Raw genomic sequence first — 144,179 nt, 5'->3', positions numbered from 1 at the left:
CTGTAAATAAGATCTGCTCGAGGTTTGTCAGGCCTGGAAAAATAAGATCTGGGTGGCCAAAATGCAGACCATGACTAAGAAGGCAACATCTCTTTGCTGCCATCAGGAACCACCCAGATTTTTTCAGCCCAGATCCGACAACCCAAAGGAAAGCCTGCATCCCTTGTTAATAGGCTACTACAAGGAGAAAGGGGCATAGTTTCTCCTGCCTTTTGAGTTCATTAAGCAAATCAAAGCCTAGTTGAGGGTGACCCACACTCTGACACTAAATCAGTAATGACAGCAATCACCTTCTAACCCTTTTAAATTACTCAACACAATTTAAACAATTAAAATAAAAACAATCCCAACCAATCAATCAATCAACCAACCAAAAGGTACTATGTAAAAATAGCCACAGGCCCAACTGAAGATAACCATCCAGGGCAGCCTTTCTCTGACCCTCGAGGACCCCTTGAAATATTTTTCAGGCTTCAGAAAAACCCTACAAATATAGGCCAGAAGTTACAAAATTATTACATTTATTCCATGTCAGGGCCTGCATATATCTGCTAAGTGCTCTGAAAGTAAAAATAAGGCAGGAAAATTACCTCTTTAATGGGAAACTGGTGCTTGTCTTTTGCTGCACGAGTACTCAATCCTGAGACGAATTTGAGAGAAGCACACATGGATTTCATCTTCAACTGAATCGCTGTGATTTCTGTCTTTGGTTCTGATGCTTGCGAAGTAAGAAGAAGCTTGCTCGCACATGTAAGAAACTGGAGACTGCAGTGCCTTCCTCACATACATGCGTGCTCTCTCTCACACTCTCACCTGCTGCTCCACTCGCAGCCCTGTGTGTGCAGCCCCCAGCCTGGAGTCCACATGTGCTCTGGGTGGGCCAACTCAGTCTGCTTTTTCAGAATGACTCATCTTCTTGGGAGCCCCTAGAGACTTCTCATGAAACCCTACAGGCCTGTGGAACCCTGGCTGAGAAACCCTGATCTAGAGTTTTCTCCCATCACGGTTACAATATCTGGGTCTGGGTGCAAAAATTCACGTAACCCCGAGACAGATTGCAGAGGATTCCTCTCTAAAACTGGTTGCTAATGCAGGTCATCCTTGAATTATAACCACAATTGATACCAAAATTACGATTGTAGATCTTGCCAGTTAGATCATCACAGGACAGATCTGATTTTATGAAATTTTTTTGTGGTGGTGTCAGATCTGCAAGGCTCGGCTCGGTGCCTCATAGACATTCTGCCATCAAAGGCTAGAAGGGGAGGAGGGGAGAATAGAGGGGCAATAAGGCTGTGTGTGTATGTGATGGGAAGTAGGGAGGGGGGAATGACAGGCAATAAAGGCCAGAGGCTGGGAACCAGTTGGCACCAGCATCCAAGGACAGACATCCCGAGGAAGAACGTAAATTGCCCCCAAACACCTCAGCATTCTCAAAACACCTCAGGGAGTTCCAATTGGCTGAAGACAGACTGGTGGGGGGTGGGGGGGCTGGGATGAGGGGAAACTTTTCTGTAACTTTTGAGCGTGGGAAACCCAGAACTAGCCTGACTAGCTAACTTCTTTCAGTAAAAGAACCTTTCGCTTTGACCAAATGGAGCCAAGGGTCTTTCTTTCCTAAGGGATCAGATTGGGGCAGGTCTGACAGACGGTTGTTAAGTGAATCACCATGGTTGCTAAGAGAACCCATTGTCTACAATGGGCATTTTTTTGCCAGCAACCAGAAATGCTCCAGCAAAAAACATTGCAAATTGCAGTCATGTGACCATGGGAAGCTGGAAACAGCCGTAAATACAGACCAGTTGCCAAGTCCCCAAAATGCAATCACGTGACTGTAGGGAAGAGGACGGGCATTAGAATGTTGAATTCATACCAAGTGTAATTGCCAGGATTTTTGCAGCCATCAGTCTGGGCTGTTATTAATTGGTGGCCCTTACCGTTTTCCTTGAGTGCCTCCCACACCATAGAAACAGCAGCGTGGCTGAAGGGATCCACTCTCCCACAAGCCCATGTTCCACTTACATTCGCAGAGGAAATGGAAGTTCTTCCTGGGAAGGAAGAATTCCATAGACTTGACATAATGCAACCTCCCTTCCCAATTTTGCCTCTTTTACATCCACTTCTGGTGAGCAGGCCTCCAAGGAGACGTGCCGTCTGGCTATGAAACAGCTCCACAGAGACACCAGCTGCCCTCAGCAAACAAAGGTAATCTGATTAGAGATTTGAGCTACCCTGATTGGGTTATACTGAGTAATGTATTTGGGGCTTGGCTAATCAGGACAGAGATCCAGCACAGCTGCTTCTTGGGAAAAGGAAGCAACCCCAGGAAAGGGTAAATCAGTGATGGTGAAACTTTTAGAGACTGAGTGCCCAAACTGCAACCCAAAACCCACTTATGTGTCGTTGGACGATGGGTGGGCGTGGCCCATTGGGTGGGCATGGCTACGGTGATACCAGCAAACTGGGTGGGACTAAAAAGTTCAATCAATTCCAACTTTGCGAGATCTTTTTTTCCCCGTTAAAGTTGAAATTGATTGAACTTTTTTTTTTTGCACAGTGGCTCAGTGGGTTAGGATGCTGGATGCTGAGCTTGTCGATCAGAAGGTCGGCAGTTTGGCGGGTTGAATCCTGAGTGCCGCGTAACAGAGTGAGCGCCTGTTACTCGTCCCAGCTTCTGCCCACTTAGCAGTTCGAAAGCACGTAAAAATGCAAGTAGAAAAATAGGGACCACTACGGTGGGAAGGTAACAGCGTTCCGTGCGCCTTTGGCGTCTAGTCATGACGGCCACGTGACCACGGAGACGTCCTCGGACAAGCGCTGGCTCTTCGGCTTTGAAACGGAGATGAGCACCGGCCCCTAGAGTCGGAAACGACTAGCACGCACGTGTGGGGGAACCTTTACCTTTACTTTAGAGGCCTAAAGTGAAAAGGTTTTATAAAACCCAGCTGAAGGCCTAGGACTGGGGTGATGGCAGCGTGTCCACAGAGGGCTCTGCGTGCCACCTGTGGCATGCATGCCATAGGTTTGCCACCAGAGTGTAGGTGAACAAGGAGGATCACAGCTCCTGTGGACAATTTGCAGCCTGAAGCACTTGCTACAGAATGGGGGAAAAGGAAAACGATGTGTATTTGTATTATATTTATGTATTACCTGCTATGGCAGGTCATGTGAATCTTGGTTAAAAGACTTTGTTTGGATTGGCTGACAAACCTGACATGGCTCTCTGAACTTCAGACAGGTTTTAGAACTTAAGAAGCGTCTTGGATGAGAAGCTAAACAAGTTCAAGAAAAAAAGTAGGACAGTTCAGTTGCCTTTTGAAAAAGCACCTTTGGGACAACCATGACCTGGACGATTGGTAATCTCCATAGTCATTTCTCTTCCCGAGCTTTGTCTTTACATTCCTAGTTTCCCCTTATTTATTCAGCCAGGACCCGGAGAAGGAAGCTGCATCCACTTCAGGGCTGGACTCCAGCTCTTGCACACTTGCTCTTTGCACGAATGCGCTCGCCAGGGTTCCGCTGGCCCGAGGGCGGCCCTGCCCTGGGGACGAGGGGGGCTGTGAAAATCCCGTGGCCAAAGGGGCTGGAGAGGCTTCTCAGAAGTGCTGCTCCTGGGGGGCTCAGGGCCTCCCCTCCCTTCGGGCGATGCTACACGGAGGCAGGAGGAGATGTGGGGGAGGAAGACCCCCCTCTCGCCTGAGCGTAGCCCTCCCCGCCTTGCTGTCATGTCAGACTAGGCTTCCCTCCTTTCCCACACCGGCCCAGGCGCCACCCTCGCAGCTGCGAAGCACACGAGCCTCAGGGAGCGGCGCCGCGACATTCGCCCCGAAGCCTCGGGGGTGACGAATGCAGCCCCTCCCCAGGCGGGGCCGGCGCTCGCTGGGGGGGGCGGCTGCCTCTCTGGTTGGACCCCGACACGTTTGCCTGGCCTGGTGGGGGAGGGGCCCCGCCTTTAGATCAACAGATGCTGCAGCCGAATTCCCAGCTGCCCCCCCCGCCGAAAGAAATGCAGAGGGGAGCTGGACCTCCCCCCCTTGCCTCGACCCTGGAAGGCAAAATGGCGCCAGGAGGTTGCGTCGATCGAGCTCGAGAGAAAAATGGCAAGAAAGGCGGGGAAGAAAAAGGTCCCCGCGCTCTTCGGCCACCCTTCTTAGCCGCCTCGGCTTCGGGCTGGCGCGTCGCGGCCTCCTTCGGCTTCGCCCGGGGCCCCAAGCGGCTGTTCCGGGAAGAGCCCCGGAGGGCCCGACTGCTCGCGAGGGGGCGGCCTCCGACCGAAGGGGCGCTTGTTGCAAAGCTCCCTTCTGCGAGTTTTCAGGCCGCCTTCGGAGCCCTTTCGAGGCTCGCTCACGGCAGCGACCCGGCTCACAGCACGCATCGTTCCCGGCGTGCGCGGGGGGGACACGGCGGGGGGAGCATTTAGGCTGCTCCGTTCAACCTGCTGCTTCAGGCGGGAATCCGGCCGGAGGCCGTCCGAAGCCGCGGTGGGAGATTTCTGCCTTCCTCCCCCGAGGACGGCGGCTCCGCTCGCGGCTGCTTTGGGCCTGCCGCCCGGCCTGCCCGAAGGAAGCCTCTCCCGCCCGCTGCTCGGCCAGGGCTGGAGGAAAATGAATGGCCATCAGAGGGACCCGAGAGCAGCCCGGCGCGCGTTTCCTGCAGCAGCGCCCCCCGCAGCCCTCTGCCAGACGGGCGGGGCCCCGCCAGCCTCGCTCTCCGGCGCCCGACACGCGCAGGAGGCTTCCCCGTACGCGGCGGTAGCAGCAGCGGAAGCTGGTCGCCTTCTGCCTGCCCGTCTCCGGCGGCCGCCTTCCTGAGGCTGGCCCCGAGGCGCAGCCTGCCCCCCCCCCCGGCTGCCAGGCGATCCCGTCGTCCTCGGGATCCCTCCCAAGCGCGGAAGGGCCGTCGCCTACAATGGCTGTCACGCCAAGCATCAGTTTAAGAAGATCCGTTAAGTTTGGGAGGTAGAAACCGTAAGACAAATAATGGTTGGACAAAGCTGGCCTCCAGAGAGTTGAAAGGGTTAGTTGGAGCGTATTAAAGAAATACATTTTCCTATAATAAGAAATAACATCTCATCGTTTTCTTCCTTTTACCAATACTGTTTAAATCATATGTATTCAATGTTTATAGTCCTGATTTATTCGTTACAAAACAAACCAAGGGTTTTGCTGCCCCTTCCTTGAAAGGTTTAGGCCTTTCAGCCCAGCTCAGCGCCAGCCTCTGCCCTTGAGCTGGCAGAAAGGATGGATTACTGAGGACTGCACTCTATTTTGCCATAGTCAGAAGGCCCGCCATCAGTGCCACCCTGCCAGTGTAAAGCCTGGGCAAGCAAAGGGCTTCCCCAGTGCTAACCCATCTCCTTGACTGCAGATTGGGCTGGGCTGGGGGTTTGGGAAGTCAGCCCCCGCCCCCGAAAGAAATATTTTTGGAAATATTTAAAAGGCAGAATATATTTCCCTAAAGGATTTTAAAAGCGGGAACCAACCCCGCCCCCATGTCTCTCTGTCCCAAATAGAAACCAAGTCTGCAGAATTGCAGATGTGATAATCTTGTCAGAAAGACTGGAGTCAGGAAACGGATTAGGAAGAAAGATCCCTAGAATCAACACCAAAAATCTTAAAGAGTCATCGGTCACAGCCCCAGGGAATATGACCTTTGGGACATAATAGGGTTAACCCACCACCATCAGAATACCAGAAAGCCACACAGACTCAGGTCAAAGTTCATGCCACAGGAACAACTCCAAACAAAAAGCTCAAGAAGGTATAAAAACCCACTCCCTACATGTGCTCGCTCTTTTCTTCCAGAGCCATCTTTCTGTCTGCCTCTCCTCTTCAATAAACTGCAACCTTCTTTCTAAAGCAGTCGCCATATTGTTTATTCTGGGCTTGGACTGAACCCTGATGAAGACTTCCTTCAACTGAGTGCAGTGAGGGGGCCTGGAAGCAGTGGGGGGATTCAGCCAGTTCGCACCACTTTGGCAGAAGTGGTAGTTAATTTTTTGTTGCCCAGGCCCAGAATGGACTTCTGGAAGCGGTATCCACACACAGAATGGTTGTTCACGTATTTGAATCCCACTACTGCCTGATGCGGTGGCTCAGTGGGTTAGGAAGCTGAGTTTGTCTATCAGAAGGTCGGCAGTTTGGCGGGTCGAATCCTGAGTGCTGCGTAACAGAGTGAGCGCCTGTTACTCGTCCCAGCTTCTGCCAACCTAGCAGTTTGAAAGCACATAAAAATGCAAGTAGAAAAATAGGGACCACTACGGTGGGAAGGTAACAGCGTTCTGTGCGCCTTTGGCGTCTAGTCATGCTGGCCACATGACCACGGAGACATCCTCGGACAAGCGCTGGCTCTTCGGCTTTGAAACGGAGATGAGCCCCGGCCCCTAGAGTTGGAAATGACTAGCACGCATGTGTGGGGGAACCTTTACCTTTTTACTGCCTGAAAGAGAGCGCTTAAACATCTGTCAGAGATGCAGGCCTGAAGGTGCCTCCAACTTGCCAGCTGTACTCTGAACATGAGCTTAGTGCTCTTTTAGAAGAGGGCTAGGTCTGTGTTCAGAACAACCCTGGCTGGCACAAAGGAGGGCAGTGCAGAATGGCTCCTGTCCTTGAATTGGGCATACTGGCACCATCCATTTTGGGCTTTACAGGTTAGAGTCTTGGAAGCAACAGCTGTGGATGAGGCAAATATAATTAAAACAGAAAAAATTCGGCCAAGTGAAACTTGTTAATACAAGGAGGGGGAAACCTCTCCTACACACAATGGTGAAAAAATCAGTGATATCCAGTGGCAGAATCTGGCGCTCTGTCCCCAGATTAAATTGGCCATTTGTGCTTTCTAAAGGAGTGTCCAAACCAGGTCCACAGGTAGTCCTTGACTTACAATCATAATTGAGCCTGGAATTTTATGAGCCTGGTCATAAAATATCATTAAGTAATTGGACCCAATTTTATGACATGTTTTGCAGCAGTTGTCACGCAGTGGGCATTTTTGCTGGAAACTGGAAGTAAATGCTGGAAACTGGCAAAAATAATCAAAACCCACATCCACACGACTGTGGGATGCTGCAAACAGCCGCAAGGGTGAGTCGAGCACCCCAAATTGATGCTTCAGACACTCAGCTGCCCCTCCCCCCAATTCCTCCTAGGATCTCTGCACCCCACTGAAATGTATGACTAGTGAGCAAGCAGCAAGATGCCAGACTGATCAGTCATACTTAAGGAAAGTTTGGCAACAGTTGTGCATATTTAGCAGTTAGGGAATTAAACCTCACAGTGATAGTTTCCCTCCCTAGATACAACGTGAGCGCCTGATTTCACCTCTGTGGCTTTTGCCTGGAGTCCACTTATTTATGACCCCAGTTTGTTAACTGGCTAAAACTTGATTTCTCCCTTGATTTGGCATGCAATCTTTGGCTTGATCTTGGACTGCTGGGCTAGGAATTTGCTTTGTCCAGCTAAATTCTTATCTGCAAGCAATACCCATTTCATCCTTTGCATTTCTCCTGCACCATAACTCAGTTATACATTGTCCTGGGCCAGAAAAGGTCCAGAAGGTTCATTATTAGGTGGTTTTACTTTCCAGGCTTGACTTTGTGATGTAAAGCCATAGTTCTTAATTAAATAATTGACCTACTTTCTACAGGTGCAACTTTTCCTAAAATGAATAACTTGAGAGATGGAGATATTTTCCCTCTATTTAACTTACTGCCAGTACCACCTAACTCCCTTTGTTCCTGGCAGGTATGGTGGCTCAGCACAGCTGTGGTGTGAAATCAAAGCATCCAGGTTACACATGGCCGCCAAGAGTTTCATTGCAGAAAACCTTTTCACAGAGGAGGCATCATCCTGTCCTGCTCACTGCCTGTTTTTGCACCAGATCTCGCTTCTCTCAGGAAAAGCATGACCTGGGAGGACTCCCCCCACTTGACACTACCGGTATGTGCACTGTCCAGTCCTAGTTGTAATATAGTGGGTCCGACGCAAGGAAAAGACGCCAGCCGGAGTACAGGTTCAGCTCTTTATTGAGGGGGGTTCCGTACTGGAGAACAAGGGCTACCTGGCTTCCTTATATACCTAGCCAGGTAGGTGGCTAGCCAATGGGGTTGGCCCTAGGTTTCCCGCCGAAAGTAGTTTTTCCCGCCAAACCGTCCAGGCCAACGCCCCCTAGTGGCCGCTGCTATGCAGGTGGCCTGCACCTGGATACATAACACCCCTCCCCCCTTAGAGAAGAACCTAGGTGCCGAGGGCTTCTCGGTCTCTGCCGCCACTTGGTCAGGGTGCAGCCGGTCAGGCTTGGTGATGAGGCGCCGTTCTGCTGGGCTCTTTCCTGTGGCCACGCACAGTGTGGTGTGCTGGGCGAGCAAAAATTTAGCCAGCCGGTGATGCCAGTCCCCGCTGATGATGCGCCGAAGTGCATCCTTGGTCGTCCTTACCATCCGTTCAGCTTGCCCGTTAGTCGACGGGTGGAAGGGCACGGAGGTGGCGTGTCTAATCCAGTTCGCCTTCAAGAACGCCTGGAAATCATTAGCAGTAAACTGAGGCCCGTTATCAGACACAAATACGTCAGAGAGGCCGTGTGTGGCAAAGAGGGCCCTGAGCACCTGGATTGTTCTTGCTGAGGTCATGTTGGGAACAGGGACTACCTCCAGCTACTTAGACTGGCTGTCTACTACTACTAGGAACAGTTGGCCCTGGAAGGGCCCCGCATAGTCAATGTGAACACGGGACCAGGGTGTGTGTGTTGCCTCCCACCTGTGCACGGGGGCATGGGGCATCTCTGGCATGTGTAACAACCCTTGACCCTCAATGTCCTTGTCCAGCCCTGGCCACCAGAGGTAACTCCTGGCCAGTGCCTTCATCCTAACCACCCCCGGATGTCCCTCGTGCAGAGACTCCAATACTCTGCCCCGGAATGGTGTGGGAATGATGACCCTGCTTCCCCAAAGGAGGCAACCCCAGTGTGTGGAGAGTTCGTGCCGCCTGGTGAAGTATGCCATGAATTCGGGTCCCGGGGACTTGTCCTGCCAGCCTGTGCAGACCCACGAGTGTACCCTACTCAGGATGTTGTCAGAGGCTGTCTTGGCTGCGATGTCCTTGGCATGTACTGGGCATTCTGGAAGTTCCTGCAAAGCTAGGACCTGTGATGCTGGGGCCGGGTCTGGTTCTGCGGTGTCTATGGGTAGCCTACTTAGGCCATCTGCGTGGCCCATCTCCTTCCCTGGCTTGTGCACCAGCTTGCAGTTGTAAGCTGCAAGGAAGATGGAGCACCGGAGCATTTGTGGGGTCTGCTTGTCTGTTGTGAACAAGCCGAGCAGTGGTTTGTGGTCTATGTAAATTGTGAACTCCCTGCCGTATAGATAATCATGGAACTTTTTTACCCCTGCCACTATTGCCAGGGCTTCTTTATCTATTTGTGCGTAGTTCGTCTCTGCTCCAGACAGCGTTCTTGAGTAGTAAGCGATTGGAATTTGTGCCCCATTAGGCTCAAGGTGGCTTAGTACAGCGCCCATACCGTAAGGGGATGCATCACACACGATGCATATGGGCTTTGCTTCTATAAAGTGTGTCACTGTGGACTTGTCAGACAGTAGTGCTTTTAAGGCTCTGAAGCTTTGGTCATGGACAGGAGTCCAGACCCATGCTGCCTTCTTGTCCAATAACCTGTGTAGTGGTTCTTCGATTGCTGCCTTGTGGAGAAGGAAGGTGTGGTAGAAATTGAGCAGGCCCAGGAATGCCTGCAGCTCTGCTTTGTTCCTTGGTGTGGGTGCCAGTTTGATAGCCCTTACCTTTGCCTCTGTGGGGTGGATACCCTTGGCATCTATCCTGAACCCCAGGAATTCTGTGGAAGGAACTCCAATGCTGCACTTCTCCCTCTTCAATTTGAGGCCAGCAGCACGCAGCCTGGCTAGAACCTCCCTGAGCCTACCTGCCAGTTCCTCAGCTGATTCTCCTGCAATCAGGACGTCATCAAAATAAGGGCAGACTCCTGGGATGCCCTTGAGGGTTTTTTCCATGATTTCCTGGAAAATGCCAGGAGCTACGCTGATTCCAAACTGCAGCCTGTTCACCCTGAAGGCTCCCCTGTGTGTTACTATAGTCTGAGTGTCAGCCGTTGCCCTGGTAACCGTGAGCTGCTGGTACGCCTGCGCGAGATCCAGCTTTGCAAAGATGGCGCTGCCTTGCAGGGAAGCGAGAACATGGCTGACTGTGGGGACCGGGTAAGCGTGTGGGTTAAGGTTAAGGTTAAGGTTCACCAAGCACTTGTAGTCGGCGCAGATCCTCACCTCCCCATTGGGCTTGAGTGGGGTGACTATTGGGGTCTCCCACTCTCCTCCATCTATGGGCTCTAAGATTCCCTGGCCTACCAGCTTGTCCAGTTCACTCTCGATTTTGTGCTTGAGCGCGAAGGGGACTTGCCGCGGCCTGACTCTGATGGGGGGACGCTCGGGTTTAACTTAAACGTGATGGGGGCCCCTGTGTACTTTCCCAGCTTCCCATCGAAGACGTCTGCAAACTCCTTGCAGACGGCCTCGATGGATTCTCCCTGGACCCGGTGGATCCCTGTAACGGTGATTCCCAGGGCCTCAAACCAGTCTAGGCCGACTAGACTGGCTCTCCGGCCCTCTACCACTACTACTTCCAGGTGCTCTTCGCGACTCTTAAACCCCACGGAAATGGTGGCCTCTCCCCTTGACCGGCGTGTTTTGGAAGTCGGTCAGGGCTAAATTTGAGGGCCATAATTGAATCCGCTGCTTGCTCCGGCTGTTAATGTAGTTAAGGGTCTCGTCAGAAATGAGCGAGACCGCAGAGCCGGAGTCAAGCTCCATGTTGCAGGGGACGCCCTGCAAGCAGATTGTTAGTTTAATTTTGGGTTTGAGTAGCCGGCGGCTTACAGTGTTGTGGATGCTCAGCCAGCTCTCAAAATATCCAATTCGTAATTGGGCTGGGGCCCCAGTACCTCTCAACGGCGACTCTTCCGGGCACAGCTCGTGGATCTCTTCTCGGGGGCGGCGGCTACGACAGACTGCGGCTATATGGCCTGTCTTCTTGCAGGCCCCACATGTGGCCGATCGGAACTTACAGAGTGCGCACGTGGTTTCTGCCGCAGCCTGCGCACTTCTGTGAGCTATTGGTCGGCTTCGGCTTGTCCAGGCGTCTGTCTCGTTGGTCAGGGGTCACCTTCCGCCGGAGGAGGTCGATGCTTTGTTCGTCCTCCTCGTCCTCGGCCGTGGTGACCTGCTGGTGGATGCTGCCTGTCTGGCTGCCAGCTCTGGATTCCTGGACGGCCCCTCAGGCCGCTTCGTGGGTCAGGATGGTGTCCTGGGCTTCCTGGAGCAAGACCTCGTCCTTTGCAAACAGGCGCTCCTGCAGCCTCGCGTCCCGTAGGCCGCAAACCAGCCTGTCGCATAGCCGCTCCTCCAGATTTGAGAATTTGCAGGGAACGGCAGCTTCACGCAGGGCAGCGATGTAGTCGGCCCCAGACTCGCCGATTCGCTGGTCCCTCTTCTCAAACTGTGACCTCCAGGCCAGCATGGACATGCGGGGTCGGAAGTTTGTGTTCAGCTTGGCGACGAGGTCCCGGTAGGAGACGGTCTCGGTGGGCTCTGGGGAGAACAGGTTTGCGGCGACCTCGAGAAGTGTGGGGCCGCCGATACATAGCAGGGCCACCGCCTTCTAGCTGTCCTCCGAGATCTGATTAAATCTCATGTACAGCTCGGCAGGGCCATTTCTCCAGGTGGCATTCTCCAGGTAAATTCGTGGGGTTGTCCTGTTCTCGCCATTGATCCCCTGGTGGCTGCAGCGGTGGCTGGCTTGAATCGCGGTTGTGGTGGCCGGGGCCGGTCGCAGGTCGCCCGCAGCTGCCGGGTTGCGGTTGCTGGCAGTCGTGTTGAGGGGGGAGGAAAGATGCCTCTTTTCCTCCAGCATGTGGTGCGTTCCCCTACTGACTTCAGCTCTTCTGTCGGCAGAATCCCACCCTCGTCGCCACTGTAATGTAGTGGGTCCGACGCAAGGAAGAGATGCCAGCCGAAGTACAGGTTCAGCTCTTTATTGAGGGGGGTTCCGTACTGGAGAACAAGGGCTACCTGGCCTCCTTATATACCTAGCCAGGTAAGTGGCTAGCCAATGGTGTTGGCCCTAGGTTTCCCGCCGAAAGTAGGTTTTCCCGCCAAACCGTCCAGGCCAACGCCCCCTAGTGGCCACTGCTATGCAGGTGGCCTGCACCTGGATACATAACACTGGTCATCTCTTCTAAGAAGGAATTGGAGACACAGTGTAGGGAAAGGCCAACGAGGCCCATCAGAGGCCCTAAATTGTAATTCTTTGATTCTGAAATAATATAGTTTAAACTTAAGTTACTTTGGGATTTGGTTTGGAAAGGTGGGATATGAACCCCAGGAACCCCAGGTAGAAGACCCTAAGGATCTTTTCCAAGCTGGATCAGTAGCTTTGAAAAATGGCTTATTCAGAGTTCATGCCTGAACATTCGCGGGTGACTGAGATACTTGTTCAGGTGTGCCCTCTTGTAAACCTCACCTGAGCCCTGAAGGCTCTACTGTTGAGTGGTGTTCCGATTGCTCTGATGCAATTCTATGCATTATGGCATCTACACTTCCCTTTCTGGTAGAGAGGGCTCTCTTGCACTGGATGGCTGAAGTGACCCATATCTCGCCTGCCCTTTGGGGGTACTCCGGTTTCAGGGGCAGCAGCCAAGCCTTGCGAAGCCAGGGGCATCACAGGCCAAGGGCTAGCAAGGAGGTCAGAGGGGTCCTGGGGGCTGGCTCTGGGCTCCTCTTGGGGTATGGCCAGAGCTGGGACTGGCTTTTGCTGAACACAAATGCTCAGCTAAGAGGTCCTGAATTTCACTGCCTGTTAGCCTGGAGGCTTTTTTTCCCCAGCTGCTACTGAATATTTGATGAAGTCTAAAATAACTATAAACTGCATTAAAGCTGGACTGATGGAGCCCTGGAGAGCATTTCAGCTCTCAAGATATTGCACAGCCATGCTACTTGTTCAGTTATGGGAATGCCATTAATGATACCAGTCTGACCTTAATGGGGCAGAGAGAGAAATCCAAGAGCAGCTGAAAATGCCCACTCCAGGAGGCTGGCTCAAGAAAGTGGGGGATGATGCAGCCCTCTCCCTTTGCCCAGCAGGTGGGCAGCTGGGCTCTTCCCTTGGCAAAAGGACAGGTGCGTGATTGGATTAGTCCAAATTCAACCAGTGAGCCTCTGGGGTTGGATGTGGATTTAAGCTTAGTCCACACCTGCCTGGCTGGTCCTGGGGTTGGGGGGGGTCAGTTGCCACCCAAGCTGTTTTCTCTCTGGTCCTGGTTGGTTGCGGGGATGGTGAGAAGCTTCCTCTGGGCTCAGAAGCGGCAGGATCAGCACCAAGCTCCAGCTGGAGCCTGGTGCTGATTGTGGTGCTTCCACTGAGCCCTGACAGCCCTGAAGAAGCGCTGATCCTGGTGCTTTCATTGAGCCCTGACAGCCTTGCAGCCATCTCTCGCTCAGGCTTGTGCGGTGCTGCCACTGGTTCAGCTCATTCCCCTCCCCTGCTAACACTTTTCTAGGATGGTCGTGTACCACCTGCCAGGTGCCAATGTAACACAGGTAGTACCTGTACCACTGGTTGAAAAGCTCTCATCTAAGGGATAGAGAGGGGCAATTAACACCCCTGTCTTCTCTTTCCTCCTTGGAATGGCAGAATCCAGTAAGGGTGGGTGGGTGAGATTTAGGTTTGTACAGATAGGGAATTAGAAATGAAATATAAATGGATTCTGACAATACTACACTTTCAGGTATCTGAAGGGTTATCATGAAGAGGGTAGATCTGTGCAGAGTTGATCTAGAAAATAGAACAAGAAGCAATATAAGGAATTTAATGTGCAATGATAAGAGATGTTTGACAATAGAACAGAGTTCCTTAAGAGGTGGTGGGTTTTCCCATGCCAGAGTTCTTTCAATCAAGTCTGGATGGGCATTTATCAGGGTCCCTTCCAACCCTTACATATTATGGTTCCACAAGTCTATTGCCTATGGATTTCCATTTTTATCTAGCTTTTTAATACTTTGATTAGATCATTAGCAGGCTTTTAAAATGATGCTTGGTCATTCAGACTTCCAAAAGCTATTAGGTAAAGCTGATAAAACCTGACTGATACAGCAAAGTGGGTTTGTCACTCACCCCCATGTTTCTGTGCTGATTGAATTTAATAGTATCTAGATAGCAAATCAGAATCAGCCCGAAAAATGTTCCTGACTTCCAAGATGCATTTACTGTGTTAGGAGTTTGGTAGCAACCTCAGCAAGTCTCTGATGGCTGACCATCAGAACTTCCCAAATTTCACAAGGTGCAGATCAGGAAGCGTGTCTTCCAGGCTGCAAGGACAGAGGATGCAGAAAGAGCCCACCAGCAGAATCCTGATCCAGACATTCCAACAACTGCCAGTTCAAGGCTGCATGGGGTTTATCTCTCTACCTAGTCAAGAAGTGGAAAGGTGCGATGGCCAGATTTCCTGGAAGGACTGGGACTTCTGGCTGCTCCTTGCTTTCTGCAGCAGCCTTGCACCAGGTCTGACAGCAGCTGATAGCCTTGATGCTCCCTGGGTCAACACATTTTACTTTCTCAGCTCTCTTCATAACCTGGATTGTAGCTCAACCATGGGTTTAATCATTGCAGGTCTGCATCTGCACCTCAGGTCTGGAAGAGCACCTGAGCATCCTTCTCGCCTACATGGGATTGAATTTCCACCCTGCTGCTCTCAGTTTTCTTTGTGCAAAGGAAGCCAATTACCAGCAGCTGGTGAGAATGAAAATGATTATTAATTTCACACATAACATAATGCTTTGTGCTAATGATCCTCCACAGTGTGGTGTGGCATTAAGAGCAATCTAATCCAGATGAAGGAGGAATGAGTAATGTGCACCACTACAGCGCACCCAGGTTGTTTCTTCCCCAGCCACAGCTTCATTCCAGGCCTGACCACAGCCTTTGCACTTCTGGCATGCAGCAGCAAACAGAAACCATCTTTCAACCCTGATAGAAAGCAGACCCTCTGTACATGTACGCTCCCATTTTTGGACTCTCGGGAGTCAGTACCATTTCTGGTCCAGGGAGAGCCTGGAGCGCATTCCTGTCAAAAACAATGGGAGAAGGAAGCTCACTTTGAAGCCTACTAGTTAGAGCCAGAGCAGGCACAATTTTTTTGCAGCAAGATGCCAGGTGGGTTGGATGAAATTTGGTGCTTCATGCTTGCTGGCTACGCCTCGCCATCACCATGTTCCTCAGTTTGCCACCACTTCAGTCACAAAGCGGGACAGTGATCTTTAGGTGGCCCTAAAAAGCAGAGAGAAATAGATAAGATATCTGGTCTACATTTTACATGTTACATCTTCATGGAGGGAAGTAAGCAGTGGGGTACCCCAAGGTTCCATTTTAGGTCCAGTACTCTTCAAAATCCTACAAGCTAGACTCCAGCGGTATGTGGATCGAGAACTATCAGAAGTACAGGCAGGATTTCGAAGAGGCAGAGGAACTAGAGATCAAATTGCCAACATACGCTGGATTATGGAGAAAGCTAGGGACATCTACTTCTGCTTCATTGACTAAGCATTTGATTGTGTGGATCACAACAAACTGTGGCAAGATCTTAAAGAGATGGGAGTACAAGACCATCTTAATTGTCTCTTGAGAAACCTATATGCGGGTCAAGAAGCAACAGTGAGAACTGGACACGGAACCACTGATTGGTTCAAAATTGGGAAAGGAGTCCGGCAAGGCTGTATACTGTCGCCTTGCCTATTTAACTTATATACAGAGCACATCATGAGAAAGGCAGGGCTAGATGAATCAAAAGTTGGAATTAAGATTGCTGGGAGAAATATCAACAACCTAAGATATGCAGATGATACCACACTAATGACAGAAAGTGAAGAAGAACTAAAGAGCCTCTTGTTGCGGGTGAAGAAGGAGAGTGCAAAAGTTGGCTTGAAACTCAACATTAAGAAAACCAAGATCATGGCATCTGGCCCTCTCAATTCCTGGCAAATACATGGGGAAGAAATAGAGGAAGTGACAGATTTTATTTTCCTGGACTCCAAGATCACCGCAGATGGTGACTGCAGCCAAGAAACTAAAAGATTCTTGCTCCTGATGATGAAAGTCGTGGCAAATCTAGACAGCACACTAAAAAGCAGAGACATCAGCCTGCCAACAAAAGTGCGTATAGTCAAAGCCATGGTTTTTTCAGTTGCAATGTATGGCAGTGAAAGCTGGACCATAAGAAAGGCTGAGCGCCAAAGAATTGAGGCCTTTGAACTATGCAAGGCGATCTAACCAGTCAGTCCTAGAGGAGATCAACCCTGACTGCTCTTTAGAAGGCCAGATCCTGAAGTTAAAACTCAAATACTTTGGCCACCTAATGAGAAGGAAGGACTCACTGGAGAAGAGCCTAATGCTGGGAAAGATTGAGGGCAAGAGAAGAGGGGGACGACAGAGAATGAGGTGGCTGGATGGAGTCACTGAAGCAGTAGGTGTGAGCTTAAATGGACTCCAGAAGATGGTAGAGGACAGGAAGCCCTGGAGGAACATTGTCCATGGGGTCGCGATGGGTCGGACACGACGTTGCAACTAACAACAATAATAACTCTTCAATATCTTCATAAATGAGTTAGATGAGGGAATAGAAGGGGAACTCATCAAATTTACAGATGACACTAAGCTGGCAGGAATAGCCAACACCACAGAAGACAAGCTCAGGATCCAAAAATATCTTGACAGACTTAAACACTGGGCACTATCTAACAAAATGAAATTTACTGGTGAGAAAAGTAAGGTTTTACACTTGGGTAAGAAATACCAACTGTATAGGTACAGAGTAGGTAAAATTTGGCTCAATAGCAGTAACTGAGTGAGATCTTGGAGTCCTGGTGGACAATCACTTAAATATGAGCCAACAGTATGCAGCAGCTGTGAAAAAAGTCAATGCAATCCTAGGCTGCATTAATAGAGGGATAGAATCAAGATCATTTGCAAAATTAATATTGTTTATAAGACCTTAGTAAGACCACACTTTGAATACTGCATCCAGTTTTCATCACCAAAATATAAAAAAGATATTAAGACTCTGGAAAGAGTGCAGAGAAGAGCAACAAAGATGATTAGGGGACTGGAGGCTAAAACAGATGATGAACAGTTGCAGGAATTGAGTATATCTAATCTAGTGAAAGGAAGGGCTGGGGTAACAGGATAGTAGTGTTCCAATATTTGAGGGGCTGCCACAAAGAAGAGGGAGTCAAGCTATTCTCCAAAGCACCAGAAGGCAGAACAAGAGGCAATGGATGGAAACTAATCAAAAAGAGAAGCAACCTGGAATTAAGGAGAAATTTCCTGACAGAACAGTAAACCAGTGAATGGTTTCCTTCCAGAAGTTGTGGGTGCTCCAACACTGGAGGCTTTTAAGAAGAGACCGGACAGCTGTTTGTCGGAAATAGTATAGATAGAATCTGCTGCTAAGCAGTGGGTTGGATTAGAAGACCTCCAAGGTCGCTTTCAACTCTGTTATTCTGTTCTTCTGACTGTCAAGACAGCAGATCTGTTGGACCTTGTAAGGGTACCTGGTGAGAAGGCAATCGGAAGGCCAGCAGCACCTCAACACAGGAGTTCAGAGGGGACCTCTGTGGCTGAAGCAGATGTTCTTCGTCTCAAATCTGGACCCTTCAGAGCATCCCCTCCCAGCTCCAGGGCAGAGTCATGCTCCCACCTCCTTCTTTCCTGCTTTAGCAGCTGCAGCATCTGACCAGCACTTCTGTGAAAAAGAAAGGCAACTGGGGCTTGGCTGCTTTCCACAAGAGTGGGTCAAAACAATCTTTGAACACAGCTAAGCACAACATTTTTGTCAACCTTGCATCAGGAAATTGACAGGGCGCTTACTTAGCCTGCAAATAGCACAAAACTGGGAGGGGTGGTGAGAGAGAAAAGTCACCAAGATCCAGACAGGCTTCAGCAGGGCTGAAATGAATAGGATGGAACTGAACAGGGAAAAAGGCAAAGTTCTACGTCTTGGTCAAAAAATGAAAGCCCAGGAGGGGGAAGATCTGACCTGCAGCAAGACTTGAGGAAAGGACTGGCTGAACTTGTCACTCACAAGTTAACCATGAGCCAGTTAAAGAGGGGAATGCTTTTTTTGGGGCCATTAACAGGAATGCAGAGTCCAGACCAGAGGAGCTGATCTAGACCCAGGCTCTCTCCAGTCCTGGCTGTTGTACATACAAAGGAGAGTAGCAGATTGGGACAGGTCAGGGGTGGGGGGCTGACTGAAAGGCTGAAGGGTTTGGAGACCAAAACCTATGAGGAAGAGTTAAAGGAGCCGAGTATGTTTAGCCCAGCAAAGATGATTAAAGAGAAGGCTAATAGTAGTTGTAAATTTCTAAAGAAGGAGTTGTAAGGTAACAAGGTTAGAGAAAGACTTTGGATGGCACAAAGTGTTGAGTTTCCCCTTGTTAAAGATTTTCAGAGGCAGGTTAGGCACCTACTGTTTCAGTGACTCCATGCAGCCACCTCATTCTCTGTCGTCCCCTTCTTCTCTTACCCTCAATCTTTCCCAGCATGAGGCTCTTCTCCAGTGAGTCCTTCCTTCTCATTAGGTGGCCAAAGTATTTGAGTTTCAACTTCAGGATCTGGCCTTCTAAAGAGCAGTCAGGGTTGATCTCCTCTAGGACTGACCAGTTTGATCGCCTTACAGTCCAAGGGACTCGCAGGAGTCTTCTCCAGCACCATAGTTCAAAGGCCTCAATTCTTTGGCGCTCAGCCTTTCTTATGGTCCAACTTTCATAGCCATACATTGCAACTGGGAAAACCACGGCTTTGACTATACGCACTTTTGTTGGCAGGCCGATGTCTCTGCTTTTTAGTGTGCTGTCTAGATTTGTCATGGCTTTCCTCCCGAGAAGCAAGCGTCTTTTAATTTCTTGGCTACACTCCCCATCTGCAGTGATCTTGGAGCCCAGGAAAATAAAATCTGTCACTACCTCCATTTCTTCCCCATCTATTTGCTAGGAATTGAGAGGGCCGGATGCCATGATCTTGGTTTTCTTAATGTTAAATTTCAACCCAACTTTTGCACTCTCCTTCTTTACCCGCAACAAGAGGCTCTTTTGTTCTTCTTCACTTTCTGCCATTAGAGTGGTATCATCTGCATATCTTAGGTTGTTGATATTTCTTCTGGCAATCTTAATTCCAACTTTTGATTCATCTAGCCCTGCCTTTCTCATGATGTACTCTGCATATAAGTTAAATAGGCAGGGTGACAGTATACAGCCTTGCCAGACTCCTTTCCCAATTTTGAACCAATCAGTGGTTCCGTGTCCAGTTCTCACTGTTTCTTCTTGGCCCACATATAGGTTTCTCAAGAGACAAATAAGATGGTCTGGTACACCCATCTCTTTAAGAACTTGCCACAGTTTGTTATAATCCACACAATCAAAGGCTTTAGCATAGTCAATGAAGAAGAAGTTGATGTTTTTCTGGAACTCTCTAGCTTTCTCCATGATCCAGCGTATGTTGGCAATTTGATCTCTAGTTCCTCTGCCTCTTTGAAATCCTGCCTATACTTCTGGTAGTTCTCGATCCACATACTGCTGGAGTCTAGCTTGTAGGATTTTAAGCATAACTTTACTAGCATGAGAAATGAGTGCAATGGTGCGATAGTTTGAACATTCTTTGGTACTGCCTTTCTTTGGAATTGGAATGTAAACTGATCTTTTCCAATCCTGTGGCCACTGTTGAGTATTCCAAATTTGCTGGCAAATTGAGTGTAGCACTTTTACTGCATCGTCTTTTAAGATTTTGAATAGCTCAGCTGGAATACTGTCACCTCCACTAGCTTTGTTGTTGCTCAGCTTTTCTAAGGCTAATGCCTCCTTAAGTAATAGCAGCTGCCTGCAATTAGTGCAGGTTTGAGTCCCACCAGGCTCAAGGTTGACTCAACCTTCCATCCTTCCAAGGTAGGTAAAATGAGGGCCCAGGTTGTTGGGGGCAATAAGCTGACCTTGTAATAATGCCACTTGGGGGCCCCCGAAAGCCCTAATAAGCAGGCATATACATAGAATGAAGGCTATTGCTAAGCACATTGATTTGTGCTTTAGATTGTAAGCCGCCCTGAGTCTTCGGAGGAGGGCGGGATATTAATGGGATTAAAAAAAAAGGCCCACTTCACTTAGCATTGTAGGATGTCTGGCTCAAGGTCAGTGACCACCTCATTGTGATTATCAGGTATGTTAAGCTCATTCTTGTATAGTTCTTCTGTGTAATTTTGCCACCTCTTCTTAATCTCTTTTGCCTCTGTTAGGTCCCTGCCATTTTGGTCCTTTATCATGCCCATTTTTGCATTAAACGTTCCCTTCATCTCTCCAATTTTCTTGAAAAGATCTTTGGTCCTCCCTATTCTATTGTTTTATTCTATTTCTTTGCACTGTTCATTTAAGAAGGCATTCTTATCTCTTCTAGCTATTCTCCAGAATTCTGCATTCAATTGGGCGTATCTTTCTTTTTCTCCCTTGCCTTTCGCTTCCCTCCTCTCCTCAGCTATTTGCAAAGCTTTCTCAGGCAGCCATTTTGCTTTCTTGCATTTCTTTTTCTTTGGGATGGTTTTGGTTGCTACCTGTTGTACAATGTTGCGAACCTCTGTCCATAGTTCTTCAGGCACTCTGTCTATCAGATCTAATTCCTTAAATCTATTTGTCACCTCTACTGTATATTCATCAGGGATATGATTTAATTCATACCTGAGTGGCCTAGTGCTTTTCCCTACTTTCTTTAATTTAAGCCTAAACTTTGCAACAAGAAGCTCATGGTCTGAGCCACAGTCAGCTCCTGGTCTTGTTTTTACTGACTGTATAGAGCTTCTCCATCTTTGGCTGCAGAGCATATAGTCAATCTGGTTTCTGTGTTGACCGTCTGGTGATGTCCATGTGTAGAGCCGTCTCTTGGGTTGTTGGAAAAGAGTGTTTGCTATGACCATTGTATTCTCTTGACAAAATTCTATCAGCCTGTGCCCTGCTTCATTTTGTACTCCAAGGCCAAACTTGCCTGTTATTCTGGTTATCTTCTGGCTTCCTACTTTAGCATTCCAATTCCCCATGATGGTAAGTGTTATGTATGCAGGCATCTGCATAGCAACAGCCATCAGGGGGCGTTGGCCTGGACAGTTTCGGCGGGAAACCTAGGGCCAACCCCATTGGCTGTTAGCTTACCTGGCCAGGTATATAAGGAGGCCAGGTAGCCCTCATTCCTCAGTTCACTTCCCCTTCCAATAAAGAGCTGAACTCACACACCGGCTGGCGTCTCTCTTGCGTCGGACCCACTACACAATAGTGGCGACAAAGGTGGGATTGCTGCCGACCAAGAGCTGAAGTCACTGGGGAAACGCTCCGCGAGCTGAAGGGAAAGGCATTTTTCCTTCTTCCCCCCACGATCGCCAGCCGAACCGGCAACGCCAAGCGCCACATCCACGACCAACTGCCGCCATGTCTAGAGCCGGACAACCCCGCGAATTCGAGACCCGCCGCCCCAAAACCTGGACCCGTTACCTGGCTCACGTTGAACTGTACATGCGGTTCAATCAGATATCGGAGGACGGTGCAAAGGCGGCCGCCCTGCTCTGCCTTGGGGGACCAGCGCTGCTGGAAGTCGCCGCGAACCTGTTCCCCCAGGAGGCCATCAACACCGTCACGTACCGAGGCCAGGCTCAACGCACATTTCAGGCACCGGCGCTCCAAGGTGGCCGCACGGTCACAATTCGAGAAAAGGGACCAGCGCCCCGATGAGACCGGCGCCGACTTCCTCGCCGCCCTACGGGAAGCTGCCGTTGCTTGCAGGTTCACAAATTTGGAGGAGCGACTACGGGACCGGCTGATTTGCGGCCTACGCGACAGGCGGTTGCAGGAGCGCCTGTTCGAAAGAGAGGAGGTCTCTCTCCAGGAAGCCGAGGACGCCATCCTAGCCCACGAAGCGGCCTGCGGGGCCGTCCAAGCCTGCCAGGGAACCCGGCCTGGCAACCAGGCAACCAGCGCCCACTGGCAAGGGGCCACAGAGGAGGACGACCTGAGCATCCACCTCCTCCAGCGGAAGTCGACCCCCGACCAGCGAGCCAGATGCCCAGACAGGCCCAGGCCTCCCAGCAACACTGCCGTTCCCCAGAGGTGCGCAGGGTGTGGTGGGAACCACATGCGCAGCCTCTGCAAGTTCCGGTCCGCCACGTGCCGGGCCTGCAAGAAAACAGGCCACATAGCTGCCGTCTGCCGTAGCCGCTGCCCCCGAGAGGAGATCCACAAGCTGCAGCCGGAGGAACCGCCGTTCGAAGGTACTGGGGCCCCCACCAAAACAAAAATTGGCTATATCGAGAGCCGGCTGGCCATTAACCACACGGGTAGCCGCCGGCTGCTCAAACCCAAAATTAGATTAACAATCCGTTTGCAAGGTGTCCCTTGAAGCATGGAGCTTGACTCCGGATCAGCGTTCTCGATTATTTCGGACGAGACCCTTAACCACATAATTAGCCGGAGCAAGCAACGGATTAAATTACGGCCTACTAAATTAACCCTGACCGATTTTCAGAATTCGCCGGTCAAGGTGAAGGGGAAGGCCACCATTTCAGTGGGGTTTAAGGGTCGTGAAGGGCACCTGGACGTTGTAGTGGTAGAGGGCCGCAGAGCCAGCCTGGTCGGGCTGGACTGGTTTGAGGCCCTGGGAATCTCAGTATCTGGGATCCATCGGATCCAGGGGGACTCCGTTGAGGCCGTTTGCCGGGAGTTCGCCGACGTCTTCGACGGGTCATTAGGCAAGTACACCGGGGCCCCCATATCGTTCAAGCTTAACTCGAACGTCTCCCCTGTTAGGGTCCGGCCGCGGCGAGTCCCGTTTGCGCTCAAACACAAAATCGAGCGCGAACTAGACAAGTTGGTGGCTCAGGGAATCTTAGAGCCTGTAGATGGAGGGGAGTGGGAAACCCCCATCATGACCCCCCTCAAATCCAACGGGGAAATAAGGATCTGCGCTGACTATAAGTGCTCGGTGAACCGCGCCCTAAACCCGCACGCTTACCCGGTTCCCGCGGTCAGCCATGTTCTCGCTTCCCTCCAAGGCGGCGCCATTTTTGCAAGGCTCGATCTTGCACAGGCGTACCAGCAACTCACGGTCACTAGGGAAACAGCTGACATCCAAACCATAGTAACCCATAGGGGGGCGTTCCGGGTGAACAGGCTGCAGTTTGGAGTCAGCGTTGCTCCCGGCATTTTCCAGGAGGTTATGGAAAAGACACTCAAGGGCATTCCAGGAGTCTGCCCCTATTTTGATGACATCCTGATCGCAGGAGCATCAGCAGAGGAACTGGCAGGGAGGCTTAGGGAAGTGCTGGCAAGGCTGCGCACAGCTGGCCTCAAACTCAAAAAGGAAAAATGCAGCATAGGCGTTCCTTCCACAGAATTTTTGGGGTTCAGAGTAGACGCCAGGGGAATCCACCCCACAGAATCCAAGGTGAGGGCCATCAAACTAGCACCCACAGCCAAGAACAAAGCAGAGCTTCAGGCATTCCTGGGTCTGCTGAATTTCTACCATACATTCCTCCCACACAAGGCAGCCATCGCTGAACCGCTCCACAGGCTGCTAGACAAACAGGCAACATGGGCCTGGACGGCCACCCATGATCAGAGCTTCAAGGCCCTGAAGGCATTGCTGTCGGACAAGTCCACAGTAACCCATTTCATCGAGTCCAAGCCCATTTGTATCACCTGCGATGCATCCCCTTATGGTGTGGGCGCTGTCCTAAGCCACCTTGAGCCCAACGGGGCACAAGTCCCCATAGCATACTATTCTAGGACACTGTCTGGAGCAGAAAGAAACTACGCCCAAATAGACAAAGAAGCCCTGGCAATCGTGGCAGGAATCAAGAAATTCCACGATTACTTATATGGCAGGGAGTTCACTGTCTTCACGGACCACAAACCACTCCTGGGCCTGTTCACCACAGACAGGCAAACCCCACAGATTCTGTCCCCCAGGATGCTCCGGTGGTCCATCTTCCTTGCAGCATACAATTGCAAGCTGGTAAGGAGAAGGGAGGAGATGGGCCACGGAAGGGAAGGAGATGGGCCACGCAGACGGTCTAAGTAGGCTCCCCCTAGACACACACGACCCAGACCCAGCACCAGCCACACAGATCCTAGCCCTGCAGGAACTACCCGAGTGCCCAGTTCTTGCCAAGGACATTGCCAGCCACACAGCCACAGACAACATCATGGGCAGGGTGCACTCATGGGTTTGCACAGGGTGGCAGGACAAATCCCCGGGACCAGAGTTTCAGGCCTATTTCATTAGACGCGATGAAATCTCCACACACAAAGGGTGCCTCCTTTGGGGTAGCAGGGTCATCATTCCACCCGCACTACGCGCCAGGGTATTGGACTCCTTACACGAAGGGCACCCGGGGGTGGTCAGGATGAAGGCACTGGCTAGGAGCTACCTCTGGTGGCCCGGGTTGGACAAGGAGGTTGAGGATTGGGTCAAGGCCTGTTATACGTGCCAGAGATCCAGGCCAGAAGTGCCACATGCACCAGTACACCGGTGGGAGGCCACGCACACGCCATGGTCCTGCATTCACATTGACTATGCGGGGCCATTCCAGGGTCAACTATTTTTAGTAGTGGTGGACAGTCACTCCAAGTGGTTAGAGATAGTCCCTGTCCCCAACATGACCTCGGGGAGGACAATCCAGGTGCTCAGAGCTCTCTTTGCCACACACGGCCTCCCCGACGTAATTGTGTCTGATAATGGGCCTCAGTTTACGGCTGCTGATTTCCAGGCGTTCTTGAAGGCAAATTGGATTAGGCACGCCACCTCCGCCCCTTTCCATCCATCTACCAACGGGCAGGCCGAACGGATGGTAAGGACGACCAAAGACGTACTCCGGCGCATGATCAGCGGGGACTGGCACCACAGACTGGCCAAATTTTTACTAGTCCAACACACAACACCATGCGTGGCTACCGGCAAGAGCCCAGCAGAACTGCGATGGGGACGGCGCCTCATCACCAAGCTGGACCGCCTACACCCAGACCGGGTAGCAGCCGAAACCGGTAGGGCAACATCACCATCATCACCATCATCACCATCACCACCAGCATCACTACCATCACCATTGCCATCATCACCCACACACAGGGTCCTCAACCTGGGGGACCTGGTCTGGGCAAGGAACTATGGGGCTGGACATCCTTGGGTTCCAGGGACAGTGGTCGGGAAAACAGGACCCCTTTCGTACATTGTAGGGGTGGAGGGGGACAGACGCATAAGGCGACACATCGATCAGCTCAGAGGAAGAGTCCCTGAGCACGTCACACATGCCCCTGAGCGCGTCACACAAGTCCCTGAACTCAACGCACACGATCAACAGGAGGACCACACTCCAGGAGGGGTCAACCCAGCTGAGGACGTCACAGGGCAGGGACCAGAGGAGGAGGACTTCCTGATGCCGGCTCCTTGCAGCCCTGCACAAAGGCCTCAGGAACCCACGGGCCAAGCCCAGGGGCCAAGCACACCCAGACGACCCACCCGTCCACACAGGACACCAGCCTACCTGTCGGACTATGTGTGCAAGTGACCCTCACACAAGGACACCACTGTTTTTTTTATATATATACTCATAGTTATAGTAGTTGCATGTTGTTGTTGTTATGTGGGTCTTCTCTAAGGGGGGAGGGGTGTTATGTATGCAGGCATCTGCATAGCAACAGCCATCAGAGGATGTTGGCCTGGACAGTTTCGGCGGGAAACCTAGGGCCAACCCCATTGGCTGTTAGCTTACCTGGCCAGGTATATAAGGAGGCCAAGTAGCCCTCATTCCTCAGTTCACTTCCCCTTCCAATAAAGAGCTGAACTCACACACCGGCTGGCGTCTCTCTTGCGTTGGACCCACTACACAATAGTAAGGACATCATTTTTTGGTGTTAGTTCTATAAGGTGCTGAAGGGCTTCATAGAACTGGTCAATTTCATCCTCTTCAGCACTGGTGGTTGGGGCATAGACTTGGACTACTGTGATATTGAATGGTTTGCCTTGGATTCAAACTGAGATCATTCTGTCATTTTGAGGATTGTATCCCAGTATTGCTTTTCCTACTCTTTTATTGACTATGAAGGCTACTCCATTTCTTCTGAGGGATTCTTGCCTGCCACCATACCACCATACCTGATGGTCATCTGAATTAAATTCACCCATTCCTGTCCATTTTAGTTTGCTGATACCTAAGATGTCGATGTTCAGTCTTGTCATCTCTTGTTTGACCACATCCAGCTTGCCTTGATTCATGGATCTTACATTCCAGGTTCCTATGGAGAAAAAATCTTTACAGCATTGGACTTTCCTTTCACCACCAGACACATCCACAGCTGAGCATCCTTTCGGCTTTGGCCCAGTCACTTCATTCTTTCTGGCGCTACTAGTACTAGCCCTCTGCTCTTCCCCAGTAGCATATTGGACGCCTTCCGACCTGAGGGGCTCATCTTCCAGCGTCATATCGTTTTGGAGTACAGACAAAGACAGACACACAAACAGAGAGAAGACAGAAATGGGGGCCTGGGAAGAAGAGAGGACAGGGCATCCCCACTCATGCTGGATTGGCAGAAATGTCTGGAGCTGGAATTCAGAGTAAAATAGAAACCCAGTTGGTATCCTATGAAATCCTCAGAAGTACACTAAACTCCCAGTCCCTGCACGTGTTCTGGATGAACAGTAATGGACCTACAAGGACACACCCTCAAGTGGGCTCTGTAAATGACTGAGAACTTGTTTGGGAAGGAGCCTCACTTATCAGACTGATTTGCATTGCTGTGTCTAGTTGTTTTGACATGCAATGCCTATAGTGTCATTTTGAGAGAAGAAGTTGACAGTTTACGTCCAGGATGTGAGGGGTCTATAGATATTTTCTCAACCCTGTTCTGGCTCATGTAGTTCACAGGTCCACAATGGAAGGCAGGCTGATTTGCAACTGTTTTGCAGGCTGATTGCAACTGTTTTTTCCTGCAGTCCTAACTATCTGTTGAAATCTGTATCTGTCCCGTTTGGTTGCTTTGCCAAACCAGTTATAGAAGTACAAATGACAGATAGAATAATTCCTCTGTAGAACTGTATCAGCAGTTCCTTGGATAATCTGAATTCCCTGAGCTGACGCAGAAAGAATATTCTTTGTTGTGCCTTTTTAATGACAATTCTAATGTTAGGTGTCCATTTCAAGTCGTGGGAGATTACAGAACCCAGAAACTTGAAGGTTGATACTGTGTTGCTTAATATTGTTAGTGGTGGTAGAATAGGGGGGCTCCTCCTAAAATCTACAATCATCTCTACAATTTTAAGTGTGTCCAGTTCTAGATAGTTCCGACTGCACCACAGGGCCAGTTGTGATGGGTCAGGTGTGGGTGTGTCAGGTGAGGGTCTTGTACTCGGTCAGGTGTGAGCAGGGCTTTTTTTCTAAAAAAAAAAGGTGCTGGAACTCTCATCTTGTTATTTATTTTTATTTATTTTATTTATATATGTATTTATATAATTAAACAATTATATATTCAATTCTTAACATACATTTAATTTATTGTATTTAAGGCAAATGTTCATAGATGATTCCAAACTTTTGTCCAATTCTCGTCTGGCAAATGTTCTCGACTCCTTTCCTTGCTCTTAGTATCTATGGCCGAATGTCGTCCTCTGAGTAACCACAGATCAACATACTTTGAAGGATTGAAAAGTCTCAGAGGTGGTCCGACAAATTTGATGAACAAAAGTGCTGAAATTGTCTTAGTCTTTAACGAAGCTCTTGTTGAGGTGGCAATTAGATTCATCTGTGAAAATCCACGTTCACATTCACTTGAAGAAATAGGAATGGTATTCAGAGTCCGTATCAAATGCAACAGTTTTTCTGGATATGTCTTTTCGAGAATGTATTCACGGAATCCACGAATCATTTCTCTTTCATTTAGTTGCAGTCTGATTGATAAGTTTCTAATTTCCACTTCTCCAAATGTCAGTCAGTGGCGTAGCGTGGGTTGTCAGCACCCGGGGCAAGGCAAGTAATTTGCGCCCCCTAACCCGTGGATTTTAGCACTCGAGTCTCTTCCACTAGCTCAGGAATTCTGGGAGTTGAAGTCCATGAGTCATAAAAGAGCCAAGGTTGCCTACCCTTGAGTTAGGTTCAAGGCAAAAAAGGGTCTCTGGAGAAGAGGGAAAATGCTAGTTTAAAACTGAAACAAGGCAACTTTAAGGTGCCTCAGCTGTGATTTAGGATGAGACAAAGAGAGGACATGGCGTTGAAAATGGTTAATGGGGCATGTTTGTTCCACTCTTAGTGGATGTCAAGATAAACCCCACGAGAGAATGACCTTACAACAGATGTGAATAGGCTTGGACTACGTTTGTAGATTGAGTGCATACATCACATGGACGATGATGGGCTTCATCAAGATTTATGATCCCACAATTGGCTAGTTTTCTCCATCTTGTCCTAAACCCTGGATACCAACCACGGTTTATGGCTTAGCATGTGGTGTGGGGTGACCCAACATGTTAGGCAACAAACAATGACTTCCAACTTACAATGCCTCAGCTTCCCAAGGTTATTCCAAAGCCGGAAAAGCCAACCAACCCACCCTGCAGCTTTGCCTGCTTAGGCTGAACCCCAGGAGTTCATACTTGCTGTGGCGCCTGACCTATTTTCTGCCCAGACGCTGCTTATCCAAGCCAAGCCGCCTCCTTCTCTTTGGCACCTCGCCCCAAAGATTCGCCGGCCTGGCTGGAAACTCTCGCTGCTGGTGACGTGTGTCGGGGGGGCCTCCCGATCGCCTCCTGCAGGGGGAACCGAGTGGCCACAGAGAGTCAATACGGCAGGAGGAGGAGGAGAAGGAGGAGGAGGAGGAGCAGCAAGCAGCCGCAGGTGCGGCGGCTGCAGTTGTTACCTTTACCTCCGGGAAAGGAGGAGACGGGGGCGGGAGCTGGGTTGGGGGGGGCCGGGCTTGCAGGTTGAGAGCCAAGCGGAGGAGAGCCGCGGCGGGAGAAAGAGAGGGAGGCGAGACGCCGCCAAGCCTCCCCACCCCCACCCGAGAAAGGAGGCGATCCGCAGCCGCGAGAGGATGGGATCCCGCTCTGGCTGGGCGCAGCGAATGCGGTTGCTTTCTACGCTCCGCCCACTCGCTCGCTCCTCCGACCCTCAGCGAAACAGAATCGTCCCCCTCCGGCGAGCTTAATGGGCGCCCCCCCAGATGTTGCGCCCGGTGCGGCCGGCCCCCCCTGCACCCCCCACGCTACGCCACTGATGTCAGTTGAGTATTAACATCTTCAGGCCAATGTTTTTGATCAAGTACGCGAGACCAATATGCCAACTCATCGTCTTTGCTATCAAGTAATCTTTTTTCAATTGACTCTTTCAATTTTGTATAAAATATACTTGGGTCAATGGGAGGATCCTTTCTTGAATCTCTTTTGTGAAGTAAAACTCCACGAAAGCGAAGATCACTTACAGCAGCAACAGCACATTTATAATAGGGCCCAAAGTTCTGTCTTCTTTCTTCAAAAACTTGTACCAGTATTTTTATTTTCTTATTTGCCTTATACAAGCTGATGTTGCGGTCCTGTAGATCCAAACTTAAATCTGACAATTCTTGGAGAGCATCACACATCAATCCTAGGTCCAATAAAAATTCTGTAGATGTTATTTTTCTTTTCAAGCCATCATAAGTGCATTTATCATTTTTATCTCATGCATTACTTGTTCAAAATGATACACAAGGGATTCAAAATTATTCCATACAGCCAAAACTGTATGCAAACTAGATGACACCCATCGGGTACTTAAAATTCTTCCAATTTTCAGCAGCTCAGTCCCCAGTAATTCTGCACATTAATGCAACTCTCTACTATTCTTTGGTGAAGCATGGTATATGACATACAGTTTATCAATAAATGATTGGAATCTATTTATTCCTGAAGTTTCCTTGGCAGCATCACCTACTGATAATTCTAGTCTGTGATTAGCACAATGCCAAACTATAATAGAAGGAAAACATTCTGACAGCAATTTTTTCACTCCACTTTTACATCCCATCATCACAGCGGCGCCATCGCATGCCAGAGAAATCAAATATTTTTTCAAATAATCTTCTGTCATCCCATAAGAGTAAAGACATTGGAGTAAGGAATCAAATATTCCTTCTGCTGTTACTTTTTCAAGTTCTAACAAGTCCCCCAAAAAAATTACTGGTGCATTCATTCCCATACCTTTGATACAGCATCGAACAAATACTATGAGGGTAGTTATTTTGCTTATTGTGGTTGATTCATCAATTATCAATGAAATTTTATTATTGGATCAAACAATTTCTTTAACCACAATTTTCCTCATTTCTTCACTTATATGATTAACAATGTTAATACACGCATTTGTAGAATGAAGAATACGACCCAAATCGATTCCGTTCTGTTCTTGCAGATCAATTTCATTTTCAAAATGATGGAATGATTTATTTTCCTTTGCTACTTTATATGCAGTTCGAAAAAATTTTCCAGTTATTATTTTTTCACGAGATAATGACGTTAAAAAAACATTCTCAAGAGTCATTTTTTCGCTTTCAGCAACTATTTTTAATGCTGCTTTATGTGCAGCAGATTCTCTGTGATCCAAAAAATTTTTTTGAAGTGAGGTCAACTGTTGCTTCCTATCTGTGCCAGAATAGGTTATCTCATTGTTAATCCATTCTTTGGAAAGTTTCATACCCATTTTTGACTCAACACCAAGAGTTCCAACTTTTTAACAAGGCGTACAGCCAAGTTTCATGTTACAAGCATAGAGCCAGTCATTCTTCAAGCAAAAATCTTTTTTTTGCTCATAGGTCCAGCAGTCTGGCCAGTCATTTGCGGTTTGGCTCTGCTTATCAAGATCAGATATATTAACAGGCATTGTCATTTCTGTGTGTTCTGTCGTGCCTGTTGATATTCTGGCCTTTTTGTTAGCAGGACAGGTTGTTGAAAAGTAATTGGTGATTTTTTTCATGTTTTAATTTGGTGTCACACTTTTACACTAAAAATAAAAAAGTAAAAAAAATCAGTTCTACAATTATAGTTTATTTTAAAGTTTCCTAGTTTTTTTAGTAGCGAACATTGAAGTTGAAAGAATGCATGGAAGTTGACATTCATTTCTTTTACACTTAAGAAGTTATATTTCCAGTGCCTCTGCCAGGGGTTCCATTGTTTCTTTAAAAATATAATCTTAAAGGGCTTGCCATTGTGATAGAAGATTGCTACCACTGCTCCAGGGTTTGGCTAACTTAAATATGCATAGCATAATTAGATTTATTATTGCTGCTAAACTATGGATTACTGATTCACATTTGCCATGGATTGTCTTCTGTCCATGGGAGGGAAGCTTGGTAGATTCTAAATTTCATAATTTTAGTTATTCCTTTGTGGCAAGGTATATATGAGAACAAGCTGCAAAGGTCTTTAAAAACATGTTTCTCACATATTTATATTTTTGAATCATAAATATTAATTTTTTTCTTTCCAATGATCCAAACCAATGCTTTAGAAATATAATTTTGTTTTAGCTACAGTAAACAAATAAATTACACTAAAGCTAAATTTAACGTTACTTGTTAAAGATATTTACTATATTTCAGAATTAGTATTCTTTCAGTCACAACCTTATTCCTGATTTGGCTGATTTTAAAATGTGATTTAAAATCATAAGCACATAAAAAGAAAACCGCAGAAACAGCTGCAAATTAACTCAACAGTTCTATGCTTAGCAACATTTCCATTTAATCAAAGTCCTTGCTCTTTCCAAATCTATTTCAGGGTTTACTTTCTATATACACAAACAATGGGAAATGAGTTTCTGGGCTGGTTCAAATTTTTTACACGTTCCAAAAATTTCAGGTAATGTATCTGTTCCATATATAAATATAAAAGCATGATAGGCTCTGTATTTGTACGATGGCTGATTATCTCAGTGTGCAGAAACGTGGATAACTACAAACAGAAGTTGCAACCCCTCTCCTTTTCACTGCATGGGAGTTCAGACCTGCGATGAACTGGGCTGATAGATCTAGAATCTCATATAATTATTTAGTGACAGCAGTCTATTTTATAACTGTAATAATATCAGACACAGGTGTGTGATATGCTGTCCAATTCAAAGATTAGTTGTGGATTCAAAGAAATAAGAAATACTGTCAGACTATCTATATGGATTCTTTACTGACCCAGATCTGTGTATTTGCATAGTGTGTTTTATCAGTAACTCTGATCACAAGGAAGGAGATGCATGATTCTGCCTCCTGGCCAAGGATTTAGTTTATGAAAAATGAGCATCTGTAAACTCTAGTCTGGCTCTTAAGGCTCCACTCCATGTGGCTTGTATTTCTGTGTTAGATGCAGAGTTTGTCTCCCAGTTGATGTCATGGTAATTAAAGTCTTTCGTTACTATTGTGGTGTACTTTCTGCACACCTTAGCTGATAAGCAAAAAGCTCATCTATTTCCTTTGCTTGGTTGGGTGGCCTGTATTATATTCATCTCGCAGTGCATTCCAGTTATGGGTTTTATCCCACAAAGTTTTCACAATGACCACAAGATCGTATATTTCCTCATTCTAGGACTTGTTCCTCATACTTTAAGCACTGTGTATAGGCATTTGAGTCCCTTTGTGACTGACCTTGCATTTGTTTCCTATGTCTGCTGATTCACATCTGAGTTTCCCTTCCTTCTCACCACTAGATTGATTGTCTGAGGTTTATGCTTGGGATTATGTTGTAAATATTGGTCTCCCTTTCCCCCTCAGTGTTCACAATTTTCTCCCACAGGCTGCCATCTGCAAATTTGACAAGATACCCTTGTATCCCCTCATCTAGATCATTTATGAAGATGTTAAAGCCTGCTGGGCCCAAGACAGAACCTTGGGGTACCCCACCACTTACTTCCCTCCAGGTAGATGCAGTTCCATTGAGGACTACTCAATGGAACTATTGGTCAGCAAACTGGGAATCCATCTGGTGTTGATGCTATCTAACCCACATTGTGACTGGTGTGTCAACAGCAGATTGGTGTACACGTATTGCTCCCCAGATGTGGAACTGATGACTGTTATATGTAGGCCTTTTTATCTGCCTAGAGAAATTACTGTGGTAATTATTACAGCTGTTTATGTTCCCCCTGATGCCAATGTCAGCACGGCACTTTCCAAGCTGTATGACATCATCACCAGGCAGCAGCAAACTCACCCAGAGGGAGCTCTTGTCGTGGCTGGGGACTTCAATCAAGCTTGTCTGAAGACAGTTCTCCCCAAGTTTGTACAGTATGTGCAAGTTTCCACCAGAGGGAAGAACACTTTAGACCACGTATATTCCAATCTGAAACAGGCATACAGAGCTTTCCCTCTCCCCCACCTGGGTACATCCGACCATCTTTCACTCCTGTTGTGCCCAAAGTATGTCCCTCTCAGGAAAAGAACTCAGGCAGTCACGAAAAGGGTCAAAACCTGGCCAGTGGGTGCTCTCAGCCAGTTGCAGGACTGCTTTGAAACCACTGACTGGAGTGTATTCGAAGAAGGAGATCTGAATGCATATACAGATGCCGTACTCTGTTATAATTAGAACATGCACTGATAGTGTAACAACAGAAAAGTGCATTAGAGTTTATGGGAACTGTAAACCCTGGATGACTGCAGAGATACGAACACTCCTGAGAGTCCGGGATTCTGCCTTTAAGGCAGGGGACAGGGACACATACAGAGAGACCAGGGCAAATCTCAGAAGAGGCATTAGGATGGTGAAACAACAATATAAACACAAGGTGGAGAACCACTTAGCAGACAACAATCCGAGGCAAGTATGGCAGGGACTACAGCACTTAACCAACCACAAGGGCAGTATGAGGAGCATGGTTAACACCGATGCCTCGTTGGCTGAGGAGCTGGATATCTTCTTCACTCGCTATGAGGTAAAAAGACCAGACCCCGTAGCCTCTGCTGGCCGGCCTTCTGATTCTCAGCCACTCACCCTGTGTGAACACCAAGTGAGAGCTGTATTGAAGGCTGTGAATCCCAGCAAAGCCGCAGGCCCAGATGGGGTGCTGGGGATAGTGGTTAGGAATTGTGCCAACCAATTAGCAGGGGTCCTGAAAAGGATTTTTAACATCTCCTTGCAAACGGCATGTGTACCATCATGCTTGAAAGCAGCTACCATTGTCCCGGTCCCCAAGAAAACTGCAGTTGAGTGCCTGAACGACTACAGACCTATTGCATTAACGTCTGTAGTCATGAAATGCTTCGAAAGATTGGTTCTCCAACATCTCAGGACATGCCTCCCACTGGATTTTGATAAACATCAATTTGCCTATTGGGGGAATAGGTCAACAGACGATGCCATAGCTACTGCTTTACACTCTGTAGCAAGTCATCTCGAGAAACCTGGAAGTTATGTCAGTATGCTTTTTGTTGATTATAGCTCGGCTTTCAACACCATTTTGCTGAGCATTCTCACTGAGAAGCTGACTGACTTGAAATTCTCCCCCGCCATCTGTGATTGGATTCAAGACTTTCTTAGGGACTGGTTACAAACAGTGAGGGTTGTGTCTGCTTTGTCCACCCCCCGAAGCTTTGCACCGGCTCGCCACAGCGCTGCGTGCTTAGCCCCTACCTGTACTCTTTATACACATATGACTGTGTATCATCTGACCCATCCACTGCGATAATTAAGTTCGCAGATGATAAGACTGTGGTGGGTCTTATTACAGGTGGGGATGAGACAGCATACAGGGCGGAGGTACAAAAACTATCCATATGGTGTAGTAACAACAACTTGCACCTGAACATCAGCAAGACGAAAGAGATGGTGCTAGACTTCCTGAGAAAAAAGGAGGAACCTGCCCCACTTTACATCGGGGAGGACTGTGTGGAGAGAGTTTCCTCCTTTAAATTTCTGGGAGTCTACCTCTGGGAAGATCTGACCTGGAAAGTTAATACAACCCAGGTGGCTAGAAAGGCCCAACAGAGGCTTCACTTTCTCAGGGTCTTGTGGAAGAACAGGGTAGAACAATGGCTAATGACCCTCTTTTACCGGTCTACTATAGAGAGCCTCCTCTCGTATGGTATTGTGGTTTGGTATGCCGGTCTGACAGCCATGGATAGGAAAGTATTACAGAGAGTGGTGAGTACAGCACAAGACATTGTGGGCTGTCCCCTGACACCACTGGTTGACATCGCCAGGGCTCATTGCCTTGGAAGAGTGAGGAAAATTCTCAGGGATGACTCACATCCTGGACGGTATCTCTTTACTCTCCTACCATTTGGTAGGAGATATAGGAGTATAGCCAGCTGCACCAATAGGCTGAAAAACAGCTTTTATCCGTGGGCTGTTAGGCTTTTGAACGGGAAATAATTTTTATAAACTTGCGAGGCTGGTGTGTGGTGCAATTAGTTCACATGGTGTAATAAGATGGAGGTTTGTTGTCACTGTGAGTTGGGGGGTGGGAGCACAAAGGGAGGCTCAGCTAACCTCAATGTATACAAGGTTGTACTTTGACAATAAAGGTTCATTCATTCATTGTTTTGTCTGATCAGAAGTAGGCTGTGGTCTATTATGTCAAATGTCTTACTGAAGTCAAAGTATACTATGCTCATTGCATTTCCCTCATCCAGTAATTTAGTCACTTTATCCAAGAGAGTGATAAGGATTGTCTGGCATGATCTGTTTTTAACAAACCCATGCTGTCTTCTAGTAATCCAAAATGACAAGTATAAAAAATAGAAAGAGGGGCACATAACTAAGGCAGAATATCAGCAAATAGCCCAAGCCTGCAAAGATGAAGTGAGGAAAGCTAAGGCACAAAATGAACTAAGGCTTGCGACAAAAGTAAAAAAATAAAAAAACAAGAAAAAAAGTTAAGGAAATGATTGGTCCATTAGTGGGAGAAAGTGGCAAGAAGGTGACAAGCAACAGGGAGAAAGCAGAACTATTTAACTTGTTTTTGCATCTGTCTTTACACAAAGGGATAAAACAGTCCAACCTATAAAAACAGTACTGTAAAAAACAGATTAGAAACACAAGTTAAGATAGGCAAGAAAATGGTAAGTGAGCACCTGTCCACCCTAGACAAGTTCAAATCACCAGGACCAGATGGATTATACCCCAAGGTTCTTAAGGAACTGGCAGATGTGATTTCAGAACTACTGAACTATATCTTTCAAAGATCCTGGAGCACTAGGGAACTACCAGAGGACTGGAATAGAGCTGATGTAGTTGCCATCTTCAAAAAAGGGGGAAAAATTGATCCAGGAAACTACACCTATCAATTTGACCTCAATACATGGGAAGATTCTGGAAAAGATAACCAAGCAACGAATCAGTGAACACCTAGAGGCAAACAAACACCTAGAGGCAAAGAGGCAAACAATTACCAAAAACCAACATGATGTAGAAGGAAAAGTCTTCATCAGGTTTCAGTCCAAGGCAGGAATAAGCAACTGCTTTAGAAAGAAGGTTGCATTTTATTGAAGAGGAAAGCCAGACAGAAAGATGGCTCAGGAAGAAAAGAGAGAGAGCACATGTGGGGAGTGGGTTATTATACTCTCTGGGGCTCTTGAGGTTATTTCCTGTTCCTGTTTGAGGCTTTGTATGTCCTGTGTCATGTACTTTGACCTGAGTCATCTGTGGGTTAATCCTATTATGTCCTGTCTTAGAGTTTGGGTGGGGTATGTAGATTTTAAGGGTCTTTGTCTTCCTAAGCTTCTAGCTGGAGGGCTCCAACCTTCCTGAATGGATTATCACATCTGCTTTTCTACAGAGCTGGTTTCTGCTTGGGGGAGGGAGACTTGGGGCTGTTAAGAAAAACTGGGCATGCTTTTCTTATTATATATAAGTTTTTTATTCATTTTTTCCATACATACAGTAGTAATTTTTCAACCAATGTGCTGTCTGAGTTTACATGCTAATACATATTTAGTTCCTAATTCTTTCTTCTTTCCTCTAGCCAATGGTAAAATAAGTCCCAGGTTTGATAATAGTCCATTTCTTCTTTTTCTTTCAGTCTCATAGTCAGACTGTCCATCTCTGTGCATTCTAGTATTTTATTAATTATTTTTTCATCTGATGGTATTCCTTCATTTTTCCAGTGTTGCGCAAATATAATTCTTGCCGCTGTTGTGACATGCAAGTCAAGTATAAGCTTTGTTTATTAGACTTTTCTGGCATTATACCTAATAAAAAAAGTTTAGGTTTAAAATCAACATGTTCTCCTAACATTTTTTCTAGCTAAGTATGTATCTTTTTCCAATAATTCTTTACTTTATCACATCCACCAAACATGATAACAAGAGTCTGACTTGTATTTACATTTCAAACATCTATCTGACATATTTTTAAATATTTTTGCTAATCTTGCTGGTGGCAAGTGCCATCTATAAAACATTTTATATAAATTTTCTCTGTAGGAAGTTGACATTGCCAATTTATAGTTCCCTTCCCATAAATTTTGCCATTTTTCTAATTCTATATTATAACCAAATTTTTTCACCCATCTTATCATTGTTTCTTTGACTTGTTCACTTTCCATTTCTAAAGTTAATAAAAAATTATACATTTTCTTAATTATTTTTCATCCGAGTCAACAATGTCATATCAAACACAGTTTGTTCCTTATGAAATCCATACATTTTAACATCTTTATCATATCTAGTTTGCATTTGTAAATGTGTCCACCATGTTAGGTTGAAACCCTGATTTTTCCATTTCTTGTTTAGATTTTAAATTTACTTCAGAGTTTAGAATATCTCTATATGTCCAGATTTTTTCACAGTCCACTAAATTTGGGTGTACAAATGCTTCCATTGTTGACAACCACCCTGGAATTTTAAAATATATTTTACTTTTTATTTTTTCCCATGTTGTTAACAATGCATTTCTTATATAATGATTTTGGAAATATTTCTGAACTCTATTTTTCCCATACCATAAAAAAGCGTGCCACCCCAATTGTAAATCATGCCCATCCAGGTATAACAATCTTTTGTTTTTAAGAATTATACATTGTTTTACCCATGTTAATACAGATGCTTGATAATATAGAACCCACTCTGGTAGGCCAAATCCTCCATTTTCCCTGGCATCTTGTAACAATTTCTGCTTAATTCTAGCTTTCTTTCCTTGCCAAATAAATGTCAAAATTAATGAGTTCCAATCTTCAAAAAAAATTCTCCAATTTTATAGGTATTGTTTGAAATAGAAATAAAATTTTCAGTAGTAAATTCATTTTTACTGTGGCAATTCTTCCTAATATTGACAATTGCAAATTTTTCCATTTTTCCAAATCCAGTTTTATTTGAGTCAATAGTTTTGTGTAATTATCTTTTATCGTTGAACATCTTGCTGTTAACTGTTGTTGTTGTTAGCTGCGAAGTCGTGTCCGACCCATCGCGACCCTATGGACAATGTTCCTCCAGGCCTTCCTGTCCTCTACCATCTTCTGGAGTCCCTTTAACCTCACGCCTACTGCTTCAGTGACTCCATCCAGCCACCTCATTCTCTGTCGTCCCCTTCTTCTATTGCCCTCGATCTTTCCCAGCATTAGGCTTTTCTCCAGTGAGTCTTTCCTTCTCATTAGGTGGCCAAAGTATTTGAGTTTTAGCTTCAGGATCTGGCCTTCTAAAGAGCAGTCGGGATTGATCTCCTCTAGGACTGACCGGTTTGATCGCTTTGCAGTCCAAGGGACTCGCAGGAGTCTTCTCCAGCACCATAGTTCAAAGGCCTCAATTCTTTGGCGCTCAGCCTTTCTTATGGTCCAACTTTCACTGCCATACATTGCAACTGGGAAGACCATAGCCTTGACTATACGCACTTTTGTTGACAGGGTGATGTCTCTGCTTTTTAGTGTGCTGTCTAGATTTGCCATGGCTTTCCTCCCCAGGAGCAAGCGTCTTTTAATTTCTTGGCTACAGTCCCCATCTGCAGTGATCTTGGAGCCCAGGAAAATAAAATCTGTCACTACCTCCATTTCTTCCCCATCTATTTGCCAGGAATTGAGAGGGCCAGATGCCATGATCTTGGTTTTCTTAATGTTAAGTTTCAACCCAAGTTTTGCACTCTCCTTCTTCACCCGCAACAAGAGGCTCTTTAGTTCTTCTTCACTTTCTGCCATTAGAGTGGTATCATCTGCGTATCTTAGGTTGTTGATATTTCTTCCGGCAATCTTAATTCCAACTTTTGATTCATCTATCCCTGCCTTTCTCATGATGTGCTCTGCATATAAGTTAAATAGGCAGGGCGACAGTATACAGCCTTGCCGGACTCCTTTCCCAATTTTGAACCAATCAGTGGTTCCATGTCCAGTTCTCACTGTTGCTTCTTGACCCGCATATAGGTTTCTCAAGAGACAAATAAGATGGTCTGGTACTCCCATCTCTTTAAGAACTTGCCACAGTTTGTTATGATCCACACAATCAAAGGCTTTAGCATAGTCAATGAAGCAGAAGTAGATGTTTTTCTGGAATTCCCTAGCTTTCTCCATGATCCAGCGTATGTTGGCAATTTGATCTCTAGTTCCTCTGCCTCTTCGAAATCCTGCCTGTACTTCTGGTAGTTCTCGATCCACATACTGCTGAAGTCTAGCTTGTAGGATTTTAAGCATGACTTTACTAGCATGAGAAATGAGTGCAATGGTGCGATAGTTTGAACATTCTTTGGCACTGCCTTTCTTTGGAATTGGAATGTAAACTGATCTTTTCCAATCCTGTGGCCACTGTTGAGTTTTCCAAATTTGCTGGCAAATTGAGTGTAGCACTTTTACTGCATTGTCTTTTAAGATTTTGAATAGCTCAGCTGGAATACTGTCACCTCCACTAGCTTTGTTGTTGCTCAGCTTTTCTAAGGCCCACTTCACTTCACATTCTAGGATGTCTGGCTCGAGGTCAGTGACCACCTCATTGTGATTATCTGGGACGTTAAGCTCATTCTTGTATAGTTCTTCTGTGTAATTTTGCCACCTCTTCTTAATCTCTTCTGCCTCTGTTAGGTCCCTGCCATTTTGGTCCCTTATCATGCCCATTTTTGCATTAAACGTTCCCTTCATCTCTCCAATTTTCTTGAAATGATCTCTGGTCCTCCCTATTCTATTGTTTTCTTCTATTTCTTTGCACTGTTCATTTAAGAAGGCATTCTTATCTCTTCTAGCTATTCTCTGGAATTCTGCATTCAGTTGGGTGTATATTTCTTTTTCTCCCTTGCCTTTCGCTTCCCTCCTTTCCTCAGCTATTTGCAAAGCTTCCTCAGACAGCCATTTTGCTTTCTTGCATTTCTTTTTCTTTGGGATGGTTTTGGTTGCTACCTCTTGTACAATGTCGCGAACCTCTGTCCATAGTTCTTCAGGCACTCTGTCTATCAGATCTAATTCCTTAAATCTATTTGTCACCTCTACTGTATATTCAACAGGGATATGATTCAATTCATACCTGAGTGGCCTAGTGCTTTTCCCTACTTTCTTCAGTTTAAGCCTAAACTTTGCAAGGAGAAGCTCATGGTCTGAGCCACAGTCAGCTCCTGGTCTTGTTTTTACTGACTGTATAGAGCTTCTCCATCTTTGGCTGCAGAGCATATAGTCAATCTGATTTCTGTGTTGACCGTCTGGTGATGTCCATGTGTAGAGCCGTCTCTTGGGTTGTTGGAAAAGAGTGTTTGCTATGACCATCGTATTCTCTTGACAAAATTCTATCAGCCTGTGCCCTGCTTCATTTTGTACTCCAAGGCCAAACTTGCCTGTTATTCCAGTTATCTTTTGGCTTCCTACTTTAGCATTCCAATCCCCCATGATGATAAGGACATCATTTTTGGGTGTTAGTTCTATAAGGTGCTGTAGGGCTTCATAGAACCGGTCAATTTCTTCCTCTTCAGCACTGGTGGTTGGGGCATAGACTTGGACTACTGTGATATTGAATGGTTTGACTTGGATTCGAACTGAGATCATTCTGTCATTTTGAGGATTGTATCCCAGTATTGCTTTTCCTACTCTTTTATTGACTATGAAGGCTACTCCATTTCTTCTGAGGGATTCTTGCCCGCAGTAGTATACCTGATGGTCATCTGAATTAAATTCACCCATTCCTGTCCATTTTAGTTCGCTGATACCTAAGATGTCGATGTTCAGTCTTGTCATCTCTTGTTTGACCACGTCCAACTTTCCTTGATTCATGGATCTTACATTCCAGGTTCCTATGGAGAAAAAATCTTTACAGCATCGGACTTTCCTTTCACCACCAGACACATCCACAGCTGAGCGTCCTTTCGGCTTTGGCCCAGTCGCTTCATTCTTTCTGGCGCTACTAGTACTAGCCCTCTGCTCTTCCCCAGTAGCATATTGGACGCCTTCCGATCTGAGGGGCTCATCTTCCAGCGTCATATCGTTTTGCCTTTTGGTACTGTCCATAGGGTTTTCATGGCAAAGATACTGGAGTGGTTAACTGTATCCCCAGATATTTAACCTTTTTAACTATCTGCAGTTCGGTCTTTTCCGATATTTGGTTTTTTTGTTTGTTTGGAAGGTTTTTAACTATTACTTTAGCTTTTTCTCTATTTATTTTCATTCCTGCCATTTCTCCATACTGTTCTATCATTCCCAATAGTTTAGGAATCATCTCCAAAGGTTCTTCTAAAATAAACACCAAATCATCAGCAAATGCTTGTAATTTATATGTTTTGCCTTTTATTTCTAATCCTTTAATTTCTATATCTTGTTTAATATTTCTATTTAAATCTTCCAAAGTGAAAATAAATAACAGTGGAGATAGTGGACATCCTTGCCTTGTGCCTTTCCTTATCTCAAAGTTCTTGGTATAGTCTCCATTCACAATCACCTTCGCTGTTTGTTTATTGTATATCGTTTTTATCTTATTTGTAAAATTCTGTCCAAAGTTCATTAAAAGAGCCTTGGTGGAGCAGTGGGCTAATGCCTCCTTAAGTAATACCAGCTGCCTGCAATTAGTGCAGGTTCGCATCCCACCAGGCTCAAGGTTGACTCAGCCTTCCATCCTTCCGAGGTAGGTAAAATGAGGACCCAGATTGTTGGGGGCAATTAAGCTGACTTTGTAATAATGCCGCTGGGGTGTGTGTGAAAGCCCTAATAAGCAGGCATATACATAGAATGAAGGCTACTGCTAAGCTTGTAAGCCGCCCTGAGTTTTCAGAGAAGGGCGGGATATAAATGGAATTAAAATAAAAAATAAAAAAAAATATTTGTAATTGTTGAATCATAAATTGCCAAGAAACATTATCAAATGCCTTTTGGGCATCTAGAAATACTACTGCCATTTGTTTTCCTGGATGCATTTCATAGTATTCTAATACATCCATTATCACTCTTAAATTGTTTTTAATTTGTCTCTTTGGTAAAAAACCATTCTGATCTGAATGTATAATAAGTATCTTTTCAGTCTCTTTGCCATTATTGAAGTAAAGATTTTATAATCCACATTCAATAATGATATCGGTCTGTAATTCTTTATCTGTGTCAAATCTGCATCTTCTTTTGGTATTAAAGTAATATTTGCTTCGGAAGTTTAGCCTCCAACAAGAGTTCATTACAAACATCTTTCAATGATTCACTTAATGTATCTTTTATATAACTTGGCCGGTAGTCCATTGGTCTTCTTATGGCCTCTGTTATTTCCATCATTGTTATTTTTTCCTCTATCATAGTCTTATAAGTTTCTGGAATTTTTGGAAGGTTATTTCCTTCCAAATATTAAATCATTCTCTTCCTTGGAATTTTTCTGTATCATAAAGTTTCTTGTAGTATTCTTTGATTATCTTTTTTATTTCTTCATTTTTAAATTGTAGACCACCTTTTTCATCTATTAATTTGTTTATTATTTTCTTCTTCTGTTTTTTAAGTTTATAAGCTAACCATCTTCCTGGTGTATTTGCATTTTCAAAAAAGTTTTATTTTGCTCTTTTTATTTGCTGTGCCAATTTTTCTGAGTCCAACAAATTTAATTTATGTTTTATTATTTCCATTTCTCTTTTCAAAGTCATCTTTTGTGGATTTATTTGCAGTTCTAATTCTAATTTTCCAAATTTCTCTGCTGTCTTTTCTGTTTATTTTTTTTGCCATGTAAGTTATAGCTATACCTCTAAAATATGCTTTAGCTGTGTCCCATACATTTTGTAGTGTTGTATCTTCTTTTTTATTTTCTTTGAAGAAAAACATTTCTTTTTTTGCTAATTCTATAAATTTTCTTTCTTTTTAATACAGATTGGTTCAAAGTCCATCTTAATTTTTTTTGTATTCCTCTCCACTTCATTTTTAAAGGGTTGGTGGTCTGCCCATGTACCTGGTTCTATCTCAATTTCCTGCATATTCATCCTCAATTCAAGTGTTATCCAAATCATATCGATTCTAGACCAGGATTTTTGACTATTTGAGTAAAATGTGTATTGTAATTTTCCTGGATTAATTTCGCTCCAAACATCTTGTACTCCAATCTCTTCTATCATGTTAAAAAAAGTTTTAGGTGGTCTTCTTCTTCCAGTTTTTCCTGTTTTCCTGTCTATTGTCCCATTCACAATCACATTAATGTCTCCTACTAAACAAATGTTTTGGTACTCCAGTTCTGTTATTTTTCTATGAAGATTTTGATAGAATTCTTCCTGGTTGTTATTTGATGCATATATTACTACTAACAATATTTGGTTTTGATGTAAATATATTTCTACCATCACAATTCTTCCTTCTTCATCTGAATAAATCATTTTACTTTGCTCACTCACCAGTGCCTGCATTATGGTGAACTTTAGAGTGATGTGGTCACACTCCCCCAAAGTTCCTACAACTTCCACTCTCTCAATCATTTTTGTCCCTGTTAGTAAGAATTAAGTCCAGTATAAGCTGACCGTCTAGTTCCCTCCCCCACCTTCCCTCCTCCACCTTTTGGGAGATAAAGTTGTAAGCTAGGTACATCAGCAACCTGTTTGATCTCCCCCTGCATGCACAGTTTGTCTCCCAGTTGACCTCAGGATAGTTAAAGTCTCTCATTACTACAGCAGTATATTTCCTGTGCACCTCAGTTAACTAATTTGCAAAAAGATCACCTATTTCCTCTACTTGGTTGGGTGGCCTGTAATACATACCTTCCCTCCCCCTCCAAATACTCCAAATACCCTCCAAATACCCACCCAAACATTATTTCAAGATGGCTTTCATTCTTGGTATTTTATATTTTTGTCAAATCATTTATATCCTTCTAGAAGTATATTCCAATCATGGCTTCCATCTCACCATGTTTTAGTAGTAATAGTAATATTACTATAGTAATATACTATATTATAGTACTAGCTATAATATCATACCTTCCCTCATGTAGCAGGACCTCAAATTTTATACTTTGAGCATCACTGTACAAGCATCTGAGCCCTTTATGGCTGACTCTACATCTCCAGCTACATGTCTGAGTGCCTGTTCCTTCCTACCACCCCTTTCCTCATTGTCTGATTTATTGTCCCAGGATTTATGCTTGGGTTTGGTCCTAAAAATTGGTGTCCTTCCTCCTCCAATTTTAGTTTAAAGACCCATGGTTGAGCAGAGCCAGCTGTTTTCCAAACACTTTCTCCCCGGTCTTGGTGAAGTGCAGCCTGTCTCTTGCCAGAAGCCCTTCATGTAGGTAATGCAGACCATGGCCTAGGAATCCGATGTTCTCTTGACGGCACCAATCCTGAAGCCAGTGGTTTACCTCTAAAATCCTCCGTTCCCTCATTGGGTCTTGATCTTCCATCCGATGAGAACACCACCTGTGTTCCTAGTTCTTTTGCCTTCTTGCTCACAGTCCCTTGATATGTTTTTCAGGCTCATTTTTGTTGTATCATATGTCCCAATGTGAAAGAGGAGAAAGGGGCTTGATTATTTGAGTAAGCCTCTCTGCCACATCTTTGTACTTTGCACCTTGGAAACAACATACCTTCTGTCAGGGTCCACTTCAATACCTCATCCTAAGAAAGCAGAACTCGTGGAAGCAGTTTCTTCCAGAAGGAACTTTTATTAAGAAAAGCTGATAGTAGGCATAATAGACAGGATCTGAGGGTTTCCCCACTCAGATCAATAGGATAAAAGAGGCCCCAGCAAACCCCACCCCAATAGTTCATCCAGTCAGTTCGAACTGGCCAATCCTCAGGTGTTAAGTCCGTTGTGGGAAAGTTGCTGATAACACCGTCATTCCCAGGCTCGTAGCGATGTTGTTGTGGCTTCGCATCTTCCCTTCTGAAAGGGGAGATAAGCCAGATGGCCAGAGGCTCATTCCTTTCTCCCCCCATGGTGACATCAAGGGAGAAACAGTTCAAAGAGCAAGTATGCAGAGAAAGTGAAAGAGATACATTGTAGCGATAGTTAAAAGAAAGAGACAGCCCGCAGCAGTTTCCCCCCTCCCCTCCAGGAGTATGACAGAACCCAGAGCACTAGAAGAAACAGAAAGAGAGAGAGTTCCCCTTAATAATATATGGGTTCTGACACCTCCCTTGATAGGCTGTTGTCCAGTCTTCAAACAGCTGATTTACCAATCACCACCACATGACCATTTCTCTTTAGGGAACTCAGTGGTTTCCTCCTCTTTGTCATATCTGAGCTACTTTTCTTCCTGTCACTGGAACACTTGAAGAAGAACCTATTCCAGACTTCTGTGTGTTTTCTTCCAGGAAGAGGATATGAAATCGATTGTTCAGCTCCACTGACAGGGACCCTCTTGATATTTTTGTCCTCTGAGTGACATGGTCTTCCTCTAGGGCTTCATTTGCAGTTGTTTCTTCCTTGCTCCATTTAGTATGAATACAGACTTCTGCCTTTCTGAATTCCTCATTTTCATGGATGAGATTCAGGGTGAGTAGACATGCCTCCAGACCAGGGGTCTCCAATCCCTGGGGAGCAGATTGGCACTGGCCCTTGGCCTGCCAGGGACCAGGCCATGCAAGTGAGTGAAGCCCCATCTGTGCACACACAGGATCCAGGCAGCATGCAAAACCACTCCCCCCCCGGTCCATGGAAAAGCCACCCTTCATGGCCATTGGTGCCCAAAAGGTTGGGGGCTGCTGCTCTAGACCTTCCACTTTCTCCTCTGGCAATCCGATCAGTTTGCGCTTGGTGCAGGTATAATTTGAGTCCTCCATGGGCAGGAGTGTAAACATAGCACACACCTTGTGGGTCAACGCGGTGCTAGCCTCTTTCTCCACAGCGTTGTTACATTTGTGCAGATGCAAATAGATATTCTCTTGTACAGTTCCTGCTTTAGAGTTTTAGTTGAAGGAGAATTGCATCCCATCACTCTACCCAGAAGGGGTAAGCAGAGAGATGGTCAGAGTTTTAAGTGGAGGAAGGAGATATTGTCAGAGGACAAAAGACCTCGTTTGTGCATGATTCGGTGGTGGACAAGCAGACAGAGTCACTGGATATTTCTGAGACATTGGTGGACAAGGATATGCCAACCTCTCTAGAAATATGCCCTCCCAGGTTTTGAGTCCATTGGTAGTCTCAACACCAAGGGCAAGAGAGAAGCAGGTGGCAGGTTGTGTATTGCACAGATCAGGTTATTCTCACAGCCATTTCCTCAAAGAGTGTCTGCCAGTCCTGTGCCATCAGTCTGGAAAGGGATGCTTTGATACAGAAGAGGAATGAAACTCTGTGCGGATAAGAAGCCTTTTCTGAGATGCCACCAACCCTTTAGGGCTCTTGATCTGCATGGTATGCTGGTCTCAGAACTGTTTTGTGGTGCTGCTGAGGGAAATCTTGCAGCAACGTGAACCCAAGAACAAATTCCAGCAGACAGAGTGATATTCTGATTAATTAGACCTATAAAGAGTAATTTTATCAGTCATGGCATCAGAAGCAATAGGGAGACACTGCTTTATCCCAGCTAATGGAAGCCTCATGTCTCCAATTAACGTTTGGATTCCATATAAAACTGACATTTAGTAGAACAACAAATGAAATTTCCTTCAACTGCTTTTCCTCAAATGTCAGGAAACATGGTTTATTTGTGGCAGCTTTTCAGTTATATTTTTTCTTACTGGCCTTTTCAAAGCAAGCCACTGCTGCAAACTGCCACGTTGCTTTTTTGCTCTGAAAAGAGAATCCCTGCGGGGTGTTACAGCCCCATCTAGGCAGTGCTTTTTTTGTTAAAAAAAAGGTATTGGAACTCACACACGTCATACAACCCACCTTGCCTACCCTACAAGGTTCCATCCAAAAAAAGGTGCCGGAACTCAATTCTGGGGGTTCTGTGACAAAAAAAGCCCTGAGCCTAAGACTCCCTTGACAAGAGCCACATTTTCCATGATTTTCCATCTCCATTACTACAGGATTGGGGCCTATCTGGGCCTGATCCCCAGATTTGCCTGAGTCAGGTCAGAGCTAAAAAAAAGGAATAACAAAACTGAGCACAACACATAGAATAGAATAGAGCTGGAAGGGACCTTGGAGGTCTTCTAGTCCAGCCCCCTTCTCAAGCAAGAGAACCTATACCATTTCAGACAAGTGACTGTCCAGTCACCTCTTAAAGATCTCCAGTGATGGAGTGCCCGTGATATCTGAAGGCAAGCCGTTCCACTGCTTAACTGTCCTCACTTCAGGAAATTTGAACAGTTAACCAGTGGAACGGCTTGCCTTCAGAGATCACAGGCACTGATATACTGATCTTCAACACCCACAAAAAACTAAGAATGGTGCTCACAAGGAACTCTTGGCATGAGAAACTGCTGGGGGAAAAAAGAGGTCAAATGCATGTATGTCCTGAGGAAGGAGATGCAGAAAGAAAGAGGACAGCCAAAGCCTGGCTACACAAAACGGTCAGTGAAGAGACCTTACAGGTTTTCTAGTGCAACCCTCTGCTCAAGCTATACTATTTCAGACAAATGGCTGTCCAGTCTCTTCACTGATGGAGCACCCACAACTTCTGAAGGCAAACTGTTCCACTGGCTAATTGTTCTCACTGTCGGGAAATTTCTCCTTAGTTCTAGGTTGCTTCTCTCTTTGATTAGCTTCCATCCATTGCTTCTTATTCTGCCTTCTGGTGCTTAGGAGAATAAATTGACCCCTCTCTTTTTTTGTTGTGGCCTCTGAAATATTAGAACAGTCCTATCCTCTTGCCCCTAGTCTTCCTTTTCACTACCCAATTCCTGCAACTATTCTTCATATGTTTTAGCCTCCAGGCCCCTAATCATCTCTTCTCTTCACTCTTTCTAGAGTCTCAACAACTTTTTTATATTGTGATGACCAAAACTGCCTGCAGCGTTCCAAGTGTGTTTTACCAAGTCATTACAAAGCGATACTAATATTGCACATGATCTTGATTCCATCCCTTTGTTAATGTAGCCTAGGATTGCATTGGCTTTTTTGGAAGCTGCTGCACACTATTGGATCATATTTAAGTGATTGTCCACTAGGACTCCAAAATCCCTCTCACAGTTATTGGCATTGAGCCAGGTTTCACTTAATCTGTACCTGTATATTTGATTTTTCTTTCCTAAGTGTAACCGTTATTCATATTTTTAGCCTCCAGGCTCCTAATAATCTTTGTTGCTCTTCTTTGCATTCTTTCTAGAATCTCAACATCTTTTTTATAATGTGGTGACCGAAATTGGATGCAGTATTCTAGGTGTGGCCTTACTAAGGCTTTATAGAGTGGTACTAATACTTCACGTGATCTTGATTCAATCCCTCTGTTAATGCCTTTTTTTGGCTGCTGCCCCACACTGCTGGATCATATTTAATTGATTGTCCACTAGGACTCCAAGATCCCCCTCATAGTTACTGCTATTAAACCAGGTTTCACCTAATCTGTATGTGTACTTTTGTTTTTTCTTGCTAAGTCTAAAACTTGACTTTTCTCTATACTGAATTTTATTTTGCCCAGTGTTCAAGTCTGTTGAGATCTATCTGGATCTTGAGCCTTCTTCTTTTTTTATAATATTTTATTAATTTTCCATTTTTATATTTAAGTATTTAAAAAGCAACGTGGTGGATGGGTTAATTAATAGTTCAATAACATAATCTTTAGTATGGATCTCAAGTTACAACATCAAATATTTCCTCTCTTTTTCCCTTAACATTTACTGTCTCATATTTAAGCTAATACAGTTCTTATTATATCAACTCAGTAAAAACATCATTATTGCATTTATCAATAATTTTTTAGCTTATACGTATCTTAATTATTTTTTACATTCAATCTTCATATCCTGTTATTAATTTTTTCCCAATTTTTAGTTTCCCATCAATATTCCAATTTAATATTTGATATTTATAATTTTCAGGTTTTAGGTAACCAAGATTTCCCTTATCTCAATTTGTAACAGCATCTAATATCCAACATACACATTTTATCTATTTGAATATAATCTTGTTCTATTTCCTAAATATTATCCATTTCCCACCATATTAAATCATCTACTTAATACAATATCCCCTTTAATAAATCAAAATAATTGTATATATTACCTGGGTTAATCAATAAATCAAACATATTCATAACAATTAATTTTCTTTTTTCCTTTTAGGTCTAATTTTTAAATATTAAACAGATAAAATCCTTATTTTCAATTAATTTCAAAATATTTTAGATCTGATTAACAGAATTCCCCTTATCTCAACTTCTCCCTTTAACCCTCTAATTAATAATATGAAATCCCCTCTAATAAATCAAAACCCCAATTTTCTTCAGCCTTATTCTGGCTTTCTTCCTTTGCCAACTAGGCTTCCATATCAGTGCTTTTAGATCATCAAATGGATCTCCCTCTATTATTATATATGTTATTTGAAATAAAGGAGACCATTTAATTGCCATTTTTTGGAAGGACTAGCTCATTTATATTCATAAAGTTGTGTCCCTATTATTCCAATTCCCCATAATTACCCTGATATGTTTATCTTCCATTCAATCTGTTCTTCTTTCTCAAATTTCTTCTGATTTATATAGAAAGTCTTTTCCATTTTCAATATTGTCACTCACTTTTCTGGGACCAAAATTTTTACAATCCTTTTTCCAATTTTATTTCTTTGTTTGTAGATAAAAGCAAAATTCTCCAATAAAAATAGGAAAATATTTGGTCCCCAAGTTTCAGGAACATATAAATCCAATTAAAGTAAAGTTGTTCTTTTAATGCTTTAATTCTCCTGGGTAGTCAGTCGCTGCTATTCTTTGAGGGTGGGATAGAAATTCCCTTCCCTCTCTCCTCACAGGGGGAAAGATACTTCAGGCAGCTTTTACAGGAAAAGAGAAGATTGGATCTAACCCAGTTTCATCCGCATTGCTTTCAAAGTGCTTGGTGGTAAGTTTGTCTTCGACTGTCTGCAGCCTAGTGACAGGCCATATTACTATGGCCGGTCTTTCCTCCACCGGTTTGGAGGGCTGCCCCAGATTGAGCAGAAGGGCTGCCACCATCTTGCAATCAAGCGGGGGTCCCCTCCTTGCTCATTGCCCCTACAGAGCAACTTTTTACCCTTTCCAGGGTCCCCCAGTGGAGTGAAACCAAATGTGGAAGACGGGGCTCACCTTCTAGTGTCCACAGCAGCCGCGATTGCAAACCGGAAGTCTCAATCTTGAGCCTATCTTCTGAGGTGTTGGCTATTCCTGCCAACTTGGTGTTATCTCCAAATTTGATGAGTTCCCCTTCTATTCCCTCATCTATACTGTTTATGAAGATACTGCCTAAGATGTAATTTGTCACAGACTATGCTTCTGCAGACTCACTCAGTCCACTCATGGGTTAATATGAAGAATGGCTTAGCCAGCCATGGGAGGGGAGATCCCCTTCCTCTTTGTGTAAAGGGATCCATAAGATGGGCTTCTCAGCATAGAAGGAGCATGAGATCAGTTGTGTCATTGGGGCCATGATATCATGATGTATCCACAGCTGCTAGCCTCAAAGCTCATGTGATGACACATCTCCTCCAGCCTAAGGCCAAGCTAGGTCTTCCTTTCCTTTGCACCCTCTCTGCTCAACCTTGCTGCCTGGGGATTCCTAGGTGCATCAGCCTTTCATAGACTCAGAGTTCCCCCCTCAAGTATCTGACTTCCAAGGGCATCCAGAGTCTCAGCCCCTTTCATGGGTTGCTTGTGACACGATGGCTGTTTGTACAAAGTGGTTTTCCTATGGAAGAGAAGAAAAACAACGCCATGAGCTCCAAGGCTCTGCCATCCCCAGGGCTGGCTTTGGGGGTGGGGGAGGGCTAAGTTGCCTGAGGCATTGAATTTTTTCAATTTTAAAGAGGAAGAAAAGAAAGGGAAAATCGTTCTGCTTGGGTCACAGGGATGCACTGGGGAGATCTTTTGCGGGGAGCCTTTCCACCGTTCAGCCTCATTTTTAAACTTGTTTTTCTTCCAACCATTTTCTCCCATCACACCAACTTTGTTCCATTTCTTGTTCCATTTTTGTTTTCCTTTTGGAGATTTATCCTGCTTATTTACACAATTCTTTTACAACCTTCCATTGAATTGGAAGGAATAAGAAAAAGGAATAGCATAGAGGACAACAACAGACCCCAGATGTTTAGAGTTTGAATTTAGTCTCTGCTGTAAATGAAATTGACCTTAATTAAACTCTATTTTCTCACTGCCAGTTTGTCCTCAAACCTGTGCTACATGTATCAAAAGACTATTGAAAAAAATATTGTGAATGGATAGTATATAAAAAAGTCTAATTGGTTGGCTTCTCTGGAGACCAAAGAACTGATTGGGTCAAGTTACATGACCCTGTATTCTAATGACTTAATGTAGAAATTGTGATTCAGACAGCATTACTGGATCCTGGTGTATGAAATTTTGGAGTCAAACAAACTTTTTTAAAAAAAATTATAAAAATTTATATACACCAGACCAAAGTGGAGGCATTTTCACTTATCTGTGAAAGAGGAAAAAACATAAATTGAGGACTAGGAATTGAAGCACAACAGGCTGAATCAAGAGCATTTGGAAATGGATGGGGGAGAACAAAGGTGTATTACTGATGAGGATTTTGTTAATGTCAATGGTGTTCAAGTGATGATTCAGTGTGTTGGGATTGTACCCCAAGGTACCTGTCAGAATCCATTTATATTTCACTTCTAACTATCTCCTCTGTGCAAAAACCAAATCTCATCTTCCCCTGGATTCTGCCATTCCCAAGGGGGAGAGGGAACAGGCATGGGGCTTTTTTGTTTTCACTTCCTCCATTAAATGTAAATTTTTGTTTATCCCACCTGTCTGCTATCCATTACAATGTAACCAATTGCTTTCTATACAAGGCATTCTCTCTGAACTTACTGGGCAACTAGAAAAGGGGGTGGGGGGAAGAAATACAACCCTCTGGGATCTGGTTTGTTTCTCCAAAGGAAGTGCGAGGAGCTGTGGAAATGATCCTGCTGCAAACAGATTGTTATATTTCTTTTCCCATGATGGACTTACCACCTGGAGATTGGCTGATCTGGAACTGACCAAATGAACTGTGGGGTGGAGTTTGCTTGGGGGCATTTTAAAATTATAGAGATGTAAGGGAATCTCTCAGATCCTTTCTATTATGCCTGCTATCTCCTATTTCTTAGTAAAACATCCTGCTTGGAAAACCTTGTCTCCAAAAGTGCTACTTTCTTAAGAAGTGGGTGTCATGGTTCCGATGAATGAGACAAATCAAACAAATTGCAGGCATATTATTTATCTAAAAAGTCTTAGTAATGAAACGAAACATCGGCACTCATGGATGGATGCCAGAATCTGAAATCTCCTCCCCCCCAAAACCATCATAACACACACACAATCCCCGCCCTTATCTACATGTCATAAATCACATTATCCAATTACTTTTACATTTGAGGTTTCACATCCCATTCTGTACGTGGCTTTTTGCAATCTTATCACAACTGCCAGGTGATTCCTCCCTCCCAAATGAAGCAATTAAAATAACAGGCTGTCTCTTATATTGCCAGTGCAAAAACATGTCAATATGTTTTAATCACCTTTCTTACCTTTATAAACAACTCAATATTTCAATTTAACTATTGACATTCATACATCTAGGTTTTAATTAGCCAACATTTTTCTTTATCTTCACATCATAACAATATCTCATATTCAAAATATGGGTCTTGTCTACTTAAATATATTCTATTTTAGACCTCCTAAATATGTCCACACTCCATTCTTCTTCAGTCTTATTCTGCCTTTTTTCCTTTGCCAAGTCATCTTCTGTGTCCTTGCTTCAGGAGCATCAAAGAATTTTTGTATTATTGTATCATATTGGGATGACCATCCAGTTGCCATTTTTGGAAAGTTGAGGGGTCTGGCAGAACTATCAGATCTTCTCTTTATTTTCTCCTCTTGATGTAGTTGTCCTGGACTGTTTATCTTTTCTTCCATCTGTTTCTCATTTTGATCTTCGAAGTCCTTCTGATTTATATAGCAGGCTTTTCCTCTATCCATTTTGTCAGATTTTTTTCTGACTTTTCTGTTGTCTGTACTTGTTGGGCAATTAGATCTTTTGTTAAAATATTTGATAGTTTGATTTTTTTTCTGTTGTATTCTGTATAGATAGTTTATTAGTTGTGGTCAAAGTTTGAGTTTGCTTATCTAAGATGCTTTCTAGTTTTTTCCCCAAAAGCTCTTATTTCCTCACTCACTGTAAGAAGAATTTGGTGAGTTTGGTAAGTTATTTTCATTATAGCAAAGATTTGTTTTTTTCATTTCTTCCATAGTAAAAGTCTGTTCCTGGTCTTCCATAGTGATGAGTTAAATTGAAAACTTTTACAGTTTTTTCCCTCAGTAAATAGGAAACACAGCTAAGACTCTCACAGCTGGTGTTCAAGGTTACATGAATCTTATCTTTTTTTCTAAACTGTCAGCCAAGTCTCTTTTCTTTAAGAATAACACATTGGAATTTCAGATTTGGCCACAAGATGTCCCCCAACTGTTTAGGGAATTCCTTTCAATTATTTCTTCTATTTTAGGAGGAAAAAACCAAAACTTTCAAATAAAAATAGGAAGTAAAAAGTAGATAATCAAAAGCTTTTAATCCACAAGTTTTAGAAAATAAAGTTCTACTTGGGATCCAATTATTTTTTCAACGTTTTTAAAATCTCCCCTGTATATTTGATCACCACTGTTTCTGGAGGGAGGGCTAAAATCCCCCTTCTCTCTTCACAGGGGGAAAAAGTACTTTAGCAGCTTACTTAGGTGGGAAAAAAGTTGGAATTTAAGAGAGGTAGATCACACCCAGTCTCTTCCACACTGCTTTAATGTTCCCTGATGGTAAGTGTGACTTCGGCTGTCTGCAGCCTAGTGACTGGCCATATTGCTATGGCCAATCTTTCATCCACTGGTTCGAAGGGAATGCAGGCACTGACAGGAGAGTTACCGCTCTTGCACGATCTTGCAAAAGCCCCTCCTTGCTGGTCACCTGTCTGGGGTGACTTTTTGACCCTTTTAGGGCCTCCCAGCAATGTGAAACTGGACATGGAAGACGAGAGTCATCTTCCAAGCATCCATAGCGGCTGCGTCGGCAAACCGGAAGTCTCCTGAGTTGTTCAGTGTTGTTGACAGAGGAATCAGTGCAATGACAAACAGTGGTGATAGTGAATCTCTTTGAAATATTCATCTCTTGATTTTAACCTCTTCCATTCTATCACCATTGACCAGCAACCATGTCTTCCATTGTCCCATCAGTCTTTTCAGAAAGCTTCTGATGTTTCTACTGACTCCTGTTATTTCTAGGTACTTGATTATCCAGTTATGTGGCAGAGAGTCAAATGCCTTTTTGTAGTCAAACCATGCTACATTCAAGTTGGTTTTCCTTCTCTTGCAGTTTTCCAGAATCATCTTGTCAAATAGAAGTTGATCTTTTGTTCCCATCTGCTGTTTGGGTGGTTTCCTTTCTGGTCAGGTGGAAAGAGCTTGCTTTTAACTAGATGCTGTTGGACAGTATCAGCGAACAGTTAGCCATTTGAAAGTTGTTGGTAAACATATAATTGGTCTGTAGTTACCTGGTGCTACCCCTTTTTCTGGATCTTTCATTATTAACTAGGTTTTGCCACATGTTAGCCTAGTAGAGTTTTGCAGTTCTTTTAGTTCTGCTTCTGTGAAGATTTTTATTTCATATTATAAATCTATGTCGATTTGCTAGCCTCTGTTCTGTTATTTCTGATTCTGGATGTTCTTCTTTTTACAACTGGTGCATTTGTTTCAAATGGAATTGTAATAACAGATTATCATTTGTTTTCAATCACTGTTTATTTGCAACAGATAAATACCATTCTGGAAACACCCATTCTCAGAATCATGAGAAATGATTAGAGGCATTGAGGGCAAAGTTTGCAATGATGAGATATAATGAAATGATGCCATGTACTGTAGAAGAGGGACAACTGAATTGTATTACAACACAGGTGTCAAACTTGATCGGATACGTGATGTATTGTTACGTATTGTGATATTTTTTGCCTTTGCAGAGCCGGGGTGGGCGTGGCCTGTGTATGACGCATCTGGCCCATGGGCTGCCAGTTGGACACCCCTGTATTACAAGGAAGCAGTTTTCAGTTGGACATCAAAGAAAAAAACCTATCGGTAGGGACTATTAACCAATAAAACAAGCTAACTGGGGGGGGTAGACTCTACTTTGCTTAAATGGAATCTGGAGGTTGGATTAGATGATATCTGAGCTCTCTTTAAGCCCATCCTGTTAGCTTTCTGAAAAGCCTTTGAAATGTAGTTTTTCCACCAATGTTGGGGATCCCATGGGGTGACTGTAAGTTAATTGCATGATGTCATTTTATTCTCCTGCAACCTTTTTATGTTTCATTTTATTCATGTTTTAGCATTTTGCATGTTTTATGTTTTTTCATGTGAATGTTTAGTTTAATAGCATGTTTCAGTATTTATATAGCACATGTATGAATGCAAATAAAAAACTCAGCCATAAATATTAACCTTCCTTAATGAGTACAGCTGAGTATGCTTAAGAAAGAAATTAAAACCCGACTAACAAAATGACAGTGGCAAAGCTGTGGATTCCCTTGTGTACATATGTGTGGGTGCTGAAAACTCATCTTACCAGCCACACTCTCCCTTTCCCTCAGCTGCTGATGGGGACGAGGAGGATCTGCTTGATCACATCTGGAGGATTGTCTGGAGAAAAGTCCCAGTCTCGCAAGGGATGGGACTTGTCTTCCTCAGTCAAATGGGAAACTGAGCCTGAATCCATAGGGCTGGAAGGGACCTTGGAGGTCTTCTAGTCCAATCCCCTGCCTAAGGCAGGAGCCCTTATCCAATGCTGGACAAATGCTGTCCAATCACTTCTTGAAAACCTCCAGTGATGGAGCACTCACAACTCCAGGAGGCAAGCTATTCCATTGATTAATTATTCTCACTGACTGGAAATTCCTCTTTATTTCCCGGGTTGAATTTCCCTCTGATGAGCTTCCACCCATTGCTTCTTGTCCTGCCCTAAGATGCTATGGAGAATAAATAGATGCCCTCTTTCCTATGACAGCCCTTTATGTATTGCAAGACTGCTATCTTGTCTCCTCTGAACCTTTTCTTCAGAGGCTAAACATAGTATCCTCAGCCATTCATTGTATGCTGTAGTCTTCAGGCCCTTTATCATTTTTATTACTCGTCTCTGCACTCTTTCTAGGGCCTCAGCATCCTTTTTGTATTGTGGTGACCAGAACTGGATGAAAATGTGGCCTCACTAGTGCAGTATAGTGGTACCATCACTTCCCATGTTCCTGAGGCTACTGTATCCCTCTGTTGATATAGCCCAAGACTGCCATGGCTTGTTTGGCAGATGTAATGCACTGCTGGCTTATACTTAAGCAGTGTTCCACTAGCACAGGGCTTTTCAACTGGTAGTACACAGAAGATTGGTGGTACTTCAGCATCTGGTAGGTGGTACGCATAGAACAGGTTGAAAAGCACTGCTAAAATTTTTGTTAAAAAAAGTGTAAATGTGGATGAGGCGAAGTGGTGGCAGCATCGCACAGGCTTGTGGGAAAGTCAGCTGGAGCTGTGCAAGGTGTTGCTGGGTTCTGCTGAGAGCCCAGGATCAGTGCACACAGCTCCAGCTGATCGGCACTTCCAGCACACCTAGAAGAGAAAAGGAGGAGGGGGGGAGAGAGAGGAGAGGACATAAAAGGAGCAGATTTTGGCAGGAGAGGGACAGAAAAAAGACAACGGGGGAAAGAGAAGGGGATGGTGAAAGAGAGATGGAGAAGCACAGCCTTGAGGAGAGCAGTCAGCTGGAGGTGCACTGAAGAGAAAAGGGGAGGGAAAGAGGAGACGATATAAAAGAAGTGGGGAGAGAAGTGAGGATATAAAAGAAGGAGGGGGCTTCCGGTTTTCGATCGCGGTGTTGGCAGATGTGTTGTGAGATCGTTCCCTCTACCGTCTGGTTTTCTCCTGCTGGGAGACCCTGAAAAGGGTTGAAAGTCACCCTATAGGGGTGAGGAGAGTGAAGAGGACCCCTGAGTGATTGCGGAAGGGTGGCAGTCCTCCCGTTTGATCCCAGGCAGCTCTTCGAACTGTCAGGGAAAAGATTGGCCATTTATGACCCATCATTAAGCTGCTAACAGTCAAGGCCAAACTTACTAACAAGCACTTGAAAGCAACGTGAAGAAATTGGGTGAGATTTTATCTTCTCTGCATCCCAAGTATATTTCCTGTTAAAAGTTTCTTGAAAATCTATTCCCTGCTGAGGAGAGAGGGAAGGGAATTTTTTTCCCACCCTCTAAAATGGTGGTGTTTGATTGCTTAGAGGAAACAAAGCTTTGAAAAAAATCAACTTAAGACAACTGGATATTTATTTTCTGTCTGGAACTTGGCAACCCAAAAAATTCCTATGCTTATTGGAATCTGTCATTTTGTTTTATTTGCAAAAAAGAACTTAAAGTGGATAAGATTTTAGTCCGGGATTTGAAAAAGACTCTAAATGCTATTGGGGATATTTTGTGGCGAGCTTGGTACAACAGTTTTATTACTTCTGATGAAGAGACTTGTTTACAGCAAAGGTCTTACCTTGGTTTTATCTACAAAAAACCTAGCTTTGAGAGAGCAGCTGGTCAGTGAAACTGGCTTCTAGGAATGGTGGAGGTGAACATTTACTGACTCTTCTTTAATAAATAGCCTCTACCAGAAAGATCATTTTTAACCATGTCAGAAATGGAGGATGATTTCCAGATTTGGGATATGTTTAAACCTATATTTGAAGCTATTCTTGCAAATATTGAGAAACTTAAAGCTAATTTGAAAGATAAAGGTGCCAGCTTACCTCCAGAAGGCGAGACCCTGATTGCAGCTAGAAAACTACTAACCCCCAAAACAACAGAAGTGGAACAAGTGAACGCCAACACAGAGGGCTCTACAGAACGACAAGCACAGTCTACTGCAAATCCAGATAATGACACAATAATTTCAAAACTGGAAATAACCTTTGACAAAAGCCAGAAGAAGAAACCTGAGAAAGAAAAAGACCAGATCGAATTGAAGACAACTATACCAGAACAAATATGATTATAAATGGGCCAGACCTCTTAGAAAATTAGCAACTAGATGGTCTCCTTTAATCCACATAATATACACAAGAACAAAGAGAGACCTATCTGATGATTTAAAAGGATTGATATGGAAACCTGGCTGGCAAAAGAAGGAAGCTAGAATTAGGTTGAAAAAACTGCCCCTCCCCCAATTTATTAGAGAGGATCCTAAACTGTCAGTTAGTGGGATAAAGGGAGATTTTGAAATAAAATGAAATTTGAGTACTAGATTTAAAATAGTCAGAAAATAGTAAAAAACAGGGGATTAATTGGTTGAATATTGAAGGTTTAGATTAACAAGGGAAATTTAAATTAACTATAAGAAAATAGGTTTGAATTATTGATTAGCCCAATGTATATAGATCTGAACTAATAAAAGATACTCTATTATTAAGGCGGTGATCTATTAGGATGGGAATTAGAAAATGTTTATGGAATAGAATAACAACATATTTGTCAGGACCCACCCCAATCCACGTCTTAGGAAAGAAGAACTCTTGGAGACAGGATTGTCCAAGAAGGAGCTTTTACTAAAACATGATTGCCAGTGGAAAACAAGATAGGATCTGAAAACTGTGTTACAGATTGATACTTTTAAAGTGTCCCCAAGTGAAACCCCCTCCCCTCAGTCCATTTGGTCAGTCCCGGATCAATTAAGGTTCAGGTGTCAAACCTTCCAAGGGAAGAGGGATCTTCCATGCCTTTACGACATTTCCTTCCTCCCTTTCAGATTCTAATCGGAGATACAAACCAGATCTCTCCCCCCTCCCTTTCTTTGTTCTTCTCAGTTTAAAGGTTCTTCCCCTGGTCTAATGACAGCCTCCAGGCAGGCTGAAATAAACACCCTTGCATCAAATGGATAGGGATGGCCAATTAACATCTTCTCTTCTCTTCCTTGGGAATGGCAGAATCCAGTGAGGGGTGTAAGATTTTAGAACATACAGATAGGGATTTATGAATGGGATATAAATGGATTCTGACAACATTTAAGTTTTAATAGGTGTATTTTAGATATTATAATTTTTATGAAATGAGATAAAGAAAATTTGGGTTACCTGAAAGTTAAATGCAATGAATATTTAAGGTTAAATTGGAATACTGTAATTAAAAATTAAGATTGTTAAAATTTTATAACAGGACATTGATTGTTATCAAGATCTATTAAGATATGTATAAGCAAAAAAATGTATTTATAAATGTGATAATGAAATTTTTACTGAATTTTGATATAATTAGACATTTATTAGCATAAATATGAAATCGCAAATGTTAAGGGAAACTATTCTGGATCCAAGCCATTGTACTTTAATTAATCTCTTGATAAGACTTCTATGGTCTAGATAAGCAGATGTCCTTAACATTAACAGCTCTCTCCAGATAGTTGAACTCGTGGAAAACACCTTTTATCATATAGAAATACCTGTATTGCATGCAGAGTCGAATACAGTAGGTGGGGTGCATTAAGATGACGTTCGTACAGCATTTCCAAGATATTTCCAAGGTATCTCCAAGGTCAGAAAATGGTAATATTCCCAGCGTCTGCACATGTCTGCTGTTGTCACATGTTTGCAGGTTAAAATGGAGAATGAGACTCTCTAGGGACAAAGGAGCCGGAAGTCCATCCCAGAAAGGGGAGGGAAGAGGAAATACATCATAGGGTAGGAGGGTCTGACTGCCCACATTGTAATTTCTCCAAAACAGCCACGTGGTGGCAGCACAGAAACTGAGAAGAAATATTTGTTGGTGTAACCTGAGATACTCACTAATGATTGTATTACTTATCTGTGTTTAACCCAATTACCACATTGCCTTCTAAAATGTTATTCTTAACTCTATAAAATCTAATAAAAACTTTTTTAAAAAAAAGGAGGGGGAGAGAAGAGAGCATATTAAAGAAGGGGAGGACAGAAGAGAGAAGAAGTGGAGAGAGAAGAGGATATAAAAGAAGTGGGGAGAGAAGAGAGGATATAAAAGAAAGAGAGGGAGAGAAGAGAGGATAAAAAGAAGGAGGGGAAGAGAGGATATAAAAAGGAGGGGAGAGGAAAGGATATAAAAGGAGGGGAGAGAAGAGGATATAAAAGAATGAGGTGGGAGAGAAGAGAGGATATAAAAAGAGGAAGGGTGAGAAATTTGTTAAATGAGTTTTGCCCCATTTTATGACTTTTCTTGCCACATTTGTTAAGTGAATCACTGCAGTTGTTAAATTAGCAACACGGTTGTTAAGTGAATCTGGTTTCCCCACTGACTTTGCTTGCCAGAAGGTTGCAAAAGGTGATCAAATGACCCTGGGACACTGTGACCATCATAAATATGAATCAGTTGCCAAGCATCTGAATGTAAATCACATGACCCTGGGGATGTTGTAACAGTCATAAGTGTGAAAAATAATCATGTCACATTTTTCAGTGCCATTGTAACTTCAAACAGTCACTAAACGAACTGTTGTAAGTTGAGGACTACCTGTACTTTATCACTTTTTTCCTTTTTTTGTTCATTGTTTTTGACACCTTGCTAGGCGACTGCTGGTACTCGAATATTGCTTTATCCTAAAAGTGGTATAATCGGTGAAAAGGTTGAAAAGCCCTGGACTAGGACACCTGTAATAGGGACTGCTGTTGAGCCAGGTACCGCCTTTTTGGTACCCCTGCAGTTGCCCAAGACCTTACTTTTCTCACCCCTTGTTGGAAAGGGCCCAGCTGAGATGGCTTCAGTATAAATCCTCATGCCAGGAGATTCTTCTTGATGAAGCACAGAAGCCACAGGATTTGCCTTGCCTAGACAAAAGTTACTGGTGTCTCTTCAAGCTGTCTTGGGCCAGTCTGGCAGCCTCTCGCCCAGAGCTGGCCAAAGTGCTGTGCCCAGGGCAAAGAGGGCCACCTGGGAAGTCACAGCCTCTGTGGGAATGTCTGATCCCAAGATCCAAGAACAACATGTGGAGTTATATAACAATATTTTTATTGGTTTTCACATCCAGGCAGAGTTTTGTCAGACTAGACAAATATTTGCATAACTGCAGATATTCCTTAGAAAATAATTTAATTTAATTTAATTTAATAATTTAATTTGTATACCGCCCTTCTCCCGAAGGACTCAGGGCGGTGAACAGGGCAATACATAATAAAAAACAAGATACAAAAATTAAAAAGTGATTAAACAACTATGCCCGTAGTAATTAATACATATTAAAAGTTAAAACTAATTATAAAAACCCAACCCCATCCCGTCAGACCAGGCCAGCTTGTTCAAAAAAGGTTTTGAGATCGCGCCGGAAGGAGCAAAGGTCGGGGGCCATCCGGAGCTCGACCGGTAAGCGGTTCCATAGGTCTGGCGCACCCACAGAGAACGCTCTCCCCCTGGGGGCCACCAATCGGCATTCTTTGATCGGAGGCACCCTGAGGAGGCCCTGTGGGAGTGCACTGGATGGAGGGAAGTTGACGCCGGCCGCAGGTGTTGCCGTAGGTAATCCGGACCCATGCCATGTAGGGCTTTGTAAGTCATCACTAACACCTTGAATCTCACCCGGAGGGCAACCGGCAGCCAATGCAGCTCGCGGAGCAAAGGTGTAGCATGGGAGTATTGGGAGACCCCCAGCACAACTCGCGCGGCTGCATTTTGCACCAGTTGGAGCCTCCGAGTGGACTTCAAGGGCAGCCCCATGTAGAGAGCATTACAGTAGTCTAGACGAGAAGTCACGAGCGCATGAGTGACTGTACGCAAGACATCCCGGTCTAGATAGGGTCGCAACTGGTGCACCAGGCGAACTTGGGCAAAGGCCCCCCTAGTCACAGCTCCGATATGCTCTTCTAAAGAGAGCTGTGAATCTAGAAGGACCCCCAAGTTGCGCGCCCTATCTACGGGGGGTAATAGCTCACCCCCCATGGCCAAAGATGGAATAATCGGACTTTCCCGGGATGCCGGCACGAACAGCCACTCAGTCTTGTCAGGATTGAGTCAAAGCCTGTTCCTCCCCATCCAGACCCGGACCGCCTCCAGGCAGTGGGACATCACGTCGAGGGCATCACTGGGGTGGTTTGGGGTCGAAATAAAAAGCTGGGTATCATCAGCATATTGATGATACCCAACTCCAAAACCACGAATACTGGGGAGGAGCCATATTAACCCTCTTCCTGCCTACTAGACATTCCAGGCTCTGCTGCCCTTTTGCCCTCTGGGAAGCAGCCCTTCCCTCCTGGGAATCCAGACTACATTCCACCACAGTTAACCATGAAAAACTACATTAACCATAAATCTATTAATGCCTCAATATTGGCCCTAAGTCCAACAACTGTGTAATGTCATGGGATAATATACCATATTCAGAAAATGACTGGCTCATCTTATCAAAAGGGCTTTAAACTAAAATTGAGGGGGAGGGAGGCCAATCTTTTTTATTAAAGAGTTTTACAAAAACAAGATTTTACAATACATCCCCAAATCCCACCCACCCCAAACCACCCCCCTTTCCCCCCACTTCCCAGAGCTAAATACAGGGTTATAGTTATAATAATCATATTCTAACTAAAGATTATCCATAATATAAAATTAACCAAATTCATAATGTGCTTTAACTCCCCTTTAACATAGATACATAAAAGTACTAACACTAAAATTAATAACAATATCCCTCTAAAATCTACTCATAAGCTAAATGGAACTTTTTAGTCCCATATTTATTCTGAATATAATCTATCCATCTCTTCCAAACTGAAATATATCTTTCTTGTGAATGATCCTTCAAATAAGCAGAAATCTTAGATATTTCTGCAAGATTCAAAACTTTAAACACCCATTCTTCTATAGTAGGCAAACTATCCTTCTTCCAGTATTGTCCCACCAGTAACCGTGCTGCTGTTATCAAATTCAACATCAAATTGGTTTCTTTAACATCACAATCTACAACAATACCCAATAAAAACAATTGCAGAGAGAACTTTATCTTTCTCTTAAAAATCTTTTGAATGTTCCACCAAATTTTAACCCAAAAAGCTTTTATATTTCTGCAAGTCCACCACATATGAAAATAGGTGGCTTCTAAACTACCACATCTCCAGCATTTAGACTGTAAGTTAGGATACATGTTAGACAACTTTTTGGGATCCAGATGCCATCTATAAAACATTTTATAAAAATTTTCTGTTAAATTTTGAGCCTGAGTAAATTTAACATTTCTAACCCAAATTACTTCCCAAGTATCCAGCGGAATTGGTTCCTGAATATTTTGTGCCCACTTTATCATACAATCTTTAACTAATTCCGTTTCCGAGTCCAGTAGCGCTGCCGCGCCGAATGGCGGTGTTTCTGAAGCCACCCGATCTTGGGATGCGGTAGAGCGCCCGGAGGCAATGAAAATCAGCTGTCCCATGGCACCGAAGTCTCTCCCTCGGGAGAAGAGGGAGAGGCAAGCTTGTTTGGGTAGAGGTAGAGCTCCTCTGTGATTCCTCCAATGAGCTTGTGGGCTAATGGAGTGAGTTCCCTCGGAGCCCAGGCTTTCTCCACTCCCAGGACGCTTTCACTCCACAAAGGAGTGGAACTAGACGCGACAACTACATCTGCTGCTTAGATGGGACTGTATTTTTTTTTCTTTGAGAAGCAGGCAGAGCGAAGCAGGAGGATTTGAATTTTCAAGTTGGATTTTAACTTTAACTCAGACTCATTATCTTTTTCAAGTTTTAAGCTGATGGAAATGGAGTAAAAATGGCGCTGGAATGTTGCTTTCTTGTGTGAATTGACTTTTTGGAAAATTGTCATATTTTGCAACATAGCAAGAGATACAATTTGCAACTGATTCTACCCAGTACCGGACTTTGTGTATTTGAAAGCTTGTCCTTTTTTTTATTGAAGGATAAGGAACTTTGGGAGAAAAACTTCTATTTTTTCTCCCTTCTCCTTTCTTTTTTTTTCTTTTCAACTTTGATTCTGCTGGGAAAAAGAGGAAACCGAAACCTAAGAGATGGCTGCGAGGCGTGGGGGAGGCCCTACAATCTCTAAAAGTGTTATTTCTTCACCTTTACCACAAGCTGCAGGGCAGACTATGAAACCTATAGTACAACCACCTTCCCCCCCACCACCTGCATTTACATTGGCAGACATTCAGCAAGTTGTGATGCAGTCAACACAAGTATTAACACAAGTATTACAGCAAGAAATAAAGGAAACAAAGGAAGAATTTGTTAATCAAAATAAACAGATGAGGGAAGATATAGTGCTTGCACTTCAGGGCTTGGCTGCACATATTGAACGCCTGGATGTTCGTGTGGATTCAGTTATGGAGTATGTGGAGAATCTGGAAAATAAAATCATCAGTGCTGAACAGAAAATAGACAGAACAGAGGTTAAAATTGATAGAACAGAAGATGAAGTCATCATCTCACAATACAAAGACATGGAGTTTGCATTGCGCATCAGAGGCCTTAAAGAGAATCCTAAAGAAGATTTGGAATGGGAAGTAGCACAAGCAGTAGCTCCTGTCTTGAAATGTGAACCTGAAGAATTACTTAAAGAAATGGATAAGACATTTAGGGTTAATTCCTGGATTGCTAGGCAGAAAAATTTACCTAGAGATGTAGTGATTTACTTTTCCAGGAGATCAACCAGAAATTCTATTATCCAGGCTTTCTATCGGGAAAGATTTCAAATTGCAGGCCAATATATTATAATTTTAAAGGAGATACCTCCAAAAATTCTTAGAAAAAGGAAAGATTTCGCTTTTCTGTCCGATGAGCTTAAGAAGCAACAAATTCAGTTTAGATGGGAAATATCCAATGGAATTGTGGTGAATTATGCAGGGACGAGGTACAAGTTGAATACAATTTTAAAAGCAAAGGATTTTTATACTAAGGTCCTTAAAGCAGGCTCACCACCGTCTCCTCGAGTTAAAAGAACAGAAGTAAGACAAGAAGATAAACAATTGAGTGAAGGGGCAATGTCATTGCCTCTTGAGGAGATGCAGCAGGCTGAGATTACGGAGCAGAGTTTGGCGTTAAAGGAGGACCCGAAAGAACAGAGGATGACTAGGGCTGCATACAAGCGTATGGAAAAAGAGCAAAAACAGAAGCTTGTATCTGGTCTAACTACGCAAGATGCGGCTGTCTCAGAGCCTGTGGGAGGAGCACATCTGAAGAGAGCAACAGGTGATCTTCAGGCTATGTTCCAAAGGCTCATGGTCACCAGAGATGGTGAAGTTCCTGACATGGAATGTTAATGGCTTAAATTCACCACAAAAAAGAAAGAAAGTATTTTATTATTTGAAACAACATAAAAATGACATTGTTTGTTTACAAGAGACACATATTGCATTAAAAGACCAAAAGTATCTGGCTAATTCCCGATTGGGAACACATTTTGCATCTTTTGCTCTGGACAAGAAGGCTGGAGTGGTCATTTATTTAAGAAAAGATTTTTCGGTTAGATTAATTGAATCGGACAAACAATTGAATCGGACAAACAATACAAACAATACAATTGTTTGTATTGAATTAATGCTACAAGGAAAGAAAGTTCTTCTTATTGGATTATATGCTCCAAATCAACAACAGCAAAAATTATTTAAACTTTTACATCAGAGACTAATTGAATTGGATTACAAATCTGTTATTATGATGGGGGACTGGAATGGAGTTTTGGACCCATCTGAAGACAAGAAGGGATCCTTCAAAAACTTTTCTAATTCAAAATTGCCTAAAGCTTTTTTTTGATTTGAAGGAGGATCTGGAATTAAGAGATGTATGGTGGGAAAGGAATATGAAAGACAGAGATTTTACCTTTTTTTGGATAGACATAAATCTTTCTCTAGGATTGACTTTATTTTAATTACTACTGATCTTTTCTCTAGGGTTAAGAACGTTAAGATTTTTCCTAGGACATTGTCGGATCATAGTCCTGTTTGGTTGGAGTTTTTTTTGCTGAAGATGGTAGTAGAAGATCCTGGAGACTGAATGAAAATTTATTTACAAATGAGGTGTTCTTGCAGAAATGTAGAGAACATGTGAAAGAATTTTTTGTTATGAATAAAGGTACATCGATGGGAATGGTTTGGGACGCCAGTAAAGCTTATATAAGAGGGGTCTTGATTTATATGAACAATGCTTATAGGTGTAAGCAAATGCAAAAACGTATAGATCTTGAGGAAGAGATTAAATCTAAGGAGAAAGATTTTATTTTGAATCCATTGGATAATAATTTAAGGATTTCGATACATTTATTGAAAGAACAATTTAGTATGCTATTGGCTGACCAAGTAGCAACTAATTTGCGTTATGCTAGACATAACACTTTTTGTAATGCTAATAAGCCTGGTAGGTGGTTGGCTTACCAATTAAGGAAGAAACAGAAGTTACGTACTATAGATAAAATAGAATATAAAGGAAAAGAAGTCTATCAACAAAAGCTGATTAAGAGGAGTTTTTTAGATTTTTATTCAAAATTATATTCTAGAGCAGACATGTCAAACACAAGGCCCGGGGGCCAGATCCGGCTCACAAAGTGGTTTCATGTGGCCCCCGAAGCCATCCTGGAAACAGTGAGGGAACGGCCCCCATTGCCTTGGCCCTGGCCCAGAGACCCTCCTTCTGCCAGAGACCCCCAGATCTGTCTCACTCCTGCCCAGACCCCCATAGGCACCCTTGATGCCAATGATGTAGAGCTGGCCATGCCCACCCAGTAGGCCATACGCACTCCAGCTGCACCCACCCAGTAGGCCGCACCCACTCTGGCTATACCCACCCGGCCTTCTGAGGGCAACCACAATGCTGATGTGGCCCTCAATGAAATTGAGTTTGACACCCTTGTTCTAGAGAAAACATACAAGCTTTAGATATAGATAAGTATCTACAGGAAGCTCATTTTCCGAGACTTTCAAAAGAACAACAACTTGAAATGAATCACTTAATAACATCAGAGGAAATCTCTTTAGCTATTAAACAGTTGAAAGTGGGCAAGGCCCTGGGAACAGATGGATTAACAGCAATTTATTATAAAAGGTTGTTGGTTGAAATGATTGAACCTTTAAAGATCTTGTTTAATGAAATTCAGACTGGAGGAGCAGTTCCTCCATCTTGGAGGACAGCTTTTGTATCATTGATTCCAAAGGAGGATCAAGACCTTACTCAACCTAAAAATTATAGACCTATATCGCTTTTGAATACAGATTATAAGATTTTTGCTAAAGTATTGGCTAATAGATTAATGCAAGTTTTGAAACAAATGATTCATAGTGATCAATCGGGATTTATATCTGGAAGGTATGTGAAATATAATGTAAGACAAATTGTAAATTTACTTGAATACTTGGATAAGAACAACCAAGTCCTTGCAGCATTGATATTTTTGGATGCAGAGAAAGCTTTTGATCAATTGAATTGGCAATTCTTATTGAGAGTTGTTGAGGAGATGAATTTTGGAGAAGGATTTCTACATTCTATTAAAGCTATATATCAACAACAAACTGCACAAATTATAATTAATGGGGGGCTAACAGAGATGTTTAAAATTGAAAAAGGTACAAGACAGGGATGCCCCCTATCACCATTATTGTTTGTTGTAATGTTAGAGATTTTATTAATTAAAATTTGAGAGTCCTCTATGATAAAGGGAATTAAAATAAAACAGAATGATTATAGATTGAGAGCTTTTGCTGATGACTTGGTTGTGACAGTATCTCAACCGATACAATCGGTTATAGATTTGATGGAAATTATAACTCAGTATGGTAAGGTTTCTGGGTTTAAGGTGAATAGTAATAAGACTAAGATATTATCTAAGAATATATCTATGAGTGAAAGGGAAATGCTAATTAAACCAACAGGTTTTGAAATAGTAAAAAAGGTTAAGTATTTAGGAGTGTATATTGCAGCTTCAAATGTAAAATTATATAAGAATAACTATGAAACATTATGGTTGAAGGTACAAAGGGATTTAAATAATTGGAAAAAATCTGTTTATACAACCCAGGATTGTATTAGCTTTTTTGGCTGCTGCTGCACATTGCTAGCTCGTGGTTAAGTGATCGTCCACTAGGACTCCAAGGTCCCACTCACAGTTACTGTTTTTGAGCCAGGTCTCACCCAATCTGTACTTAAACCTTTGATTTTTCTTGCCTAAATGTAAAACTTTCCTTTTCTCCACATTAAAACTCATTTTGTTGGATATGGCTGATTGTTCAAGTTTGTCAAGATCTTTTTGGCTCCTGAGCTTGTCTTCTGGCTTGTTGGCTACTCCTGCCAGTTTAGTGTCATCTGCAAATTTGTTAAGTTCCCCTTCAATTCCCTCCTTTAAGTCGTTGATGAAGATGTTGAAGAGTACTGGGCCTAAGAAGAGCCATGTGGATGTAATATCATTGACGACTACTTGTTGAGTACAGTTTGTCAGCCAGCTACAAATCTATCTGGTGGTGATGTTGTCTTTTCTAGCTTACCAAGCAGTAGATTGTGGTCTACTTTGTCAAATGCCTTACTGAAATGTAAGTATACTATGTCCGCAGCATTTTGCTTGTCTACTAATTTATCAAAGAATGAAATAAGATTGGTCTGGCATGATCTGTTTTTAACAAACCTGTGCTGGCTACTGGTTATGACTTTGCTTCTAGAATAGAAGGGAACTCACCAAATTTGCAGATGACACTAAACTGGCAGGAATAGCCAACACCCCAGAAGACAAGCTCAGGATCCAAAAAGATCTTGACAGACTTGAACAATGGGTCCTATCCAACAAAAGGAGGCGAAATGGCCAGCTAGCAAGCTCAAGTAGAGGTGGTAGAGCACGCCCACACCCAGCAAGCCAAGGGCCACCCCGAGTGGGAAAAGCCGGATCCCTATTGGCGCCATGCCCCCCCCGTCCCAGCTAGGATTGCATGCCTCTCCCCATCTCTGCTGGGCCTGGGTGGCCATGATGCCAATGGGGATCTGGCTTTCCCACTTGGGGTGGGCTTTTGCCTGCTGGCCCTGGGCATGCTCTACCACCTCTAAGCGGGGCTTACTAGCTGACCACTTTACCTCCTTCGTGCTGGGTGGGCCTGCATCTCTGGGCGGTGGCCTAATGGACCTGCACAAGTGGCTGGCAGCCGCAATTGTGGGAGAATGCGTTCCACCCACGGGCCAAAGGCAAGATCCTTGAGGGGAATGACATAACCAGTGGCAACCTACTCTCTAACCAAAAAGAGATGGGATGGAGTAGGTGTGTCCTGTGGTCTGCATCATGTGCTCCCCCGACTCCGTTTGCTGCTGGTGCCACCACAGCGCTGCTGCTAGAGGGCCGGCCCAGTATTCACAGCGGGCTATGCAGCCCCTGCTGCTGGATGCCGTTGGCCCATGTGTGCTCACCGCCTAATGTGTGCGCACCTTGGGGACCACTGGGCTGGGCAGGGGCAGGGCAGCAGGGGCCAGTCTCTTGCCATCTCTGGGCATCCCTGGGGGACCAATGCCACTTGCTCGCTCACTTACTGCCCCGTTGCTTCCAGACGCTTCCAAATGCCACTTGCTCATGGGTCTAGGACCATAAGGCTCCTACCCTTGGCCACACCTCCTTCTCCTTGAGCCTCCCACTTCCACCCATTTGCCTCCAGCACTCCTCCTCAGCTGGCCCACCCCCACCCATTCTCCTGGCCAATGGGCCCCGTGCCCTCCACTTCACATGCTTTGGCCTGGTACATTTGCCAAAGCCGCCCTTTTCCCAGGCTTTTGGCCACAGTTTGCTGCCAGCCAATTGGTGCTGTTGGAGCAGCGTCCGATTACCAATAAGTGATTGCAGGAGCTTTTGGGGGGTAGTGCGGCTTCTGACGTTGAAGTGGAGGCATGGGGGGCATGTCGGGGTGCTAGTTAGTTATCCCCCAAAGATTCCCTAACTTTAAAACAGTCTTGGGTGGCAACAGTTACCCAGCACGAGGGGCTCAGAAGAGATTGTGGCAATGCTAATTCCCAAGAATGAGGGGTTCAGAGGCAGCTGCAAGCAGGGGAGGGAGGGGGGCAAAGAAAGAAAATCAAACCTGATTGACAGGGAGCATAGTAACCCTCCCCCTACTCGCAGAGGGCAGATCTCCACCATCCCAGCCTGGCAGGGATTTTCCTGCCACACTGTTGCAGACAAAGGGGGGCTCTGGTGAGGAGGAGGAGGAGGTGGAGGAAAAGGGTTAAAGCAAGCTTAGCAACCGGAGTGGGGATCCCCCCAAAAAACAAATGTGCTTTGTGGATAACCTTGCAGCATGACGGAAGAGACCAAAACCTGCTGCAGCCACCTGGCAGATGTGGGGTGATAAAACCCAAACAGCCCCCCACCCCACCCCCGCCAATCCTCAACAGAAATGCTCATGACAACAAACACCTCAGACAGGGGGAAGAGTGTGGCTGGGCAGGAATCTTGCTCAGCTGCTGGCTTTCATCATGAAAGCAGGATGAAAATTCCAAAAAGCGACAAGGAAAAAAGTTAAAACAGAACAGTGTCTCAGAGTGTGTCACCTGTATTAGCAGATGCAACCGATATAAAATCTGGATTAAGAATGGTCAATAAAGCATTCTTGGTTGTCTATTTTATCTTTCCTAATAAACTGTAACCAACATCCTCTCTTCACTTTGCAAAACCTGTGGGTCCCATGCCATTTCACATACCTGCAAGAAAGCAGCTGCAATCGGAGTACTCCAACTGTAACTTTGAAATGTGGCACCTGTCAGGACCCACCCCAATCCACGTCTTAGGAAAACAAAAACTCTTGGAGTCAGTTCTAGTCCAAAAGGAATCTTTACTAGGACATGCTTGGTTGTGGGAATACAAGACAGGACTTAGTATTGTTTTACAAATTGAAATTTTATAAAGGGTAACTGGTTCAACCCCCCTTCCCTCAACCCCATTTGGTCAGCCCCCATCCTTCTACTTCGTGTCATCCCTTTCGTGGGGAAAAAAGGAACTTCGAGTCTTTATGGTTATTGCCTTCTTCCTCTCCAGAATTAAAAGAAGACACAAGCCAGATGCCTTCTTCTCTAACCCTCCCTTTTGTTCCCCCCAGTTCAAAAGGTTCCCTTGGCCTTTGAAATAGCCTAAGGCAGGTTGAATCCACATATGCTCCTCCTTCCTTGGGAGATGGCAGAATCCATAAGGGGGGATAATGTTTTAAACATACATTTATGAATGTGATATAAATGGATTCTGACATCCCGCTCTCCTTAAAAGAAAGATATGTCCATGTGTAGGGAAAGAAAAGAAAAAAAAACATATATAAATGTTAACTCAGTTTGTTCGGATATTCTGTATGAAATCTCTTAAGCAGCTTTGGTGCTTTAACGTGGTGTTTGCTGACCCATTCGTTTTCTGAGGAGGGGAGGTGTTTCGAAGCCACTAAATATTGGGTCGTTCCATGATGTTTCCTGGAATCCAAAATTTCTTTCACCTCAAAATGTTGTTCCCCTTCCACCATGATGGGAGGTGGTAGTGGTGGGATTTTTGTTTGTAGGGGAGATTGTTGTTCTCTCTTTATTAGGCTGCAGTGAAAGATTGGGTGTATTTGTCTAAGATTTTTAGGTAGTCCTAATTCAACTGTTACTGGGTTTATGATTCTTTTAATTGGAAAAGGTCCAATATATTTTGGTCCTAGTTTTTGCAGGGTTGGAGTGATTTAAGGTATTTTGTGGACAGATATACCATCTCTCCCACTTTGAATGGTGTGGGATCGGCTCTTTTCCTGTCTGCCTGTGTTTTGTATGCTAGTCTAGCATCTGTTAATGCTTTTCTGACAATAGGCCAGGTGTATTGTAATTGAGCAATCCATTCCTTTAATTCTGGAATTACCAGTTCTTTTGGGGTTAGTTCAGGTATGGGGTTGAAGCTTTGGCCTGTAGCTACTTGAAAAGGAGTGTAACCTGTGCTGGAGTGGACTGCTTTATTATATGCCACTTCTGTCCAATTTTTCTGCAGAAAATTTACATAACATCTTAAACATTGCTCAAGTACTGCGTTAGATCTCTCACATTGCCCGTTTCCTTGAGGATGATGACTAGATGTCAATTCTTATCCTAACAGGGATAAGAATTCCTTCCAAAATGCCGAGGTAAATTGCACCCCTCTGTCAGATATGATGCGTAGTGGTGCCCCGTGCAATCTGTAAATATGCTGTACAAAAAGTTTTGCTAATGCTTTTGCAGTTGGAATTTTTTGGCAAGGTATGAAATGAACTTGCTTAGAGAACAGATCTGTGACAGTCCAGACAACGGTGTTTCCATTGCTTTCTGGTAGTTCTATTTCTTTCCATGGGGCTGAGGGATTCACCACCGGTTGTAACAGTCCTGGCGATTTCCCTTGCAACCTCTTAGCCATCATGCAAATTTGACAACTGCTCACATAGCTTTCTATGTCTTTTTTCATAGATGGCCACCAAAATTGCCTTTTAGTTAAGTGTAATGTTTTTACAAATCCAAAATGTCCTGCTGATTTTGTATCATGGCACAGTTGCATGAAATTGATCCTCTGGGTGGTAGGTATGTATAACTTCTCACCCACCCAAGGTAACCCATCTTTAATTGTGCACACACGTCTATTTTTCTGGAACCATTCGTCGCTCTCCAAGGACTTTCGGAATTCTATTCCGGTTTGGCTATTTACTTCCGGCTTCATTTTTACTTGTGCCCTGGTGGTAACTGGTGCTGCCAGTTGTTGTTCTGGTACAAGTGGTTTAAAGTCAGTTACTCGTGTGATGTTATATTGGGGCATGCGAGATAATGCGTCTGCCAGGAAGTTCTCCCCCCCCCGGCAAGTGTTTGAGAGTGAAATTGAATCGGTGAAAGTGTTGGGACCAGCGGGCTTGCTTAGGAGTGAGTTTCCTGGGCATCTTTATTGCTTCTAAATTTTTGTGGTCTGTCCAGACCTGGAAAGGTATTTTATTCCCTTCCAAAAATTGTCGCCAAGTTAATAACGACCACCTTAATGAGAATGCTTCCTTCTCCCATATTGGCCACCGTTGTTCTGTTTCCGTGAGTTTTCTGGATGTATATGCACAAGGTTGCAATGTCCCCTCATCATTTTCCTGTAATAATACAGCCCTGACTGCTATATCGCTTGCATCTGCCTGTATTACAAAAGGTTTGTCGGGATCAGGGTGTTTTAGTACAGGTTCAGCAGAAAAGAGTTAGCCTCTCAAATGCTGCTTGACATTCCATTGTCCATTTTAGAGGCTGGCTGGAGTTCACAGCCCCCCCCATTCGTTTTCAACAAGTTTGTGAGGGGCATGGCTATTTGGCCAAATGCGGGGATGAATTGGCGGTAGAAATTTGCAAACCCCAGGAAACTTTGCAATTGCTTCCATGTGCGGGGGTGTGTGCCCACTCTAATACTGCCCTGACCTTCTCAGGGTCCATTTCGATGCCCTCTGGAGATATGCGATATCCCAGGTAGTCGATTTTTTCCTGATGGAATTCACACTTCGATAATTTAGCATATAAGTGGGCAGCTTGCAACTTTTTCAGGACTGCTCTGACTAGGTCTTTCTCCCCCTCCTCTGCCAGGACATACCAGTCGTCGAGATGGTGTGGGTCTCCTCGAGGCAGGCAAGCATCATACAGGTCATAGTTTAGCCCATCTTTGAAATGGCTAAGGAGGATGTCTTCTGGCCAGTTCAGCTTGCTGGCAATGGCTCGGAATTCTTGGGTGTATTCAGCCACCGGCCGTCTGCCGTGCCTGACTGTTTTGATTCTGGTCCAGGCTTTATGATCAGCCAAGGGATCTTTGAAACACCGCCTCAAGGATGCCATGAACCAATTGAAATCGTTGAGTTCTGGGGCGTTGGAGTCATGTAGGTTCACCACCCAGTCTGCAGCCGGTCCGTCCAGGGCGGATTGCACAATTCGGATGCGGGTTTTGTCACTGGGGATGTCCCCTCCGTGTTCTTCCATATAGCTAAGGACTTGGGTTAAGAAAAACCCCAATCGTGATGGTTCCCCCTTGAATTTTGTTTCCAGGGGCGGGAGTCTTTGACTGCAGCACTGTCTGCGCCGCGGACAGTCTCTCTCCTCATCCTGCTCCCCATCTGTGGTTCTGGGGGGGGTACTGCTGAGGCAGCGACTCCCGTTCCGTTGGACCGCCACGGGGTTTCAGGTGCTGGATCCCCTCTGTTACCTCTCCAGTTGCGGCCCCAGGCGCTGCCTCGGTTGCGGTTTTCAGCTCTCTCCTCCCTTAGTGAGCTCAGGGTTGCTTTCATCAGATCAATGGCTTTTTCCAGGATCCACTCTTCCTCACTGGCGTGCAGGGAGCTCTCCATCTCTTGCCTCCATTCCGGCTGGTGGTCGCTCCGTCTCAGGGTCACTTCACCCGATGCCTTTTCCCACTCATTTTTCCTTCCAACGCCCATCGACCATGAGGGTTTTCGGTCGTGCTGCTCCACCGCTTCTTCCCTGGGGAAATATGCTGCTTCAGTTTCCCATTGTCTCTGGGATTCCATTTGGGGGGAAGACTCCCTCTCAGTGGGGCTTCCCTCCTCTCTTGCTTCGTCGCCAGACATAATATTTATTGCAAAGTCACCTGGTAAGGTTTCTCCCTTCCAGGTTGACTTTCAGTGCAAGTCCTGTCTACTGTCAGGACCCACCCCAATCCACGTCTTAGGAAGACAAAAACTCTTGGAGTCAGTTCTAGTCCAAAAGGAATCATTACTAGGACATGCTTGGTTGTGGGAATACAAGACAGGACTGAGTATTGTTTTACAAATTGAAATTTTATAAAGGGTACTCGGTTCAACCCCCCTTCCCTCAACCCCATTTGGTCAGCCCCCATCCTTCTACTTTCGTGGGGGAAAAAAGGAACTTCGAGTCTTTATGGTTATTGCCTTCTTCCTCTCCAGAATTAAAAGAAGACACAAGCCAGATGCCTTCTTCCCTAACCCTTTCTTTTGATCCCCCCTGTTCAAAAGGTTTCCTTGGTCTTTGAAATAACCTAAGGCAGGCTGAATCCTCATGTGCTCCTCCTTCCTTGGGAGATGGCAGAATCCATGGGGGGGGGGGTAATGTTTTAAACATACATTTATGAATGTGATATAAATGGATTCTGACAGCACCACTGATTTAACTGCTGTCACACTGCAAGTACAGTTGGGGTTTACAGTACTGGTTTATCCAGCATTTGCTATTTATTTTATCTTTCTTTTCCTTATACACCTTCTATACACAGAATGGAGAGTTATTGTCAGTTTCTTGTCCAGTTTTAGTTTCCCTCTGCAAATGATTGGCCACTGGAGTAAAATAATGCCAAAATTTGCTTTTATCAAGTATTCTTATCCCAGTTTTTTGGGGGGAGAGAGACAGAAATGCTTTCTGCTATCCGAGGGTGTGTATTTCAATACTATTTCCAAAGTCAAATTCCTCAACATATAGATTACCGTATATACTTGAGTATAAGCCGAATTTTTCAGCCCACTTTTTGGGCTGAAAAATTCCACTTCGGCTTATACTCCAGTCAACAAAAAAACTTACCGAGGACTTGTGCGCGGCCGAGGCTTTGGTGCTTCCGGGATCGCGCGCACCTCTCCCAAGCCACCGCCGTCCGAGACCTGCCGAAGTTTGGGGAGGTTTGGGGAGGTGCGCGCGCACCTCCCCAAACCTCCCCAAACGTCGGCAGGTCTCCGTTCCTCCGCGCCCTGCCTGCCTGCTTCTTTCCGCAGCGAAAAGAAGCAGGCAGGCAGGGCGCGGAGGAACGGAGACCTGCCGACGTTTGGGGAGGTTTGGGCGCCTCCCCAAACCTCCCCAAACGTCGGCAGGTCTCCGTTCCTCCTGCCGACGTTTGGGGAGGTTTGGGCGCCTCCCCAAACCTCCCCAGGTCTCCTTTCCTCCGCGCAGACCTGCCGACGTTTAGGGAGGTTTGGGCGCCTCCCCAAACCTCCCCAAACGTCGGCAGGTCTTCGTTCCTCCTGCCGACGTTTGGGGAGGTTTGGGCACCTCCCCAAACCTCCCCAAACGTTGGCAGGTCTTCGTTCCTCCTGCTGACGTTTGGGGAGGTTTGGGCACCTCCCCAAACCTCCCCAGGTCTCCGTTCCTCCGCGCAGACCTGCCGACGTTTGGGGAGGTTTGGGCGCCTCCCCAAACCTCCCCAAACGTCGCCGGGTCTCCGTTCCTCTGCACCCTGCCTGCCTGCTTCTTTCCACAGCGGAAAGAAGCAGGCAGGCAGGGCGCGGAGGAACGGAGACCCGGCGACGTTTGGGGAGGTTTGGGGAGGCGCCCAAACCTCCCCAAACGTCGGCAGGTGTCCGTTCCTCCGCGCCCTGCCTGCCTGCTTCTTTCCGCTGTGGAAAGAAGCAGGCAGGCAGGGCGCAGAGAAACGGAGACCCGGCGACGTTTGGGGAGGTTTGGGGAGGCGCCCAAACCTCCCCAAACGTCGGCAGGTGTCCGTTCCTCCGCGCCCTGCCTGCCTGCTTCTTTCCGCTGCGGAAAGAAGCAGGCAGGCAGGGCGCAGAGGTCCGGAGACCTGCCGACGTTTGGGGAGGTGCGCGCGCACCTCCCCAAACCTCCCCAAACTTCGGCAGGTCTCCGGACGGCGGCGGCTTGGGAGAGGTGCGCGCGATCCTGGAAGCACCGAAGCAAGTCCTCGGTAAGCTCCGGGCGGTCACTTGCTTCGCGTCTCCTGAGGGAAGGGGGGACGACTGGAGCGGGCGTTTCCTCGCCTGCTGGGCGCCGCGATTTGCCCGGGGAACGCGCGGGCCCCGAATGGCAGCGTGGAGCGAGAAAGCTGACAGCCAGGGCTTCCCCGAGAGCCGCGGCCACACAGGGTATTCCTGTGTATTCAGGCTTGCAAAATGGCGGATCGAGCCTCTGCTGGCGGCAGAGGCTTGCAGAATGGCGGATCGGCTTATACTCGAGTCAACAACTTTTTCCAGTTTTTGGGGGTGAAATTGGGGGTCTCGGCTTATACTCGAGTCGGCTTATACTCAAGTATATACGGTATTCCTTTACACTGGTTAAACCTCCCACCCGCCTTTTCTCCCAATTTAGGGACCTCCACTCACAAAGGAATAAAAAAATAGCCTGCCCTTTTCCAACCCACTCTCCAGATATTGCACATTTCCACATGATTCTGGAATTGAAGTCGTTCGCTCACTTCTTAGCAACGTCCACCAAACTTTCCATGCTGCCTTCCCCCCTCCACCCCCCCTAAAATCTTAAGAAGGGCTGTCAATCATCTTGCACGTTTTACTCACCGCCTAAACTCCGTGATTCTCACCCCTGCAGAGTTTTGCTGCAGGAGGCGGGAGTCGCTCCGTGCAGAAAGGAAGGAGCTCCTCTCCCAAGCTGGAGGGCTAAATTTGGCTGCCTCTGACACAGAGGTTCCCCTTCCAATGTGCGCTTAATTTGGCCTCCTGAGAGAAGCCGGGCCTCCCCTTCCCCAGCTGCCCATGCCAAAGCGCCCCTTAGCTAAGGGGAGACGGGAAGGCGGAGGGGAGCAGCCCTTCTCAGAAAGGGACTGCAAACCAGCATGAATAGTGCTTTGCTGAGTTTCATCCCGTTGCCGCACTAAAACCTGGGGAGCGCCGAAACTCACTTGCAAGTCCAGAGCGCTGGAATTTCCTGGTGTAGCTGTGCCAAGCCGTGCTGCCAGTCTTCCCAGGGGCCAGCAGAAGGGTGATCGTGGCAAGAGCGATCTTTTTCCCCATTCCCACCCCTCGTCTTGACACCTCTTGCTCTGTGTCGCTTCTGGCTTCTCCCCTCTCCCCACCCAGCTCTTGCAGCTGCTCCCTGATTCCTGGTGCAGAGAAAGGGAGTGAAAGTGCTGGCACATGTGGAGAGGGGGAGGGGAGCAGCCCAGCCCCACATCCCTCTGGGGTGATGGCACACGTGCCCAAGGGACGGCTCTGCGTGCCACCTGTGGCACGTGTGCCATAGGTTCACCACCACGGGTATAGGGTCTCCTGCTTGAGCAGGGGGTTGGAGTAGAACAGAGGCTCCCAACAACGGTGATCTCAGTAGTTTTTCCTACGTTTAAAATGCGGCTGTTTTTATTACACCAGTTCATCAAACTCTCTACTTTCTTGCGGTAAGCACCCCCATTGTCATCTTGATTAAGGCCCACTACTGTTGTATCATCCACATACTTCAAAATATGGTTGGTGACAAACCTAGCACAACAGCCATGGGTCAACAGGTTAAACCATGGGTCGGTAACCCGCGGCTCTGGAGCCGCATGCGGCTCTTTGAGCCGTCTCCTGCGGCTCCCAGTCGCCCGGTGCGTGCGCACCTCTTCGAATGGGCAGTGGTGCGTGCGCACCTCTCCAAACCTTTGGAGAGGTGCGCGCGCACCTCCGCCCGAATGGGCAGTGCCGCCGCTCGTTGGGAAAGCTGCCGCAGCCCGTTTGCACAGCTGCCGCGTTCGTCCATGTTTGACGAGCGCGGCAGGTCTCCCAACGGGCGGCGGCAGTTTGGAGAGTGCCGTGCACCTCTCCAAACTGCCGCCGTCCTGTTCGGAGGTCTGCCACACTTGTCAAACATGAACGAATGTGGCAGGTCTCCAAACGGGACGGCGGCGATTTGGAGAGGTGCGCGCGCACTCTCCAAACCGCCGCCGTCCCGTTTGCACAGCTGCCGCGTTCGTCCATGTTTGATGAGAGCAGCAGGTCTCCCAACGGGCAGCGGCAGTTTGGAGAGTGCACACGCACCTCTCCAAACTGCCGCCATCCCGTTTGCACAGTTGCTGCGTTTGTCCATGTTTGACGAGCGCGGCAGGTCTCCGAATGGGACAGCGGCAGTTTGGAGAGGTGCGTGCGCACTCTCCAAACCGCCGGCGTCCCGTTTGCACAGCTGCCGCATTCGTCCATGTTTGAAGAGCGCGGCAGGTCTCCGAATGGGACGGCGGCGGTTTGGAGAGGTGCGCGCGCACTCTCCAAACTGCCGCCGTCCCGTTTGCACAGCTGCTGCATTTGTCCATGTTTGACGAGCGCGGCAGGTCTCCGAACGGGACGGCGGCGGTTTGGAGAGTGCATGCGCACCTCTCCAAACTGCCGCCATCCCGTTTGCACAGCTGCCGCGTTCGTCCATGTTTGATGAGCGCGGCAGGTCTCCCAATGGGCGGCGCAGTTTGGAGAGTGCGCGCGCACCTCTCCAAACCACTGCCGTCCCGTTCGGAGGTCTGCTGCGCTCGTCAAACATGAACGAATGCGGCAGGTCTCCAAACGGGATGGCAGCAATTTGGAGAGTACACGTGCACCTCTCCAAACTGCCGCCGTCCCGTTTGCACAGCTGCCGCGTTCGTCCATGTTTGACGAGCGCGGCAGGTCTCCGAACGGGATGGCGATGGTTTGGAGAGGTGCATGCGCACCACTCCAAACCGCCACCATTCCATTCGGAGGTTTGACAAGCGCGGCAGGTCTCCAAATGGGACGGCGGCGGTTTGGAGAGGTGTGCACGCACTCTCCAAACTGCTACCGTCCTCTTTGCACAGCTGCTGCGTTCGTCCGTGTTTCTTTCAAACGCGGAGGAATGCAGCAGCTCTGCAAACGGAGCTGCGGCGGTTTAGAGAGCTGCGCAGCTCCCCAAACCTCCGCCTCCACATTTGAAGAGCTGCTGCATTCATCAAACACAGATGTTTGGAGGTCCCGGGAGAGGGGGAGGGCGCTCAGGTGGCTCCGGCGGTGCCCGGGCTGAAGGCGCTGCCGCAACCCAGTGCCCGTCGCCTGTGAGTCCGTCTCTCCCCCCCACGTAAGCTGGCGGCACTGGGCAGCGACAGTTGCGTGCAGCTCAGGATGCAGTGCGGGCGTAGGGGGTGGTGTATTTTTTGCTTGTTCTGCGCATGCGCGTGCGTGCCCATATGCGCGCGCACATTTTGCGGCTCCCACTTTTTTGTGTGTATGATGGAACCGGTTCTGAGTGGCTCTTTTGCTGTTTCGGGTTGCTGACCCCTGGGTTAAACAATAGTGTACTTAGGCAACCGAACCTGTGCTCAAGGAAATGGTGTTAGAAATATTAGTCCCAACTCGCACATATTGGGGCCTGTCAATAAGAAAAATCAAGAATCTGGTTGCACAAAGGAGTATTGAAGCCTATTCTGATTGATTGAGTCGCTTGCCTCCAGAACTTGTGGGTGCTCCCTCACTTTAGGCTTTTAAGAAGAGATTGGACAGCCATTGGTCTGAAATGGTGATGCTTGAGCAGATGTTTGGACTAGAAGACTAAGGTCACTTCCAAATGTGATATTCTGTAAAATGTAAACAACCCAGCAAGTGTGTTTTGAGAATAGGTGACATCAAATCTGATAGAATGTTGTTGGCATCACCAATGATAAAAATGTGGCGAATTTAGCCTGTGTTAGAATAGCAGCCAAATTAACTGGGCTGGCATCTACAGTGATGAATGGAATTGTTCTAGAAGGAGAACTTTTCCATCTGACAAAACCTCTTAATGAGGGGACAACCATTACTGCAATTCTGCAACTGGTTGGTACAGTAATAAGTAAATACAGTAATAATGTGGAATGAATTTCTCCCAGATGACTGAATTGGAGAGCTTGGGCCATAAAGCTTGACTGCAGACAAATGTGCCTCCTAGAACACTTTCATGACCGGACAGCAAGTGCTGCTTTTCTCCCAGACTCCCCTTCATCTGCCCTGCTTCTGTTTCCTGGCTATCAGCAATTTGACACATCTTGCCAGTCTGGAAGGAGCAGGCAGTAGAGGACAAAATGCAAAATATCATAAGATATGCCCAGCTGCTGACAACCTAGAGAGAATGGGTGCTACCAAGCCACACTAAGATACCAGAAACACCTGACCAAGGAAACCTTGGTGGGGTGGAAGGATCTTCTCCTCACATCTGCCCCCGAGGCTGTATCTTGAAGGTGTCTCACTTGACAAATGGGTCTTCGGGATGAGGCCTCCCTCTTCTCCCAAGCCAGTGCCATGCCTGGCTGGGTGTTGAGGGAATTTTCCACCTTCTCAGCTCTAGCATGGTTTCTGGCCCATTGTCCATGTGCTGCTTTCAGATAAAGTGGGCACACCCAGACATTTCAGCCTGGCAACTGCCTGGAGCATTTAATTTTCCAGAGAGAATGGGAGCTCTGTGTCAAAGTGAGTCCATCCAGAAGTTCACTCACATGAAGATTTGATTGCTCTTCTGGCAGGGTGGACAGGATGAGGGGGTGGAAAAAGTGAGGAGCCCACCTGTCACCAGCTGTTTTGGACAGAGCAAGAGGGACACTTACTAGATAACAGAGGTTCAAAAGAGCAAAAGGTCAAACGAGAGAGCAGTTAACCAGTGAATGGCTTCCCTCCAGAGGTTGTGGGTGTTCCATCACTAGAGGTTTTTAAGAAGTGATAAGGCAGCCATGGAGACGGCATTGGTTGCACTGGTGAATGATCTCTGGCGGGCTCGGGACAGGGGTTGTTCCTCTGTCCTAGTCCTATTAGATCTCTCAGCAGTTTTTGATACCATCAACCATGGTATCCTACTGCGGCGTCTCAGGGGGTTGGGAGTGGGAGGCAGTTTTACGGTGGTTCTCCTCCTATCTTCTGGGCCGCTTGCAATCGGTATTGACGGGAGGGCAAAGATCCAGCCCGAGGCCTCTTGTTTGTGGAGTTCCTCAGGGGTCGGTTCTCTCTCCCCTCCTGTTCAACATCTACATGAAGCCGCTGGGTGAGATCATTCATGGTTTCGGGGTGGGTACGCTGATGATACCCAACTTTTTTTCTCCACCCCGAACCAACCCAGTGATGCCCTCGCCATGATGTCCCATTGCCTGGAGGCGGTCCAGGTCTGGATGGGGAGAAACAGGCTTTGTCTCAATCCTGCCAAGACTGAGTGGCTGTGCATATCGGCATCTTGGGTTAACCAGACTATTCCATCTTTAACGATTGGGGGTGAGGTGTTACCCCCCCCCCCGTTGACAGGGCTCGCAACTTGGGTGTCCTCCTGGATTCACGGCTCAATTTTGAATATCACATAGGAGCCGTGACCAGGGGGGCTTTTGCCCAGGTTCGCCTGGTGCACCAGTTGCGACCCTACCTGGACCGAGATGCTCTACGCACAATCACTCATGCGCTCGTGACCTCCCGTTTAGACTACTGCAACGCTCTCTACATGGGGCTGCCCTTGAGGACCACTCGGAGGCTTCAGCTGGTGCAGAATGCGGCCACACGAGTTGTGATGGGGGTTTCCCGACACTCCCATGTAACACCTCTACTCCACGAGCTGCATTGGCTTCTGGTTGCCCTCCGGGTGAGATTTATTTATTTTATTTATTTATTTTAATTCCATTTATATCCCGCCCTTCTCCGAAGACTCAGGGCGGCTTACAAGCTTAGCAGTAGCCTTCATTCTATGTATATGCCTGCTTATTAGGGCTTTCACACACACCCCAAGCGGCATTATTACAAAGTCAGCTTAATTGCCCCCAACAATCTGGGTCCTCATTTTACCTACCTCGGAAGGATGGAAGGCTGAGTCAACCTTGAGCCTGGTAGGATGCGAACCTGCACTAATTGCAGGCAGCTGGTGTTACTTAAGGAGGCATTAGCCCACTGCTCCACCAAGGCTCTTTTATTCAAGGTGCCAGTGATGACCTATAAAGCCCTAAATGGCTTGGGTCCGGGATATCTAAGGGAACACCTGCTTCCTGCATCAAGTTCCCTTCGTCCAGTGCGCTCTCACAGGGAGGGCCTTCTCAGGGTGCTGCCGGTTAAAGATTGCCGGCGGGTAACACCCAGGGGGAGGGCCTTCTCTGTGGGTGCACCTGCCCTCTGGAACCAGCTGCCCGTGGAACTTAGGACTGGCCCTGACCTTCTTTCATTTCGCCGGGACCTGAAGACCTGGCTCTTCGAGCTCCCAGGCCCAGGCTGAGAGTTTTTAGTTTTTAATTAGGGTTTTATTCTCAGGGATTAAATTTAATTGTTTTTAATTTTTGTATCACTGTTTTAAGTGCCCTGTAAACCGCCCTGAGTCCTTCGGGAAAGGGCGGTATATAAATCCAATAAAATAAAATAAAAATAAAATAAAATTTGTCAGGAATGATCTAGGGTCTCCTGCTTGACCAGGGGGCTGGACTAGAGGACCTCCGACCTCCCTCCCAGCCCTAGGATTCTAGGATTCCAAACCACTCCGGACTCAGCGCGCAGAGGCCAGGCCAGAGCCGGTAGCGAGGAGACTGGCGAGGCCCAGCCGGTGCGGCGCTCCAGAGAGCTTCCGATAGCTTGCCAGCCCTTTGGAGGGGCAGAAGGGCGAGGCGGCGCGCGGGGGTGGGTGGGCAAGAGCTGCCCCTGTCCAGCCATTGAGCGAGCGGGGAGGAGAAGGCCGGCGAGGAACGAAGACGCTCCGCGCCCCTGCTCGTCTTCCGCCCCGCCGCGGCCACTCCGCCCTTGCCCGGGGGCGGCCGTGCTGGTTCCGTAAGGCGCTTCACGGGGGACTCGCGCGACCCTCAGGGCGCCCAGACGCCCATTCAAAGCGGCCCAACTGGCGGGGGGCGTCCATGCAGCCCACTCGGTCCGGGGGGGGGGCGGGCGGCCAGGCCCAACACAGCCCCCCTCCCGCCCGCGACGTCTGGCGAGCCGGGAGACGCATCAGCAGGAGACGGCACAGCCGGCCGGGCGCGCAGTCCCACGGCGCCTGAGCTGGACGGCAGCGGAGGCTCTTGCTTGCCTCGCCCGCCGCCCTCGAAGCGAAGGCTGCGGCGGTAGAGGGCGCAGGGACCGGGCGCCCTTTGACGGCGCGGACCACCCTCCGGCCTCGCTCCTCCCTCGAGGAGGGCCGCCCCCCGCCACAAAAGGGCCGCCCCGCCCGCCCGTGCGGAGGGGCCGAGCGCCGAGCCCCGCAGCTGCAGCCGTGGGGTTGCAGGCGGCGCGTCCCGGCTTTTCCCGCCGCTTTCCGGAACGGCCGTCGGGTGCCTTTTCGCGTAACCCGCCGCGCCGTCGATCCGCCCTCGCGGCCGCTGCGATGCAGCCCGAGCAGCCCGAGAGGGCGCCGCTTCCGCCTCGCCGCGACTGAGGGAGACCGAGGCTCTTCCGACGCCCCGCGCCCTGCCGAGGGAGCCGCCCGCCATGGCCCGCGCCCTCCGCCTCCTCCTGGCGCTGGGTGAGCGGCCGCAGTCCCGGGAGGCCGGGGGGGACTCTGCAGTGGGCAGGCCGGGCGCGGGCCGAGTGGAGCGCCCACCCGAAACTTTGGTGGGAGCTGCGGAGGGGGGACGGAGCAGCTGGCGGCTTTGCGGCGGGGCCGAGGAGCCCCGAGGGAGGCTCGTCCTGCGGCGGAGGGGTGTGGAGGACGAGGCGGGGCGCGGGCCGAGCCTCCCCGCATCTTTCGCTCCCCCCACCCCGGGAAGGCAAGAAAGGAAGACGGGGAGAGATGGGGGTGGGGGGAATCGGTCGTCGGCGCCCGTAAGAGCGCAACGTTTAGTTCCCCCGGCTCGGAGGGAGAATTGGGAGCTCCAGTTCTGGCCTTCAGCGCCAGCAGGACCCGTCTGGTGAGTCTTGGAAGGGGTTGCGGGCTGGATCCCCGGGCGACCGGAGGCTAAATCCCGGAGGAAGACGAGGCGACTTCGCTGACCGCCGCTCGGCTCGGCTCGGCTCGACCTCCCTGGGGACGGGAGGCGGCCCAAGGCAGCTGCTCCCTCGGAGAGCTGGCTGGGTGTCCTGATGCAGCAACTCGGTCGGCCGATGGCCGGGGCGGGATGGGAATCCGGGTTCCCGACTTGGGCTCGGCAGGGAAAGGGTGAGATGCTCCTGAGCTCCTCCAGGGCAGCCGAGGCCTGCCATTCCCAGTTGCTCCGCCCCTTCCCCTGACTGGGAGGTGGCGGTGGAGGGCCCAGTGCAGAACCTGACTGTGGAATTTCAGAAATGGAAGTTTGTGGTCCCGTCTACTCCGCTTGGGGACCAGATGGGCACCAGACAGGCATCCCAGAAGGGAGCCACCCTGCACCCGAGCTGCCCCCTGTCTGCACCAGCAGATTGGCTTCCCTGCAGTTGCAGGGCTGGGCAGGTTCTCTGCCGGGCAAGAAGCTTTTGCTGGGGGCCACGTCGGAGCAGCCCCTGGCTTTGGGGTAGGAGGGGGCAGCCTGGAGAGATTCCCCTGGAGATGTGGATGTCACCACTGGAGGAGAAGGGAGAGGCGGGTTTGGTCAGCATTCCCAGCCTCTCAGCTGGGAATGCTGCAGCATTAACAGGACCTGCGGTGGGACCAGGACTTTGCGTCTAACTCTTAGGTGTACAATTGACAACAGAATGACAAGTGTCCTTTAGCCACCATGAAGCAGGAGGGTTATAGTCTGGAAATGTGGGGTCCTTTTGTGTAGAAAACCCACAACTGCTATAAGGACATTAAATGGCTTAGTGCTTACCCTTGGACCTCAAAGCTGGGTCACAGCTACAAGTAGCCTCTCAGGCCATGGAGCTGTAGCAGGAGGGCAGAAACGGCCTTCCTGGTAGGATTTGGCTCCTGTGTTCTGCTGTCCATACTTTTTGCACTGCTCTAGTTCAAGAAGGGATTTGAAATTGCTACTGGGCAATGCTCCTTCTGCAGTTGGCTGTTCCTCTTATTTTCCCCTGGTTGATGTATCCTGGGCTGCTGCATCCAGTTCTGGGCCCCTTATTTTAAAAGAGACATTGAGAGGCTGGAGTGTGTCTGAGGAAGAAAAACCAAGATGATAAAGGCTTAGAAGGAAAAACTGAGGTGTATCAATTGGCGTCCCTGGAAGTGTTTAGTCTGGAAGAGCGAAGATGGGGTAGCTCTCTTCAAGCATCTGAAAACTTGTCCTGCAGAAGATGAGAGAATTTTCCAAATATGTTCCAGGAGAGAAAAACATGGGATTTAACCTATGGGCATGAGGTCTCTGCTGGACATCAGGAAAATATCAGGAGGAGGTGGTGGCAGTGGTGGGCTTTCCGTTTGCGCTATAGAGCAGTTGATGGTTATTGGCTCCGGGCAAGGATTGGGACGGACCACCCAACCTGTGCTTGTGGGTAATGATGTCGGGGGGATCTATGCTTTCAGGCAGGCATCAGCACAGAGCTCTCTTAGCGGCACCTGCCACAGCCCGAGGCCCATCGAGTGCTTGAAGTCCTGCGCTGGGTTGGCTCTCACACTCCTGGCGCTGGGAAGACCCTGTCCCCAGAAAGGGTCCTTTAGCACCCCTGGCTTGGCTGCCTCTTGCTCCGCTGGCCGGCATCAAGAGGTCCCTTGCCTGGGTTGCTGCCTTGTCTCCCTTGTGGCCCCCCTCTCAGTTTTGCCCTTGGGTGTGGGCTTCCGGGCCGACCTGGCTGCCTCCAGGCTTTACCCTCCAGTCAGAGTTGCTTTGTGTGCAGCTTTGGGAATCATCATTTGCAGAAGACCAGATCTGGGGCTTCAGCATCAGAGGAGGCAGCGGAGATGCGGGGTTCTGGGGTTCTCATTGCTGTTGTGAGCTGTCTACTTTCTCCTTCTTAGGATAGGCGGTCACGTTGATTTTTGAAATTAATAATTTCAAAATTATTATTGAGGGCTTGGCCAGAGAATTCAACCTGACCCGGATGTCACTGGCAGAGGAAGCTGCACCTCTAGGCCACCCCAGTGTCCCCTTTGTTGCCAGCCTGCTGGGATAGCCTGGCTGGAAGCCCTCTCTCCCACCACCTGGGGGGGGGCTGCCTGGTTGGCAGGCCGTTTTCAAGGCTGCCAAGAGGGAGCTGTTTCCTGACCACATTTTTCGGCTGCTGCTCCTGCAGCTGCTGGAGGCAACTAAATGTGTATCTGTCTAGTGCCACTTGGGGAGGGGGCTGCAAACCGCCCAGAAGCCAGGAAACCTTCCCTGCAACAGTGCTATCAATTACCACTATGGTTTTTGATGGCCAGCGGGCAGAAGTGTCCTTTGGAAAGGCCTTTTGTGTTGACACTGGCCCATCTTCAGCTGCCAGGCAGCCTGACTTTGTGCAGCAGGAGATCCAGATGTGTGGCTGTGCAAGGCTTGCTTTTCAGCAGGCAGGGGAAATACTTGAGTGGCCCCTGACCTTCCTAGTGCCGGCAATTGATCCCAATGAACCTCTGCCCCATTCTGAGGTTTGGGAAGGGCGTGGCTTGCAGCCTCAGCTGAGTGGAAACAGGCCTGTCCTGACACAGAGCAGATGTTCCCGAGGAGGAGGAGGCCGCGGCTTTGGGCTAGCCTGGCCCAGAAAGATCGAGGTGAGGTGGGGCCGGTTTTCTTAGAGCCCCAGCAGAGCGACCCAGAAATGTGGGGGGGCTCTTGTTCCTTGCAGCCTGCAAAAGGGTTGCTTGGGCAGAGGGGGCAGGGGCTGGAGAAGAGGAGGGCCACCTGCTTAAGCCTCTGCCTGTTGCAACTCAGTGGGGCCATTTCAGGGCTGAAGGGGCCCAGCCTTGCGACAGTGTGCGTGGCACCAGGCCTAGACGGGACGGGGCCTCACTTCTTTCTTTTGCAGACTTTGCTCAGAGCTCCCCAGCTACTCTTGCTCTAGAGGCAGTTGCTTCCTGCATCTTGCTCGTCTTACTCGTGAGGAAGGTTGATTCTGGTGGCCGCAGAGTGTCTGGAGGCCTGCTGGGAAGGCCCCCCTTCCCTCCTCAGAAGAACTCAGTTGCGCAGGGGGGATAGTTGGGACTAAGGCCAGAGGAGTCCCAGAGAAGGAACCCCACCCACCTCCCTTCTGCCTTCCCCCCTGGATCCCCTCTTGCTGTCATGCAAGCCACTTCCAGGGGGCTGGGGCTTGGGGGGGGGGTGTCGGGTCAGCTAGCCTACTTTCTCCATCTCTAAGACAGGGAAGGGTGTGATTCCAGGTTTGATCTCCTGATCCTTCTGGTTTCCGCCCATTCTGCAGATTAACAGGGTTCTGTTTGGGGGAGGGGAACCTCCTTCAGTGACCTAGAAGAAGAGTCTTGAGCCAGTTGGAGGGGTGGGGGGAACTGCTGCTGCTGTGTCTGCCAAGGCAGTTGAGGGCGCCTATAGCCCAAAGCAGCCCCCTTGTCCATCCCCCGCTTCATTGCAAGTAGTCTGCTTTCCTTTCCACATCAGCCTCCCTCTCTTTGGCTATTTGAATTCCCTTGAGAGGGTGCCCACTCTGCGGTAGCCCCAGCCTGGGAAGACTGCCAAAGCTGTTTTCCAGGGCTGAGGATGGGCTTGAAAGCATCCGGGGGCCCCTTAGCTTCTCCAGGAGCCTCTGGGCCAAAGGGAGGGCGGTTGAGGTGAACTTGGTGGAAGGCTGGTGAGGTGCCTGCAGGAGTCCTGATCTGGCTCCTCCCTGCCGCTTTGTGGACAGGGTCAGAGAGGAGGTCCTGGAAGGTGTTGGATGCTGGAGGAGACCACATGCGGGGGCGGGGGGAGATGGCACCGGCTGCCCTGAGGATCTGCCCTGATCCTGACATGGTGGTTCTTCTCTCTCTCCAGGCAGAGTGCTCCAGGTCTGGGCTGAGCTTTCCTCGCCAGCCGCCCTGGCTGGGCACGGTTGGCAGAGCCCTGTGGACTGTGCCCACGCCAGCGAGCTTTGTGCTGCTGAGGCTGTCTGCAGCTCGAGTTACCGCATTTTGCGGCAGTGCCTGGCTGGCCGAGACCACAACACCCTGCTGGGCAACAAGGAGTGTCGGGCGGCACTGGAGGTGCTGCAGGGAAGTGCTCTGCATGGCTGCCGCTGCAGGCGCAGAATGAAGAAGGAGCTGTCCTGTCTGCAGACCTACTGGAGCCTCCACCTGGGCCTGGCCGGGGGTGAGCCCAGAGCTGGGGGGTCCTGGGAGCTGGGCGGCAGGGGGAAACATGACATGTGAGCTACGCAGACCCTCACACGGGACCAGGGGCTTTGCCCCAGTTGTGAGATACAGGATGCACCCTGTGACGGCTCTGCAGTTGTGGAATTGTCATATCCTAAAGACATCCTGAACGGATGCTGCTTCTGCTGCTTCTGCCTGCCTGCCATGCCCTCTGGGCCCCCCTGCCTAGGTGTTGCCCAGGCACCTTCCTGTCTGGTGCTTGATGGAAGCTTTTAGCCTGTCAAGATTCCTGCCCCCTCCCCACCCCAGTATTAGTTGGCTTGGCAAAGCCATTGCTAAGAAGATGGAATGGCTTGCCCCGGATGCTCTTTGGCACTGGGGTAGGCCCCCTACCCTGGCTGGTGGAAGCTGCTCCTATTTTTAGTTTATCCCAAAAAGCCTCACTGCCACGGTTGGGACAGCAGCTGCTCCTAGAAGACCCTGGCATGGACGGTGGGCCTTGCAAGGCTGATCTGGCACGGTGAAGGGGAAGGTCTGACCCACCTACCCCCTTGGGATGCTGAGGGGTTGGCCCCCAGGTTACTTCTCCTTTTTCACGTGTCCCCAGAGAGGTTTCCTCTTCAAGCTCCCCCCCCATCCTTCCTCATGGAGCCAGATCTCCCTCTGATGGTCAGGAAAGTCGAAGCTCCCCCCCCTGCAGCCGATGGGAAGGCATCCCATGTCTCTTTGGTCTTTGGTCCTGGTGCCCAGCGCTTGGCCGGGGAGGCCGAGATGGTCCCTCTCTTCCTCTGCTTCTGTAGCAATGACAAGCTCAGCCAGGGGGGCTGCAGTATGGAAAACACCCCCCCCCCCTTTTGGGGTAGAAAAAAAAATTCCTGGCAGGAGCAGCCAGCAGCCCTGGGCAGAAAGTGTGTTTGCCTCCCCCAGCTTGATCTGCTGCCCCACTTCAGTGAGAGCAGTCCCCAAGGACAGCTGTATGCTTTCCACTGACCACAGTTGCTGGGGATGATGGGGGTTGTACTCCCAAAGGTCTGAAGGGACTGTCCTAGGTAGGGGCTTCTTTCTGGTAGGGAAATGCAGGTTTTGAGAATGCAGAGGCCCGGGTGGTTATCCAGGCAAGGCCCCACGGCTCCTAAAGCTCCTGGAGCCATAGAAACAGCCCCCCAGCCTGGCCTCAGTGGACAGTGCAAGTCAAGGAGTAGGGCACCCCAGGCTTCTCCAGCTCCCCACTTAAGAGGAGCCCATCTCTACCCTGCCCACTAACCTCCTACCTCTTGCAGTTATTCCAGGCATGACTTGGTGCAGGTGTTAATTTTTCCCTTCTCTGTCTCCAGGAGAAGAGTTTTATGAAGCTTCGCCCTACGAGTCCATCAGCTCTCCTCTCTCTGATGCCTTCAGACTTGCTTCAATTGTCTCAGGTACTTTGAAAAAAGAATAGAAGCAGCTACTTCCTCATCCACCTGTTCCCCCCCCCCCAATTCACACGACTGCAACACCCTAAAAAGTTAGCTGCTCCTTTGTCCTCTGTTTGTCCTCATTCTGCAACAGTAGGCCTCATCAAAGGGAAGCTTGTGGCCGCAAGTGGCTGTCTCAAGACACCCCTCTGCTTTTATTGCATCTGCTGATAGCTGTGCAGCAGCCCTGTTAAGAAGACCTGGTCTCTGTTAGATAGGGAGCCCCCCCATATTCACTAGGGAAGATGATTCAAGTGATCTGGTGGATAAAGTTGCTCAGATTTACTCTGTTACGGACGCTGATTGGGCAGAGCAGGCTGAGGTTCCCGGGTTACAACCTGGTGGAGTGATCTGGGATGAGTTTGAGCTAGTGACTCCTGAGGAAACTCTGTGCTGTCAACTTGGCCACTCATTTACTGGATCTGGAGCCCTTCTGGGTTGTGAAAGCAGCTGGTCTCTTTGATGGAGGGGGTGATGCCCCCAACTTGGAAGAGGTAAAGATGTGTCCCAAAGGTGCTTTTTCAGGGGGCAGTTGGACTTTCTTGTTTTCTTCGAAGCCATTTTGCTTCTCATCCAAGAAGCTTCTTCAGCTCTGACTAGATGGTGGATATGTGGAAGAATTTATATTGCTTGCAGACAGATGGTCATTTGCATTCTTTCAGAGAACCATTGAGGCCATTTGGAGGTTTACCTGTGTCCTCAGGGTCACCTGAGCGGTGCAAATGGGTGTAGAGCCTTCTTGGCTGCAGGATGTTTTCTGCCCTGTGTCCCTTCACGGTTGAAGACAGGTGGAGGCTGTGGGGAATGAGTCTGTGCTGTCTGAATCTCAAACTGAAGCACAAACGGTTCCTGTAGTCTGCAGTGTTTTCTGGACATCCGTTCATGTTCTCTCACCATTCGAAGGGGTTCATCCCAAAATGCATAGCAGTTATCCAGGTATGGTTGTTCCACACACTTGCAGTACAGAGACAAGTTTCTCCCACAAATCTCAGCAGCTTTGGCTTATAAGAGTTGCAGATCAAAGTGGCACATGGGAAAGCATTCAGGCAGAGAGGGACAGAGTTTGTAACAGATTTCCCAGCTGGCCCAGGTTCATGGTTGTGAGGTTTACAACTCCAGGCACATGGAGTGGCAGTTAACGGGCAGTTGTCATCAAGGGAGAGCTTGTTCCTCCTGCTCCATGTAATAGAAACAGCCCCAGTGTAGCTCCTTGGTGGGGCGAGACTCCTTCCACACAACCAGTCTTGCAGACCACCCTTGCTCTCCTCTTGCGAGGAATGCTGCCTGCGGAGGAGGAGGTGGTGTGAAGGGCTGCAATGAAGCGCAGTTTCCCAGGAAGCAGGGAGCACGTGCCAAGGAGGTGGCGGGGTGGTGTGAGGCAGGAGGCGTCACAGCCCAGAGCCAGATTGGAGACAGAGGAAGAGATTTTGGACAGCCACTCCCTAGAATCTCCCAGGTGTGTCTATTGGGGTGAGACTAATAAAGGTTTGACCTGGCAAGATTCTGTCCATTTGGTGTAAGTAGATAAAGAACTGAACTCCGACTGCGCTGCTCTTAGTCATTGTTGGACTGGGCCTGACAACTCTCTTTGCAGCCTGCCAAGCTCTTGCATTGGGAGGGTGGAAATTCATCTTCAGAGGATAACAGAAGCCATGTCTGCCAGTTGCTGTTTTGCCCCACCCCCTCTACTGCCTCCCTTCCCCTGTGGCAGCCTTGGTGCACCTTGTGTGGTGGCTGCCAAAGCACAGGGCTCAGTCTGTGGTTCTGGGGCTGGCATTTCTGAAGCCCCCCATGGCCCTTGTGCCCACTGTGCCCCACTGTGCCCCAAGGTGAAGGCAGTTCACAGTGTGGCTCCATCTGATCCAAAGGGCTCCCAAAGCAGAATAGAGGGGGGGGGGCTGGTTCTGGGTCGGCTCTGCCCTGCTGTGACTGGGGGCCCATTGCAGGGAGAGCTTTTGGCTGGCAAACTGCTGCTACTTGCATGTAAACCTGTGTTTTGGAAAGGCTTTAGAAGCTGGCGGTTGGACGTTTAATAGGCACTTTTCCATCTTTGGGTTGCAGTTTTATTTTTCATTGGCATGACACTGTTTTTTTAATTTATGTAACCCTTGGCATAATTTTAGTATAATTCTCTAGTTTTGAAACGTTTGATGGTGCTTCAGGCTGGAACTGCTGCCGGTGGACAGCCGCCTCTATGGGGCTGGTGGCCCTGGGAGCATCTGTGGGAGTCTCTGGGTGGCAATTCTATGGACAGGACATCTGGCTTGGCGTTAGAAGATAGATCTGCAGAAGTCTGCTCCAAGGAATGCTAGCTTAGGTTCCAGTTGACAATAGATTTCTTTTTCCACTTTGAATTAAATCACCATCCTTAAGCTATTTAGCTGGTGGAAAATAGGATCGGTGCCACACTGAGAAGCATTTAGCTGTTGGATTCTGGGCTTAACAAGAACATGTTTTCAGGAAGGGAGGACTGAGAATGTGGGAGGAAACAATGTTAGATGCTAATGGGGAGCGTCACTTTTCCAGCTGCACTGGGATGTAATAGATTGGCCAGGTTGGATCCAGAGATGTGGAAAGCCAGTTATTTACATTTCAGAAAGTCCCATCTCCTCCGCAGTTGTCAGAGGGTTAAGTCTGACTCCAGGGCAGGTTCGGGAAGCTGCTTGTATTTTCTCAGATATTTGAAAGAGAAACTAAGAGACCCTTTGGTGGCATGGCTGACCGCTGGGCTGCTGGAAAGGGGAAGAAAAGCATGCATTGATCTCAGCCCAGGCAAGGCAGATGGCAAAGAAAGGAGTGATCTGTTCTTTATGTGGCATTAGGATCGCTCACCCATCAATGGGAAGCAAGGGACTCCAGGGCCGGTTGGGAAGAGGGACATTGCACACCAGAGGGGCTTTCTTGGGAGGTTGGAGGATGATGGGTTTCTTGGTCCTTTTTTAAAAAGTTTCTCTACATTTGTTAATGTGATGGGTTTCCTTCTTCTCGAGAATATATCTGGAATTTTTCTTTAGATTTTTTTATTTTAAGGATAATGCTAACTGGGTGCAGATTAGGTGATATTCGTCCTGGGAGAGTCCTGGGATTCTGAAGAGGTGGGAATTGCACAAGATTACAATCAACTCCACAAAAGGATGTTAGAAGTTTGCATGATCCAAACATTAACAAAGAGCAGTGTAGAAAAGTTCAGGAGAAGTTAATAGAATCCCAGGATTGGAAGGAGCCACTGAGGCCAAGGAGGTTTCAGTGCAGGAATCCAAATTAGACCATCCTCAGCGGGTGGTGGACCGACTTCTGTGCCAGGACACAGTGCAAGGTGAGGGCCTGCAGCCTCTCGGGGTCCCTCCGCTCGGCCCTTCCTCTGATCTTGCTGTGTGGAAAGAGGTCATCTGGGTGGGGCCTTCCTTCCTGCAGCTTATCCCGTGCCCGGCTCTCTGAACCAGTCTGGTCAGGCCTCAGACTTCTATCTGACCTCTTTGGGGGTCTTTGAAGAATGCTTCCAAGTCCTTTGCTCTCTCCTCATCGGTCTTCAATTCTAGTCATCCTTCTTCCTTTTCTGAATTTGTTCCAGTTCATCTAAATCCCTTTGGGAGTGTTTTGTTTAGAAATGAACACAGTGCTCAATGGGGTTTGAATAATGCAGAAAAAAGTGGAATGATTTTGTAATTCCTATGATTTGGAAACTATATTTCTGTTGGTGATACTATTTTAGTAACACAATCTCACTGCTGACCCACAGTTATTTTTGATCTATAACCTAGTTCAGAAATATTATGACCAAATCCATTGTGTCCCTAATTTGTTCTTTCTAAAGTAAAAATCTTTGCATTTTTCTTAATCTATTACACTTTATTTCTATTATACTTCATTTTGTTTATTCAGTCCTCTTCTTAACATCCAAATAATTTTGAACCTGTTTTTGTCTTTTGAAATCCCAACTTCAGGTCTTACAAGCTCTGCTGCAACCACTCCATCAAAGTTTTGAAGACTGTCAGGTCTCAGGCTATGCCTGCAGTTTAATGAGGGGAAAATACTTAAAAATAAAGAAACATTCACTGGGAAATGACCTTCATCTAACTGAAGATCATATGCTATTTGTGTGTCTATTTGCCTTCATTCATATTCTATTATTATATTCTATTTCTTATAGTCTAGCACAGTCTCTGCTTCTTGAGCTGGGGTTGGGGTGCTCTTTCTGTAACTGGACCACTTTGGCTCTAGTCTTTGGATGCTTCTCGTCACCCTTCTCTGGCCCTTTGCAGGTTTTCTGAATCCTGGAGGTGCCCAGAAGTGACTTTACCATTTGAGACTGCACTAAATCAGTATTGAACAGATTGGGGTTAATTATAGTCAATATTTGGAAACTAAACCAATTTAAAATCATTGTGAAATGTCAGGTCCCAAGATACATGGAGATACTTCGAATAAGTTTCTTCATTGTTCTTCATCTATAGACAGAATCTAGCAGGATTAAAGCAATTATTTGCATAACTACGGATATTCTCTGAGAAACGCTAGGGAGGAGCCTCATTTTAACACTCTTCCTGCCTGCCAGACACTCCAAGCTCCGCTGTCTTTTTGGCCTCTGGTAAGCAGCCCCTTCTTCCTGGGAATACATTGCTCCACATCAAATGTCTTTTCCGGCTACATTTATTAACTCTTATTCAATACATCCGTGGTGGCGAACCTATGGCATGTGTACCACAGGTGGCACGCAGAGCCTTCTCTGTGAGCATGCATGCCGTCGCCCCAGTCCTAGGCCTTCAGCTGGGTTTTATAAAACCTTTTTGCTTTAGGCCTCCTGTGCAAAAAAAAAGGTTCAATCAATCAATTTCAACTTCTCGCAGGAAAAAAAAGATCTCGCAAAGTTGGAATTGATTGATTGAACTTTTTAATCCCACCCAGTCTGTCATTACCACTGCAGCCATGCCCACCAAATGGGCCACACCCACCCAATGGTCCATGCCCACCCGGCACCCGAAGATACATAAGTGGGTTTTGGGTTGCAGTTTGGGCACTCGGTCTCTAAAAGGTTTGCCATCACTGCAATACATCATCAAGATGGATTTCTTTTGTAAATGTACTTTTATTACTAGGTCCGGCAGTTGTGAATCCATCTGTTGGTGATGCGTTCTGTCTCACATTTTTCTATCTTACCTAAAAGTAGGTTGTGGTCTACTTTGTCAAATGATTCCATGAAGACTAAGCTGACCTTGTCCACAGCATTTAGCCACTTTGTCAGAAAAGGCAATAAAGTTTGTCTGGCAGGATCTGTTTTTAACAAACCCATGTTGGCTTCTAGTAATAGCTTTGTTCATTTCTAGGAACTCGCAGATTTGCTGTTTGATCATCTTTCTATTTTTTCCAGGATTTTCACAGGTTTTGATGTCAGGCTTAGAGATCTGTAGTTTCCTAGATCCATTTCTCTCCCCACCCCCATATTTTGAAGATAGGGACCCACGTCAGCTCTTTTCCAGTTCTCTGGTATTTCTCTGATGCTTCTTACTGTTCAAATTTTATACATCTTTGAATATTTTGATGTATTTCTTTCCAAATTATTTGAGGGTTTTTTTTAATAACCACCATGCATAATACAGTGCTTCTTCTTTGTTATTGGATTTCCAAAATTTATTGCTATATGATTTGGTAATTATTGACAGAATTATATCCCATCTGTTAAACATTTAATACCAATGTTATACTACAACTGCAACTTGTAGTAAATTATATTGCTGTGTCATATTTTAATATCAATGTGAGATCTAATTACCTGCTTGTCTGTCTGTCTGTCTATTTGGGTTCTGTATAAATGTTGCAAATTCTATCATTATTCTCAGAATTCCTCCTTTTTCAGGGCTGTTGTAACTTCGGTCATCGAACAAATGGCTGTAAGTTGAGGACTGCCTGTGTCCTCCCAGTCTCCCTGACCCGTCAGAGCAGGGAGGCAGGGGGTGTTGGGGGTCCCCTCCCTTGAGGAGGAACAGGAGCTCACCCTGTCCCGCTGTACTTGGGTCTCGAGACCCGGCTGCTGGTTTCAACTGTTCAGCCAAACCAATAAAACTTTATGTTTTTTTCAAATATCAAGACCTTTTTAATTTTTTCCATAATTCATTGTCATTGTTGTGAAATGTCTCTGATAGGAAGTAATATAGTCCGGGGTTTGGGTGGCCTGATCCAGGCAGGATCACCTTCATGAGGGGGACACAAAGCCTTCCTCGCCCCCAAGACTTCTACTCGCTAGAGAAGATTCGTCCCTCTGTCCTTGTCCCAGCTTATCCCTTCTGTGAATCTCCTCCTTCCCCAGCAGGGACCGACTCCGCGGTCGCCTCCAGGAGCAACCCCTGCCTGGATGCAGCCAAGGCCTGCAACCTGAACGACAACTGCAAGAAGCTCCGCTCCGCCTACATCTCCACCTGCAACAAAGAGGTCTCAGCCACCGAGCACTGCAGCCAGCACAGGTGCCGCAAAGCCCTGCGCCATTTTTTTGACTGGGTGCCCAGCACATACAGCTACCGGCTGCTTTTCTGCTCCTGCAAGGACCGGGCCTGTGCAGAACGCCGCCGGCAGACCATCGTCCCCGACTGCTCCTACCAGGGCAGGGAGAAGCCTAACTGCCTGGCTCTGCGGAGCCAGTGCCGAGCAGAGCCGTTCTGCCGGTAAGGCCTGCTGGGTTCTTGGGGGGGGGGGGAAATGCAGGCAGGGTGCCCCTCTGACTCCGTAGGGACCTTTAGCAGGTTGAGGCATTTGCTGTGAAAACTTTGGTTTCTAAACTGCCTTAAATTAACAGTTCCCCTTATTATTCTGTACCGATCAGGCCACAGCTCAAAACTTGTGCCATTTCTGAGAGTCTCCGTGAAACAGAATTGGGCCAATGGTGCCCTAGCTTGGCATCCAGAGCAACTGAACATTGTAGGAGGTTCTGGAAGATCTCCAGCCTGCCCATGATGGCCATCCTGGCAGCTGCCTCTGAGGCAGGAGCTTGAATAGAGCCATTCAGACTGGGGTTGCCTTGGCCCAGTCCTCTGCAGATGTGCCCTGTCCTCTTTTAGAAATGCCTGACTTGATTACTAACTTTGCCCTGTATTGAGATGTTCCTTTGTCATCCTGAATCTATGCATTTTTCTTACATGTGTGATCCCACTGCTTCACTCCCAAGTTAGAAAGACACGTATGTTTCAGGCTTATGTCACAAGAAGTGGCTTAATTGCAGGCTTATGTCACAGGAAATGGCTTGATTGCCCCACAGATTACATTGCCTTTCTTGCATCTGGTCAAATTCCCCTTATCAGCATTACAATCAGAGCCCAAGACAGATAAGAGGGATGAATCTTGCCTGGGAAGTGGGTGGTCCAGAAAGGGGCTGAGCATTTGGCCCACTGATTTCACGTTTTAGGAATTCCCACATTCTGTGGCTCTCCATCTGGGTGGACCCAAAAGTGATCAGTTCCCATGTAGGACATGGTGGGGGAGATTTTGGACTAGGCTCCTCCACAAGGCTTGATGAAACTGGAGGTGCAGATCATGCTTAAATCTGAAATCTGCTCACAGAGCTGGGGAATTTGGGGGTTTCTCACTTTGTAGTGTTGCTACGTGGCATCAGGGAGTTTGGGTGCATTGTTTAGCGTTTGTCATATGGTTGAGGGATAGGCAGGGGTTTAAGGCTCAGGTTCAAAAGGAAAGTTCCTCTGGAGCAGAAGTTCTGCTTGGGTTTTGCCTTCAGTACTCCTTAGGTAGGAGGACATATCCCTCCCTGGGGCTCAGCCTCTCTTCCAAAGAGATGGCGAAGTCCTTCAGCTGCCACTCTGGAGGGAGATGGTCCTGGTCTTCAGTTAAGCAGGAGCCCCTCTCGGGACTTGGTAAGCAGCAGCCCAGTCTCTGGCATTGGCTTTTCCCAAGAGCTGACGTTATCTGGAAAGCCTCGGAAGGTCTGCCTCTTGGGGGAGAAACAATGTACGGGGCCCCCAAGGAGGCTTCCTTCATTAGGCATGACTCACTCGCTGGATCAGCATCTTGCTGTTGCTGTTTCTTGCTTTCTGATTGTCTGGGTTGGGTACCCTCTAAATCAATAAAGGAAAGAACTTGCTCTGCAGAGAGCCAGGGCAGGGCTGGGGCAGCGGATGGAGTCCAGTTTTGGTAATTTGCTGGTTGCTAATTCCATACAGTCCAGGGAGGCTACCTAATTAAATCAACCACCAGTTTTAGCAGTAATTATCATATTATCCCTTCCAAATGAAATATATCAAAATAATTGTCAGGATGCTGGCAGTGTATCTTTTTTTAAAAGCCACAATATTTCAACAAAGATAAAAAAGCAACAAATCACAGCAGTGCCAATAAGACAGGAATTGTCAAAGTTGGTGAGGCCAGGAACCGGTAATACTACAAGCTGGGTTGAGCTTTCTTATCCTCTTAAATCATACATTCATAAAGAATAAAATAAAATATTTTATTTGGTCAATGACCAGCAAAACTTAAAAGAGTAAAACAAATAGATAGACTAAAATACTAGCAACTAGCAAAATTAATCACATAGTAATATAGTGTTCACTCCTTTATTACTGTATTAATACATTTCTTACCTGGGTGTTATAAATTTAAAACATAATTAGATAAGAAAATAAAAACCAATTATTTAGTAATTAAGATATATGAAACCGAAAGAAATCTTTAAAGCAAAGGTGATTATGTCTTAGCCAGTTTTGTCAAATAAAGATGAAACCTTTATTTGATTCTATGTCAGCTGCTTCAAGTGGCATCCAGTTGCTTCCAGGACTGCCACTGTGCTGTACTCTTTGTGTATGTGTGTTGCTTCCAAGGCTGCCGGGTCTGAGAAGCGAGGCTGTGGGGGCCAATTAGCCTCACTAGGCCCGGCTGAAACTGGCTGACTATCTAAGGAAGTCTTTACTACAGGTAGTTAAAGTGGCTACTGCTGAGTTCCTGACAGAAGTCCCTCCAGGCAAGCTCCATCGGGCAGTGCTAATTTCCCTTTCTCGGCGCAAGATTGCCAGGAGTAGGAAGAGAACTTCTGTGAGATAAGCCAGGTTGAGGCCTGGCTGGCCATTCTTCAGCCCAGCCCTTAGGCCCCTGGCTTGTTACAGTCAGGCCACGTGGAAGCATCAGCACTATCAAAGGACTGAAATTAAGTTTTCTACATAATTTTCTTTAAGTAGGACGTTATCTTCTGATAATGATAGATTTGAAAGTTTTAGCCCTCAATGTTCTATTCAGAAGCATAAAGGGAGATAGTTTGATAACTTCTTGAGTATGGGTGATGAAGATAAAGCAGGGAGAGAACACTTTTTCCTTCTCTAATTCTTCCCCTGCTTTGGATATTACTTATACAGTACCCAAAAAATTACAACAATTTAAAATGCTTTACTCTGTGTCTATCTACTTACGGTCTGCAGCAATCAGTCAACTCTCAGCAGATTACAAGTGATAATTCGTAATCACAAAATATCAAAATATACCATAAATACTAACAGCTAAAAAAATAAGAAGTGAACCGCTGAGTGGTCATATTCGGACAATGTCTGATAAAAAGTAGGCCATGCTAAGAGGCCAGCCTGTTGCCATAGCTGGGCCTGGACCTGCCCTGCTCCACCTGCAAGCAACACCTGCTGGCCGGACTGCCTCTTGGAGAGGGTTCCTGCCGGCCAGTTTCTTCAGAGAGGGCTTGTCTGATGTGTGCTGCAATTTAACAGCAGGTTCTGACAACTCCGCTGGCCTCCGCTAGATTGCATCCTCCCTTTGGGGAGGGAGGGAGGGAGGGAGGGAGGAGTATTCTCTGTGGGTGTAGGAAGCTCCCCAAGGAAGGAGCTGATAATCCGAGGGGAGAGCAGGGGAGGGAACTCAGCCACTTCCAGGCAGCTGCCTTTCCCTGCTGCTTCCCTTAGCCTGGAGTGAGGAGAAAATCTTGCTGCCTTCACATGCAGAACATCTGGAAGGGTCCATGCTGCCCTGCTGCCTTCAAGCATGCAAATGCCCAGGGCTACGACAGATGCTTCGTGTGGCTGACATCATCCCACCCAAGCCCTCCAAAAGGGCCATATCTGGTTTTTGCCTATGGGGCAAGTTACTGGTCAGGAGAAGGCAGTCTTGCTGTAGTTGGCACTCAGACAAGCAGTGCTTGGCAGAGCAGAGGGAAGGAAAGGGATGAAGCTGCGGGTGCTGCAGGAAAGCTCTGGAGGCTGAGACTTTGTCCCTCAGACTCCCAGGTCTAGCCCAACCTGATGCCATGGGGGTGAAGCATCCTGACAATGACTTTGGTGAATCTAGCTGCCTGCAGACCTGGTATGTCTGAGTTTAGCTCCCAGGCAGTTGTTTGGCAGGCAGAGGTGCGAGGATGGCACTATTGGAGAAGATGGTGTATTACACACAGTGGAAAAGTTCTAAAGAGCGTGGATGAGCAGGCTTCACACCAGTTGTAAAACAGTCCTGAGGCTGCAACCACGCTTGCTTTCCCCCACTATCCCAACAAGGTGCGAGTGGGTCATTTCTCGGGGCCTGACCAGTGCGGTTCCTTTCACAGACCTGCCTCTTGGCACCTGGCCCAGCTTTTCGCAGCCCACACCAGTCGACTGTCGAGACTGGAGCAAGCAACACGCTAGAGTTCAGTGGGGGTTTAGCACAGAACTGTGCAAATGCGCAGCTCTCCTGGTCTGTTTTGGGTCAACACAAAAGGCCCCGCCTGTCTTCTGGGAGAGCCTTGCTTGGCCTAGAGGTCCCTGCCCATGAATGGAAAAGTGCCTGGCCTACCGCGAGTTCGAGTCCAGAGACCAAAGTGAGCGGAGCAGCCAGTGCCCCTCCATGGTTTCCTTACCCAGCTATCAGTTCCTACAGTTTACATATCTTGCCGGTGTCTATATCTGAGGTGTATGATGGAAGCAAGGAAGAGATTTTAGCTCCAGAATATAAAAGCTTTTGGAAAACCTCCACCAAAGGGAAAATGGAGGAAGAGACTGAAAGGAGCTGGTTTCAGCAGCTGCATTTTTCAGCTTGCATCAGTAGATCCCTGGGGCCACCTTGGAAGCCCTTCTCACATTCTGCATTTTTTCAGGGATCGGCCATTTGCTGCCTCAATGGACAGGAGGGCTTCCCTTGGCTCACCTCCTGGACTATGTATGCCAAGGATGGCAAGGATTCTGCCTCTGCAGGGTCCAGTGGCACCAGTGGAGTCCCAAGGCTGCTGATGGGCACAGCCGGATTGGGAGAAAAATGGGAAAAGGGATCATGCTCCTAACAGGTGCTCAGATTGATGGCAGGGAAAGGATCAAGAGGGGCTGCTTGTTCTGGGGACCAGCTCCCCCCCCCCGGTTGGCAGGAATGGGCCAACTTGCAGTGGGACAATTCAACCAATATAAAAGTTACATTAATTTTGTTGGAACCGTGGCCAATAAACAGAAGATAAATCCAGAAATACAAGAGTTACAATAATTTCAATGAAAACATGGTCACCAATAATAAAGGTAATTGAATGAAACGATTAATACAGCATTGAATTGTCTCAAGGCGATTTGGCCGCAGTGAGTTGTCTTGGAGTCAGCTCAGTTGCCTGATTTTTTAGGGAGGGTGGAATGTGAAGGCCTCTGAATGAGGAAACAGGGACGTAAATGCTAATCCCAATCTCGTGTATTGTATTAAGATTCAAGATGGGATCTTGCATGGATCCTGCATCCATTGGGCAGTGCACAAGTGGCCACCCTTGCTATCATCCAGGATGCCTTCTTCACCCTGGCCTGGGATTCCTGGTCCAGCTCAGCTCCGTTTTGCCACCCAGTGGGACTTCTATCAAATCCCCCCATTGGGACAGTTATATTGCTCTTCCGTTGCCCTGAAGGAACAGTTGGAGGTCAGACAGCCAAACTCTTAAGCCAGAAGTGAAACGGCTCCTCCTTGGCCTGGTCTGGCTGCTCAGGTCACCCGGAGAGAGGACCCCACTTCCAGAAAATAACTCCAAAGACTAGATCCAAAAGAGGGAAACCCTTCTGTGATTTTTGGTGTGCAAGAGGGATCGGTGGCAGTGCTTCTTTGGGGGGAGGGTGTTTCAGGAATTTTGCTGCCTTTTGGCAGGATTAAGGATTTACTGACACCTAACCCTGCCTTCCAGCTCTGGATGACTCCACGTGGGGTTGAGTGTCTGACAACTAAGCTGGTCTCTTCCTTTGGTAGAGTTAGTGGCTGAGAAGATCAGGGAAATGTGATGGGCAGAGTGACTGGGCTTTTGGCAAAACCGCCTCTCACCTCCGCCCATTTACTGCTAGTGTTCCTCCCCAGCTGGCCCTCCCCCACCCAGTGGCCCCTTGCCCTCCACCCCCGAGCCCTTTGGCCGGCCTTTTTGCCGAGGCACCCTTCGTCCTGGGCCTTTGGCCGAGACCCATCTAGGAGCCAGATGGTCTGGCTGAAAGGCTGCTCTCCCAGAGTGCTGATTAAGGGCCCCAGCCCTGGGCCCTGAGGATCAACACGTGTGCCTGGGCTTTGAAGAGAGGATTAAAGGGGTGTTTGTTGGGCTTGCAAATGAAACAAAGCTGACCTCTCTAGATGAAAGCGAGATTATTAAAAAAGAACTAAGACTTGAGCAGCGCACGCAAATATTGTAGGAGGGAGAAATGTAAGACACCCCGCCTGGGCAGGAAAAATGAAAGGCACAGGTATTGGATCTGGCAAAGACAGCAGGGGAGATTCTTGGTTAATGACCACTTATTCAGTGACCGTTTGAACTTGCAACAGCACTAAACAAGTGGTACTTACAACTGGTCTCAAAGTTTTGGCCATCCTAGAGCCCCACAATCACACAATTGTGATTTGTGTCTGAAAACAGTCTGGATTTCTGACCATCGCAGCGTTTCGCAGTCACCAGTTGCGATTTGTGACTTTCCCTGCCAACTTCCCACAAACAAAGTCAGTGGGGAAGTAAGCAGGAAGACAGACATTGCGGTCAGATGAGATCCTCACTGAACAACCCACAGTGATCCACTTAATGACCAGGGACTGCTGGAACAATCATGGCTAAGTGGCCTGGTCACGTGAAGTCAGCCTTTTTGACTGCATTTCTTAGCAGTGGAAATTCCAGTCCCAGTTACTGTCACTGAGGATTGAAAGAAAGAGGTCAGGAAACTCTTTCCTACTAACTGTCAGCTAGTCAATCTGGCTGCTTTTTGAGATGACCAAATCTTCTTGGTTGGAGAATCCAGATGATCCTCTGCTCTAGCTTGGATGAGACCCCCAAAGCAGGGGTCCCTGACCTGCAGTCTGTGGGCCAGTAGCGGGCCACAGCATGCCAACAACCGGTTTGCACAAACAAGCAAAGCCCCATCCGTGGGGTGCAGGAGCACACTAAACCACTCCTCTCCGGTCTGTGGAAAAACCTTTCTGTGGAACCGGTCCCTGGTGCCCCAAAGGACCTTTGAGCCAAAAGAGTCTGAGGCTGCAATGAAATCAGGCTAAACCTGCCTTAAGGCCTCCAACTAGCCCTGGTGAAGTTTTCCTTCCAGATCCTTTATTCTTTGAACAGTTTGCCCATTTTCAATCCCTAGAGCATGCATAGAATAATACTTCATCTGCGCTGAATCCCCCCACACATCCTGTGACTTGGTTTCTCAGACTTCCACAGTTGCCCTTCTGAGCAAGGATGACTTCTCCTCCCTTGATTGCAAGAGCTGATGGAGTCTCCCTCCATTCCCTGCTTAGATTCTGCAATCCAGGCAGCATTGCATCCCCATCCTAGCCAAATGTGGGGTGATTTTAGTGTGTGTGTTTGTGTTTCCACATGTATCTTCCTGCAGATGAAGCTTTGCAAACTTGTGCTCCTTGCACGATGAACAGAGCGGCTTAGAGTCTGAGGCAAAGTAGGTGGTTTAAATCCTCAAAGGCCAAAGAGGAAAATGTGCCTATTTACTTTTGGTGTCCTTCATGAGGGAGTTCCCTCGATCTGTTTTTATTCATGTCTTTTTCAGATTAGTTTATGAAATGAATGCAGCCCAACCTCCTCCGTGTTCTGGAGCACTTGCCAGATACCTTTAAGGCTCCCCTTTTGCTTTACCCCTCTGCCCCCTTCACAACTCAGAGAGTCGCAGAGAGTGATGCGCCTGGCAGCCAAAGGTTTGCATTTGTGGGGCCCAGTGGAAAAGCAACACATGGCTTGGACAGGATGAAAAGGCCTTGGAGGGCAGGGCCATGGGGCTGGTCATTTTGGAGGTCCTTGCGACTGGGAACTCCCCCCACATCATTGCTCGTATTTAACTACCTGCCTGTCAGATAAATTAAATGGATAGGTGTCCTGCATCAGATTATATAATTCGTAACAGGATTCCTCATTCCATGTGGAATCTTGTTGATTTATTCCATATATCCTTTAGTTTGTGATGGTCTGTGGTTTAAGCAAATAATCATTTATAATTTAATCCATCTTCCTGTAGGAAACTTGGCAAAATACTCTGTTTTGGAACTCAGGCACGAGGGCAAACAAACAATTCAACATAGCATTTATCTAGAGTTCTCCAAAGTCAGGACTTGACACATGTTTTTTATAAAAATTTAGGCTCATACCTCTTTGGGTACGTGTTGTTACAGTTCCTATGCTGCTACCTCACACAAACTGGGCTCTCTTTTAACCCAGAAAATGCCTTCTGAGGTCTCCCAATGCCAATTAGAGGTGGCCTTCATGGCATTCCAGAAGCAGATTTCATTCCCACCCCCAGAATTTTGGTGGAAGATCAATTCATTTAGATGCCTCTAAGGGAGGTACAAACGTTGCCTGGCAGAAAGCAGGCAACCTCAGTTGTCTGTTTTCATGTATTGTGCATTTGTGGGTTCTCTTGGTGAGCTGGACTGTGCAGGGAGCTAATGGTGGTAATTGTCGTGATTGTTAGGAAGTGGCCAGCATGACACCATGGAGTGCTGTTACCTTCCTACCAAACTGGTACCTATTTATCTACTCCCATTTGTATGCTTTCAAATTGCTAGGTTGGCAGGAGCTGGGATGAGGACGGGAGCTCACCCTGTCACATGGAGCTCAGGTCTCAGACCTTGGCTCCCAACTTTCCAGCTGAGAAGTCCAGCATCTTAACCACTGAGCTCCCATGCCGCCTCATATATGATAATAGCTTCAAGATTTTTATCAAAACAGAATGTTTTTTCTGAATGCTGTAAAAATCTTGCAGCTATTATATATAATAACTGCAAGATTTTTATATGCACGAAAACATTTCTATTCTCTATTTCTTTCTTTGTATTTTTCATTTCCTTTTCCTTTTTATTTTTCAAAAAGTTGATTTTTTTAAAAAAATCTTTAATAAAAATTACATGAGAGAGAAAGAAAGAGAAATGGGCAGAAAAAAGTCTTCCACTCAATCCCTTGTGGAGTGTTGGGCTCAATCTCATCCTGGCCATTGCAAAGCCATGTTTCTTGCTCCTGCAGTCAGCAGAAGGCTTGAAATAGCAAAAGCTACTGAGAGGTGCAGGAGGACGAGGAGGGCTGCTTGTATCTTGGGCTGTCTTTGTCATCCACTTCCTCTTGGAAACTGTCACTTGAGCCGCTTTCCCCAAAAAGGGAAGCTTGGAGATGACAAAACGATGGAAGGAGTGGCTTCTTTTAGCCGGTTATTTTAAAAGGTTAGGGAGGGGGAGGGATAGTAGGGTGGGGAGGGAATTATTAACCGGTGCTCAGTCTGGGCCTGTTAGGGGTCCCGACGAGACGGGGTTGGGGGAGGTGGTTGCTGGTTCTGTGAATGTTGGGGTGGGGCTTCAAATCCCCACGACGATAGGGAATGGCAGCAGGTGCTTGCACGGAGGGCCGCATCAACATCTGGGATCGCGCCCCCACTGTCTGCATGCGGTGGCGCGCTCCGACCTTCCGGTTAGCACCCTTTTGCCCGAGGATGAGGGTGATCAGGCCCCTGAGCTTAGGATGGCTTATTTTAATGCCAGATCCGTCGTTAACAAGGCTCCCCTCATTCAGGATTTGATCGAGGAGGAATGTGCGGATCTGGCGTGCATCACAAAGACTTGGCTGGGCTCGGACGGAGGGGTTCCTCTGACCGAGTTATGCCCTCCAGGTTTCCGTGTCCTACACCAGCCACGGGCTCAGGGTAGGGGTGGTGGGGTGGCGGTGGTTGTCCGGGAGACTTTATGCCCGTGGGAGACCACCATTGTCCAGATGGCCGGGAGTGAGTCCCTCCTCCTGAGATGTGGCCCTCGGGCTCAGTTGGGCTTGTTGCTCACATACCTGGCGCCCAGCTGTGTGGCAACAGCCCTGCCCGAGTTGCTTGACACCCTCTCAGGGTTGGCGGTGGAGTTCCCCAGGCTTATAGTTCTGGGGGACTTCACCTTGCCTTCACTGGGAGGGTCGTCTGAGTTAGCTTGGGAGTTCATGGCTTCCATGACAGCCATGGGCCTGACCCAAGTAATTCAGGGCCCAACTCATGTGGGGGGTCACACCCTCGACCTGGTGTTCCTATCTGGACAGTGGTCGGATGATCTGGGAGGGGGTTCTCCAACCATTGTTCCCCTGTCATGGTCAGATCATCACCTCCTGCGGCTGGTCTTCCGTTATGCCACCCCCCACCACTGGGCGGCGGAACCGAGCAGGTGGTTCCGCCCCAGGCGCCTAATGGACCCGAAACGGTTCCAGATGGCGCTTGGTTCTATACCCATCGCCCTCACCCACAGCCCAGTCGATGCCTTGGTGGATGCCTGGGAAAGGGCAGCCACCAGGGCACTTGACTGTTGTACCCTCACGACCTCTGACCCGGCGCAGATCCCACTGGGCTCCATGGTTTTCTGTGGAGCTCCGGGAGATAAAGCGTCGGAGACGGGGTCTAGAGAGCGGTTGGAGGTCCAGCCGGTCCGAATCTGACCGATTGCAGCTAAGAACCTTTATAAGGTCTTATCTTGCAGCGATGAGGACGGCGAAGTCTAATTACTTCGCTGCCTTCATCGTGTCCGCAGATAATCGCCCGGTCGCCCTGTTTAGGGTGACTCGCTCCCTCCTTAACAAGAAGGTGAGGGAGGATCCCTCACAGGGACGGGCCAAGGGGTTTAGTCATCATCTGACGGACAAAATCGCTCAGATCCGGGCCGGCCTGGACTTTGACTGGGCGGAGTCTGACGTGGAGGAATCGGACGGTCTTGAGGATGTTATCTGGACTAAGTTCGATCCTGTTTCCCCTGATGATGTGGACAGGATCAGGAGGAGGCTGAGCTCCACCACCTGTTGTTGGATCCGTGCCCCTCCTGGCTGGTTTATGCGGCCCGGGAGGAGACACGAGGCTGGTTCTAGGCAGTAATAACTGCTTCTTTGAAGGAGGGTGTCTTCCCTGCCGCCTTAAAGGAGGCGGTGGTGAGACCCCTCCTCAAAAAGCCTGCCCTGGATCCGGCTGTTTTAAATAATTATCGTCCAGTCTCCAACCTTCGCTTTTTGGTGAAGGTTGTTGAGAGTGTGGTGGCGCATCAGCTTCCTCTGTTCCTGGAGGAAACTGATTATCTGGACCCGTACCAATCGGGTTTCAGGCCCGGACACAGCACGGAGACGGCATTGGTTGCGCTGGTGAATGATCTCTGGCGGGCTCATTGTCCATGTGCTGCTTTCAGATAAAGTGGGCACACCCAGACATTTCAGCCTGGCAACTGCCTGGAGCATTTAATTTTCCAGAGAGAATGGGAGCTCTGTGTCAAAGTGAGTCCATCCAGAAGTTCACTCACATGAAGATTTGATTGCTCTTCTGGCAGGGTGGACAGGATGAGGGGGTGGAAAAAGTGAGGAGCCCACCTGTCACCAGCTGTTTTGGACAGAGCAAGAGGGACACTTACTAGATAACAGAGGTTCAAAAGAGCAAAAGGTCAAACGAGAGAGCAGTTAACCAGTGAATGGCTTCCCTCCAGAGGTTGTGGGTGTTCCATCACTAGAGGTTTTTAAGAAGTGATAAGGCAGCCATGGAGACAGCATTGGTCGCACTGGTGAATGATCTCTGGCGGGCTCGGGACAGGGGTTGTTCCTCTGTCCTAGTCCTATTAGATCTCTCAGCGGCTTTTGATACCATCAACCATGGTATCCTACTGCGGCGTCTCAGGGGGTTGGGAGTGGGAGGCAGTTTTACGGTGGTTCTCCTCCTATCTTCTGGGCCGCTTGCAATCGGTGTTGACGGGAGGGCAAAGATCCACCCCGAGGCCTCTTGTTTGTGGAGTTCCTCAGGGGTCGGTTCTCTCTCCCCTCCTGTTCAACATCTACATGAAGCCGCTGGGTGAGATCATTCATGGTTTTGGGGTGGGGTATCATCAGTACGCTGATGATACCCAACTTTTTTTCTCCACCCCGAACCAACCCAGCGATGCCCTCGCCATGATGTCCCATTGCCTGGAGGCGGTCCAGGTCTGGATGGGGAGAAACAGGCTTTGTCTCAATCCTGCCAAGACTGAGTGGCTGTGCATATCGGCATCTCGGGTTAACCAGACTATTCCATCTTTAACAATGGGGGGTGAGGTGTTACCCCCCCCGTTGATAGGGCTCGCAACTTGGGCGTCCTCCTGGATTCACGGCTCAATTTTGAATATCACATAGGAGCCGTGACCAGGGGGGCTTTTGCCCAGGTTCGCCTGGTGCACCAGTTGCGACCCTACCTGGACCGAGATGCCCTACGCACAGTCACTCATGCGCTCGTGACCTCCCGTTTGGACTACTGCAACGCTCTCTAGATGGGGCTGCCCTTCAGGACCACTCGGCTTCAGCTGGTGCAGAATGCGGCCGCGCGAGTTGTGATGGGGGTTTCCCGATACTCCCATGTAACACCTCTACTCCGCAAGCTGCATTGGCTTCCGGTTGCCCTCCGGGTGAGATTCAAGGTGCTGGTGATGACCTATAGAGCCCTAAATAGCTTGGGTCCGGGATATCTGAGGGAACACCTGCTGCCAGCATCAAGTTCCCTTCGTCCAGTGCGCTCCCACAGGGAGGGTCTTTTCAGGGTGCCGCCGGTAAAAGATTGCCGGCGGGTAACACCCAGGGGGAGGGCCTTCTCAGCCTGCCCTCTGGAACCAGCTGCCCGTAGAGCTTAGGACTGCTCCCGACATCCGTTCATTCTGCAGGGACCTGAAGACCTGGCTCTTCGAGCTCTCTGGCCCAGGCTGAGAATTTTAATTTTAATTTTAATTTTAATTTTAATTGGGGTTTTTTACTTTTTCAGGGACTGTTGTAATTATTTTTAATTGTTTTTAACTTTTGTATTTCTTGTTTTAAATTACCCTGTAAACCGCCCTGAGTCCTTCCAGAAAGGGCGATATATAAATCCAATTAAATTAAATTAAATTCTTGAGTATTTCCGTCAAGAGGCAAAACAATCTGGTCACTTAAAAAATGAATTCACCACCATTTGGGCTCAGCCATCTTCTGAGAGGTCTTAGGTGTACACTGAAGGGTGTAAATCTAAAGGCAGTAGACAGATTAACAGTTCTGAGGATCCGGTCTTTTTTAGGAGTTATAAGTTCAGGTATTTCTCAGATAACAGAATGTTCTAAGTGTCTTTTCTGATGTTTCCTCTCCTGGAACTCCTCAAAAAAATGAGGGAGCCCTTGAGATCTACATACGAACAATCTAACCCAAGTTCCTCGTTACGCATCCATGATACATGACAGCTAAGGCCTTTGTTGAACTGCCCACCAGAACCTCAGTAAAAACCTCAAACTCCTTCTGAAACCCATCCGTCGTCTGGGGTGAGTTAATGTCCAACCGCCCTGCAGGAGGGAGTAGCATTGGCTGGCCATAAAGCAACCAGACAGTTATCAGACACTGGCAAAAAGTATGTCCTAATATCCTTCACACTCAGATTGCTTCACAATAGCCCCCCAAAAAAAGCCTGAACTCACCCATAAGGACCCCCAGGAGGTCCATGACTTCCTGAATCACTCCAGACTGCTATCTCGGGGCAAATCAACGCCTCAGAGAGGGGCTCCATCATCAACCTGGCCACAGAATTTAGCAGCTCAGACGTTGCTCAAAATAGACTTACGGCTCCCTGGACCTCCTTTCCCCACCCAAGTGGACACATCTCCAAGAGAAAGAAAAGGGCTCAGGTGTACATGCCAGGTTGGTGGCCTCATTCAGAAGAAGACCATGGATGCAGAAACCATTCCCACACCCAGGTGGAAAGAAGGAAATAGGATTTCAAAAGTGTGACAAAGCGGGTGAGAATTTTCCAACTCCCCAACTTCCTCCTTTTGCTCAGAACACAAGGCCAAGAGCAGATCTTCCCTAATTCTAACTGTCTCTTCTAATTGGCAGGTCAAGACTGGCAGATTTCCACGCCAACTGCCCAGCTTTCACCAGCTGCTCCAGGGGCAACTACCAGGCGTGCCTGGATGCCTACGCTGGCCTGATAGGTAAGTCTTATAGACCAGGAGAGGGTCAAGTAAGGAGGTTACTACTGTACCCGTCCTTGGGTCCAGCCAATCTGGACAGTCTTCATCCCATCATCAATCTTCAGTCAGCCTCCAGCTTCAGAGGGCCCCGGAGCAGCCAGATTCAGACTGGGATACAATGCTGGGAGAGCCATCCTGGTGTCGAGCCTGTGAAGGTCTGGTTAGGGAAGGTCAGCTTGCAGTTCATCCTTGCCAAGACTGAGCAGCATGGGTCTTGGCTCCCTTTATCCAGGAGTTGAGGGAGTGCCTATCTTTGGCTCTGGATAGGGTGGCCTTCACAGCTGCTGCTTGAAAAGCAGTAGCTCTGGCCAGGGTCTTTGCACAGCTGCCCCTCGTGTCTCAGAGGTGCCCATTCCTGGACCCAGTATTTTTGCTCTTGGTAACTCATGCCTTGGTCACCTCCTGATTGGGCTATTGCCACACATTCTGCGTAGGGCTACCCTTGTAAACCACCCAGAAGACGCTTCAGTCGGTAGACTGCAGCAGCAGTTAGGCTCTGCTCGCTGCGCCCAGGTGACTTTGCAAACTGCACTGGCTCCAAGCAGGGTCGAGGGTGCAGTTCAAGGCACTGCTGATCACTGAAGGTCAACCCTGCATGGGGGGGACTGGGCTACTTGCGGGAGCATCTTGGGCCAAGAACATCTGCCTGCCCCACACGGTCCCATGGGGAGAGTGTGCTCCCGGGCCCTTCTTTTAAACTTTGCCCTAGAAAGTGTGTGCTCTGGAATGATCCCCCCATCAGACAACAGTTCCCAATTTTTCTGTCTTTAGGAAGGCCGTTAAGACCTGGCAGTGAGGGGCCACTTGACTTGAGCTCTCTTTGGATAGTTTAATTCAGGGCTTTTCAACCAGTGGTATGGGTACCACCTGTGGTACATTGGCACCTGGTAGGTGGTACGCAACCATCCTAGAAAAGTGGTAGTGGGGTACGGAAATGAGCTGAACCAGTGGCAGCATCACACAAGCCTGAGCGAGAGATGGCTGGAGCTGCAGGGCTGTCAGGGCTCAGCGAAAGCGCCAGGATCAGCACTTCTTCAGGGCTGTCAGGGCTCAGTGGAAGCACCATGATTAGCGCCATGCTCCAGCTAGAACTCGGTGCTGAGCCCAGAAGAAGCACTGATCAGCTGGAACTGTTGTAAGTCGAGGACTACCTGTACATCACTTTTTTCCTTTTGGGGGGGGTGTCAGCAAGTTTTTGACACCTTGTTAGGTGACTGGTGGTACTCGGATGTTGCCATATCCTAAAAGTGGTACAGTAGGTGAAAAGGTTGAAAAGCCCTGGTTTAATTACCATATTGGTTGCCATTCTATATTTTATAGGTTTGGGGGTGGGTTGCAGTCGGTCTTGTCTGGAACCTCATTCGCAACAGCCACAACAGCCTTCCTCTCTCTGCTTCTCTTGCATTGCCTTCCCTCAATTGTGGGTTCGGGGTCCTCTCTGTTACGGGGAGGAGTCTGAAACAAAGCAAGGGGTTCTTCCTCCCCATCGCTCGCCAGCATCTCTTGGAGCCCCCCACTTTTCTGACCTCTTTTACTGGCCGAGTCATCCAAGGCCTCTCGGGTGCATTTGGTTTCCCTTGTCTGCAGAAGGCCCAAGTGGGGCTCTGCCTCTTTCTCCAGGTACCTCCTGATTCACCCCCTTGGTGATTATGTCCAGCTTAAATATCCTGTCTGGGTCCCTTTTATTTTCCCTCCCTTCTCCTTCTTCTCTTTGACAAGTCTTTATTGCAATCTTTCACCAACACAAAAAGATATAAACAGAACTACGCAACAGTAATACTGAAGTATGAATTAAGAGCTATGAATTAAAATAAATTATGTGAACATTGGAATCATATATAATGTATGCTATAATGCTGTCTGCTTCTAAAATAAAAATTTTGTTCTACATTGTACACTAAAAATAAAGATGTTAGTAATGTGTGGATATAGCCTTTAGCCACTTATTATTTAAAGTGAAAAGGAGCAGGAGGAGAATAGGAATTATAAAATTGATGTATTGCTTATCTTTCCTTAACTTATCCACATTTTATCTAAAAGTGAATTTAGCAACCACATGTTATTTTGGGATTTTCAGTAGAGAGACTGAGCTTGTGTGGTTCACCTGAGCGGCTGAGTGGCGAGGAAGGGAGGGTGGTATGGCAAAAGGAGGGTGTTGAAGACTCGGGGGGTGGGGCTGGGCTGGGCTGGGCTGGGTGCAGAGAGCGTTCCTGTGCAGGGGATCGTCCCGGAAGACCCTAACCCTCCATAGCTGAATCAGAAGCTCCCTTCGGATGCCCTGGAGACCCTCATTCCTCCTTTGCAACAGGTTTGGACCTTACCCCCAACTATGTGGATGCAAGCTTCAGCCGCCCAGTGGTCTCCCTGTGGTGCTCCTGCCGAGGGAGTGGCAACATGGAGGAGGAATGTGAGAAATTCCTGAAGGACTTCACCGAAAACGCTTGTCTCCGTAAGCCTCCCTTGGATTCTGGGGCCCATCCTAAGCAGGGCTTCCTCCAGGCCCTTTCCTTGTGGGAGGTGTGTGTGTGTGTGTGTGTGTGTGTGTGTGTGTGTGTGTGTGTCCATCCTTTGTGCCCTGCTGGAGAGCCATTCCTGGCCTTTCTGTGGTTCAGCCAAGTTTCCTTGGCTTTAGGAGGCATACCCCTTCCCCACCATTCCGTCTGGCCAGGGTTTGTACGTGTGTGGGGAAGGGGGTTGCATGCTTGGGTTGCATGTGTGGGGGTCAGAGAGAGGAGTGGTTTAGCTGTTCTTCTGCCTTAATCCCAGTTTTAAACCCTCTGCCAAGGCCTTCATGAGGAGAGCCGGTCTCATCGTGACCTGCTATCCATTCCAGGTGTGGGTCTTAAATCAGAGCCTGAAGTTCTTTTATGTTTTACTTTAAAAAAATCTCTGCTAGTCTAGAACTCAGAGAGTCAGTTTGGTGTTCTGGTGAAGGCAGCAGGGTAGAGGGCAGGAGATGGTGAGTTCTAATCCCACCTTAGGCAGAAAGCCAGCTGGGTGACCCTGGGCCAGTCACTTTCTCCCAATCCTGGAAAGGAGGCAACGGCAGTGCACTTCCTTGCCAAGGAAACTGCAGGGACCTGCACTCATATGATCATACAATTACAGAGTTGGAAGGGACCTTGGAGGTCTTCTAGACCAACCCCCTGCTCAAGCAGGGGACTCTATACCGTTCTGGACAAGTAACTGTCCTATCTTTTCTGGAAGACCTCCAGTGATGGAGCACCTACAACTCTGGGAGGCTGTCCCACTCTTAGTTCTTAATCTCAGGAAATTCCTCCAGGCTGGATCTCTGCTTGTCCACTAGACTTGTCCAGGCAGTCTCTGAGAATCAGACATGAAGAAAAACAGAGTTTGCCCTATGCAAAGCCAGGTTCGGGAGGGCTAAAATTCTCCCTCTTGGAGTTAATGGGCTGAATTTGCTCAGCTGATTGACACATCTCAGCAGAACAATGAAATCTACGGTAGGGAGAAGCCCTGCCTGCCTGCTTTGCCACTGTTGCAAGAAGAAGAGAAGGTGGCAGAACTGGGGTCGTCTTGTCATGAGAGGAGGGGAGAGTGGGGGGGTCTCAGGACCGTTACCGCAGCTTTTGCCAGTGGCCATGATCTTTAGCAAGCATTCCTGGCCTTTCAAAACAGGCAGATGCTTGCCTGCATTAAGTGCCCTGGGAAGCTCAGTGTGACCCTGCTGGAGTGGGGGGTAGCCTGATTCCTCCCCTGCCCCACAGATGGCCAGTGTTGCTGTTGCTTTGCAAGAGAAGGCAGGAGAGCTGCTTCTGCTTGTTTAAAAATAGGCTGACAAGCCAGAGGAGCCTGGGCACATTAGGTCCTAAGGATGGAACCAGTTCCTGGGGTTGTCGGTTCCCTGCTTATTCGCAGCCGCCCCAGGGCTTCTGTTCTTTAGGGGAGGGGGGGGTTTGGCAGATCCGTTGAACTGGCAAAACTGCTCTTGATGCCTAAGGAAGACACACAACTCTGTTCCCCAGTGCCCACTGCAGGGGAGAATGGCCTTCAGGGGATCCTGGGCCTGGGCCAGGGGTGGGCTGAGCACATTGACAACAAGTGGCGCTAGCGGCAGAAGAAACAAGGCCCGGTCCAGTTTACTAAAGTGTGGGGGAGGCCTCTCTAAGAAGAGTTCTTTCATAACTCTCTTTTCCTTCCTTCTCCTCCCCCTCCTCCTCCTCAGGAAATGCGATTCAGGCCTTTGGAAATGGCACTGACCTGACCTCCTTCCCCAAGGCCCTCCCGCCACCACTCCCCACCCTGCCTCCCTTAGCAGGAAGGGCTTCGTCTTTGTCCTACAACGTAAATGACAGCAGCTTTGGCAGTAACACAGGCGTGAGCACCACATGCGTCTCCGCTGAGGTAAGGCATTGCAAGTTCTCCCAGAGGTCTATGCAATAATTCATGGAAGGTGCAGGAAATTTTACTCATAACAATATGGGTTTGTGATGCCAACTTCCATGGCCTAGACATAAATCTCATTCCGGGTGTTCGTGATGAATTTATGTGAAGATCTTATTCAAAAGCAGATGAAGGATGGGAGACTGATCCTTTTTTGTGAGCTGGAAGGAGAGCAACGGAAGTCTACACATGACATGATAGGAGCAGGAGATAGGCAATGGACCCAGTGGGGTCTCCTTCACTGACTGTAAAGGTAAAGGTTCCCCCGCACATGCGTGCTAGTCGTTTCCAACTCTAGGGGCTGGTGCTCATCTCCGTTTCATAGCCGAAGAGCCAGCGTTTGTCCGAGGACGTCTCCATGGTCATGTGGCCGGCATGACTAGACGCCAAAGGCGCATGGAACGCTGTTACCTTCCCACCGTAGTGGTCCCTATTTTTCTACTTGCATTTTTATGTGCTTTCGAACTGCTAGGTTGGCAGAAGCTGGGACGAGTAACAGGCACTCACTCACTGACTGCACTGCTGTTTAAATGTTGGTTTAGGAGGGGGATTAAGCTGGGTCTGAATCTGGTGCCTGGGGAGAAAAGTGATTTAGTTTTATCCTGTTTTTATTGCTTCTTTTTCCAGAATCATTGTTTGAGATGGGTACCCAGAGAGGTTCTCTAAATAAGTAAAGAAATAAATTGATAGGAAGTTTATTGATTCATTTATTAATTAGATTCATAAGGCCACCCAACTCACACAATATGACTGTGGGTGATGTACAACAAACTAAGTATCCCCATACACAACATTAAAACATATACAATACAAATGAAGGAGAATATTTGTAGCTCAGGGTTGAAATGAGGTGCTAGTAAGGAGTAACTGAAAAAAAGAGCCATTTAGTAAACAGCCCAACCAAAGAATCCCAAAGACCGCCCCCCCGACAGGCAAGACCCCACAAGATAAAGAGACAATGAACGGCACTCCTTATTAGCACTGATGATGTTACCTAGTTAGGGTAATGAAACGTCTGCAAGAAAACAAGCAAGATCAGAGAGCGCCAAGGGCCCCTCATAATACATACTGTAAGTACAAAAGACAAGAATGGCCACCAAGCATCATAAGAAAATGTGGCTCGGTGGAGCCTCGGGCAGCTGGACCAGCTTTCCTAAAGGAAAACAGTTGAGGCCAGTGATAGATCTGTGGGGAGGTCACTGGAGGGGGGGGGAAATGGGCAATCACAGGAAATACATGAGAAATATTTCCATGTGGCATTTTCGTCTTTGGCTTAAAAAACTATACTTTTTAAAATATAATTTTTATTAAAAAATTTCATTACAATAGAAAAATAACTAGAAACAAATTTATTAACTGCATCATTTCAAATGTTACAAACATTTATCGCTTCAGTTTCCCTTCGCTTATCTATAAACAAACCATTAAAATGTCACCTTTTTAGTTCTGGTGTCAGCAAAAAGTTCATAAAGGGTTGGCAGAACATTGCAAAGAAGTCTTAGCCTTGATCAAATAAAGCAACATTATATTCTTTCCTTTTACTTCTAATAGTCTTAATCTTTAATTCAATCAAATATTGTCATAGGATTTGATTTCTCTTTTTCTTTATTTCATCACACAGGTTTCTTCAAGGCTTCAACCAATCTCTTTTCTAGTTCCAATAAGAAACCATTTTCCAGGTTATTCTCTTGGTTTTTCATTTGTATTACCCTTTTAATTTTTAAGACTTCAGCTGGTTTCTTTCGTATATCCAACAAAGCGTCCTTTTCCAGGTTATTCTCTTGGCCTGTCATTCGTCATTCCACTTTTGGTACTTTCTCCGTCTTCTCAGATAACATTTGTTCCACATCAGCCATTTCTTCATTAAACTTTTTAAGACATAGTCTAATCATAGATGTCATTATTGATAGCATTGATATTATAGTTACTAATTCTGGCTCCATTCTTCAAAGATCTTCTTTACTATTTCCAACATTATAGCCTTTTTTGTCATTTTGTAAATCCTGATATAAACTGACATCAAGAAAAGGCTTTTTTGGGTTTGTTTGGTTTTTTTTTGCTTCTGCTTAAAATCTTTTTTCCCCTCTCGCATCCAGTTTCTAAAACCATCACTTTTCTTGTTATGACTTGCAAATAGCCAGGAAGTTGAAAATAAGTCAGTTTCCCATGAGGAGCTTTTATTTTTTTACAATTAACTCCAAAATCCTATAGTAGAAGACAATATTCCAGATTTATCCAGATACTTATTCTTTCTTAAATCAAAACCTTATTTGGTGTTTTTTTTGGGGGGGGGTGTCTGTTTGTGTCTGTAATTTTATTAAGGATTTTTATTATTATAATAGTAAAATCTAATACAAACTAAGCTTAAAAAAGAATAGAAAGGGGTAAAAAGTGCAAAAAAAGGGGGGGAAAGAAAGAAAAATAGGAATAAAAATAAAAAATAAAAAAAGAAGTGATTTCCAACCTTTATCACAACAAATATAAATAAATTCAGTGACTTTTTATAACCTTTGAGGTTACAAACATTTACCTCTTCATCCTTCATCTCTTATCTATATAAACAAATCCATAATCATTTATCTTTTCAGTTCTTGTGTTAACAGAAAATCCATAAAGGGTTGTCAGGAGCAACATCTTATTTTAACTTTGAACAAATAAACCAATTTTATATTTCTTCTAACAGTCTTAATCTTTAGTTCATTTAAATATCATCATGTATTTGATTTGATTTATCTTTGTTTCTTCTTTGTCCCATTGTACAAAGTTCTTCAAGTCTTTAATATTTCAAAAATCCAATACAAAAAAATTATCCAGGTTAGTCCTTTAGTTTGTCATTTTTATATAATAATAATAATAATAATAATAATAATAATAATAATAATAATAATAATAATAATAAGAAGAAGAAGAAGAAGAAGAAGAAGAAGAAGAAGAAGTAGTTGGAAGGGACCTTAGAGGTCATCTAGTCCAACCCCCTGCTCAGGCAGGAAACCCTACACCATTTCAGACAAATGGCTGGCCAGTCTCTTCTTAAAAACTTCCAGTGTTGGAGCATTCACCACTTCTGGAGGCAGGTTGTTCCCCTTTAAATATTGAAATGTCAGCCAGTTTCTTTTATAGATCCAGTGGAACATTGACTAGTCTAAAGAAAAGAAGAAATAGGGGAGACATGATAGCAGTGTTCCAGTATCTGAGGGGCTGCCACAATGCAGAAGGGACCAGGTTGTTCACCAAAGCACCAGAGGGAAGGACGAGAAACAATGGTTGAAAACTGATCAAAGAGAGAAGCAACCTGGAATTAAGGAGAAACATCCAGACAGTGAGGACAATCAACCAGTGGATCAGCTTGCCCCCAGAAATTGTGGGCGCTCCATCACTGGAGATTTTCAGGAAAAGACTGGACATTCACCTGTCTGGGATGGTGTAGGTTCTACTGCTTGAGCTGGGGGCTGGACTAGAAGACTTCCAAGGTCCCTTCCAGATTCTATTCTATTCTATTCTATTCTATTCTATTCTATTCTATTCTATTCTATTCTATTCTATTCTATTCTATTCTATTCTATTCTATTCTATTCTATTCTATTCTATTCCATTCCATTCCATTCCATTCCATTCCATTCCATTCCATTCCATTCCATTCTTTTCTAAGCCATTCTCTTGGCCTGTCAGTTGTACATCTCTTTTCAATATTTGTTAGCTAAAATGTTCTACATCTGTCATTTCTTCAATAACATTTTAGTAAATTGTTCTTTTACTTAAAATCTTCAGTCTTCTCTAATGTCCAGCTTTTGAAATCATGAAATTGATTATCTTTGTTTTCCCTTGAAAAAACCAAGAGCCTGTTTCCCACAGAGAAACTCTTTGTTCTTTATAAATGAATTACAAAATCTTATTGTAAAAGTTTCAATATTCCAATTTTACCTGGCTCTCGATCCATTTATAACTTTCTAAGATCAAAATCTTATTTACTTTTTTGACGTTTATTTCAGATTATTTAAATTCTTATTAAATTTTTATTTTGTTCAGGATTAAAAAAAGGTTCACCCTGCATTTCTGACATTGCTCTGAAGTCTGATAACTTAAAAATAGCTAATGAGAAATTTACCAAGGAGATTAGAAAGTGAGGTTTGGAAACTTAGTGGCCTTTAAAAGGTTCCACTGCATTTGTGAACAAAATGGCTGATCCTTTTGTCTCCTGGCACTTAAACACTATTTATTGTTTCAATATTTTACAGTGTATTTTAATTGTATGTCTGTAAGCCATCTAGATTTGCCTCTTGAGAGATGAGTACCACAGAAGAGAGTGGGGGGGAGAAGAGAGATAATGGCCTTGTGAGGGCAATCTCCCATGCCATCCTTATCTGGAGAGGTTCCAAGGAACTGAGCTACTCACCAATTCCTTGGTCTTTGCTGCAATCACCTCTCTTGTTTTGCCAGACCTCCCGTGGAAGTAAAAAAACCAGAACCGGCTGAGCAACTGTGGAGTGTCTAAGATCTGGGGATCGTTGCTGTTATAAGTAGCAACAATACAGATAGTCCTCAACTTATAAATTTTCATTTAAAAACCATTCAAAGTTATGATAGCCTCTGAAAAATTATGATCTGTGCTTGCACTTACAACTGTTGCACCAGCCCTGTGGTTACGTGATTGCAATTCTGAGGCGAGGCAATTGGCTTGCAAGCACAAAGATTTATGACAGAAATTCTGCTCCCATTTCTGGATGTAAGTTGAAGACTACCTGTGTTAGTAGCCTTTGGTACATTAGGATATCAGAGTAAGCTTTGTGATCTTCTCTTTCCACCAACTATAATTGAGGACTATATCCGGAGAGAAGGAACTCTCTGACTTGGGCTCCTCCTAAATGTAGGTCTTCTGTCTCCACAGGAAAGTGGAACAAAGATTAACCAGTCCAAAGAGCAGAGTCTTTGCTTCTCAGAGGTAAGTGGCTGATGTCTATGAAAACCGATGCCAGATCCCTATAACATCTTTGACCAGCATTGTTTAGGTGAGGACTCCCAAATGCAGTGAAAAAGGGAGGCACAACTGAGAGTGGACCTTGCCTGATCATCCACTGTAAGAGGTTGCCGCATCACAAGCATGCCAGATGCCCTCAGCTCTTGGCTATATCCAGGTCATTACTTAATAGAACTCTAAAGTATAATGGCTTCAGCAAATCACATCCTGAGCATAACCTCCACACAATATCTCCTCCATCTTTGGAAAAGGCCACGTTATGTTCTTCTGCTGGTTGCATGGGTGGCAGTGTTAGACACTTTCATCTAGTATATTCTGATTGGTAGATTCTGACTAGTAGAAACTGCTTCTGCTCCTTTGTTTCCTGGGGCTCTTTTAACAGGTGACCCTGCCAGAAATTAAACCTGGCTCCAGATACATGAAAGCATCTGCATGTATCTAGGTATCTTGCACCTACAAGCCCAACCCATCTCATAGAGTTGTTGTTGTGGGGAAAATAAGGAAGGGGCATTAGCATCAGGTACAAAAGACCAGGTCCATTTCTGAAAGTTCAGTTTAACTCAATCCCACCAAGACTGAGTGGCTGTGCATATCGGCATCTCGGGTTAACCAGACTATTCCATCTCTAACGATGGGGGGTGAGGTGTTACCCCCCGTTGATAGGGCTCGCAACTTGGGCGTCCTCCTGGATTCACGACTCAATTTTGAAGACCACATAGGAGCCGTGGCCAGGGGGGCTTTTGCCCAGGTTCGCCTGGTGCGCCAGTTGTGACCCTATCTGGACCGAGATGCCCTACGCACAGTCACTCATGCGCTCGTGACCTCCCGTTTAGACTACTGCAACACTCTCTACATGGGGCTGCCCTTGAGGACCACTCGGAAGCTTCAGCTGGTGCAGAATGCAGCCACGCGAGTTGTGATGGGGGTCTCCCGATACTCCCATGTAACACCTCTACTCCGCGAGCTGCATTGGCTCCTGGTTGCCCTCCGGGTGAGATTCAAGGTGCTGGTGATGACCTATAAAGCCCTAAATGGCTTGGGTCCGGGATATCTGAGGGAACACCTGCTGCCGGCATCAAGTTCCCTTCGTCCAGTGCGCTCCCACAGGGAGGGTCTTCTCAGGGTGCCACCGGTAAGAGATTGCCAGCGGACGACACCCAGGGATAGGGCCTTCCTCAGTGGGTGCGCCTGCCCTTTGGAAGCAGCTGCCAGTGGAGCTTAGGACTGCCCCCGACTTCCGTTCATTCTGCCGGAACCTGAAGACCTGGCTCTTTGAGCTCTCTGGCCCAGGCTGAAAATTTTAATTTTAGTTTTAATTTTAATTTTAACTGGGGTTTTACTTATGCAGGGATGAATATAATTTTTTAAATTTGTTTTTAACTTTTGTATTTTTGCTTTTAATCACCCTGTAAACCGCCCTGAGTCCTTCGGGAAAGGGCAGTATATAAATGTAATAAAATAAAATAAATAAATAAAATAAATAAACTGTGCATAGGAATCTTCTCAATTAACAGTCAGCACGTGCTTAGAGTCAGAAGGGCATTCAAAGGGGGTTGGACCTAGTTTGTTTGTGGTTATGTAGGGATTCTAGGCTGATCCCCACCTTTTACTCTGTCCCCAGGTCCTGCCATCCCTTCTACAATATTTGCAAATCTTGAATTATTTATACAAATAATAACATTTGTGTATTACTATAAACAAACAAATGGTCTTTCCTAAAAGGTGGGAGAATGGCAGAGCAGAGGATGCTCTGTGAATTCATGGTTCAGCTTAGTTTTGAAGCAGGGATACTCCCCCTCCCTCCCATGCCAGGATTGCACAAAGGCATGAATGCCAATCCAACCTCTGAAGGGCATAATCTCCATTCCTGAAAGAAAGCTGGTCCTGAGGCTGAAGCTAGTTTTTTTATCTTGCAGAAATCCCTGACCACAGCTCTCATGCCAGAGCAGAAGACTTTTGTGGACACCAGAGGATCAGGCAGCCAACTTTCCTTCACAGGAATTGTCTCTGCTCTCTTCTTCTTCCTTGTGAAAATGACCATATAGGAGGAACCTGGAATAAGACTGGCTGGGAGAGGGGATGAAGAGGGCCGTGCAAACTCCCCTCCGCCTGTAGGCCGTCCAGAACTCTCCCTCAGCCGTTGCCTTCTGGAGAGCTGCTGCCAAGGAGGCACCACAGCTCTTGTAGAGGCTTCTGTGAGACAAGCCTTCATTGTGAATGCCACGATGAGTGTGGAGGCCCTTAGTAGAAACATCTGGCCTGGGAATCCAAGGATCCCAAACATGGGCTGAAGTCCCACCAGTTTACCACCAGTGTTTAAAAGAGATCCAAGGAATTAGCTAGAGTCACAATTCAGAGGAGCTGCAGGGCTTGTCTCACATTGCCTGTCTTTTGCTCTGCAGGATGAAGGCAGCCATTCCCCATCCCCAAGTCACCACCCAAATCATTTTTGCTGCTTGAAAATGTTCTAAAACAGATCTGATTTCCATTAAACTTAGAGGATTCTCAGAAGTGTCTGAACTTCATCTTAGGAAAATGGAGAGCGAGTGAGATGCTTACAAAGCTGGTAGCCGCCCTTAGGCGGAAGCCTTGAAGGGGTTGGACTGACTGGCTGGAGTGTGTACAGAGCTGTGCCTCATGGAACAAGGACTACGGCCAGAGGTCCGGTGGAGTTTCTTGTTCTGCTGATTCTCCTGTCCATCTCTTCATCCTTTGTCCTGCCATCTCGGGTGGAAGCATCCAGATAGGCCAGCCATGATCCCACCAGACATATATATTGATGTTTTCTCCTGCTTCCTTTCATGTTGTTTTTTTCGAGTCTAAAAATAACAAAAGATGAAATATGAATATTATAAAATTTAGTTTTCTAAAGCATAACTACAGCAGGGAGCCCTGAGCAGCCCTGTGGCCAGTGCAGGATTGGTCGACAGGAGAGCAGGGGAGCAGTTTGCAGATAACTCAATAAACGCTTATTGAGAAACCAACCAGTGTCCCGTGATGTTCACTGGCCCTCCGGGCAGAGCGGATGTCCCAGCCACAGGCAGCATCCTCGGGCAACAGCAGAGACAGTGGGGCCAGCCCTGGGGGCGGGGGAGTGGGGCTGAGCTGGGAGAGTCTTCCCTGGTGACCAAATTGTTTTCAGCCTTTTTTTGTCCTGCACAATTAATCTGCCACAGGCAGCCTTCCTATCCCAAAAGAGCTTCTTTGGAAACCCCCAGCCTTCGTTCATGTTTGCCTTTTAAAATCTAACCTTCTCCAGGCTAGGAAATCCGACCAAGGAGAGAAGCCCGAAGAGCAGGCTCTGATCTGCTCTCTTTGACTGCAGTGAAGTGGTGCTGGTACCTAGTGGGCGAAGGGAAGGGCTGGTTTGTGGGGTTCGCCCCATCGGCCCCACCAATCTCTTCAATGCGCTTAAGCATCCAGTCCTAGGAACCTCTCCTCTCGCAAAAGACTAGGGAAACCTCCCTGGTCAAAACAGGAAAAGAAATTCCCAGCCATCCAAATGGCAGACACCCTCTTTGGGAGAAAGGAAACTACCATCTTTTTCTTAGTTCATGTTTTTTCCCTCATGGGTCGCCGGCCACTTAGGGCCAGTCCAAACTGCTTTGCCACTGGAGTGCTTTGCTAGAAGGTGACCACAGCCCTAAGCATGGGCTTGGGATTGGTTTATTAATCAGATTTATATAGCTCGCCAAAAGTGATGTCCTGAATGTGTATTAGAAATACCCAAAACCTGCATGGCTGTGCAGTTCACTGGTTAGGCCCCTTTGAGACATTTTGACCCCATTATCAGTCTCTGCAGTCTCACCCTTGGATCAATTTTGTGTTAGCAGTGGACATACTCGGCTGTCTCCAGAATGTGCAGCAGGGCCCATGTTTCAGGTAAGCAGCAGCTGATTCTGTGACTGAGTTTAGAGAGTCTTGTCACACTCACATCCCTGTGGACCAGAAAACAAGGTGACAGCCTCTGATTTCCAAGAATTGGAGAATTAAAAGAGACGCATTTCTTGTGATGCAAGCACAGAGAACAGCCAGTGTGGGAAATGGCAAAGGGAAAATCTAGATCGCTATCAGAATTCAGTGTGTTGATCGAAGCCACAAGTCTGAAAGACATCATAAACAGGAAACCAGATGCCTGAGCAGGCTGAGGAAGAGATCCAGGCATGAGACACTGAGGGGAAGCCAGAAGTCCCATCAGGAGACTGCACAGTACTTGGGTCCAAGCCAAGGCAAATGGGAGCTGTGATCAATGGCTGTGCAGCTGATAACGGGAGGGACTGATGCCTGTCTGCGCAAGGCTCTCCATTGGAGTCACCTATCCTTGGCCTTAATCCTGGCTCTGCCACCTCCTGCTAGGCAGACTTGAATTCCATCTTGAATTCCAGACTCTGTTCTGGAGGTGCTTGCTTGCATCTTTCCCTGTGCAACAGTTGCAAGCCTCTCATCATTCACTGAGGTCTTCCCAAGGTAACCTGTCATCGTAGGTACACTTTTAATCTGCCGCAGAGCAGTAGACTCGCATTGAGCCCCTATAAATTCTGTTATGGGTCCCCAGAGTAATTGCTGATAGGAGGCCAATAGACTGTGGCTGGACCTCACTGAATATCTTCCCTGAGGGCTGAGTTGTGCTCAGATACCGTATTTTCCGGTGTATAAGACGACCCGGCGTATAAGACGACCCCCTACTTTTAAGAAGTTTTTCAAGGTTTTTTGTCTTATATGCCGGAAAATACTTACATGCCCTGCCCTCCCTGTCCGTCGCAGAGGAGGCGAAGGTCTGACTGGCCCCGCCGGCCCTCCCACTGCTCCCGCGCTTCTGCTGGCCCCAGAGACGCAGCGTTTCCCGGGCGGCAGGCAGCCCCGGAGCGCAGCCGCCACCCGCCACGTCCGGCGCCCCTCCTGCTTTCCCCCCCAGGCCTTGAACTTCTCCCATTCGGTGCAGGGCGGGGCAGCTCCGCCCGCAGCCTCTTTTTCATGTGCCGCTTCCCTCTCACCGTCGGCCAAGTCGCGCTTGGCCCGGGCTCCCGGTCCCTCTTCCTGACCGGCTTCCCGCCCTGCCCCTCATGGAGCTGGACTGGGCGTGCAGCCTCTCGGTGTGGCTGCTTTTCCTGGGCAGCCTGGCGGTGCGGCTCCTGCGCTCAGACCTGTTGCTGAGCCGGCGGCTGCTGCTACGCGTGGGGCTGCTGCCCCTCAGCCCCGCGCTCACGGCGGCTGCCTGCTGGCTCGTCTCGGCCAGCACCGCCCGGCGGAAGCGCAGCATCGGACAGGAGCAGGACTTCCCTGCCGGAAGAGCGAGGCCAGAAGAGCGAGCCGGCAGGGAAGTCCTGCAAACGCACGCGCACGCAGGACTGCCCTGCCGGCTCCAAGCTCTTCGCTCTTGAGGCAGCTGCAGCCTCAAGAGGGAAGAGCAAGCCGGCTCTTCCCTCTTGAGGCAGCAGCGAAGAACGTCAGACGGGAGTCAGCAGGGCAGTCCTGCACACGCGCGCACTCCCCAGCTGCTAAGGAGCAGCCGGGGAGTGCGCGCGTGCGCAGGACTGCCCTGCCGGCTCCACGCTTTTCGATCTTGAGGCAGCTGCAGCCTCAAGAGGGAAGAGCGAGCCGGCTCTAACCTCTTGAGGCAGCTGCCTCAAGAGCAAAGAACGTCAGACAGGAGTCGGCAGGGCAGTCCTGCACACGCGCGCACTCCCCGGCTGCTAAGGAGCAGCCGGGGAGTGCGCGCATGCGCAGGACTGCCCTGCTGGCTCCATGCTCTTCGCTCTTGAGGCAGCTGCTGCCTCAAGAGGGAAGAGCGAGCCGGCTCTTCCCTCTTGAGGCAGCAGCTGCCTCAAGGGCGAAGAGCGTCGGACGGGAGTCGGCAGGGCAGTCCTGCGCACGCGCGCACTCCCCAGCTGCTAAGGAGCAGCCGGGGAGTGTGCGCGTGCGCAGGACTGCCCTGCCGGCTCCCGCCAGACGCCACGCCACCCACTGATTTTCCGGTGTATAAGGCGACTGGGCGTATAAGACGACCCCCCAACTTTTGAGAAGATTTTCAAGGGTTCAAAAGTCGTCTTATACGCCGGAAAATATGGTACTTCTTGGAGACTCTGGACCAGAAGAAGAGGCTTCCCAAAGTCCTTGAGCTGCTCTCAGTCTGGGGCCCATAGAGAACTGAGACCCTCCTCTGTCATTTTTTAAAGCTTTTTATTAGTTCTTTTCCCCTTACATACATATGTTAATTTTTCAACCAGCATGCAGTCTGGGTTCAAAAACGTTAATACATAGTCAACTCCTACTCTTTGGTTCTTTCCTCTAGCCATTTGTAGAATAACTTCCAGCTTTGGTAGTATTCTGTTTCTTCTTTGTCTTTCAGTTTCATAGTTAGTCTGTCCATCTTAGCGCATTCCAATATTTTTTTAATTACTTCTTCCTCTGGTGATATTCCTTCATTTTTCCAGTATTGCACAAAAGTTATTTTTTCTGCTGCTGCTGCTGTTGTAATATGTAGAACCAGATATAAACTTTGCTTATTAATCTTTTCTGGTATTATTCCTAATAAAAAAATTCAGGATTCCCAACATTTTTTCTAACCAAGCATGTATTTTTTTCCAATAAGCCTTTGCTTTACCACATGTCCACCAGATATGATAATATGTGCCTGAATTATGTTTACATTTCCAACATCTATCTGACATATTTTAAAACATTTTTGCTAATCTTGCTGGTGGCAGGTGCCATCTATAACACATTTTATATAGATTTTCTTTATTTTCTTTCTTTATACGCAGTTGACATTGTCAGTTTATAATTTCTCTCCCATAATTTTTGCCATTTTTCTAGTTCTATATTATAACCAAAGTTTTTCGCCCATCTTATCATTGTTTCTTTAGTTTGTTCACTTTCCATCTCCAAAATTAACAAAAAGTTATACATTTTTTTAATTAGTTTCTCATCAGAGGTTAACAATATCTTATCAAATACAGTTTATTCTTTATAAAACCCATACAGTTTCACATCTTTTTCATATCTATTTTGTATTTGTAAGTGTACCCACCATGACAGGTTGATGCCCTGATTTTTCAGTTCTTGTTTCAATTTTAATGTCCCATCAGTATTTAAAATATTTCTCTATGTCCAAATTTTTTCAAAGTCAACCAAATTTGGATGTGAAACAGCTTCCGTCGTTGATAGCCACCCTGGATTTTTTACATATATTTTAGTTTTGTTTTTTCCCCATACTGTTGTCAAAGCATTTCTAATATAGTGATTTTGGAAATACGAATTTTATTTTTCCCGTTCCACAAAAAAGCGTGGCATCCCAATTGTAAGTCATGTCCTTCCAAATATAACAACCTTTTATTCCTAAGAGTTCTCCATTCTTTCACCCTCTGTCATTACCTGCATGTGTTTGTGTGTGTGTATGTGGGGATCTTAGCTAAAAGACAGGATGCAGCAATGATACCTTTCCCTCTGCTCATGCTTGAAATGCTGCAGGGGGAAAAGAGGGTTATGTGCCCATGCCAGCTGAGGACAGGATGTCCACGTGGCTGAAGGCTGACTGGAAGGACCAAGCACAGCACAGAAGTCCAAAAGCTGCCAATCTCAGTGGGGAAGGCAGGGGTCCAAAGAAACCAAAAGAGTCTTACTGCAAATGCAAACAGCACAACTTCACACCTATTGCAGGAATCCCTTTACAATAATTCTTTCACTTGTTTCCAGTAGAAGCTGACAAGGGAGATGGGAAGGGGGAAAATTCATTTGCACACCATCTTTTCAAGGCAACTCAACAGGGACAGCCAGTCAGCATCTTGGGCTGGACGTGGCAAAAAGAAAATGGGGCCAGAGAGAAATTGAAGGGAGAATCTGGTGAGAGAGTTACTGGACAAGAGAGAGTCTAGTCTAGGGTTGCATTCATTTTTCCTGACCGCTCTCCACATTTACCTATATTTCTCTTATGTTATAGATGTAACATTTCTTTAGGGACTTGACAGAAGTTCAGGGCAGGCATGATCGTGTTTTGGCCAGCACTATCACAAAGAAGAAGGTGGGGATTTATCCTCCATGGTGCCTGAGAGGGCAGGCAAGAAAAAAAGTTTTAGGGATTGAAATTCATCATAAGGAGCAATTTCCTGGCCTTGCGCTCTATGACAGCATGGGGGGGGGGGTTGGGGGCTTCAAGCAAAGACTGGACAGTCATTTGGGATGCCTTGGAAATCCTGCCTTGGGTGGGAGTTGGACTAGAAGACTTCCAAGATTATGTAAAATAGGCCACTTTTGAGTTTCTTTCTTATGCAAGCCATCTCCATCTGTGGAAGAACAATGCTCTCCTTTAACTTTTCTTTCACTGACATAAAACAGGCATCCAAACAAAACATTGCTTTAATTGTTCTTTTTCTCCATCCGCAATGGAGTCTTGACTTCCTTTGCCTTCAGGAAAGTCTTTGTCCTCCATTCCATCTGCTAATAAAGGCAGTGGGGGAGACAATCCATGTCCAATTTAGCAAATCTGTCTCTTTCTTTGATTAAGCTAATGGTTGTACCAAAGTTCGAATGGATCCCTTCATAATGCTTTTCAGAGTCAATATAGTTCCAAAAATATCTTCTGCCTCAGCTTTATTGTCTCTTGGTGAGTTATTTCATCTGGAATATGGATGATCTGCTTCTCGTCTCTTTCTGTCTGTGCACTTAAGTGCATCTGCTGCAGGGGTCATCTTCCTTTCTCCCTTTGGACTCCAAGGCTGTTTCTCCCTCCCTCCTGACATATTGGCAGATATTAAAATCATCTAACGGATTTCTCAGAAATTGAAGATTTGCATCACACTTCATTTTTAGTGTTCTCAAAAGTTTCAGAATATTCTGGGAAGTTGTTTAGCATTAAAATTGCTTCAGACAGACCCCCCCCCTTTAATGTCAAACTGATGCATCTTCTAGAGACGGTTTCCTTTCAGCCTCTCTTCACAGAGCATTTCTCTCATTCTTTAAATGGATGTATGCACTAGATGCTCAAAAATATTTCCCTTTTGAGGAGCCACACTTCAAATTCAGCACCATTCAGTTTCTCAGTTTGTCTGAATTCCAATCCTATCCCTATGTTGAATATTTTTGGAATTATCTTACAACTCTGCAATTTATGTACATTTCTTCTATTCCTTTTTTTGATTGAATGATTGATTGATGGCTTCAAGAGAAGATGTTAGGACCCACCTCAATCCCACATCTTAAGAAAGCAGAACTCTTGGAAGCAATTTCTTCCAATAGGAACTTTTATTAAGAGTAGTTGATAGCAGGCATAATAAACAGGACCTGAGATTTCCTGGGCAGAGCGATAGATTAAAGAACCCAGGGAAAGGTGCGATTTGATTTTGGGTCAGAGGGGATAGGCAGAAGTGAAATAGGAATGGGTTCTGACATCCTGCCCCCCTTAAAAATAGGAGAGATCCACCTGTAGAGAAAACAAAACAGGTATAGAGGTTAGTCTGGTTTGTTGGGATATTCTGTATGAAACTTCTTTTTTTATTGAAAAGTTTTAAAATACATTTTAAAAACATAAACTCCCTCCCTCCCCCTCCCCACCACTTCCCCTCCCTCCCCCTCCCCCCCGATTTCCCAGAGCTGAATACAGGGTATAAACTTTAACCAACTTAAGCTAAAATATGCTAACCAACTAAAAAGACACTTTAAATTCTATCCCACTTTAACTCCTCTTAACATAACTAAATAACTAAATAATAATAATTAATTAATAATGCATCATATAATACTAATACTTATTCATATACTAAATGAAACTTTCTAGTCCCATATTTATTCTGAATATAATCGATCCATCTTCTCCATTCCAAAATATATCTCTGTTGTGAATGATCTTTCAAATATGCTGAAATCTTTGCCATTTCCGCCAGGTTTGAAACTTTCAAAGTCCACTCTTCTATAGTAGGCAGTTCCTCCTTCTTCCAATATTGCACTACCAAGAGTCTTGCTGCCGTAATTAAATTTAACATCAATTTAGTATCTATAACAGTACAATCTGTAATAATACCCAACAGAAACAACTGTGGAGAAAACCTTAACTTTTTCTTAAATATCTTCTGCATATTCCACCAAATTTTAATCCAAAAAGCTTTAACTTTTTTACAAGTCCACCACATATGATAATAGATTGCATCATCACAACCACACCTCCAACATTTAGGCTGCTAATTCGGATACATACATGCTAATTTTTTAGGATGTAAATGCCATCTATAAAACATTTTATAAAAATTCTCTCTTAAATTTTATGCCGGTGTAAATTTCACATTTCTGACCCATATCTTTTCCCAGATATCCATCGTTATGGGCTCCTGAAAATTCTGGGCCCATTTTATCATGCAATCTTTAACAAGTTCCATTTCTGAATCTATATCTATCAGTGCATTATATATCCTCCTTATATGCGCTGGACTTTAATCTCTTATTTGTTTAACCAAATTTTCATCAGTTGTTGAAATACCAACTATCTGATCTTCCTTCCATCTAGCTCAGGGGTCGGCAACCTGAAACAGTGAAAGAGCCACTCGGAACCGGTTCCCTCACAAAAGAAAAAACTCGGAGCTGCAAAGAAGGACGTGCATGCGTGTGCATGCGCGCGCATGCACAAAACAACATGCTTGACAGAACAGTGGAGCCTAAGGGGAGACATGCAGCCGCCCTGCTCCCTCCGATATCGGCGTTTCTCAGCCCGCGCTGATCTCGCGCTCCTTACAGTCTCCCTCTCTTTGTTTCAGTTTGCTTTCTGCATTTGGGATGAAGACTCGAGATTCGGCGTTTCTCCACGCCCACTGATCAGTGCGTGCGGAGAAATGCCCATTCCCTCTGCTGAGCGATCCCAGTTATTTCCCTGAAGCACCTCCATATCTCTCAAGGGCGCACAGGGAATCTGCGTTTCTCCGCGTGCACCCATTCCCTCTGCTGAGCCATCCCAGTTGCTTGCGTTGCAGAAGGCAAGTATTTGGGATGAAGACTTGAGATTCAGCGTTTTTCAGCCCACGCTGATCGCGCCCTCCTTACAGTCTCCCTCTCTTTGTTTCAGCTTGCTTTCTGCATTTGGGATGAAGACTTGAGAGAGGGAGACTGTAAGGAGGGCGAGATCAGGGTGGGCTGAGAAACACCGAATCTTGAGTCTTCATCCCAAATGCAGAAAGCAAGCTGAAACAAAGAGAGGGAGACTGTAAGGAGGGCGAGATCAGCGTGGGCTGAGAAACGTCGAATCTCATGTCTTCATCCCAAATACTTGCCTTCTGCAACGCAAGCAACTGGGATGGCTCAGCAGAGGGAATGGGCATTTCTCTGCAGGCGCTGATCAGTGGGCTCAGAGAAACGCCGAATCTCATGTCTTCGTTCCAAATGATTGCCTTCTGCAATGCAAGCAACTGGGATGGCTCAGCAGAGGGAATGGGTATTTCTCCACGGGCGCTGATCAGCGGGCACAGAGAAACGCCGAATCTCATGTCTTCATTCCAAATGATTGCCTTCTGCAATGCAAGCAACTGGGACGGCTCAGCAGAGGGAATGGGCATTTCTCCGTGGGCGCTGATCAGCAGGCGCAGAGAAACGCCGAATCTCATGTCTTCGTTCCAAATGATTGCCTTCTGCAATGCAAGCAACTGGGATGGCTCAGCAGAGGGAATGGGTATTTCTCCGTGTGCAGGAAAGGTCTGTTAGGGAGGCAGTGGTCCAGCATTGTTTACCTCCCTCCTGTGTGTGTGTGTGTGTGTGTGTGTGGGACCCACAGGGAATGGCTGGTAGAGGTGGCTGTCTGGCATTCCCCCCCTCTCCTGTGTGTGTGTCGGGCCCATGGGCTCGACACACAGAGACGCAAACACCAGACTGCCGTTTCTCAGCCTGCGCTGATCTCGCCCTCCTTACAGTCTCCCTCTCTCGAGTCTTCATCCCAAATGCAGAAAGCAAGCTGAAACAAAGACAGGGAGACTGTAAGGAGGGCGAGATCAGCGCCAGTGGTGTAGGCGGCTTGCAGAACGGCAGATCGAGCCACTGCCGGCGGCAGAGGCTTGCAAAATGGCGGATCCAGCCTCTGCTGGTGCGGGAGAAGCTCACTGGGGCACATCTTGCTGAGGGGCGGCAGAGGGGAAGCCCCCACGTGCACTCTGAGAAGGCCCCAGTTGGGAACCCCCGAAGCTGCCGGGAAAGGAGGAGGGAGCGACGGGCGGCGCAGAGCTTTCCCCTCCCACCGGCCATGCACGGCTTCTCTGAAGCACTCCCGCTACCTTGACGGAGGAGCAATAAGACACTCTTCTCTCTGTAAGCCTCCGCTGCCGGCATAGGCTCGATCCACCATTTTGTAAGCCTCAGCTGCCAACAGAGGATCGATCTGCCATTCTGCAAGCCTCCAGCAGAGGCTCAATCCACTGTTTTGCAAGCCTCCGCCACCAGCAGAGGCTCGATCCACCATTTTGCAAGACTCTGCTGCCGGCAGAGGCTCGATCCACCATTTTGCAAGCCTCCACCACCGGCAGAGGCTCAATCTGCCATTTTGCAAGCCTCCGGCAGAGGCTCAATCCACAGTTTTGCAAGCCTCCGCCGCCAGCAGAGGCTCGATCCACTGTTTTGCAAGACTCTGCCGCCGGCACAGGCTCGATCCACCGTTTTGCAAGACTCCGCCGCCGGCAGAGGCTCGATCTGCCATTCTGCAAGCCTCCATCAGAGGCTCAATCCGTTTTGCAAGCCTCCGCCACTGGCAGAGGCTCGATCCACCGTTTTGCAAGCCTCCACCACCGGCAGAGGCTCAATCTGCCATTCTGCAAGCCTCCGGCAGAGGCTCAATCCACAGTTTTGCAAGCCTCCGCCACCAGCAGAGGCTCGATCCACTGTTTTGCAAGACTCCGCCGCCGGCACAGGCTCGATCCACCGTTTTGCAAGACTCCGCCGCCGGCAGAGGCTCGATCTGCCATTCTGCAAGCCTCCAGCAGAGGCTCAATCCGTTTTGCAAGCCTCCGCCACTGGCAGAGGCTCGATCCACCGTTTTGCAAGCCTCCACTGCCGGCAGAGGCTCGATCTGCCATTCTGCAAGCCTCTGGCAGAGGCTCAATCCACCATTTTGCAAGCCTCCGCCACCAGCAGAGGCTCGATCTGCCATTCTGCAAGCCTCCACTGCCGGCAGTGGCTTGATCCACCGTTCTGTAAGCCTCCGCCACCGGCAGAGGCTGGATCCGTCGTTCTGCAAGCCTCCGCTGCCCCATTCTCTCAGTGAGAGACAGCAGCAACGTTTTCACAGGAGGGGAGCCCGAGGAAGGCACAGTAGGTGGGAAAAGGGCTGCTACCGACTCACCCAAGTCCCTCCCCACCCCACTCTTTCACAGCAGAAAGAGGAAGGCACACTCACCTTTCCAGCAGTCCTTCAGTGTCTTCCTCCGCTGCCACCATTTGGAGTCCAAAGAAGAAAGGAGGTTTGTGAGCAGTCCCACAAACCAAAGAAGTTCAACCAATCAATTCTAACTTTGCTAGGTTTTTCTTCATGAGAAGTTTGAATTGATTGGTTGAACTTTTTTAGTCCCACTTTTTTTTTGGGGGGGACTGCACATGCCGGAGGACTGGGAGCTGCAGGAGACGGCTGAAAGAGCCACATGCGGCTCCGGAGCCGCGGGTTGCCGACCTGTGAGCTAGATGGAAACAGGATCAGAAAATTGGTATTTCTATAGTAGATGAAAATTTGGTTAAACAAATTAGAGATCAAGGTCCTGCACATATAAGAAGGATATATAATGATAGAATAGTTTCAGAAATGGAACTTGTTAAAGATTGTATGATAAAATGTCCCCAGAATATTCAAGAACCAATAACGATGGATACTTGGGAAACAATATGGGTCAGAAATGTAAAATTTACACAGGCACAAAATTTAAGATAGAATTTTTATAAGATGTTTTATAGATGGCATTTAGATCCTAAGAAATTGGCATCTATGTATTCAAATTATCAGCCTAAATGCTGGAGGTGTGGTTGTGATGATGCAACCTATTATCATATATGGTGGACCTCTAAAAAAGTTAAAGCTTTTTGGATTAAAATTTGGTGGAATATGCAGAAGATATTTAAGAAAAAGATAAAATTTTCTCCAGAATTATTTTTGCTGGGTATTATTATTGACTCTACTGCTATAGAAACTAAATTGATGTTGAATTTAATAACGGCAGCAAGACTCTTGGTTGCACAATATTGGAAGAAGGAGGATTTGCCTACTATAGAAGAATGGACTTTAAAAGTTTCAAACCTGGCAGAAATGGCGAAAATCTCAGCATATTTGAAAGACCATTCACAACAAAGATATATTTTGGAATAGAGAAGATGGATTGATTATATCCAGAATAAATATGGGACCAAAAAGTTTCATTTAGCATTTGAATGAGTATTAGATTTAGAAGATTCGTTATTATTTAGCTATTTTTAAGGAGAGTTAAAGTGTGATAGGACTTAAAGTGTTATTATAGTTAGTTTGCATATTATAGTTTAAGATTGTTTGGGTCAATACCCTGTATTTGCTTTGGGAAGTCGGGGGGGAGGGAGAGGGAGGGGAAACTGGGTGGGGTGGGGGGATGGGTTTTTTATATGTTTTTTATGTTTAAAATGTATCTGTAAAACTCTTTAATAAAAATAAAAATAAAAATAAATGGCAGTCAAACCATCTGTTCCTGGTGCTTTACCCACTTTTAATTGTTTAATTGCTAAAATAATTTCTTCAGCATTTATCAATTGATTCATCCCTTCCCTTTGCTCTTGTGTAAGTACAGGGATATTCACTTCTCGTAAATATCTATCTATATCAAAACCTTGAATTCTATCCCCAACATATAACTTAGAATAAAATTCAACAAAAGCCTTTTTAATATAATTCTGCTGAAACACCTCTTTTCCCTTGTATTCTATCTTATCTATGTTACGTGACCTTTGTTTTTTCCTTAACAAATAAGCTAGCCACCTACCCGGCTTATTAGCATTACAGAAAGTATTATGTTTAACATACCGTAAGTTAGATGCCACTTGATCTGCCATCAACATATTAAACTGATCTCTTAACAAAGTAATTGCTTCCTTCGCCCTCTTATCAGATGGGTTCAAAATTAGAGCCTTCTCTTTCCTCTTGATTTCCTCCTCTAACTCTTTACACTTATATTCCAATCTACATCTATATTTATTATTCAAATATATTAACACTCCTCTCATATAGGCTTTACTTGCATCCCAAACCATTTCAATAGGAGTACCCTTATACATATTTATATTAAAAAATTCTTTCATCTGTTTTTTACATTCATCCACATTTTCTTGATATCTAAACAAATTTTCATTTAATCTCCAAGACCTCCTATCTTTCCTTTCCTTATCTAATTCCAACCATACTGGACTATGATCTGATAAAGTGCTTGGACATATCTTGATCTTCTTAGCCCAAGGAAAAAATCATTAGTAGTTAATACAAAATCAATCCTAGAAAAAGATTGATGTCGATCAGAAAAAAAGGTAAAATCTTTTTCTTCCAAATTTCGTTCTCCAAACGTCTCTCAATTCCAAATCATCTTTCATCTCAAAAAAAGATTTAGGCAATCTGGCATGATTTGGAGTACTTTTAAAAAGACCTTTTTTATCTTTCTGTGTGTCCAGCACACCATTCCAGTCTCCCATCAAAATACATGATTTATAATCCCATTGAATTATTTTATTATGTAAAAATTTATAAAATTCTCCTTGTTGTTGATTAGGTGCATATAGTCCAACTAAAAGTATTTTCTTGCCTTCTATTAAAAGTTCAATTATAACATATCTTCCTTGTTTATCAGCTTCAATTAGATTGGCTGTTAAATTCTTTTTTACATAAATAACTACTCCATTTTTCTTATCTGAAGCAGACGCACTAAACTGTACACCCAGTCTGGAATTTATCAAATATTTTTGGTCTGATACACGAATATGCGTTTCCTGTAAGCACACAACATTGTTTTTAAATTGTTTCAAATACTGAAATACTTTCTTTCTCTTTTGCAGGGAGTTTAATCCATTAACATTCCAGGTTAGAAACTTTGTCACCATCTTTTGCAACCTGAAGCTTTTGGAGCACATGTTGCAAAACCACAAGCACCTGCCTCTTCGGTCTCGCTCCTCCCACTGCTTCACTATAAGTAGATTCTTGAGATATAATTGTGGATTTCTGTTCTTCTTGTTCTTGTCTCATTCGTCTGGTTGCAGCCCGCATCATTCTTTGTTCCTTAACCTCTTCTGACGATGCCTGAGGCTGCACCATTTCCGAAGTTTGCTGAAGTTCTTTAACCATCCGTGAGATAACTTCTTCATCTCCCTGTATACTCTCCATTTGTGTCTGGTGCACTCCATCTTCCTTCCTTCCTTTAAATTCTGGGGATGGCGGAGAACCTGCTTTCAGTATTTATTTATTTATTTATTAGTTGAATTTATATACCGCCCTATTCCTGAAGGACTCAGGGCGGTTCACAGGGCAATTAAAACAGTACAAAAAAGAATAAAATGGAATTAAATTAGTACAGGCCCACAATTCCTAATAACAATAAAATTAAAATTTTAAAATTAATTTAATATAATTTAATTAAATACTTTAAAATTTAAAATCCCTCAGTCCAGGCCAAACAATTCGAACAACCAGGTTTTTAAGTCCCGGCAAAAAGAGTGAAGGTCGGGGGCAGTCCGAAGCTCCATCGGCAGTTTGTTCCAAAGGGCCGGCGCACTCACAGAGAACGCCCTCCCCCTGGGAATCACCCACCGGCAATCTCTAACCAGCGGAACCCTAAGGAGGCCCTCCCTGTGGGCGTGCACAGGACAATGGGAGACTGATGCTGGTAGCAGGTGCTCCCTAAGGTAATCTGGACCCATGCCATTTAGGGCTTTATAGGTCATCACCAGCACCTTGAATCTCACCCGGAGGGTAACTGGAAGCCAGTGCAGCTTGTGGAGAAGAGGTGTTACATGAGAGTATCGGGACACTCCCATTACTACTCGCGCGGCTGCATTCTGCACCAGCTGAACCCTCCGAGTGGTCCTCAAGGGCAGCCCCATGTAGAGAGTATTGCAGTAGTCTAACCGGGAGATCACGAGCACATGAGTGACTGTACACAGGGCATCCCAGTCCAGATAGGGCCGCAACTGGCGCACCAGGCGAACCTGGGCAAAAGCCCCCCTGGTCACGGCTCCTATATGATCTTCCAAACTGAGCCGTGAATCCAGGAGGACGCCCAAGTTACGAACCCTATTGACGGGGGGTAACACCTCACCCCCCCATCATTAAAGATGGAGAAGAGTGATTCACTCGAGATGCCAATATGCACAGCCACTCAGTCTTGGCAGGATTGAGTCGGAGCCTGTTTCTCCCCATCCAAACCCAAACCGCCTCCAGGCAATGGGACATCACGTTGAGGGCATCACTGAGTTGGTTTGGGGTGGAGAGAAAAAGTTGGGTATCATCAGCGTACTGATGATACCCCACCCTGAAACCACAAATGATCTCACCCAGCGGCTTCATATAGATGTTGAACAGGAGGGGAGAGAGGACCGACCCCTGAGGAACTCCACAAACGAGAGGTCTCGGGTTGGACCTCTTCCCTCCCGTCAACACCGACTGTGAACGGCCCAGGAGGTAGGAGGAGAACCACCATAAAACAGTGCCCCCCACTCCCAACCCCCTGAGACTTTGCAGCAGGATACCATGGTCGATGGTATCAAAAGCCGCTGAGAGATCTAAAAGGACTAGGACAGAGGAATAACCCCTGTCCCGAGCCCACCAGAGATCATTCATCAGCGCAGCCGATGCCATCTCCGTGCTGTACCCGGGCCTGAAACCCAATTGGTACGGGTCCAGATAATCAGTTTCCTCCAGGAACAGAGGAAGCTGATGTGCTACCAAACTCTCAACAACCTTCGCCAAAAAGCGGAGGTTGGAGACCAGATGATAGTTATTCAAAATGGCTGGGTCCAGGGCAGGCTTCTTGAGAAGGGGTCTCACCACTGCCTCCTTCAAGGCGGCAGGAAAGACACCCTCACTCAAAGATATCACTGCCTTGGAACCAGCCTCATGTCCCTTCCCGAGCTGAATAAACCAGCCAGGAGGGGCACGGTTATATTAGAATAAAAATCTTGTGCCTTCAAAACTGTATTGAGACGATATCTCGTACCTGAATAATTCACCACCAAGCCTATTGGTATCTCCCATCTGAACTGAAGCTGGTGTTTCTTTAATTCATCTGCCAAAAAAGTAAATTCTTTCCTTTTCCTTAAAATTCTTGGTGGAATTTCTTTCAAGATTAAAACTTCTTGATCAACAACTTTAAATCTATTATTATAAAAAGCTTGAATAATCACATTTCTAATCAATCTCTTTGTAAAATAAACAACCACATCTCTAGGTAATTTTCTTTGCCTGGCAATCCAAGAGTTAACACGAAATATTTTATCTATATCCCCTATAATATCTTCCGCTTGGCACCCCAAAATCGGTTCCAGGGCTTCTGCCAGTAACACTTTCAAATTTTCCTTTGGGTCCTCTTTCAATCCTCTTATTCTCAAAGCAAACTCCATATCTCTATATTGTATCATAATCACCTCATCCTCAGTCTTATCCATTTTATTCTCAGCTTCTGACATTTTAGCATCCAATCTCAAATTATTTTGATACACCTCTTCCACCCATTCATCCAAATGCTCAATACAAACTGCCAGCGCTGTGTGAAACTTCTTTAGCAGTTTGGGTGGTCTGACGTGATGTTTGTGGACCCATTCATTCTATGAAGAGGGAAGGTGTTTCCATGCTACTAAGTATTTGGTTGCCCCATGATATTTCCTAGAATCTAGGAATTCTTTTATCTCGAAATGTTGTTCTCCTTCAACCATGATTGGAGGTGGGGGGGATTTTTGGCTGTAAGGGCGACTGTTGTTCTCATTTCAATAAGCTGCAGTGAAAAACTGGGTGTATTTGCCTGAGGTTCTTGAGTAGTTCTAATTCTACTGTTACTGGGTTTATGATTCTAAAAGGTCCTATATATTTTGGACCAAGTTTTTTACAGGGTTGAAGGGATTTTAGGTATTTTGTAGACAAATATACCATTTCTCCTACAGTGAATGGTTTAGGTTCGACTCTTTTTTTATCCGCTTGTGCTTTGTGTGCTTGTCTACCTTTGTCTAAGGCTTTCCTAACCACTGGCCAGTGTTTTGTAATTGGGATATCCATTCTTTCAGTGATGGGATTGCATTTGGGGTTAATTCTAGCATAGGGTTGAAGCTTTGGCCGGTGGCTACTTGAAAGGGAGTGTAGCCTGTGCTGGAATGGATTGTGTTATTGTAAGCAACTTCTGCGAAAGGAAGTAGGTCCAATTCATTTGCTGGAAATTAATTAAGCACCTTGTTCAAGTACTGAGTTCAAACGTTCCGTCTGTCCATTGCACTGAGGATGATGACTAGATGACAGTCCCTGAGTGGTTCCTAAGAGGGATAAAAATTCTTTCCAAAATTCTGATGTAAATTACACTCCCCTATCTGATTTGATGCATTGGGATGTCTCATGCAGTCTGTAGATGTGCTGCACGAATATTTTTGCTAAGGTTTTTATGGTGGGGATCTTTTGGCAAGGGATAAAATGCACTTGTTTTGAAAACAGGTCCGTAACTGACAGTGTTTCCGTTGCTTTCTGGTAATTCCACTATAAAATCCATGAATATTTCTTTCCAGGGGGCTGAGGGATTCGCCACTGGTTGTAGCAGTCCGGGCGATTTCCCTTGCAGCCTCTTAGCAGCTGTGCAAGTAGGGTAGCTGGCCACGTAACTTTCTATGTCTACTAAAATTGCCTTTTAATTAAATGTAATGTTTTTTACAAATCCAAACTGCCCTACTGATTTTGTATCATGGCACAGCTGCATTAAAGTAACCATCTGGGTGGTTGGTATATATAACTTCTCCCCCACCCATGGCAGTCCATCCTTGATTGGGCACATGTGTCTATATTTCTGGAGCCATTCATCTGTTTCTAAAGTTTTCCGAAAGTCGATTCCAGTTTGGCCACCCAGCTGCGGCTTTATTTTAGCTTGGGCCTTGGTGGTTACTGGCACTGTCAATTGTGGTTCAGACATGAGTGGTTTAGAACCGGTGGCTCGTGTGCTGTTATATTGGGTCATGTGAGATAGGGCATCTGCCAGGAAGTTCTTTCCCCCTAGCAAGTGTTTGAGCGTAAAATGGAATTGGTAAAAGTGCTGGGACCAGCGGGCTTGCTTAGGGGTGAGCTTTCTGGGTGTTTTTAGTACTTCTATGTTTTTGTGGTCCATCCAGACCTGAAAAGGGATTTTATTCCCTTCAAGGAAATGGCGCCACGTAAGTAACGACCATCTCACAGCATATGCTTCCTTTCCCCACACAGCCCAGCATTGTTCCGTCTCGGTGAGTTTCCTGGATGTGTACGTGCACGGTTGCAGTACCCCTTCATCATTTTCTTGTAATAGTACAGCCCCCACCACCACATCGCTTTCATCTTGAGAGCCTTGGTGGAGCAGTGGGCTAATGCCTCCTTAAGTAACACCAGCTGCCTGCAATTAGTGCAGGTTCGCATCCCACCAGGCTCAAGGTTGACTCAGCCTTCCATCCTTCCGAGGTAGATAAAATGAGGACCCAGATTGTTGGGGGCAATTAAGCTGACTTTGTAATAATGCCGCTTGGGTGGTGTATGAAAGCCCTAATAAGCAGGCATATACATAGAATGAAGGCTACTGCTAAGCTTGTAAGCCACCCTGAGTCTTCGGAGAAGGGCGGGATATAAATGGAATTAAAATAAAAAATAAAAAAATCTGCCTGTATTATGAAGGGTTTATCCGGGTCTGGGTGCCTCAGTATGGGTTTGGTGGAAAAAGGTCTCTTTAACCTCTTGAATGCCACTTGGCATTCCATTGTCCATTTCAGTGGCTGGCTGGGTTTCATTGAGCACCCCCACCCCTTGTTTTTAACAAGTTCGTGAGGGGCAGGGCTATTTGGGTGAACGAAGGGATGAACTGGCAGTACAAGTTTGTGAAACCCAGGAAACTTTGTAATTGCTTCCTTGTGTGAGGTGGTGCCCATTCTAGTACTGCCCTGACCTTATTGGGGCCCATTTAGATGCCCTGGGCATCAAAACTTTGAATTGGGCAATTAAATACAATTTTCCATTTGTCCCCTTCCTTAATCCTAATGCGGTAGTATGCTTCTCTTAGGTCTAGTTTGGGAAAAATTGTTCCTTTCGATAGGTGGGATAACATGTCCTTCATGAGGGGTAAGGGGGTACAGGTTAGTTTCACTGATTGCATTCAGGGTGCAGTAATCCATACACAAGCTCAAAGTGCCATCCTTGTTCTCTCTAAAGAGGACTGGAGTGGCCACTTTGGGTTTGGTAGGTTCAATAAATTCCCTTTCTAGGTTTTTATTTATGAATCTTTCCATCTCCTCCTTCTCTTTAGGGCTCATGGAGTATAATCGGGGTTTCAGGAGTTTTGCCCCGGGTTTGATTTCTATGGCACAGTCTGTGGGTTGGTGAGGGGGAAGCTCATCTGCCCATTCCTCGCTGAAGACTTCAGCAAGGTCTCAGTATTCCTCAGGTATTTCAGGTAACCCCTTTTCCTCTCCCACTGACGCTTTCTCCACTCCTGGGCTTGGTAGGGCTCTTTGCACAATCCCTTTTCAAGAAATTGAGCTCTGCCATCCTCCAATTTAGTGGTTCCATTTCTTTACCCATGCCAGGCCTAGGATCACTGAGTATTCCATGTCTGGGGTCACTATAAATGTTATGTCTTCCTCATGGTCCCCCAGGCATAGGTAGATTGGTAAAGTGGCTAGGGTGGCTGGCAACCCCCCTGCTATAGACCCATCTAACTGACGAGATCGGCTGTTTCAGCCTCCTCACCGGGATGCCTAAGTTCCCCAGTAGTGTCAGGCTAATGAGGCAGCGGGTGCAGCCAGAGTCCATTAAGGCTTTCAGTTTGACAGCTTTGGGCATAGAGGTGGCTAATATAGTCACTGCCTTGAGCATGGGCGCGATGGGTCCACTTACCCGGGGTTCGCCCTCCGAGTTGTTGTCTGAGGTATCCGCCACCCCTGTGGTGTAGGCTGGAGTTCCCTGCCCATGCTTGGCAGAGGGTGGGGGACTCTACAGCCTCTGTTGCCCTCATGGTGGGTTCTCGTGGCTTGGCTGGGGACTTTCCTGATTTTCTGGCCAGTGATCATTCTGGGTTGCACTAAGGGACTTTTGAGCAGCACTCTATGGCGCAATGCCCCTCCCTTCCACGCTTGAAACAGCCTTTTGACTTCTTGGCTGTGGGCGGTGTTTTTGCTGGTTTGCTGGTTCAGGGGCTGAGCGGCCCCACGGTTTCCCTCGGCGGTGCATCTTCAGTAGGTTGATCTCTGCTTCCTCCGCCAGGATGTACCATTCAAGTCAGCATGGGTCCCCTCGAGATAGGCAAGCATCATACAGGTCATAGTTTAGGCCATCTTCTGACCAGTTCAGCTTGTTGGCGATGGCCCGAAATTCTTGTGTATATTTGGCTACTGGGTGTCTGCCATGCCTCAATGTTTTGATCTTCTCATGGGCTTTTCAGTCAGCCAGGGGGTCCTCGAATGGCCTTTTCAGGGAGGGCATGAAGCGGTTGAAATTGTGGAACTCTGGGGCATTGGAATCATGCAGGTTCACCATCCAGTCTGTGGCCACCCTGTCCAGAGTGGACTGCACGATACGGATACGGGCTTCATCACTGGTGATGTCTCGTCCATATTCTTCCATGCAGATAAGGACTTGAGTTAGGAAGAAGCCCAAGTGTTGCGACTCTCCCCTGAATTTCTCGTTCAGTGGCAGGAATCTTTGGATGGATCGATACCTTCTCCGATCGGCAGCTGCCAGTCGGTGGGGAGTCAGGGCTGCCGAAGTGGTAGCTGCTGTCTCGGCAGTCTCGGTGGACATCCCTGGGACTTCAGCTTCCGATTCCCCCTGAGTGTCTCTCCGGGTGCAGCCCAAGATATTGGTGCGGCCGCGGGGTTCAGGTTTCTCATCCCCGAGAGAGCCGAGGGTTCTTTTCATCAGATCAATAGCTTTCTCTAGGATCCATTTTGATTGTTCCACGCTATCTCCTTCCTCTTCGCTAAGGTGAAGGGATTTCTCCATTTCTTGCTTCCATCCGGGTTGGTGGCTGCCTTGTCTCAGGGTCACCTTTCTTGATCTCTTCTCCCACTCGTCTTTCTTTCCAACAGCTATTGTCCACCAAGGTTTGTGGCCGCACGTTTCCACTCCTTCTTCTTCTGAGGAGTAGGACGTCCCGGATCCCGACAGCTGGCAGGGTCCCTGCCGGAAGGAGGGCTCCCCCTTCGCATTGGGTTCTTCTTTTCCTGCCCCATTATCTGACATTGTATATTTTGCAAAGTCCTCCGGTAAGGGTCTTCCTTCCAGGTTGATTCCAGGTTGAGCCACCGCGTCCCCTTTGACTATTACTGCAGATCCTGTCTAATGTCAGGATCCACCTCAATCCCACATCTTAAGAAAGCAGAACTCTTGGAAGTGATTTCTTCCAACAGGAACTTTTATTAAGAGTAGTTGATAGCAGGCATAATAGGATCTGAGATTTCCCATGCAGAGCAATAGATTAAAGTATCCCCAAACAAGAACCCACCCCATAGTCCCCCTGCCCGATGGATGGCCAATCCCCAGGTGTTAGGTCCATCATGGGAAAAGGGGAGATA

The 144,179-nt window shown here is 46.7% G+C and overlaps 1 protein-coding gene across 1 annotated transcript; it reads left to right on the top strand.

Annotated features, from left to right (window-relative positions):
• Positions 1-84,504: 84,504 nt before the first annotated feature.
• Positions 84,505-123,422, top strand: GFRA2 (GDNF family receptor alpha 2). The gene is made up of 9 exons (XM_083368679.1): positions 84,505-84,608; positions 88,894-89,208; positions 90,545-90,628; positions 96,969-97,320; positions 110,934-111,031; positions 113,379-113,519; positions 115,257-115,435; positions 120,360-120,413; positions 122,366-123,422. Exons 1-9 carry the CDS (start codon positions 84,575-84,577, stop codon positions 122,492-122,494), a joined length of 1,386 nt encoding a protein of 461 aa, XP_083224805.1. The 5' UTR covers positions 84,505-84,574; the 3' UTR covers positions 122,495-123,422.
• The last annotated feature ends 20,757 nt before the right edge of the window (positions 123,423-144,179 follow it).

The sequence above is a fragment of the Vipera ursinii genome, assembly GCF_947247035.1.
Source record: "Vipera ursinii genome assembly, chromosome: 8".
NCBI lineage: Eukaryota > Metazoa > Chordata > Lepidosauria > Squamata > Viperidae > Vipera > Vipera ursinii.
This window is presented reverse-complemented; position numbering and strand designations above follow the sequence as displayed.

Excerpts from the sequence above, each read along its gene's own strand:
- GFRA2 (XM_083368679.1), top strand. The coding sequence starts at position 84,575 with ATGGCCCGCGCCCTCCGCCTCCTCCTGGCGCTGG. Across the intron at positions 89,209-90,544 it reads CCACCTGGGCCTGGCCGGGG|GAGAAGAGTTTTATGAAGCT; the intron begins GTGAGCCCAGAG and ends CTCTGTCTCCAG. Across the intron at positions 113,520-115,256 it reads CACCGAAAACGCTTGTCTCC|GAAATGCGATTCAGGCCTTT; the intron begins GTAAGCCTCCCT and ends CCTCCTCCTCAG.